Here is a 142,440-nt window from a genome sequence, read left to right as displayed (position 1 = left end):
CCAGGGGGTCCCATCGGGGCTGGCCCTGCGGGTCAGAGTTGTAACTGAGTCGGTTGACATGGGGCTAAATGTGCCCTTGGAGTTAACATGGCCTGGTTTTCCTCAGCTACTGAGCTGTTTCCATTTCCCCCACCCCCAGGACCACATTTCATGTCCGTTTCCCACTTACACACCCCAAAACTGAACCTCAGAAGGGGTAAGTGATGGAGCCTGGCCCAGGCCACTGACTCCAAATTCATTGCTCCTGAAGGGTTCCTACCTGTCATAACAATTCCTGCTGGATCCCCAAATCCATCTGGTGTGGGGACCAACAGGGTAAAGACTTGGTTATGTGCATTCGGAGTATGAAGTGTGCCCTAAGTCAGGGAGTCCCTCATGCTACTGTGTCATGAGAGCTGGCCTGCTGGCCTGGAGCTGAGCTTCCCACCGCCTTGCAGGAGGGGACCAACAGGCCTGGGCCTCAGACACATCCATGTTCCTGTCCACGGGCATCAAGCGGCTCTTGGACCGGGCTGCATCATCCCAGTAGGAGAATATGGTCGGGGTGGGGGGTGCAGGAGGGAGGCCCGGGCCCTGGAAGACCAGGGGGCCCTGCAGTGCTCTGCAGCTGGGCTCCCTCTGTCTTCTGAGAGCTCCAGGTCAAAGGTCTGTAGTGCTGAAATCCAGGTTTAAATGACATCAGGCAGGAAGGTTAATAAAAATTGGGCAGGGAGATTCACAGAAATAGGATCTCCTTTGACCTTCAGAGTGGGTTCCTATAGATTTGGGCTTGGGGTGAATTCCTGGGGTGTTTGCTATAGGTATTGAGTCCCTGGAGCCACGATAAAATGACACTAAGGGATGGGAAGTGAGGAAGCCAAGGACAAGAACGAAGTGGGGGAATCATGCCGTGAGGACTGTTATGAACCATACTCAAGATGGAATGGGCTGCTTTAAGACATAGGGTGTTCACCATTATTAGAGATGTTCAAGAACAGACTCAACAACTCTTGATCGGTTTTATAGGGGACTTAAGAATTGGATGGACAGTTTGACTAGACCAATGCTTGTCAGACTTCCTTTTGCATATCAATCTTCTGGGGATCTTGCTGAAATGCACCTTATGCTTCAGTAGGCCCAGCTGGGGCCTAAGAGTCTGCATTTCTACAGAGCTTTCAGGTGTAGCTCATGCTACTGATCCTTGGACATCTCTTCCAACCTGAGAGCTTTAAATTCCCTAATAACTGAACTGTTTCTGCCTGAATTTGGCTACTAAGTCCCAGAAGGAGATTTCATGGAGAGAGCCAAGCCCAGAGTAAAGGGATGAAGGGCATTTGTATCTAGAGTAATGTTTTCTGATTTGGGCTTTCTTTTCCTTTTGGTTTCATCATTGGAACTTTGTTAAGTTTCTGTATGGTGGGACAAGCCCATCTGGGCAGTTGGGTATTTTCCCGAGATGCTGGGACTCTTCTCAGGGAGAGGAGGGAGGGGAAGAATCAACAGGGACCACGTTGGAATCTGCCCACCATAGTGACTGTGGGTAGGGGATGGATAAGAGTCTAGGGAGACATTGAGGTTTCTAGCTTAGGTGACTGGGCAGTAACACCATTTACAGGGAAAGGGAACATAGGAAGAAGATTAGGTTCTGAAAGGAAGACGTGGAGTTCAGGCTTGGAGAAGCTGAGTTGTACCTGTAGTACAGCCAAATGGAGATGTCCAGTAAGTGACTGAATTAAAAAGGGTCAGGCCTGGGATTCAGATTTGGAAGCATCAGAATTTGGGGACAGAGAGGACACCCAGAGAGATAATTAGGGGGTCTATAACAGAGGCCTGGGGCAAAGGGGGAAGATCCAGCAAAGGAGACTGAGGAGGAGTGATTGGAGAGATAGGCGGAGAACAGCAGAAGGCATTCAGGAGTCAAGAAAGGAAAAATTCTTGAAGAAGAAAAGGATCAAGAGGGGCAAATATTGCAGAAAGGCCAGGAAAGGGAAAGAACCAAAAGACAGCTTTGGGTCTAGTGATGGGGATGGGAGGAGACCTGGCTTAAGTGGGCTCAGGCAAGAGTTGGGCAGAAGGCCTATTGAAGTGGGAGTGGGGTGGGTTGGAGTCAACTTGACCATGAAGGGAGAGAGACAGATGGGGAAGTATGAGGTACAGGGTAAGGAGCACATGGTGCGTATTTATAGTCTCTGGGAATGTGTTCAGTGGAGAGAGTGGTTCAAATTCCAGCTGATTTTGTACAGCAGAAATTAACACAACGTAGTAAATCAACAAGAAAAATAAAGTAGATTTTGAGATGTCGACAAACAAACCAACAAAACAAAAACAAATTCCAGCCAATGTAGCAAGGTCTTGGAATAAGGGAGTAGAGATGGTATCAAGGTACTAGAGATGGAAGGATGAGCTCTGAAGGGGACATGGGGTTGGGAAGCTGAAAAAGCTCATATCATACCACCCAAAAGGCTAATAGCCTAGCCTTTTGGGTCAAGTAAAAGGCATGGCCCTGTGCCGAGTGACGGTGTGTTGCAGGGTGTGGGCACAAGCAGAGGGTGAGGGGCAGGAAGGGAGCTGATCCCAGGGCTGTAAGAGCATTGTGATGGGCCTCAAGTCCTGCCCCCAGATCTGTCCCACTTTGCTGTCTTCCTCACATTGAAGGGATGCTCTGTGCAATGGATGCAGGAGAAAGAGAAAGCAAACTTATAGTCCCTGCACCAGGAAGCTTCTGGTCCTACAGGCAGGAAGAACCACTCAGGGAGAACGCAGGTGGAGGAAAAACTGGTGCAAATGACTAAAGTATGAGATGCGGTTGTAGAGACTGACTCGAGAGTGGGAGACACAGAACACTATGAGGCACAGAGCTGTGTCCCTCCCTGACTAAAGGGCCAGGTCCAGGGCCCAGGACACTTTCAGTGGGCTCCCACAGTGGGAAGGGGGTGACAGGGCCCACCTGACACCTCTCCCACAATACCTCAGCCTGCAGAGAGGAACTGGAATGTCAGAAGGTCAATCACCAAGTGTGACAGAGTTGCTAGGGCAGCTCTTAGGCTGGAGACTGGTCTAAGACAGCCCTAGAAACAGCTGGAAAGCTCCACTGGACAGGATAGTTTGTGCAAGAGGGAGCCTGGAGTGGGTCTGAGGGACAAGGGCAGGGCTAGGATGGCAGCCTAGGGGTATAGAGGTTGTGGTTGTCCGTGACTATGGGAGAAGAGGAAAGAGAGGAGTCATCATGTGTTCGTTTCCTCAAATGCTAATAGTGAAGGCCTTTGATACTTGGTGAGTGTCCCTTGCTTTCTGAAACATCGTCTCTGCTCCCCTACCCACCTTACTCATCACCTCCCCCAAAACCAGTGACAGGGACGGAATCGTACTCTTTTGAACTCCTGTGCCTGGCACACCATTTGCACTCAGCACAAGCTGGTGGACTACGTACCCCCCACCTCTCCGCAGGCCCTGACTCTGGGCTGCCATCATGGCTCCTGACAGAAGCCAGCCTTTTGGACACCCCACTGGAGGCCCCTGCAGCAGGAAGGCCAGGAATAGCAGTGGCCCAGCTGGGGGACTATCAGGGGCCGCTCGGAGTCAGGCTGTAGATGTGGATGTTGGTACCCTCTGGACAACTCTGGAAGGCAAGGAGAGGAAAAGGGGTTCCACGATGCACCCAGGGGTCCTGCCGAGGGGCTGAATCCTCCCGACACTGACCCCTGCCCAGCTTCTTTTCTCCATCTGTGAAGCCTCATCCCTTAGACCCTCTCCTATACTTTAGGCCCGGAGTACCAGGTGGGAGTCTGAGGGGAGGGATTGGAAACTAATGTTTACAGAGCCCCTACTACTGGATCAGAATCTCCTCTGGCTGGACACCTCTCTGAGGCAGGTGTTGTTCCTAAGACAGACATGCTAAATCCAGGGCCACAGAACCAGTACCTGGAGCCAGGATTCCATGAGCTCTGTCTCTCCAAAGCCCACTCTCTGCACATCGCCACCATGCCTCCTGGTGTGGAAACTGTCTGGCTCTGCCCACTCAGCTGCTGTGTGTTTGTTCCCGCCCTACACTGACATCCCACGGGCTCCCTGCCTGCTCTTTGTTGGAACTTTCATCATATTCCGTCATTCGAAGCCTGACGTCTCTGAGTCCTAGGCACTGGGCTGGGTTCCCTTTCCACCTCCTGACTGCTGTGCAAGCCATCTCAGTTTTACATACTGCAAGCTTCCTGCAGAGACTGTGGCCACACTGTCACTGGTCAGTCACAGAAGCTCATCCCCTCAATAGTGGGCATCGTCAAGGCAGCACCTTGATCAAGTTCCTCCTGAAGTCCTAATCTCCCATGCCAGAGGCGGCCAGGGCAGTGGGGTGGTGTTGCCCCTGGAGCAGGAGTGGATGAGGAGGGAGGCTGTGAGCCGGTGGTGGAGGTGGGCCCAGGAGAGGGGTGTGGAGGGAGCTTTTGGAGGGAATGGGGCTGAAGCAGATGGGGGCGGGCCGTTTATCCCGAGAGGCTGGCTGGGCTCTGGGAGCAGAAGCATCAAAGTGAAACCCTAGATCAGCAAGAAGAATCTGGAGATACATGAAGGAGACAGCCCCGGCCAAGCAAGTCAGCTCTTCAGGGCACTGTCCTTTGTCTAGGCATCAGTGTGGTAGCCAGCGCAGCCAGCTGGAGACGGCCATCACCTCTGTCACCACCCCCGACAGAGGCATCCCCATTTTTCTTGAGCGCCTTCTGAGGAGACTCTGGAGTCTTCATGTCTCAAAACCTGACCTTAGAAAAGTTCTGCTTCCTGTCTGACCGCCACCCCTCCTGCCACACAGGACCTCGTTCCCTACCCTGCGTGCATTACCTTGCCCGGCAATGAAGACTGTTTCTCGTCTGGATCACTCACCTGCTGCCTCTCAGGGCTGGAGATTCTCGGGTCCTGTACCCTAACCCCACTGGCCCAAATCTCATCAACTGTGGGCTTATCAACACCAGCTCGAGGAGACAAGATATTTTCAAGTCTAGGTGTCAACCCTTTCTCTGCCTTAGCTCTTTCTGCTCCCCCATTCTAGACTGAATACAATCACTGGCCGCTGCCAGTGCTGGTGGAAGAGGGAGGAAAAGCAATCCAAAAATGAAGACTAGGCCACAGAACAGATAATTCAGAAGCATAGATGATCCAAGGATTATTTCCATTACAAGATATAGAAAATATATTTATCCTCTAGGAACTAGCTCCCCTCACTTGGTCCTGATTTTTTTCTTTGTTTGAACAGCTCATAGATAGTCCTGGCATCCAGCCAAATCAGGAAAGAGGGACTTCTAGGTTGCCATAGAAAATCCTCGAAGCAAATAAAAGGTGGATGAATCATGGCTTTGACTGCCTGAGGGATGGATGCATGGTGAGAAGATTCCTGTTTGACTTCCCCTGCCCAACCCCCATCGCCAACCTCAAGTCAGCAAATGGAGCGTCAGGGCAAGGGGCCCCATGCAGGATGAGGCAGGTTTGAAAAGAAGGGTTGGTGGGGACACCGCACCCTCTGAAGCCAGAAAGACCGGGGTATTCCCTCTGCATGTCCTCAGCTGGCAGGGCAGCCTAGGCCCAGCGTTTCCTCTGACACCCTTTCCTCCACAGTCAGGGATGATGGAGGTCGGGGATCCTTCGTATTTTCTAAGCAGCCTAAGTGCACTGGATTAATTTCCCCTGCCCGGAAGAGGTGTGTGGTGAGAGAGCGCCATGCTCAGAGTCCACGATCCAGCTGGATTTCAAATCAGATTGTACCATCCACTGCCTTTATCCTTTCATAAAAGAAAAGGACCATTTAACAGTAGGAAGGACGTGCTCTCAGAATAAGTTCAATCCTCAAGGCTTAAATTGCTAGCCACCTGAGAAACTTACTGCCTGGCACTCCCTTAGCTCCAGACCAGTAAAAACTGCTTCAAGTGTGGGCCCTGTCTCAGCATTTATTGTGCGACCTTTTCCTATCTTAGGCCCTCATCCAAACAATGAGAATAAAAGTGCTCTGTCAACTACACGCCATTGAGAAAATCATCAAAAGGAACAATAAACGGGAAGCCTGTAGAAAAATGAGCTACGGAATGAAAGGAGTGTTAACAGTGATGATCCTGCAGAGGGATGTCTTTGGGCAGGGAGGGGCACGGGCACTGGTCCCAGACTCCACCCTGCAGGGCTGCGCCTCACAGCAAGTGCCTTATACCCTGTGTCTGCTTCTCTTCTGCAAAAATGGGAATAATAATAACCACCTCCTGGCATTGTTGTAGTTAAGACATAAAATACCAGGCCCACAATAAATGTTAGTTTTATTATTATTGTTATTATTATTATTATTAGGGATAATGATAGCTAGGAAACACAGGTAATTAGAGTTTAACTGGGACTCTGGTCCTGATTTGATTTCCCAGCAGCAAGAGTGCTTATCTCCTTCATCTTTGGCTTGTCCCCCAGACTGATGTATTTGAGCCCATGTTTCTGAAACTGCCTCTGCCAGGGAACCAGCCCGGTTCTTCAGAGCCCACGGCTTCCTTCTCAGTCTCTCCCTACCAGAATGGAGCTTTTGCCCCTGGACTTTTCCCGAAACCAAACCCCTGGAATCTCCTCCTAAAGCTCTGCCTGGCTCCTGACGCGTATATGTTGCTCAGCTTGTCGTTTACTTTGAACAGGATTGCTACTTTGCCCCCATGGACCCCCTGCCTATTTATTAGTAGTCTCGGTGGTGGAGCTGTCTTTCCTCCAGGGTCCTCGGTGGGCAGAGCCTGGGAGGTGCAATGTCTTCTTGTGTGGTGTTCAGGGCTGAACTCGCTGTTTTTGATGATGGTGGGAAGAAGACACCTGCAGAGTCGTGTCTCAAGAGCTCTGAACACCACGCCCCTGCACCATGCCACTCTCTGCCTCTCAGTCTCCCTTCTCTGCCGCTCATTCACCCCTCTGCCTCGCTGCGGACCTACCTGTCTAACGGGGCTGGGAAGGGCCGCCTTTCATCCCCGAGGGCCAGGTGTGCCAGGAGTCACTGTCAAAGCTGACTTCCAGCTGACAGAGTCTCAGGGCAAGAGTGGGCAGGCAGGGCTCGGGTTAAGCACCAAGCCTGGGAACGGAATCTCCATGGCACCGTGATTGACTATTCAGGGCTGGTGTCTGGAAACTGGGGTGTGAGCCAGGATGGGTAAGAGGAGAATAGGCTGAAAAAAAGACGTCCTGAGTGGAGCAAAGCTGGGCGGGGAAGGGGGAGGAGGGGCTGCCAGTCACATCGCTGAAGCCTGCAGATTTGGAAAGTGAAGGTTCGGGAGGGACAGTCAGTACCACAGAGAGCAGGGCCTGGGTGCAAGAGGGTCAGAGACAGTGGTGTGCTGGTTAAAGCTTAATCAGCTCTTTGAAAAATGTATGTATATGTAAATACACACACGCATATATGTACATACATAATTTTACATTTTACTGATATATAAGGTGTGTAACACAGAAGTTATAAATAATAATAAAATATTCAATACTCTTTATTATAAACTTTGTAATAGCTTACTGATTCTCACGAAATGCTTTCAATTGATTTTTGTTAAGTTCTTACATCTATCACCAGCCTGTGGTTACAACTGACAAACAAGTATAACTCTGACAGGAACGTTAGTTCATATTTTCATGCTAATGATTAAGACGAAAGTGAAACAATGAAGATGGTTGTTAGAGCTTCCCTTTTTCCTCAGTGATGTGAGTGACTTCATGGCTGAATCAGGTAACAGCTTATGAATCCTGGAAGATTATTTGGTCACTTTTTTTTTTTTTTTTGGCTGTCCACAATGTAATGGCTACAGACAGGACACACTTTTAAGTTTAATCTGCATAACATTTTCACCATCACTTCATTAAATCTAGGCCAGAGCTGTCCAACAGAAGTGTAATGTAAGCCGGACATACAATTTAAAATTTTCTAGTAGCCACACTAAAAAAAAAAAAAAACAACTGAAATTCATTCTAATAATGTACTACACTTAACCCAATATATACAAAATATTATCATTTCAACGTGTAACCAATATAAGCATGATGAATGATATATTTTACATGCTTTTTTCATACTAAGTCTTCAAATTCCAATGTGTAGTTTACATTTACAGCATGTCTAACTTTGGACCTCCCACATTTCAAGCGCTTAATAGCCACATGGGGCTAGTGGCAACCGTGATAGATAGTGTAGCTCTAGACAACCAACAAAACAGTAAAATATATACATATATACGTGTATGTGTATACACATGTATGTGCACACATGTATACACATATATGTATGTGTATATAGAATCATTTTATTGTACACCTAAAACTAATATAATGTTATATGTCACTTATATCTCAATTTAAAAAATACAAAAAGAAAAAAAAGAAAAACAGTAAATTAAGCTCTGATTTGCAGTGTTTGGTGATTCCTTTGGTATAGATGCTCCCATAGTGGTGGTTTCAAGCTACCAACACGATGTCACTGATCTCAGGGTTGCAGAAATGTGCAAGGGCCCATCATTGTGTGGTATTTCCACCCTACAGATTCCATAGATGTAAATAACCTCAAGAGCTTAGAGAACAGTAAAATAGGAAGTTATCAGTTTTAAACATTTCTTACCTTTGCATTTGATTTAATTAATTGTAAGTTGATATAATTTAATTTGAATTATGGCTATGTTTAAAAACCAGCTCACAAAATTCTTGAAAATTTATCAATTGGCTATTGTAAGCCAGCAGAACTGGGTCCAGCACTACACTAGTCAGAGATCAGAACAAAAGGAGCTTTCAAATGAGACATATGGGTTTGGGGCAGGGATCAAAATGGGACTTTTCTCTGTTAAACTAAACAGACATTTATTGGTTATTTTTATGTGTCAGTTTTTCTGGGCCATAAAGTGCCCATACATTTGGTCAAACATTATTCCAGGTGTTTCTGTGGGGATGCTTCTAGATGAGATTTACATTTGAACCTTTTTGTAGGTTGAGTGAAGCAGTTTGCTCTTCCCACTGTAGGTGGGCCTCATCCAATCAGCTGAAGACCAAAACAGAAGCAAAGTGCTGAGTAAGAAGCAAATTTGCCAACTTGAATATGTGAGCTGGGACATTGGTCTTCTCCTTAGGACTGGAATTTACATTGTTAGTTTTCCTGGTTCTTAGACCTTCAAACACAGACTGGAACTACACCACTGGCTCACCTGGGTCTCCAGCTTGGCCACTGTAGGTCTTGGGACTTCTCAGCCTCCCTATTCATGCGAGCTAATGCCATATATATATATATATATAGATATAAATATAGATATATATATTATATATATATATAGAGAGAGAGAGAGAGCGAGAGAGAGCGAGAGAGAGAGAGAGCTGGTGCAGGGCAGGAGTCGAGGTAGGGAATAGAATGAATACAATATGATTCTGGCCCTCAGAGGTCTTGTGATCTAAGGGAGGCATAGAGACCTATAGAAGCAATAATAAGTGCAAGTTATAAGGGTGGCCCTGAGGGTTGTGGACCCAGAGGCGAAGAGGTAAAAAGACATTTGACTCTGTCTCTAGGTCACTGCCTCATTTTGCTCTGTTTCCTTGTCTGTTAAATCAGAGGGTTGGGCTGAGTGAATGGCCAGGTTCCCTTCCAGCTTTCAAGGTGGGTCTTCTCGCAGGATGAGTTGGGGGCGGTGGCCCCCTGGATGAAGTGGCACTTGAGCTAGCCTTGACAAATGCTGTTCTCAATGCATAGAGATGAAGAATATGGGAATCCTAGGCGTCAGAAACAGTGAAGGCAAAAGTAGAGGGGCAGGAACAGAAATGACATTTTGGGAAGGAGATGAGTGCCCCCGTGTGAACGCAGAATAAGGATGGAAGAGCAAAGAGGGTAAGTACCAGAGTTTTAGGGGTGGAAGCGTTCTTAGAGTTTATCCAGAGAGCTACTAGATGAGGAAACCGAGGCTTAGAGAGGTTAACTAACTTGCTCAAGGTCACACAATTAGCAGGTGGGAAAATCAGATCCAAGTGACTCGATATACATAAGGATATACATAATTAACACATGCATGTCCAAACTCACATATTTATATAATTATCCTGCTTAGCTACTTATTTCCACATGTTTGAGTGTAGGATAATCATTGATGAAAACAAACCTAAATTCTTTCACTCTGTATAAAGATGCTTGGGTCCAGGATTCTCAAAAAGGCATCTTCAGAAAAGGGCATGGAAAGTGGGGAGAATACTATAAAATGCCTAAGCAAAAACAGTGAGAACATCTGATAAAATAATTAGCTTATACGAGCCTCTGAGAGACGGCCCAGGCATTTGGGCACCCCAGCTTTGCATCTGCTGTTGTTGGGGGAGACCCCAGCAGCTTCCCTCCGTGTCCCAATCCTTAGCCCAGGGACCTTGACGGATCAAGCTGAATACAGTCAGCAACATCTGCCATCTGGAGATCTCTTGAGAGCCCCAGGCACCCCCCCAGGCACCCCCCAGGCACCCCCAGGCACCCCCAGGCACCCGCAGGCACCCCCCCAGGCACCCCCCAGGCACCCCCAGGCACCCAGGTAACCCCCATCTCCTCCACACACTGAGTCAAAGACTTGATTTCCAAAATGTCTCCAGCATGGTGGCCCAGGACCTGGCAGAGATGGTCTCAACCCTACTGAGATGTCCAGGCTTTGGGTCCCCAACAGGCTAACCGACCAGCCTCAAATGGAGTATTCTTGGACTGCTCAAAGTTCCAGGTCAGAATTGTGGCAGCAGAGAGCACTCCCAGCTCCTGACTGCAGCCTACCCCTTTCCCTTCCTAGCCCTGGCTCTGCCCTCACTGCAAAGACCCCATGTAAACCCCAGGCTACATCTCCAAACTCCAGATACAACCCACAAGCAGCCTGGAGGAGTGCCCACCAGCAAGGCAGTCTGTGCACTGAGGAAGGCCCTGGGAGGAGGCCTGCACAGGCCTGGATGTGGGCTGGGGGTATGGGACAGGGAATTCTGAGGTCTTAGTTACTTAAACTGGTCTAGAAGGGGAGCGTGGCTTCAGATGAACTTGTCCCTGTGGCCCTGCACACTCCTTGCTTTGTGGGGAGAGGGTCGCTGGGAGGGGCCACAGCAGGGCCCGCTAAAGTGGGGTCCAGGGCAGGAGCCCTTTGTGCCCAAGTATAAGGTGCTCCTGGACGTAGGACTTACATTTGGGACACTGACTGGAGCAGAACTAAGCACCAAGGTCAAGCTCTGGGTGTCGAAGGCCAAGAGGATGAAGTAGGGGTGCTGAGCCCATCAAGGAGATGAGAAATAAGTACAGAGAGAACATCAGAAGGTAAGAATAATGATAATAGCTATTGTCTCTTGAGGGTTTCCCATGTGCCAGATGATGAGCTAGGTTCTTTAAGGATATTTCCTTATTCAATCTTCATCAGCAACTCCATTAGCATCCCTATTTTATATAAATAAAGAAACTTAGGACTGGAGAGACTATGAATTGTGGTTAGAAGGGTCACCAGCCAGAAGTGGCCCCTGCACTCTCTCCTACCCTGATGGGGTACAGTGTGCTGGAGAGGGGTGACAGGAAATTCACTGTCCTCATCTTGTGTCTGCTCCAGGGCCTGGTTCCATCTCCAGGACGGAGTATTGGGAGAGGTGTTCCAGAGCAGTAGGGGACTCTGTGTGGGACCAGTGATATGGGTCTGGGAGGGTAAAGGGTAAGGCTGCAGCAAACACTGTGGACTGGGCAGGACCGCCAGACATGGTCAAGTCCATGCAAGGCTCCTAATGCCCACGTGATGAGGCCACACTTAGGGGGTGGCCAGTGTGGTCATGGTCGTGAATCTAGTGCCCTGGGGAGGTGGCAGATGCCTCGAGGTGAGCAGCTTTTTAGGAATTTCTCCCTGAGGCCAGAGGGAGTGCTTCTCAGCATCTCTCTACCTGTCTCAGGTGGGGATGGACTCAGGAGCCTCCGCCACCTCCCTCTTCCCTGAAACACACCTGGGCCAAACTGCCCACAGCTCCGGTTGTTTTGACTGCCTGGTCGGAATCTGCTGCTTGCTACACTCACCCTCTTGCCCTCTAATTTGCCTTTCTAAGTGCTCATTTGTGGTTTCCAGACACTCAGTGGTATCATTACAGAAATGGACTCTCTACCTCCCTGACTCTGGGTCAGGTGTACCTGTTGGCCCAGGTTCACAGCTGGATGTTCTGAGAATATAAAGCAGCCCAGGTTATCGCCCCGGCCCCCATCTCTCCTAAGTGCCCCCGAGGGGACTCCTTGCTTGGCGAGAGTTGAGGCCCAGGAGCAGAGAGCAAGACCTGGCTATATGGCTGGAGAATGGACAAAGGTAGCCAGGAAACGGAGAGGAGGGTCTATTTCTGTTCCAAAGAAGAGACGGTTAGCAGCTAGCACTGCTGGCACACAAAATCATTTCTGGCCGTTTTGTAGTTCTGGCCTTATTTTGATGTGTATTAGAAGAGATGTCACTCAGTAGTTAACAAAGTTGCCTTATAAAATAAATATATTAGGCAATTCAGTTTAAAGAAAAAATATTAAAGAAAATAACAGTATAACCAGTATAACCAGTTTGGAGACGTGGGCAAAATCCTGACGGCGGCACTTGAATGACTATAGTTTGGGAAACACTTAAGGAGTAGTATCCATATTAGAGAGGAGCAGACAGGCACAGGCTGGAGAGGCCAGAAATCCCAGCCCGGGGCTGGGTTGGCTAAGGGGGCTGTAGCCAGATCCTGAGGCGGTAAGAAGAGCAGGGTCAGGCAGGCTGCCGCAGTGTAGACAGCTTGGGAGATAACCGGATTATTCTCCCTGGGAGTCAGTGTCCTCCAAGTCAGAGAAAGAGGGTGACTGCGAAATGTCCCCCAATACAAAAAAATTTCACCAAAGGGAAAGAGGAATTGATCTCTTGCGTAGTTCATAGTGCAGAACAGGATGCTGGAAGGAGGCTGATCTCAGCTCACAGTGAGGAAGAACTCTCTTCTAATGAGACAGGTCTGAAATGGGCTGGTGGATCGGCAGAGAAGACAGCCCTCTCACCGACCTCCAGTGCAGCTGGGAAAGGGCGCCCTCTCTGGTCCCTCCCGGCAAGTTCAGTGTGACCCTCCAACGAGGGAAGGTGGGAGGGACATAACTAAGGTTCTCAGAGGCAGGCTGAGGACAGGGTGGGCCGGGTGGCTCCTTGGCCATGTTCCCTGGTGCCTGAGGGGAGATGCTTAATAGGCCAGATAAAGGCCAGTTCTGATTGCTGGGAGCAGATGAAGGAGAACAGGGAGAGGGACACTCTGAAACCTGATAGAATGGGCTCCCTCCCTCAGCCCTCAGGAGATTTTTGGATGCAGACCCTGCATCAGACACATCAGAATTCCTATCCATGGAAAACAACCACAGCCAGGATCTGAGAGCGTCCGCTTGAAGAATGTGGCCAACATGCCACCCGGCCTGAGGCCCAGCTGGAATTGGGTACCTGAGCAAGGCAGGTAACTGATGGTGCTGGAGGCCTTTGAAGGTGCCTGCCCAGCTGACTCAGCAGATGGGGCCCAATTTGGTACCATGGACCCAACGTTTGGGTGTTGGGATATGCATGCTGCATCACTTTCTTCAGGGAGCAAACCCAAGACAACACCTACTTTCCTCCTTCCACTGCCATTGGGGCTGCCCCCAGCCATGGAGGAGCCGTAGCCCAGCTGCTCAGTTATCTGCAGGGACACGGTGGGGGACACAGGCCGTGGGTATCCTCACGAGGGTGTAGGTCAAGGGGAGGGCACAATTCCCGAGTAGCCAGAGCTACTTTAGCTTGTGTTCCCAGCTGAGGTCGTCATGAGATAGACCTATCGGGCACACCCTGGTTCTCCTCCAGGACTAGACCTCTGTCCTAATTCTATCACAAAGGTGCTCTCTGTCCTCGCCAACCAGGAGGGCTGTGAGGCTTTGGGCAGATGGGCAGAGTCCATGCCATTTGAAGAAATCCCTCTGGGGACTGTCTGGGGAAAGGGTGGGGCTAGTGTCCACAGCCTCCCACTCAAGGAGCTGGAACACTGGGAAATGTCAGCGTCTGTCCATCAGGCCAACGTCCTCAGGAAGACGGTGATCATGGTGTCACCTTCTAGGGCAGACACATTTTTTACTAGCTGGCAGAGACTCTTTCCCTACGAACTGCCGTCTTCCCTTTCTTGGCCTCACCAACATGAAGACCAGGAGCTGGCAGGTGATGGGGGGAGAACCCAAGGTGGACAAAGGCAGCAACGGGCAAAGTTAACTGGCCAGGAAGGGAGCCACTGAGCTGCTGAGAGACCAATCCTCTTAAAAAGACAGGACAGACCCTGGCAAGGTGGGGTGATCTTCACCAAGCAGCCTGTGCTCACTCCAAGGGGCCAGGTCCCAGGGTGGCTCGCTCTCATCAAATAGGAAGCAAAGACTGGGCCTGTTCCAGCCCGAGTTCTCCCTGCCCTCAGCCAGCGGGTGAGCTCCTGTGCCAGTCAGTCCTCACCGGGCACTGGCCCTGCTGAGTCCTGGGCAAGGGGATGTGGACAGGTTGGAGGGAAGGTCAGTACTGAGGAAGGTGGGCTTAGGGACCCAATCCATACTGAACTCCAAGCTGAGAGCAGTGGATGAAATGCATACAGATCCTGGGGCAGAAAAACAAACATCCAAGCAGAGGCCTCCCAGCAGACGGTGAGTGTAGCCTATTCGCTGTTGCCCCATAGACCTAGTCCAGCTCCCGGTGGTACAAGTTGTGGGATGGATGAGTAAATGAGGTGACAGGTGAGCCTGGGCAGTGGGCAGATTTTGGAGGGGAGCTGTGAGGAACAGAATTCAGGGAGAAGGAGGGGCAGGCAGGGCTGGGTGGAGAAGGCAAGGAAGACATCTTGAAGTGGGCGGAGGGTAACCTGCATGTGGAGGATGCAGGGTGGATTTCCTTGGTCAAAGCGGAATCTGGATAGCATGGTGTATTTATTTTCTGTTGCTACTGTAACAAATTACCAAAACCACAAATTTATTATCTCATAGTTCTAGAGATCAGAGTCTGAAATGAGTGTCGCTGGGCTAAAATCAGGGTGCCGGCGGGGCTACATGTCTTCTGGAGGTTCTAGAGGAGAATCTGTTTGCTTGCCTTTTCCACCTTCCAGAGGCCACCCACATTCCTTGGTTCACAGCCCCTCCCCTCCCTTCTTCAGAGTTGGCAATGGTAGTCAAGTTCTCACTTGACATCACTCTGACCTCCTCCCCCTCCTGCCTCCTTCCTCCACATTTAAGGGCCTTTGGGCTACATTGGACCCACCTAGATAATCTAGGATAGTGTCCCAAATTTTTAGGTCAGCTGACTAACAGCCTTAATCCCTTCTGCACCTTAATTTCCCTTTTCCATGTAAAATACCATACTCACAGGTTCTGGGGATTAGGGCGTGGACATCTTTGGGTGCCATGGTTCTGCCTACCATAGATGGTAGGAGGGATGGTGAGTAGGGGGACCCAGAGGAATGTGGAGGTGAGTTTAAGGCCAGTAAGAAGCTATTTTATGTTCTTGAGAAAAAGAGGACTGCGCTTCTCAGAGAGACTGGGGCTAACCTACATTCACGGGGTTATCATGAGATCATTTTCCAGTCTCAGAACAATGGAGCCACGTTCTGTCTGAGGGCTTGCAGACCATAACGTGTTACTGTTCTCTGCTGAGGGCAGTGTGCCAACCTGCAGGGGGCCTTGGCTGGCGCCAGAGTGAGGGGGCCCAGCCCTCGGGGATGCCCAGGTCAGCTGGAGGCTGTCCAAGAGGCTGGATAGGTCATGACATTCTGGCTGTGAGACATGGAGAGCTGCTGAGTGTCTCTCCAGCTCTGAATGGTGAGACTGCCCCTTCCTGGGAGGCCTGGAGGGTGAGGAGACCAATGGGTGGGACAAGTCATTCGGGTAAACTCTGGAACCGGTTGGGACTCCTGGGATGCTGAGGAGGGAAGCGGGGCATGTGGGGGCAGGGGGAGGGTCAACGTGAAAGGAGCTTTTGTTCACTCCTTGGCTCATACACTGCCTGGGAAGTGATGGATCAGTGGAGAACACTCAGGCCTGTAGATCCAGACAGTTGGGAAGTTCCATCTTGCTGGGGCATTGTGGTGTTGATGGCTCTAATGGGGTCTCCAGAATTTTCTTACGGGTCGGGCTTAGAGTTTAGGAGCTGTGATCGAGTTAGAGAGAGGCAATTGTATGGCAACCTTGGTCTCAGAGCTAGTTTGCCCGGGAGCACACTGTTTTCATTTAGGTGGTATGTTTTTTTAAAGAGGCTTTGGTGTATGGGCTGCTGATGGAGATCAGGAGTGTTCTGGGCTCCTCAAGGTCCCCTGGACACCACCACTCGTGTGCTGGTTAAGAACACGGGCTCTAGGACCAGCCAGACCTGGGCTCAACTCTCAGGTGTGACACTTATTAGCTGTGTGACCTTAGATAAGACACATTTCCTTTCTGAGGTTCAGAAAATGGGGATAATGATGCTTGATGGCCTATCGGTAACATGAGTAGCAAATATGACAATGTATGTTAAGTCTTAGCTCAATGTCAGGCACAGAGCAAGCCTCCAATGGTCATTCATTTCAAAGAGAGGCTAGAAGAAATCAGGCCTAGTGTCACCCAAAGAAATAAGGCCACCTGTCTGAATGAAATGGGGTTCATTTCTTTTCTGAGGGGGGCAGCCTCACGCAAGGAGTTGGTGTAATACCTGTGAGGCCACTGGCTAGCTCGGCCCATCCCAAAGGATTGCAAATGGCAAATGAACATCAGGCTGGGTCATCCCATTTCATCCTTTCCTGTTCATGGCCTCTGCTCATTCAGAGCAAAGTTCTGTGGGGCCCGGTCGGGGAGTCTTGGCCACAGGGACCTTGGAGGATGGGAGAGACAAGACACAGAAGAAAAACTGAAGGTTGAACTAAGGCACCAGTCCACACATGAGGTTGTTAGACACGTCTGGACCTTTGGAAGAGACTACCCCAAAGGCACCTGAACCTTTGCTTTGTGTCTGGTGCTAGGGAAGTGGGCAGAGGAACAGCAGTAGGCCAAGCTTCACTCCCAGGAACATTGTATAGAGTGACCCCAATTCACTGGAACCTTGCCCCAGGGTCCCAGCTGCTTCACCACAGGTTCTGACAGTTCAGAGAGGGGAAGGGTCTCCCCAGGGATCCATTCCCCTATCTCCACTCAAGGCTAGAGCTTCTTCTCCCTAAGGGTTGCTGGAAGATGCCGAGAACACTGACTGCCGGGTGGCATCTAAGGCCCTCTGTGTTTGCTGCCCTCACAGGTTGACTGGAGACCAGAGCTGCAGCTAAAGGCCCCCTCTTCAGGGTCAAGTCAGGGTCACGGGCCAACAACTTGAGTATCCACAATGGTGAAGACAAGCGCTCTTGGAGCCACACTTACCTGGATTCCTATCTAGGCTCTGTCACTGGCCATCTACTTAACCTCTCTGAGCCTCAGTTTTCTCATCTGTAAAATAGGGATAATGAATAATAGGCCCATCTCCTGGGGTTGTAAGGATTAAATGAATTGATACATCCAGAGCCATGCCTGGCACACAGTCAGTGCTCTATAAGTGTGGCTGTTGTTATTGCCTTTTATCAAACACAGAACACATCCTGGGCACTGACCCAACCCATATATTGAGCTGTTTGGGGATCATGGAAAGTTCAGAGTTTCAGAGAGGTACCCCATCTAGCAATCGTCAGACATGTCTCCCCCATTTGGAAGAGACTGTCTGAGAAAACATCTGGGTCTTTGCTTCATGTCTGTGGGACGTCAGGACAGAGAGAGAGATAGAGAAACACAGAGACAGAGAGACAGAGACGGAGCCAGCACTCAGCTGGCTGCTCCTCTTAGCATGAAAGCAGCGGAGCAGGTAGGTCCTGGGGTGTGGGTGTGGATGGGTCCCTCTGGCTGGGGAGCTGAACAGCCATGGGAACCCAAGGATGGGTGAGTGGAATTGGGACCCCTTGGGACTGTTTCAGAGGATAGGATTTGACTAGAGCCAGCAGAGAGCACTGCGGGGCTCTGAACCCTGGCAAACAGAGTGAGGTGTGAATTCTCACTCAGTGGGAGTAGGAGGTGGGGAGAGGGGCAGGGCAGAAAGTGGTTTCCATCAACAACTCCTCTTCCCATCTTTGGTCAGCGTCACAGCCTCTGGGACCTAGAGGCCTGGCACAGGCGAGGGCCCTGGGGAAGGGCCCTGGTGCTGACTTTGGCTGAGGCTGGTCTCGCCCTGAGTCTGGTCTTGCCCGGGAAAGACCGGCTCAGCGTCAGAAGCTGTCAGGGCTCTGGATGGAGGTGAGGTGGGAAGCAGTAAATTTGCATCACCCATAAGTGGCCTCATACACACAGGGCTCCTTCCACACTGGCCTGGGGAAGTGGTTCTCTGAAGGGGGCCGAGACACGCATCCTCAAGTGAGACACGTGTGGGCTCTTGCTAGGGTGCAGGCGAGGCAGCGCAGGGCAATGGCAGCACGTGGGACGGGCCCTGGCTTTGTCCTGGCTCTGACAGCAGCTTGCTGGGGGATTTGGGGTAAGGTCTTCCCTCTCTGAACTCAGCTTCCTCCTCTGGGAATGGGTTCCTGGTGGACACCTGGGCATGGATGGGCAGGGGGAGAGTGAAGGTAGGAATCAGAGTCAGAAGATTCACATAAGCAAGTATGGCCAAGGCTTGCCTGGAATGGCTTGTGGGAGCTGAGTTTTCCTGAAACCAAGTCAGGCAGGATTCCCTAAGCCCGCCTTGGCATGACAACCCCCTGTCACCAGGAGAGTGGTGTGGGTAAATCATCCTACTCCTGGCAGGACCCAGGCCTGTCCTCAGACCCTGCATCTCCCCCCGGGCCTGTCTTGTTCATGGCTGTACCCCGACTGTGGCTCAGTGCGTGGCACCCCACAACTGCTCAAAACACACGTGCTGGAAGAAGAAGTGATCAGATGATTGGTACATGTGTTCCCGTGCTCTTTCTTTTCTCAGGTGCCTTTGATGCTGTGTCTCTCTTGGAAAAACTAACCTGGTTCCATGAGCCCTGGACAGTGCCCGGTGGTCCCCAGTGGATGAGGGATGAGGCCAGCGGTCTGTGTACCTGGGGGACGTGCAGGAGCTGAGAGCACGTGCAGAGGGTGCAGCTAGGCTGGGAAGGCGACCATTTGCCTCTGGGACTGTCCAAACTCCAGGTGTGTTTCAGAAACCAGCCCTGGGAGGGATAACATCTCCAGCCTCTGCACTGTCGCCTCTTTCTTTTCTTCCCTATCGTATCATCATTGTCTACACTGAATCATGTCCCAGTGATTGGACCTCACCACCTGGGAGATGGAAACAAGCCTCGGTCCCCGCACCTTGCCCTACCTCGTCAGGATGAGGAAGTGGTACACCAGACACATACTCCAGGAGGGCAGCTCCCGTCTCTACCTTCATCTCCTCATCCCTGGATGAGAAGTCACTAGTATGCTGGGGGTAGAGAAAGTACAGGAAGGAAAGAAAAAAAAAAAAACATGGGGGAGGTTAGGGATGTAAAAAAGTTTCCCGGCATGCCTCTGACCCTATAAGGATAGAAGCCTGGTATAAATGAATCATGTCCCTGCCTCTTCATTGTAGAGAAAGTCTGCGAATTCCTGGAGTACCAGCCATGCCCACACCCACGTGTAAGGAAAAAAGAAAAGGCCAAGAAAATGGTAAAAGCCCTTCTTTGCAATTTTAGATTCACAGATGTGGAGTTTGTAGGACAGGGCCTGGTATATGGTAAGTCCTGTATGAGTGTTTATTAAAAGAAAAATAAAACCACCCTCCATGAGAAAGCAAAGCACAGAGGTTTTTGCTGTATGTCCCTTATTTTAGTCCCTCTGACTAATTAAAGTGTTTGTTGATATCCAGTCCACAGTTTCAATCAACTGAGGGAGACTTTCAAAGACTTTGCTATGCCTTTGGCAAAATACCCTTCCGCTGAGGAAAGAACATTCCCCAGACTTGCAGGGACCTGTTGGAGGGAGGCTGAGAGCTCTGCTCTGTGGTTCTCGCACCACCAGTGCCAATCTCCAGCTCAGTCTGAGGGGTGGGGGCCAAGGCTGCTCCCCACAGCCCCCTACATGTTGGCCTCACCCTTCCAGTAAACCCCAGCCAGCTTGAAATTACCATTCCAGCCCCCACGGCCTCCTCCAATGAGCCCAGACCCCTTTCCTGCTGCGTCTCCCAGCCCCAGTGGGGGAAGCTGTGTTGAAAGCTGGGCTTTGTGTCTGGGATCCCAGTAATTCAAGGGCTAGATTAGGACCAAGACATGGCCTGGGGTGGGGGGTGGGCACGGGCTTTTGTACCTCTGCTGGGACCCACGATTTGTGTGAAGCCCTTGCACAAGAGAAGTCAACTCCAAAGGCCCCCTTGTCACCATGACCCAGATAATGGCAGCAGGGGACCCCTCCAAAGCCACTCCAAAGCCAAGACATAGTGGTTCCTTTACTTGTGGACATGTGCATTTCTACCCAGGTCTCTTCTCAGATGTGAGAGTCCTAGAGAGGCAGGTGGTACTTGCATCGACAAGGCAGCCTCTGCCAGATGTGGCTACATGAAGGAAGGGTGGTGGATCCTGCTCTCCCATCCGCAAAGGGGCCCGACTCCTCTCTGCCCCTGCAGTTCTGAGAATCCAGCATCTGAGATAAAAGCTGGGACACAGAGTTCCCTCTGGCTTTGGGTGGAGGTAGGAGAATTCTTCCCTCGATTCCTCCTGAGGCTAGGGCTTTGTGAGGAGCTGCGAGGGCCGGCTCTGGGCTCCGTCCCCCATTCTGCTGGATCTGGCTCCGTAGCTAGCCATCATCCAATGAATAGGTGACTCATGCCCCAACTATTGCTCCCCACTCTCTGTGCTGAACAAGCATGGGGTAGAAGGTCCGCAAAGACAGGGACAGTGCAGCTTTCTTTCTCTCCTGGAGGGGGACGTAGCTGCTGGGGCTGAGGGCTGGGGGAGAGGAATGAAGGGAAGTCCAAGGGATGAAGAGTCATGAACTCTGTCCTCAGAGGGTGCCCAGGCTAAAGGGGACAAGAGATCTGCTCTCTGGACTGGAAGCCAGGGACAGCAGCAGGTGGACAGGACCCTGGGACTTGGCATGGGGCTGGGGAGGGCCTCCCACAAAGACCTAGGGAAGGGAGATGACCTTATTCTGTCAGTTCAAGTCGAAACTGTTTGCTGAGCCCCATCAGTGTGTGCGGCTGGGCTGAGGGTGCGGCAAGGCGAGCCAGGTGTACTCCCTAACCTGGGGGAGTCTACTGTCTGGGGAAACCTAGAGGGCATGTGCCAAACCATCTCCCGTTAAATATGTCCATTCCATCGTCTTCTATGAAAGGCACACATAGAGCGCTGGGGGATCCGTGGAGGGAGCTCTAGGCTGGGATCACAGGATTTGCCTAATCCTTGTCCCACGGTCACCTGGACCAATCCTACTCCCTGCCTGGTCTGTGAGGTGCGTCCCTGTGAACAAATGCTGCCCGTGTTCTACGTTCGCACACCTTATGAGGGAGGACAAGGCAGTTGCCCCTGTCCCCCTCTGACACGAAGACCAGCAGGGACAGCTGCTGCAGCTCCTTCAGTCCTGCACTTGCCTCTTGCTGATGAGGAAAATGATGCCTGGAGAAGCTAATTAACGTGTCCTGCCAAGCCTTGGTAACTCTCTCTGTGAGAATGCCTGGCAGAAAAGCTCGGCAAGCTCTGTGTAATCTCTCTTTTCCTGCCACGGTGAAATTCCAGGCTGGGGTGGGACTCTCCCACACCGTAGTGGTGCTGGGGCCTGGTTCCCCAGGGGAGCATCGCCACTATTTGTAGCCATCCGGGTCTGGCATTGTGGGAGGGGCTGCCCTGCCTGCTTGGGGGAGAGTTCCCACAGAGAGAGATGCTTTTCCCCGAGTGAGGAATCCAAATACCCCCAGCCACAGTGACTTGTCCCTGGCATCTGATCTGAGCTTGGCACACTCCAGCCACCCTCAGGCTGGCCAGAACGCATTCCTGTTCCACCGAGTCCTGCTCCTTCCTGAGAGGAGGAGGAATGGGGAGAAGCAAATGTTCTGGTGTCTTAGGAGGGTGGGGCTTCCCAAGGGCAGTGGAGACTAGACCCAGGATGTGTGTGTGTTGGTGTGGGTGGGCAGCGGGGGGACATACCCTGACAGTGACCTTCCATTGGAGAAAGAGGACTCGTGCTAGGAGTCCCCAGATCTGTTCTGTCAGGGGCTGAGAGTCTACCCATACGTCTCAGGGCCCCCAAGACACTCACGTCTGTTCTCTGAGAGGCAAGAAAGTGTTAAATTGACAAGCTCAGTAAAATGCATCTTTGAGTATCTCAGGAATCCTTCAGGGAGGGAGGCAACCAAACCTCACTGCCCAAGACCTGTAAGGCCAGCTCTGGCCATTGACCTGTCTGCCTGGATTTGCTCGTCCACTGCTTTCTCACCACAGCCTCTGATGAGCAATCACCTCTCGGCTGGTCTCCAGCGGCTCCGAGTCATTTTTCCACAGCCAGGGCTGCCTTGTGGCAAGCTGCAGGCCCCGACTAGGGATTCCTAAGCCACGGCTGGGTCCTCACTCCTTTACCCTTGAGGACGTACCTCCTTAGCCTCAAGGTTTCAAACCCACACTCACCCTACCCCTTCCTCCAGCCCCAGCCCTGGGGTGCCCCCCGGCCCTGCCCACAGCTCTTAATGCCCGAGGCACTGCCTGAGAGTCCTGCTTCTGTTCTGGGGATGAAGAGATGTGAGCCCGCTCAGGTCTGCAGCCAAAAAGACGGGGTGTGATCTAAGACAGACACTTATAGAACCCAACCAGACCACTTGTCCTCCGTCTGGTACCATATAGCCGATCCGGACGAGCTTTGAAGAGGGGTCTTCCTGGGAGGTGGGACATGGGGGCTTTCTAAGACAACTTTAGCAGACTGTTAGGCCAGCTCTCTGGTCGCCCAAACCTGCCCCTTCTAGTCTCTCTGGCAGGACGATCCATAGATTTAGAATTCCTTTTCCATTCTCCAGCCCCTGAAGGAGGGTTCGGGCTGAAGCTCAAGAAAGCCCAGCAATTCCCGTTGCTTGGAACAGGGTGGTTCACTGGTTTAACAGAGCAGCCAACTCTCAACATGTTCCTAATGAGAATAGAAGCTCCTGTAGGTATGTGTTTGTGGTGGCCTTCAGCCTGTACCAACAGGTACGATGACTCATTTCTTCCCTAGTGGAATCACTGAGGGCTTGCTGGGACACACCTGGGGTTCTGGGGAGCCGGCAGAGGAACTCCCCATGAAGAGAGACGTGACTGCCAGGCAGAGTCTCAGGACTTCGCAGGGAGGGCTATTGATTGCATGGGACACCTGGGTTTACTTAAACCCACAGGGTCCTGGCCAGGACAAAGAGCAAGGGAAAAGTTCAATGCCACAGAAAAGGCTGAATTAGGAGGCGTTGTGGAGGGATGGGTCTGCCCGTGCAGAGAACAAAGTGGGACAGACCTGGGGCTGGGGGTCTCCCACATACTCTGTTTCTGGAGCTTGGGGCTTGGGGAGTCTTTCTGGCCCGAACCTTGCAGGAGAGTCTGCCCAGTGGGCTCTGGGATAACTGCCTCCTCAAGGAAAGGAAATTTTGCAGTAGAAGACCGAAGTCAATTTTCCCCTCTGGCACAGAGCTGAGATATCAGGCCACACTTGGCTTTCCAAGGGCTGAAATCCCTGAAACAACCTCTCATTGGGGGAGTAAGCAAAGCAGACCACTGCCAGTGGGGGACTCGCTCTGTACCCCTAGCCTCCTGTTCATGGACAGTGTACACCATGCTGGGATGCTTGACATCCCTGGTCCTGGAAGGATCCTTCAGGACATTGGCCAAATGCCCCGTTGCTTCTTTGGGCTACTCACAGCCCTGGGCTCCCACAGTGAAGAGAGGTTTGCTGCCAAGACATCTGGGCTGCAAGGCAAGTTTATCCCTACCTGAGCAGAGCCTGCCAGGAAGAAAGTGTTTGCACCCCACACCGCTGTGCAGGTGTGCCGGTGAGCTCACAGCTGCCCTTCAGGCATGCCCAGCCCACTTAATCATTCACAGCTCAACAACTCTTTCGCCCAGCCCAGGTCTAGAGGATAAAAGGGTGGCTTGCCGCTCCTGGCTAACAGAGCCACCTTCTGCGTGCTCTCCTGCTCTGTTCTTTCTCTGCAGCACCTCCAGACCGCTAGTGCCCACTACTCTTGCTCCACTAGGAATAAGCCATCATGTCTCGCCAGTCGAGTGTGTCCTTCCGGAGCGGGGGCAACCGTAGCTTCAGCACCGCCTCTGCCATCACCCCGTCTGTCTCCCGCACCAGTTTCACCTCCGTGTCCCGGTCCGGGGGTGGGGGTGGAGGTGGCGGCTTTGGCAGGGTCAGCCTTGGGGGTGCTTACGGCACGGGCGGCTATGGCAGCCGGAGCCTCTACAACCTGGGGGGCTCCAAGAGGATCTCCATCAGCAGTAGCGGTGGTGGCTTCAGGAACCGAGGTTGTGCCACCGGTGCCGGAGGCGGCTATGGCTTTGGAGGTGGAGCTGGGGGTGGATTTGGTTTTGGCGGTGGAGCTGGTGGTGGCTTTGGGCTCAGTGGTGGAGCTGGCTTTGGTGGGGGATATGGGGGCTCTGGCTTCTCCGTCTGCCCCCCTGGAGGCATCCAAGAGGTCACCATCAACCAGAGTCTCCTGACTCCCCTCAACCTGCAAATCGACCCCAACATCCAGCGGGTCAGGACCGAGGAGCGGGAGCAGATCAAGACCCTCAACAACAGGTTCGCCTCCTTCATCGACAAGGTGAGCCATGATTTTTTGTGAAAAACCGCTATGAGTGTGGAATAAGTGCCAAAGAAAGTGGAAAGAGGGGCAATTTCCTGACTTTGTGCAAATATCTTCATAGTTTGCAGTTATGTTTTTCTCTTTGTTTCTGTGTCCTGGATTTGTGGCCTGCTTTCTTAATTAGACTGGCAGCTTGGAAGAGAAGGTCTTAATTCTTCCCCTTCAGAGATAAACACACAAGGGATCCTTGCTTACTGTTGGGCAGAGATATAGTCTGTGCTCCAGGTAACAGGGCTGATTGCACAGAAAGGTGGATGAATTCATTGGGCAGCAGCCCGAGTGCTTTTGCAGTCACCCCTACACCAGGCCACTCTCTGCCCAGCCGTGCCCAGTGCTATCTGTGCCCTGGAGAAGTGTCCTGTCTCCCCTAGAAGAGTGAGTTTAGATGCTTCACTCTGGACCTGCCCTCTGGGGCCCAGGTACAAGCACTGCCCATCATGGGAAGGTTTAGGGGGACAGAATGAGATGGGAGGAAAACTGGGAAATTGATCACTGAAACATGAAATCCAAGTTTGTCCATCTTCGAAATCCGTCCCCTCCAGGTGCGGTTCCTGGAGCAGCAGAACAAGGTCCTGGAAACCAAGTGGGCTCTGCTGCAGGAGCAGAGCACCAAGACCGTGAGGCAGAACCTGGAGCCTTTGTTTGAGCAGTACACCAACAATCTCAGGAGACAGCTGGATGGTATCCTGGGGGAGAGAGGCCGCCTGGACTCAGAGCTGAGAAACATGCAGGACTTGGTGGAAGACTTCAAGAACAAGTGAGTTGGGGTGGAGTGGAGACAAGGGCGGGTCTTGGCACCAGATGTACTTTATAACCAGACTACTGCTTATGCCTTTCCCAAGGGGTGAAAACATATACCTTCCATGGACACCTAAAGTACTGGAAAAAATCCAGGTCGGTGTTTAGAAAGTTCTAGCTGCAAGCTCAGTCTCTCTGCAAGGCACTTAGCCTCCAGCCAGAGTAACAAACTCAGCACCCTTGGTACCACCTAGTGGAAAAAGCAGTCATGTAATCCTTACTTTATGGGGCTTTTCTCCCCAATACACTCCAAGTACACAGCATTGGCTTTTTGATGGATTCCCCCCAAAGCAGGAACTGATGACGTAACCTAGTTTGGTGGCTCAAAGTATTTCTTTAGTCCTTATGAACCAGCAGCTGGGTTGCTAATATTTTGGTTTTTTTCAAAGGCTATGAAAGCTGAAAAAAAAAAGCATTAGAGAAATTGACTAGATGTGGAGTTGTAGAGAAACAGCATAGCTTTTCTACAGGAATGTTCTTGAAGCAACTGAATTATAGCAATAAAAGAATAGTTATCTGCTAGGCAATTATAGAGAAAACAGTACCCTAATGGGTAAGGACCTTGCCCAAAGACTCATGCTCCCACTGTCCCTCTCTCTCTGCCTATATGATGTGAGAAGCCCCTTTTGGCGGGAAAGCAGGCTCACAGTTGACTTTATGCAGTACAGACCCCAGCCCTCATCCTCTGATAAGCACTTCTCATCCTTTTTATCACCAGGTATGAAGATGAAATCAACAAGCGTACCACCGCTGAGAATGAGTTTGTGATGCTGAAGAAGGTATGTGGGTAGCAGAGAAACTGTTGCCTGTGGTTATGCTCACTTAAGGTATTGTTCATTTAAGTCAGGGCGGAAATGGGGTGCAGTGCCAACTATCCCTGTTTCTCTAGGATGTGGATGCCGCCTACATGAACAAGGTGGAACTAGAGGCCAAGGTCGAGGCACTGATGGACGAGATCAACTTCTTGAAGATGTTCTTTGAGGCAGTAAGAAATGCCCCCTATTTGGGACCCAGAGAGATGGTCACAGGGATTAGGGTCTCCAGGGTTAAGTGACTTTCAGTGGTTTGTAAGCTATGGGCACATTTTTGTCTTTCCTACTCCTTTAGTACTATTCACATTACTTAGTAAAGCCAATTCTTTTTTTTTAAGTCAAATTTAAAGCAAAAGAACTCTTCAGTAATCATTTTGCAGAGTGAGATTTAGAATGAGTTATTAGAGCCCCAGGTATACCTTTCCCAGCCACCTGCCCTTTCTGGAGTATCATTCCGTCTTTGTTTACTCCCAGCATGACAGACCACACAACTAGATTCTTTTTTTTTCTTTCTTTCTTTTTTAACATCTTTATTGGAGTATAATTGCTTTACATTGTTGAGTTAGTTGCTGCTGTATAACAAAGTAAATCAGCTATACGTATACATATATCCCCATATCCCATCCCTCTTGTGGTCTCCCTCCCACCCTCCCTATCCCTCCCCTCTAGGTGGACACAAAGCACCGAGCTGATCTCCCTGTGCTATGCGGCTGCTTCCCACTAGCTATCTGTTTTACATTTGGTAGTGTATATATGTCCATGCCACTCTCTCACTTCGTCCCAGCTTCCCCTTCCCCCTCCCCGTGTCCTCAAGTCCATTCTCTACGTCTGCGTCTTTATTCCTGTCCTGCCCCTATGTTCTTCAGAACCATTTTTTTTAGATTCCGTACATATGTGTTAGCATACCATATTTGTTTTTCTCTTTCTGACTTACTCCACTCTGTATGACAGTCTCTAAGTCCATCCACCTCACTACAAGTAACTCAATTTTGTTTAAAATAAGTTATGACCTAAGAAGATTCAAGTCTGAGAGGTTACACGGTAGGGGTTTCTTGATGTCCAGAGTTGTTAAATTAAACAAAAATAGATTTAGTAGTGATTTGGATTATTTCTTAACTGACCTAAGTTTTTTACGTAGGTGGTTATTCTTATTTTTCTCAAGTCGACATAGTACAATGAGTAGAAGATTAGAATGGACCTGTTATTAAATAACATGGACTCACATGACTAACTTGAAATCTCCCTGCAGGAGCTGTCCCAGATACAGACGCACATCTCAGACACGTCTGTGGTCCTGTCCATGGACAACAACCGCTGCCTGGACCTGGACAGCATCATCGCCGAGGTCAAGGCCCAGTACGAGGAGATCGCCAACCGCAGCCGCACAGAAGCCGAGTCCTGGTACCAGACCAAGGTGGGTGCTGTGGCGAATGTGCAAGTGTGTCCTAAGCGAGGGACGGACACGTGTCTAGGATTCCAGGCCATGACCAAATGCTAAGGATGTGGCTCCTGAGATTGGCTGAGGCCTACTGGGAGGAGTTATGGGAACAGTCATGCATGCATTTGCCACAAAAATTCAAGAACATTAAAGAGAATCTCACTGAGTTTCACACCAGTGTCTCTAGAAAAGCAAAGGCAAAAGCAAGTTATTGAAGACCAGCCCCGGGCACCCAGTAACTACACCACTTGCCACCTCTTGGTAGCTCCCACCTGTGAACCTGGGAAAGTGTTTCCATCCTCATATAAATGGACTCTTTCCTCTTTTCTGGTGGCATCAGTACGAGGAGCTGCAGCTGACTGCGGGCCGGCATGGCGACGATCTCCGCAACACCAAGCAAGAGATCTCCGAGATGAACAGGATGATCCAGAGGATGAGATCCGATATTGACAACGTCAAGAAGCAGGTAGGGAAAGAAGGCAGAGAAGGAGCCTGAGCTTTGAAAGGGAGACCTATTTTGTCTTAGTTTATGTTTTCTAAGTATACACACACATACACACACAGAACTGGAGCAAGGACCAGCATTTCAATATTCCACCATCCACCATGAGACCGGGACAAATGTGCTGGTTTCTCTCTGGTCTCTCAGAAAGAGACACTTGAGGCCCAGCTCAAACTCTAAAGTGTCCCTACTCTTCCTTCCTTCCTCTCTAGTGTTCCAACCTGCAGAACGCCGTCGCCGATGCAGAGCAGCGTGGGGAGCTGGCCCTCAAGGACGCCAGGAACAAGCTGTCCGGGCTGGAGGACGCCCTGCAGAAGGCCAAGCAGGACATGGCACGGCTACTGAAGGACTACCAGGAGCTCATGAACACCAAGCTGGCCCTGGACGTGGAGATCGCCACCTACAGGAAGCTGCTGGAGGGCGAGGAGTGCAGGTGCGTGACACGGCTGACATCACGAGCACACGATGGCCTCACATTTGATAAAATGGAGCTGCTTCTTCACTGCAGGGTGTCAAACACACACACAGGTGGCCACTCTCTTGTGCATGATGCTTATCCATCATTAATCAATGATCCAATCCAATCCAATCTGACACCTGGGCATACAGCTGACCTACACAATGTGACCTCAACTCACTTTCTGACTCTATTCCCACCACCAGTATTCTTGAATGCTGCCTCTCCTTCAAACAACCAAGCAACCCAGCAAATGTCTTCCCCATTCTTCAAGTGCTTCTTCCTTCAGGAAGCCTTTCATGATTACTCCATCTGAGTTAAATTCACCTGCCTTTGGATTCTCAAACTACTTGGGTTTTCTTCAATCTTCTGACACTGCCCACCACCTACGTCCTGTCTGAAGTATTTCTGTCCGGGCCAAGTCTTCTCACAGAATGTAAGCTCCTACAAGGCAAAAACTGCTTCCTACATATTCACAGTTCCCACAGCCTCTTCCTCACGTTTTCCATATAATGGGTAGAGGACAGTGTGAATTATAAGCTTCCTTTGATAACCTGTTTCTAGATCAAGACCTCTTCCTTGGGAAGTCCCTCCAGAGAACTGTCTCTTTCTCTAATTTAAGCAGTTTTTCTGGCATGCGGTCTCCTTGCTCAGAAAACAAGTTCTAAACATGACTATGGGAGTTATCCATGCAGACTAATGCTGTCTTTGGGGGGAGTTTTTAACTCTTATTTCAATTTTTCCCCTTTTAGACTGAGTGAAGGAATTGGACCAGTCAACATCTGTAAGTAACTTTGAACAGTCATTAACAATGATGACAATATGGGGTACTTGACGCCAACTCAGAATCCTGCTATTTCTAGATGCCAGACACTCCCATCCCCAAAATGGTTATTTAATACACTTAGTGAGAAGCAGGTGGTGGAGGAGAAAGAACACAGTTTGAGACAGGAAGCAACGGGGCTCATTTCTTATCTCCTAAAGAGCAGGCCCTGTATCTCACCTGTCTTGGACCCTGTTCCCCTGCCTTGCCCTGACCCCCATCCCCTGATGACTTAGCACTGTCCCTTGCCTACTGTGTTCACCAGCTTTCTGTTAGGGATCTTCACTAAATGACTTAGCTCATCTGCTACTCTGTAAAAGGGGCCAAGTACAGTGCCGACACCAGCAGGATCAAATAAGTTAGATGCCTAGGCTCTAATCCGGCCGACTGGTCTCACCAGGTTCTCCCTCCTTTCTCCACAGCTTTTGTCACGAACACCGTCTCCTCTGCCTACGGCGGTGGCGGCAGCTTTGGCAGCGGCCTTGGCGGTGGTCTTGGCGGCGGCCTTGGCGGAGGCAGCAGCGGCTTCTACTCCAGCAGCAGCGGGGGCGCCGGCCTAGGCAGTGGGCTCGGTGTGGGGGGCTCCAGCTTCAGTGCGGGCAGTGGCCGAAGCCTGGGCTTTGGCAGTGGCGGGGGCAGCAGCTCCAATGTCAAGTTTGTCTCCACCACCTCCTCCTCCCGGAAGAGCTTCAAGAGCTAAGAGCCTGCAGCAGGTCACTATCTCCCAAGTGCAGAAGCCAGCCATGGCAACAGCCTCTTCTAGGTGGTGGTCCCAGCCAAGTTTTCTCTTTTTCTGGAGTCTAGTCGACCAAGTCTATCGCAGACCCACATTCTTTGGTTCATGAAAAGCCCAACCTCCAGTCTCTAGCCTTCTGTGTCCTGATTCTATGCTCTGCTTGCAGTTAGCCTTTGGATCTCTACAGCCTGGTCCTGGGTGACAGAAGAATCCAATGTTTTCCAGTATCAAAACCATCAAAACAGAGTCCCTACCCCAATTCCATCTGGCCTATCTCCAGAGTGTGTTCAATAAAATGCTTTTATAATATAAGCTGTTGGGAAGAATTGTTTTTTCAAGATCTACAGCCAACCTAGAGAACCCCTGCGGGTCCATCTGTCCAGGTGTGATTTGTTCCTTTGATGATTCACAGGGAGACAGAATGGCCTTGGAGGGAAAGTAGTCCTCGTGGGTGGTCTAGAGACTCCAGGAGGCATGAGAGGTGGATGCTAAATCCTCTAGAATGAAGGAGTCTCTAGAGGGCGTGAAGGGTAGGGTTCTTTGTTTCCCAGTTTGGACAGATTATAGAGCTGTTTGTTGGAGGGGGGCCCCAGTGAAGGGGGGCCAACTTGCAAGTAACGACATAATGTGCTTAAGTCAAATTTGTAAATAGGAATATGTTGCCTCAAAACCCCACAAAGGCCTAAAAGATATTGGGCCTGTTCTAATAATGTGGGTGCTGAGAGTGTCAATAGCTTATAGTTTCTTAACAGAGTCAGGGATGAAGTAGCCCTCGGATTAGCAAATAATTTCAAGAATTTAATGGAGGTGACCGGAACTTGCACTATGTGTTGGACAATGGCCCATCCTCTTTTTCTGAACTTCTTTGTGAGTCTTTGTTGGTCCTGAATGGGTATGTTTAATGAATCTTTTTGAAGAGGGACTTATCAATGCAATGTCATACCTATGCTCCTGGGGAAAGTCAGATGCATTTAAGATCTTTCCTGCAAAGACTGTGTGTGATGGCAGGGCTGTTGAGGTACCTCACCAGCGTCTGGGTAGAGGTGGATTGTGCCCCTTCCGAGGTGAAAGCAAACTGTGATGGAGAGGCTGTTGCAATGGCTACTGAATAGAACATTATTAGCCAAATCCACAAGAGCAAAATATTTACCAGTTGCTGATTGAACAGAGTCAGCGATTTCAATCATATTGGATAGTGAGCCTTAATGGGAGTGACCATGGCATTAGGGTTGTGGTAATCCACTGCCAGGCACCTTTATTCTTTCCAAGTTTAAAAGTAGGCCAAATTGAGTTGTTGAATGGAGAAACAGTGGGCATAATCACCCCTTCTCTAAATATATTCCCTTTAATGGGTTTGACCTTTGAAGGCCCTGTTTTCATTTACATTGGGACATATTAACAATTTTAACTGGAGGAAGGTCCATGGAGTCCCATTGTGACAAGCCAATTTGTTAGTGTCAAGGATTTAATTTAATTTTAGTTTTGTTACTCACTGGATCAGTGTCCATGACCACTGTGAGATATACTGGCGGGGGGGGGGGCAATGAATAGTATGCTCATGTGAAATTTAGGCAAGTCAGTAGTTCTGCTAATTAAGGTAAGGCATACTTGTTTGTTTTCTCTTTTGTGTTCAGTAACTCCCTCAAGATTACAGGGGGTACCTTGTTTAAATTTAGTGAGATCCCCAGTATAATATGAGCTCCAGTATGGATTAAGGCCATGAAGATTTGCCAATTGGTGTATTTCAGCAGACATTAAAGTTAATTCAGAACCTATGCAGTAGAGGTGCAAAGCCAATCCACACCCCTTTATATTTTTTTTATGTATAAATTCTTTCCGTAAATTTTGGATTTTCAATTGCATCGAATTTTGTTTAAGTTTCTTTTGTTTCCTCCCCCTGTTTCCAGGTTTCTTTCTTTTCTTGCTGCCTCACTCTGGTTCTCTCTCTATTTCTTCTTCCTTCCTCCCTTCTTTCCTTCCTTCCTTCCTTCCTTCCTTCCTCCCTCCCTCCCTCCCTTCTTTCCTCCCTTCCTCCCTCCCTCCTTTCCTTCCTTCCTCCCTCCCTCCCTCCCTTCTTTCCTCCCTTCCTCCCTCCCTCCTTTCCTTCCTTCCTCCCTCCCTCCCTCTCCCATGCCCCCTCTCTTTTCTAGGATTACTAGAATTACTTATGAGAGAGGAATTCTTGCTACTCTGCTCATATGTATAAATTTCTTCCTCCAGAAGGCCTCAAATCAGTATCATCAGGGTTTAAGGCCTCCCCCACAGAAATAGTTGAATTAACTCCTTAGTTGTGCCACAAGGGTGCCCTATGTGTCTTCCCCTATAACACTGAAGAAGAGGATCTCTTTTTGGCAACAGAGGCATAGGCAGCAGCAGCAGAAAAGCATTTTGTAGGGTTCTCATACACTATCTGCCCCCAGTATGCTACAGAATGACTGCTTTTCCTCTCAATGAGTGATCACCCGATAGGACCATATATTGCACAGGTTGTAGTCTTTCCCCTGAGAACTTCATAGAATGGGAGCCAACACCTGCTTAAGACACACACCAATCTTCACAGGGTAACAGTCATTCCCTTGATCTTGGCGTTGGTCATTATTTATGGAGGAATCAAGAAACACAATTCAATACGAGACACACAGATAAGTCTGCGCCAAAACACATGACACTTTAAGGAGGGCTCCAATCCCATAACTGTCTCCAAATGACAAGGATTGAAACTTCTGACATAGATCAGTTAAGTCTATAACAGAGGCCTTGGTAGAACTCAATAAATGTGGCACAAAGCAGCACAGCTCAAGTGCAGGCTTGACAGCAGGCAGCAACACAACTCAAAGAGCTCACTAGCCAGAAAGCAGTGGCTCAAAGTGCATATTGCCATGCTGAAAGCTAAAACAAGAAAAGAAAGATCCCTGTGGTAGCAGTCATCATCCAGACATCCTGCTCACAAAACCAATTATTGTGAACACCCTCACTCAAAATGTGGTTCCACTATTGAGACTGATGACTCCACACACACACACCAAGATGGTATGAAAATGATATTATTCACATAACAGAGCTCTCTGGAAAGAGTAGGGGAGGCCTCCCACGCTGGTCCACATATGGCTTGAAAGAGACTGGAGTGGGTTTATTACGGTGGTTAGGGGTTGGGCCAGGCCGAGGATTCCCGCACATGGTCTGAAGTTCCCACTAGTCATGAATGGGGCGGGGATCACCCAGGCTTTCTAATCAGATGGGGAAGGAAGAGGGGTGGGGATTAGAAGCTGTCAACTGTCAAGCATCATTACAGTAAGAGTGCTTTAATTTCCAAAAATTTCAATCACATAATATGCAAATTTACAGAATAAAAAGAGAGGAGTCAAATGGTCACCTCTCCCTCCAAATAGACAGGAAATATTATACTTAATAGTGAATGATAAAAACTTTCCATTGAGATCAGAAAGAAAAGAAAAACCATATCACCACAATTATTCAACATTATACTGGAGCTTTAGCCAGTGCAAGTCAAGACAAAAAAATAAATATCTTTTTTTTTTCACACACACACACTGTATTTTATTTTTACAAGAGATAAACTGACACCAAGCATTGTAAATGGATGACCACAACAAAAGCAACAATGATTGCAATTACCAAACACAAAGCACACTCATACTATGTCATAATATTGACATTCAGTCCAGTAATCCTCCACTGTAACAGCTCCTTTACTTTGCAGTGAAAATTGATTTGTATATTTTTTGCCTCTGAGTCCTTGTGGGATTTTTTTTTTATTCAAACAGGAAGTCACAAAAACTATAATCATCCTCATCAGTTCACTCAGTCCCATGTAATTAATTTTTTTATCTTGATTTTTGTTAGCACTTTTATGAATTCATCAGTTTTCCATTAGAGTTCTGAAAATGCTTATTCATTCAGTTCAAGCAGTATAGTCAGTTACCAGAAACCTGTACTCATCAGAGTCTTTTCCATAAATTCCTTGAAGATGAAACCCTTTTATAGAAACATTTTTGCAAAAGCATCAGAGTACACCCAGAACTGTCTGTAAATGACAAAAGACTTAAAAATGACCATGGTTAAATATTTGATGAAAGTTCATAATAATGCAATTGACAAGGAAATTTAGTTATTTCTGAGATATACATTTTAAAGTAATAACTAGAATTATGACATAACATTACACCAGAACATATAAGATTTTTAGAAATTTCATGTAATGTCTGAAACATTTATATTAACATATTTCCATACAAATAACCCAAAGAAAGATTAGTATTAGTTGGGTTTTTTTGTTTGTTTGTTGTTTATACTGCAGGTTCTTATTAGTCATCAATTTTATACACATCAGTGTATACATGTCAATCTCAATCGCCCAATTCAGCACACCGCCATCCCCACCCCACTGAGGTTTTCCCCCCTTGGTGTCCATACGTTTGTTCTCTATATCTGTGTCTCAACTTCTGCCCTGCAAACTGGCTCATCTGTACCATTTTTCTAGGTTCCACATACATGCGTTAATATACGATATTTGTTTTTTCTCTTTCTGACTTACTTCACTCTGTATGACAGTCTCTAGATCCATCCACATCTCAACAATGACTCAATTTCGTTCCTTTTTATGGCTGAGTAATATTCCATTGTATATATGTACCACATCTTCTTTATCCATTCGTCTGTCAATGGGCATTTAGGTTGCTTCCATGACCTGGCTATTGTAAATAGTGCTGCAATGAACATTTGGGTGCATGTGTCTTTTTGAATTACGGTTTTCTCTGGGTATATGCCCAGTAGTGGGATTGCTGGATCATATGGTAATTCTATTTTTAGTTTTTTAAGGAACCTCCATACTGTTCTCCATAGTGGCTGTATCAATTTACATTCCCACCAAGAGTGCAAGAGGGTTCCCTTTTCTCCACACCCTCTCCAGCATTTGTTGTTTGTAGATTTTCTGAAGGAAATAAATATCTTAAGGATTAGAAAGAAAGAAAACCACAATTACTCATGTATGACATAATTCTGTATGTAGAAAATCAAAAGAGTCTCCTAACTATTAGAACTAATAAGTGAATTTATTAAGGTCACTAGAAAATAAATATAAAAATTAATTGTATTTCTATATACCTGCAAGAAACAATTAGAAAATGAAATTTTAAAGATACCATTTTCAGTAGCATCAAAAATATCTGATATCTAGGAATAAACGTAGTCAAAGATATGCAATACTTATACACAGAAAACTACAAAAGTTTATTGAAAATGTAAAGAAACTTAATAAACAGGTATGTATATACTATCTTCATGGATTGGAAAACAATAATGTAAATATGTCAATTTCCTCCAATTGAACTATGGATTCAAAGCAATTTCAATCAAATTTCATTTGGTATTTTATGAAAATTTATAAACCTATTCTAAAATTTGTATGGAAATGAAAAAGATCTAAAATAATCAAAACAATCCTGAAAAAGAAGAATAAAATTCTTATAGTTCCAGATACTGAGAATTATTAGAAAGATATAGTAATTAAGAGATTGCAATATTGAGGAAATGACTGAAAAATGGACCAATGGAACTACATACAGAAACTGGAAACAAACCACACGTAGACTCACTAGATTTACAACAGTGGGGTCCTTGAAGTGCAATAGGGAAAGGATGGCTTTGCACAATAAATGATGCAAGATCAGTTAACTCTCCATATGGGAAAAAATGTATCGAGTCCTATTTCAAAACATTCACAAATATCAGTTTCAGCTGTATGATAGTTCTATATGTGAAAGGTAAAATAATGTATTTAGAAGAAAATAGAATATATCATTATGACCTGAGGATAGGCAAAATATCTTAAACATCATAAAAAAACTGCTTCCCTTAAAAAACAATAAACTTCTTTCCATAAGACACAAAGAGAACAAAACAGCAAGCCACAACCCAGGAAAATACATACTACAATGCTACATGATCCATCGATGGTTGAATCCATGGATGCAGAACTGCAAATACAGAGGGCCAACTGTAAAGTTACACACAAATTTTCAACTGCATGGGGGTTTGATACCCCTAACCCCTGCATCGTTCAAGGATCAACTGTATTGTAAGATTCTAAACTGCTGCGGTTTTGTCAGAACCTAATCAACCTGGGGGAAGAGAATGCCTGACTCCAGCTTCCTCTAGCCAGCCTGTCCCACCTAAGGGGTGAAAAAAAAACCCTGAGAAGCACATGTGGAGTTCACAGCCCCGGGGCACAAGTTCAAAAAAAAACCAGGACCTAATCATGGGACTACAGAATGCTTTCTTTCCCCCACACCTTACCACCACATCACCAAAGGCCTATTTAAATAGCACAGTTTCTTTCATCCAGTACATCATGGTTGACTTTCAACAAAAATTTACAAGGCATACTAAAAGGCAAAAAAAAAAAAGAAAAGAAGTTTGAAGAGACACAACAAGCAAGCACAAGAACCAGACTCAGATATGGCAGGAACATTGGAATTATCAGACCAGGAATTTAAAATAACTATGACTAATATGCTAAAGGCACCAGTGGGAAAAAAGACAGTATGCAAGAACAGATGGATAATGTTAGCAGAGAGATAGAAATTCTAAGAAAGAATAAAAATAAACACTAGAGATCAAAAACCTTACAACAGAAGTGATGAATGCCTTTGATAGTTTCATTAGTAGATGGGGCATGGCTGAGGAAAGATTATCTGAACTTGAGGATATGTCAATAGAAACTTCCAAAATTGAAAAGCAAAGAGAAAAAAAAAAAAACAGAACAGAATATCCAAGAACTCTGGAATAACTATAAAAGGTATAACCCATGTGCTGTGCAGTGGGAATACCAGAAGAAGGAGAAAAAAAGACAGAAACAGAAATAATATTGGAGGCATTAATGACTGAAAATTTCTCCAAATTATTGTCAGACACCAAACTACAGATCCAAGTTCAGATAACACCAAGCAGGATAAGTGACAAAACAGAACCACAAAAAACAAGCAAACAAAAAGACACCTAGGCATATTCAAACTGCAAAAAAATCAAAGATAAAGAAAAAAATCTTGAAAAAATATTTGAGGAAAAAACAGCTTACCTACAAAGGATACCTTTGATTTCTTCTCAGAAACAATGCAAGCAGGATGAGAGTGGAATGACATATTTAAAACATTGAAAGGAAATCAAAACACCAACCCAGAATTCTGTACTCTGCAAAACTATCATTCAAAAGTGAAAGAGAGGGCTTCCCTGGTGGCGCAGTGGTTGAGAGTCTGCTTGCCGATGCAGGGGACATGGGTTCGTGCCCCGGTCCGGGAAGATCCCACATGCTGTGGAGCAGCTAGGCCTGTGAGCCATGGCCGCTGAGCCTGCGCATCCAGAACCTGTGCTCTGCAACGGGAGAGGCCACAACAGTGAGAGGCCCGCATACCAAAAACAAAAAACAAAACTACCAAAGGTAGAAAAAAAGTGGAAAACAAAAATAAGAACAAGGGCAATGACTAGAAAACTGTAATAAAAATGGTATTGATTGAACTATATTGATGATCACTTTACACAACAATGATCTAAGTATATCAATTAAAAGACAGATTAACAGAATGGATCAAAACAAAAGACCCAGCTATAGGTTGTCTACAATAAACCCACTTATATAAAGACATATATAGGTTAAAAGAAAAGTGATGGAGAAAGATATACCATGTTAACACTAACTGAAATAAAGTTGGAGTAGTTGTATTAATTTCAGAAAGAGTAGACTTCAGAGCAAGGAAAATTATCAGGGATAAAGAGGGGCATTACCTAATGATAAAGGGATCAATACTCCAAGAAGATATAACAATCTTTAACATGTACATACCTATAACAGAGTACCAAAATACATCACACAAAAAGTGATAGAATGGTACAGAGAAATAGATGGTTACTATTATAATTGGAAACTTCAACCCTTCTCTATTAGTGATGGGCAAATCTAGCAGACAGAAACTCAATAAGGACATAGTTGAACTCAACAGCATCATGAATTACATGGATATAATTGACATCTATAGAATACTTCATCCAACAATAGCAGAATACACATTCTTCTAAAGCTTACATGGAACACTCATCAGGGTAGAAAGAATGAAATTGTACAATCCATGTTCCCAGACCAAAAACAGAAATAAATCAGAAATGAATAACAGAAAGATAGCCAAAAAATCTTTTTAAAATGAGGAGACTAAACAACAAACTTCTAAATAACACATGAGTCAAAGAAGAAATCTCAGGAGAAATTTTAAACTATTTTGAACTAAATGAAAATTAAAGTATAACAACTTAATTTTGTGGGATGCAGCAAAAGCAGTGCTTAGAAAGAAATTTATAGCACTGAACACATATATTAAAAAGAAGAAAAGTCTAAAATCAATAATCCAAGTGTTCATCTTTGGAAACTAGAAAAAGAGGAACAAAATACATCCAAAATAAGTAGAAGAAAAGAAATAATAAACAGAATTCAATGAAGTTAAAATAAGAAATTAATAGAAAAAAATTAATGAAACCCAAAACTGGTTCTTTGAAATGATCAATAAGATCAATAAGCCTCTAGCCTAGTTAACTAAGAAAAAAAAGAGAAAAAACACAAATTACTAATATCAAAACCAAGGAGTGGACATCACTATAGATCCCATGGACATTAAAGAAATAACAAAGGAATACTCTGAACAACTCTGTGTCCACCAAGTTGATAACCTGAACGAAATGGACCAATTTCTTGAGAGACGCAATCTGCCAAAATTCACACAAGAAGAAACAGACCATCTCAATAAGCCTATATCTATCTAAAAATTGAATCAAGAATTAATAACCTTCCAAAACAAATAGCATCAGACTCAGATGGTTTCTGAGCCTGATGAAACTCAGAAAGTTTTTCACTGGTGAAAAACTTAAGGAAGAAATTGTACCAATTCTATACAATTTCTTCTGGAAGACAGAATCAGAGAAAATATTTTCTCATTCTACAAGGCCAGCATTGCCTTAATACCAAAATCAAAGACATTATAAGAAAAGAAAACTATAGTCCAATATCTTTCATGAACTTAGATGCAAAAATTCTCAATAAAATATCAGCAAATCAAATCTGACAATGTATAAAAAGATCAAGTAGGATTTATTCCAGGTATATGAAGCTGGTTCAGCATCCAGAAATCAATTAATATAATCCATCACATCAACAGACTATAGAAGAAAAATCACAAGATTATATCAATAGATGCAGAAAATGTATTTGACAGAATCCAACACCATTCATGATAAAAACTCTCAGCAAGCTAGGAATAGAGGGGAACTTCCTCAACCTGACAAAAAAATCTACAAACAACCTACAGCTAACATCATATTCAGTGGTGAGAAAATAGAAGCTTTCCCACTAAGATCAGGAACAGGGCAAAGATGTTCCCTCTCACCACTCCATTTCAGCATTGTACTGGAATTCCCAGTTAATGCATTAAGACAGGAAAAGGAAATAAAGGTGTACAGATTGGGAAGAAAGAATTAGACTATCTTTGTTCACAGATGACTTGATTGTTTATGTAGAAAATCCAAAAGAATTGATAAAAAATACTCCTAGAACTAATAAGCAATTACAGCAAGGTTTTAGGATACAAAGTTAATATATAAAATTTGATTGCTTTGCTTATACCAGCAATGAACAAGTGGAATTTGAAATTAAAAACCCAACACTATTTACATTATTATTCTCCAAAATGAAATATAATACTTAGATATAAATCTAACTAAATATGTAGAAGATCTATATGAGGAAAACACTAAAACTCTCATGAACAAAATCAAAGAACTAAATAAATAAAGGGCTATTACATGTTCATGGACAGAAGGACTCAATATTGTCAAGATGTCAGTTCTTCCCAACTTAATCTTTAGATTCAATGCAATCCCAATCAAAATTATAGCAAGTTATTTGGTGGATATCAAAAAACTGTTTCTAAAGTTTATATGAAGGCAAAAGAACCAGAATAACCAACACATTATTGAAGGACAACAAAGTTGGAGGATTGACACTACACAGTCTCAAGACTTACTATGTTATGGTAATCAAGACAGTATGGTATTGTTGAAAGAATAGACAAATAGGTCAATGGAACAGAATAGAGAGCCTAGAAGTAGACCCACACAAAAATAGCCAACTGGTCTTTGACAAAGGAACAAAGGCAATACAATGGAGAAAAGATAATCTTTTTAAATAAATGGTGCTAGCACAACAGGACATCCACATAAAATAAATTAATATAAACGCAGACATTACACCCTTCCCAAAAATTAACTCAAAATGCATCCTAGACCTACATGTAAAATGCAAAACCGTAAAACTCCTAGAAGATAATATAGGAGAAAATCTAGATGACCTTAAGTCTGATAATGACTTGGATACAACACCAAGAGCATGAGTCATGAAAGACATAATTAATAACTCGGACTTCATTAAAATTAAAAACTTCTGCTTTGCAAAAGACACTGTCAAAAAATGGTAAGTCAAGCCACAAACTGGGAGAAAATATTGGGAAAAGACATATCCAATAAAAAGACTGTTATCTGAAATAAAAAGAGCTCTTAAAACTCAACAATAAGAAAACTAACAACCTAATTAGAAAATAGGCTAAAGATCTTAACAGATACTTCACCAAATAAGATATACAGATGGTAAATAAGTGTATGAAAAAAATGCCTACATCATATTTTATTAGGGAAATGTAAGTTAAAACAATGAGACACCACTACACACCTACCAGAATGGTGAAAATCCAAAACTCTGAGAACACCAAATCCTGACAAGGATGTAGAACAACAATAACTCTCATTCATTGCTGGTGGAGTGCAAAATGATACAGCAACGTAGGAGACAGTTTGGGCGTTTCTTATAAAACTAAGCATACTCTTACCATACACTCCAGCAATTGCACTCATTAGTATTTGTTCAAATGAGCTGAAATTTATGTCCACACAAAAACCTGTACACGAGTTTCACTAGGTCCCATTTGTTTATTTTTGTTTTTATTTCCATTACTCTAGGAGGTGGATCAAAAAAGATCTTGCTGTGATTTATGTCAAAGAGTGTTCTTCCTATGTTTTCCTCTAAGAGTTTTATAGTGTCCAGTCTTACATTTAGGTCTCTAATCCACTTTGAGTTTATTTTTGTGTATGGTGTTAGGGAGTGTTCTAATCATTCTTTTACATGTAGCGGTCCAGTTTTCCCAGCACCACTAATTGAAGAGACTCTCTTTTCTCCATTGTATATCCTTGCCTCCTTTGTCATAGGCTAGTTGATCATAGGTGCGTGGGTCTATCTCTGGGCTTTCTATCCTGTTCCATTGATCTATATTTCTGTTTTTGTGCCAGTACCATGTTGTCTTGATTACTGTAGCTTTATAGTATAGTCTGAAGTCAGGGAGCCTGATTCCTCCAGCTCCATTTTTTCCCTCAAGACTGCTTTGGCTATCCGGGGTCTTTTGTGTCTCCATACAAATTTTAAGATTTTTTTGTTCTAGTTCTGTAAAAAATGCCACTGGTAATTTGATAGGGATTGCATTGAATCTGTAGATTGCTTTGGGTAGTAGAGTCATTTTCACAATATTGATTCTTCCAATCCAAGAACATGGTATATCTCTCCATCTATTTGTGTCATCTTTAATTTCTTTCATCAGTGTCTTATAGTTTTCTGCATACAGGTCTTTTGTTTCCCTAGGTAGGTTTATTCCTAGGTATTTTATTCTTTCTGTTGCAATGGTAATGGGAGTGTTTCCTTAATTTCTCTTTCAGATTTTTCATCATTAGTGTATAGGAACGCAAGAGATTTCTGTGCATTAATTTTGTATCCTGCAACTTTACCAAATTCATTGATCAGCTCTAGTAGTTTTCTGGTGGCATCTTTAGGATTCTCTATATATAGTATCATGTAATCTGCAAACGGTGACAGTTTTACTTCTTCTTTTCCAATTTGTATTCCGTATATTTCTTTTTCTTCTCTGATTGCCGTGGCTAGGACTTCCAAAACTATGTTGAATAATAGTGGCGAGAGTGGACATCCTTGTCTTGTTCCTGATCTTAGAGGAAATGCTTTCAGTTTTTCACCACTGAGAATGATGTTTGCTGTGGGTTTGTCATATATGGCCTTTATTATGTTGAGGTAGGTTCCCTCTATGCCCACTTTCTGGAGAGTTTTTTTTTATCATAAATGGTGCTGAATTTTGTCAAAAGCTTTTTCTGCATCTATTGAGATGATCATATGGTTTTTATTCTTCGATTTGTTAATATGGTGTATCACATTGATTGCTTTGTGTATAATGAAGAATCCTTGCATCCCTAAGATAAACCCCACTTGATCATGGTGTACGATCCTTTTAATGTGTTGTTGGATTCTGTTTGCTAGTATTTTGTTGAGGATTTTTGCATATATATTCATCAGTGATATTGGTCTGTAATTTTCTTTTTTTGTAGTATCTTTGTCTGGTTTTGGTATTAGGGTGAAGGTGGCCTCATAGAATGAGTTTGGGAGTGTTCCTTCCTCTGCAATTTTTTGGAAGAGTTTGAGAAGGATGGGTGTTAGCTCTTCTCTAAATGTTTGATAGAATTCACCTGTGAAGTCGTCTGATCCTGGACTTCTGTTTGTTGGAAGATTTTTAATCACAGTTTCAATTTAATTACTTGTGATTGGTCTGTTCATATTTTCTATTTCTTCCTGGTTCAGTCTTAGAAGGCTATACCTTTCTAAGAATTTGTCCATTTCTTCCAGGTTGTCCATTTTATTGGCATAGAGTTGTTTGTAGTAGTCTCTTAGGATGCTTTGTATTTCTGCAGTGTCAGTTGTAATCTCTCCTTTTCATTTCTAACTTTATTGATTTGAGTCCTCTCCCTCTTTTTCTTGATGAGTTTGGCTAATGGTTTATCAATTTAGTTTATCTTCTTAAAGAACCAGCTTTCAGTTTTATTCATCTTTGTTATTGTTTTCTTTGTTTCTATTTCTTTTATTTCTGCTCTTATCTTTATGATTTCTTTCCTTCTGGTAACTTTGGGTTTTGTTTTTTCTTCTTTCTCTAGTTCCTTTAAGTGTAAGATTAGATTGTTTATTTGAGATTTTTCTTGTTTTTTGAGGTAGGCTTATTTTGCTATAAAATTCCCTCTTAGAATGGCTTTTGCTGCATCCCATAGGTTTTGGATCGTCGTGTTTTCATTTTCATTTGTCTCTAGGTATTTTTTGATTTCCTCTTTGATTTCTTCAGTGATCTCTTGGTTATTTAGTAACATATTGTTTAGCCTCCATGTGTTTGTGCTTTTTCATGTTTTTTTCCCTGTAATTGATTTATAATCTCATAGCATTGAGACAAAAATAAACAAATGGGACCTAATGAAACTTAAAAGCTTTTGCAAAGCAAAGGAAACTACAAACAAGATGAAAAGACAACCCTCAGAATGGGAGAAAATATTTGCAAATGAATCAATGGATGAAGGATTAATCTCCCAAATATATAAATGGTTCATGCAGCTGAATATTAAAAAAACAAACAACCCAATCCAAAAATGAGCAGAAGACCTAAATAGACATTTCTCCAAAGAAGACATACAGATGGCCAAGAAACACATGAAAAGCTGCTCAATATCACTAATTATTAGAGAAATGCAAATCAAAACTACAATGAGGTATCACCTCACACCAGTTAGAATGGGCATCATCAGAAAATCTACAAACAACAAATGCTGGAGAGGGTGTGGAGAAAAGGGAACCTTCTTGCACTGTTGGTGGGAATGTAAATTGATACAGCCACTATGGAGAACAGTATGGAAGTTCCTTAGAAAACTAAAAATAGAATTACCATATGACCCAGCAATCCCACTACTGGGCATACACCCAGAGAAAACCATAATTCAAAAAGACACATGCACCCCAATATTCATTGCAGCACTATTAGGTCATGGAAGCAACCTAAATGCCCATCAACAGACAAATGGATAAAGGAGATGTGGTACATATATACAATGGAATATTACTCAGCCATAGAAAGAAACAAAATTGGGTCATTTGTAGAGATGTGGATGAATCTAGAGACTGTCATACAGAGTGAAGTAAGTCAGAAAGAAGAACAAGTATCGTATATTAACGCATATATGTGGAACCTAGAAAAATGGTACAGATGTACCGGTTTGCAGGGCAGAAATTAAGACACAGATGTAGAGAACAAACGTATGGACACCAAGCGGGGAAAATGGCGGGGGGGGGAGATGGCAGTGTGATGAATTGGAAGATTGGGATTGACATATATACACTGATGTGTATAAAATTGATAATGAATAAGAACCTGCTGTATAAAAAAATAAATAAAAAAACAAACAAAAAACCCCAAAAACCTGTACATGATGTTTATAGCAGTATAGATTGATCGACCGTAGAAACTGTACCACTCTGATGTGGGATGTTGATAGTGGGGAAGGGTATGTGTGTGAGGGGGCAGGGAGTATATGGGAACTCTTTACATCATGCTCAATTTTGTTGTGAACCTAAAACTGCTCTAAAAATTAAAGTCTAATGTTAAAAAATGATTCAACCATTTTAGAAAACTGATGTACATTTACTCATCTGTGTGTGTATGTGTGTGTGAGAGAGAGAGAGAGAAGAATGGAATTTTCTATGGCTCTGGTTATATACACATAAGATGTGCCTGGCTGGGCTGGCTGTACATTTACTCTTGATGCAGCAGTTACATTCCTAGGTACTTATTTAAGGAAAATGAAGCATATGTCAACACAAGGACTCACAAGTATGCTCATAACTGTTTAATGGAAGGTAACCCCAAACTGGAAATATTTTAGGAACCCACGAGTCAGAATGGGTAAAGAAACTGTGGTTTATTCATACAATGGTACAGTACTCAGCCATAAAAAAGAATGAACTATCAATATTCACAACCAACTGGATGAATCTCAAAAACATTTTGCTGACTGAAAAAACCACACACACACAAATATATACATATATATTTATAAATATGTAAGTAAATGCTGTGTGATTCCAGTTATATAAAATTCTAAAATAAATTAATTCAAGGTGGAAAAATCAAAACAGTGATTGCTTTAGCCAGTGGGATTAAAGGGAAAGGGCACAGAGGAATTTTCTGGAGGAATGGAAGTGCTCTATGTCTTGATATTGTGTGGATACAGAAGTGAGCAAATTTGTCAAAATTAATTGAACACCACGCTTAAGATCTGTGCATTTCACTGTATATAAACTATACCTCAATAAACACAAAAATTTTTAAGAGAAAGAATATTTCATGTTTCAAGTTTCTAAAGTGGAAACGGGAAAGAAAAAAGTAACTCAGGAATGGAATCTAGATTAGCCAAATAAACTGTTTCTGCCACAGGGTCCAAACTTTTCTAGCCATCTTGAATGTTCTTCTGGGCCTATCGGAAAAATTCAAGCTATTTTCTGGAAGTGGCTGAGGGAAGGGCAGAGGAAAATCGGAAAGAAGCTAAATGTAGCAGATCCAACCTGAGGTCTCCTTTGCAATGTTAGTTCCACAGACTTGTGCCAGAGTATCAATGATCTGTTACTAATTCCAACCCTAGGTTTAAAGTAAGATTATAAAGGATTAACAAATGGAAGTAGCCATTGAATGCCAAGAAATCTCAGAGGAGACAGTTGGAGGCATGTTTGCTCTCTAGGACATTCAGATGGTTTTGAGATGAATTTTTTTGGGGGTAGGAATTACTCCAAATCATCCTGAATTGGTGGGGAGAATTACCCAGTACATTCATAATTAACCAATATTTCCCCTTTACTGAAATAAAGGGAGTTTAACCAGAAGGCAGATGTAGGAAGACATCATCCCATAAGGTGCATCTTTTCTAATCACTCATGTTATTTAAGTCAGATACTTCGTGTATCTTATTAAAATGTTGGAGAATTTTCACCCAACTATACTTTTTTTTAATGACACACTATAGAGAGGTGGACCCTGCAGAGGTGAGGAGGTGAAAACCAGAAGCTCAAAGAGGAGGCAGACATAAGAAGGGAGGCAAGGATGTGAGGGAGGCAGTGGAGAGAGAAAGAAACCAGTCCACTGGTAACTCTTCTTGGGCACTTCCTTGGTCTCCCCTGGAGCCCTGGCTTGGCTCTCTTCAACCTCTGTTCCTACCGAGAACTGAGGACATATGACGAAGGAGGCTCTGGCCCCTTGTCCTCTTCCCCATGCTCTTTTTTGCTGCTCATCCCAGGCATGCTCCACACTAGCCCTGGGGTTCAACTTGTTTTTCCCCATCCTCACATCTTCTCTAAAACACTTCTCACCTCCTGCATCACTCTTGCTTCAGAGCATTAAAATGCCTCACTCACGAGATACCAGTTGCTCCTCCTCCTCCAACTAGTTTCCCCACATCAATTAGGAAAGCCAAAGGTTGTCCCCTTCATCCAAATATGCCTTCAGTCCCAGCCCAATGATGCACTTATCAGCGACTTATACTTTCAAGTGCACCTACCTACCCAATACCAGTATGTACAGGGCGAGTCAGAAAGAAATGAACATTTCCAAACATGTATTACTCAGTAACTAGTTTTTATAAGAAGAGGTACCAAAATCAGTTGAAGGGAAAAATCAGAGATTTTTTTCTATAACTGTACAAACACTCAATTTTTGTCCCTCAAGGTACATGACATGCTTCAATTCTGTAGGCTAATAATTGCACCAATTCATCCCAGACCCTTTGTTGAATATTACTTTTGATAGTTGAAATGGCAGCCACAATGTTTCCCTTCATCTCCTCCAGACTATGAGGAAGACGTGGGACAAACACAAGGTTCTTGACTTATATCCCCTAGAAGTCACATGGAGTGACATCTGGGGACTTCGGACTGTAGTTCCAGAGGTCAATACTTTGAACCGAGCATCTCACTGAGCCCCGTGGAAGGTGTTCTTTCCATGACCTCTGGACCCTACGATCGACTTAAGGTAGAGCCCCATCCTGCTGGAAGACAGAATTGTCAGAAACTACCTGCAGCTGTGAATAAATCCACGCAGGTATCATATCCAGATATGCGACCCCATCACTGTGCTCTCTGCCAAAAATGGGTAGACTCTGTGTGTGAAAATTGAGAAATACAAGGGAAGCTCTACTGTTTAGTGCATACTACATGTTTATATACAGCATGGTTACTAAGTAATACAATTTTGAAAGTTTCAATACTTTCTGAACCACTCTGTATATCATAGAAGGCTGCACTTTCCACTCCAACTTTTGGTGCTGAGACAGGCTGGGACCTGGGTCCTGGGACCCTTTGCTGCAGTGCTTGCACCTGGGCAAGCATCTCCTTGAACAACAAAATACAAAGAAACTTATAAGGGACTAAAAATAACTGTATATGTGCAGTTGGGGCAAATTATGGACAACAAGATACAAAAAGACCGAACAAACCCAACTGCCACTTCTGAAGAGCTGGGAGCAAAAGCAGGGTACTGCGCATGCCCCCTGCACACAACACCACCAAAAGGGTGGCCAAATCACCTAAGCCACCCCTCCAGCCCGACCCCTGGGCACACCCCTACCCTCACCCTATATAAGGAACAAGCTCGCTCCTGAGCTAGCAAGGAAATACGTTACTTGTTCTCACTCCCCGCTGCTGCAGTAAGGGTCCCAATAAAGCCTTGCCTGAATTTCTTGTCTGACCTCTGATCAATTTCTATTGATTAAGGAGGCTAAGAACCCTGGTCGGTGACAGTGCTACTGTCTCCATCCTTTACATGTGTGGTTGCAGGTGTTTCTCTTTCAATGGGTGCTCCCCAGGGACAAGACTGGGTCTGTGGGATTCCCTCTGAACAGCATCATCCTGCTCTGGGGCTTGCAGGGTTAGGCACTTAGTCTTAAGCTTTTGACGGAATGTGACAATGGCCTATTCCTCATTCTCATCTGCCAGCTCCACCCAGGGAGACAGAAAGACAAGGCAAATCCTCCTGAGGCAGACTTTCCATGGGCTCAGCCTTCAGGGGATCCCTCCTGCCTTCCTCCATGCTGGGAAAAATGCAAGGAGTATGGTTTAATCCTTGGGCCCTAGAACAAAGGCCTTCCTCATTCCATGGCCATGAGAGACAACACCAGCCTGGATGGAGCCTCTCCCAGCAGAGAGTAGAGGCTGGGTTCAGCAGCCTGCTGAGGAGGAGGCTGGCTGTTGCTGGAGTTACTCACGCAGCTTTGCTTCAGTTTCTCTCACATAGTTGCTTGGCTTATCATTCTTTGTTTTAATCTTATTATGAAGGTCCGGCTTCCCCACCTTTCTCCTCTGGGAAAATATAACTCCCCTGTGCTCCACCATAGGACATGATTCAGGATCACTGGGAAGATTTCACGTGAGAAGTCAATTCTCTAACCATCCAGTGGGTCCCCACTGCCTATGAACATAACCCTCTCCTGGGCGCTAAAACAGGGGAAGAGGGCAGAGTACTGCATTCCAGAGGAGGGTAGAAGTACAGCTTAGTCCAGGGAGGCAGTCTAAAAATGGGTTAGGGAACACGGCACACTTCCCACACCCAGACAAAGAAAGATAGAGAAAATCAAGGGCAAATGAACCACTTGCCCTTGACCTTTTAAGGGTAGTGGGACTTGAAAAGAGTGGACAGAAATGGATCAGCCGCAGGGTCCCTCCCCCCTGACTCCCCCTCCACTCTCTCAGGAGCCCTCATCATCTCTCATGAGCCCTCTCAGTGGACATGACTCAGTGTCAGGGTCCCTGGAATTGGTTCCTAGAACAGCATTCCCTGGCAGGTGGTGATATATATATGAATGACTTATAAATCTACCAATAGGAGAAATACTTGTGTCAGGAAATGAAACAAACATGATACTTTACATTGCTGATGCTATCTGGTGCACATGCCAAATTTCACATTGGATCATATGTTGAAGTGAAATCATCCTCTGATAGGCTAAATGGTTGAATGTGAGGTTCCTGCTGCAATTGAATTATATACATCATTGGAGGACGAGTCTGCTCCCACCCTGGAAAAGATATACAATTAGTACTAAAAGAGGAAGTGATCTGATCACCTGTGCTGTTTGACAGAAGCCTGTCCCCGTGTGCACAGCCCAGAGGACAGATAAGGACCCGGAAGAGGGTTACAGCAGAGAACCTGACTCCGCAAGAGGGAGAGGGCAGCCTGCCAGGCTCTCTCCTAGGACTTGGATGCTGCCTTCCTCTGACCACCGCTTTCTTCCAGCCCCTTGAGCAAGGAGCTGCTGCTGGAGAAAAGCTCTTCCCTGCCTGCTGCTCTGAGTGCCAGCAAGCTTTCAAATCACCCTTCTGATCTCGTGCCTCTGCATGGCCTCCAGGAGCAAGGACAAACTTCTACCTGTGGCTTCTGGTCTCACTAATGTGGCACAAACCTGCAACACTGGTCGCATTTTCTCCCCACCCCTCCCAGACACATACAGTTTGTCCCTGTGTTCTGTTCTTGAAGCTTCTTGTGGGTCCCTGAACACACCAAGCTTCTTCATACTTCCATTATAATGATGATATTAGCTCATCTTCATTGAGAACTTATGCGCAGACACAGTGCTAAGACCTTTTACGTGAATTATTTCACGTAATCCTCACATCACTGTGAGATAGGTACTATTTTCATCCCCCAGTTTACAGCTCTAAAAATGAGTAATTTGCATAAAGACCACGGGAGCCTGTGAGCCTGAGCACTCTGTCTCCAGAGCCCTTGCTCTTAACCAGGGGTTGGCACATTTTTCTTTAAAGCGCCATCTAATAAATTTTTTAAGCTTTGCCAGTCATACACACTTCTGTTGCAACCATTACTCAACTTTGCCATTGCAATGTGAAAGCAGACACAGACATGGGACATTGACATAGACACAGGACATTGGACAAATGCATGTTGCTCCAACTTGACTTGCTAACCCTCCCTCCCCTCCTGGCCTCATCCATGCCAAGTCTAAAGAATCTATCCCAAGAGAGTAGCTCAGAACACCATGCCATGGAAAGGAAAGCTTCTTTCTCAGAATTGGGTGGAATCACATTTCTTAGTAAAGCATTGTGCAACCAGGGTGGAGGAAGGGGAGCTGCTTCCATTGCCTTGAGAAGGTACCTCTTTCCTGCCAGATGCTGAGTTAGCACTCCTTTGGGTAGGGAATGCCCTGCTCTCCTGGATGCTGTGCCTCCGTAACACTGGAGAGATTGAATTGCTTATAAAATAGTAACAAGAGCTTTTCTCAGGCTCATCTCAATAGGGGAGTTTGTCTTTCCTCCCTTGGTTGTCAATTAACCAGATATTCTCATAAATCACCATGCCTACAATTGCTCTCAATATTCCTCTTACTACTTAATGTATGGACTAAGAAATGAATCTCTTTCCCCATAAACCAAACACCATGCTCACTTGACAGCCTTCCCACCCTCTAAGAATGTGTCTGGGGATTTGAGATTTCAAGCACTGAGATTAGAAATATAAATTTGGAATTTACTTGTGACATCATCACACTTATAAAGGCACATTTTTATGATTCACTGCTTCTATATGCCCCTCAACTTTCTGTGCACACCACATTAAGATATATAATTCTTGATTCATAAGAAAGGTCAGAATCTATGGGCACCAAAATGCAGTGAATTCCCTTAATGATTTTTGTCCTACTCATTTTAGCTTCTTTAAATTAAACTCTAAGTTAACATTCCAAAAAACCAGAGAAAAAGGTGTCTATGAATTTCATTTTGTTAAAAAAAATGTACAGGGTCATCAGCTCAATGGGAAAACAAACACTAGGGAGGGAGGTGCAGGCATGGGTAGAAATCACAAGAAGTCAGATCTCTGGGCAGGGTGGGCTTGGGAGATCTCTTATCCTATTATGAAACTGCCAATTCCACACAGGATAGAGATGCTCTTATGCTGTAAAAACTCAGCTCCTTTGTCCCTCTTGCCCTTCAAAGGAGGGTCATGTCCCCAAAGTAGCCCCCATTCCCAGGCCAGGCCACCAGAAAAGCATCCAGGAGCTCCAGAAGGACAGGTGCAAACATGGCGGAAAAACACCACAAGCCACTTCTTGCTCAGGCCACAGGGCAAATGCCTATTAGCTCTCAGAGGCAGTCCAACTTGATGGGAAGGGTGGTGCTGGTGGAAGAGAAAAACTGTGTGGGAAAGGGGCAAACAGAACAGTGTCTGAGTAAGCAGAAGGAGGGGACAATTATCACAGATCAACTCCTTGTCTCCTTTGTTTGAGAACATGACTAACTCATGACTTCAGTGAATTTACATCCAGACTTATTGTGTTGTGATCAAGTCAAGGCTAGAAGCCAGGAGAATTTCTCCACGAGTAAAGGATGCAAAAGAAGCAACATTCATACTTCATACCTTCATAGTGCCTCGGGGTGATCTCACTCTTTGTAAAGCCCAGCCTCCCCAACCTGCAGGCTCACCTTCCAGCACTGAGCCCAGCCCATATTCCCCATATATAAGCCACTGCTGGGAACCTCGTCTCACCGATCTGCTCCTCTCAGCTCTACCCTCCACCTCTCACGCCCTCCTCAGCCTCTTCGACTTCAGGAATCATGACTTCTAGATCCACCGTGAGAAGCCAAAGTGGCAGCCGCCGTGTCTTCAGTGCCGGCTCAGCCAGAGTCCCTGGGGTCAACCGCTCTGGCTTCAGCAGCATGTCCGTGTGCCGCTCCAGGGGCAGTGGAGGCTTCACTGGAGTGGGTGCAGGAGCTAGCTTTGGCAGCCGCAGCCTCTATGGCATAGGGGGCTCCAAGAGGATCTCCCTCGGAGGGGGCAGCTGTGCCTTCGGTGGCGGATATGGCGGCAGAGCTGGAGGCGGTCTTGGTTTTGGATGTGGAGACGGGAGTGGATTTGGTTTCGGCAGTGGAGCTGGTGGTGGCATTGGGCTCGGTGGTGGAGCTGGCTTTAGTGGTGGCTATGGGGGCTCTGGCTTCTCCATCTGCCCCCCTGGAGGCATCCAAGAGGTCACCATCAACCAGAGTCTCCTGACTCCCCTCAACCTGCAAATCGACCCCACCATCCAGCGAATCAAGACTGAGGAGCGGGAGCAGATCAAGACCCTCAACAACAGGTTCGCCTCCTTCATCGACAAGGTGAGCCGGGAGCACCTGCCCTCCACTGGGATTTCAGAGTCCCCAGTCGAGAGACGCAACCAATGTCCTACCAGGGGGAGTCTCGGGAGAGAGGGAGGAGGGGACTCGGGCTAGCTCTCCACTGGGATGCAGGACAGGCTCCATGTGGGCCACAGGTAGAAGGTGATAAAAATCACTTACAGCTACTGATCCCTTAAATGTCTTTATTCCTGCCTGGGAAGCATTCTCCACTCTTGATAACCCTCAAGCAAAGGAAAGGAACTGAGAGAATGGAACGAGTTAGCTTGATCTTCTGAAGGGTCTAAGAAATTAAAAAGGGAATTACAGTGGAAACAGCACTTGAGCCTTAGCTGGGGTGGCGGCGGGGAAGGAAAGAAGATAAAAAACCAAAGGAAATTACAGGGAAAAAAGACTCAGAAACATGTATATGTGCATAGAAATACTTAACTTGTAGAACCAGATCATGAGCATTAAGGGAGCTTGTTTTAGAGGGACTCATACACTAGATGGGAAAGAAGATTAAATCCAATCATCAATAGGGTTGGAATTTAACCATTAGATTCTAAACATTTGACATCCCTTTAACTGAGATACACTCTATAAAATAACTCTGCGCAATATACGAGAGAAATACTATTTTAAAGTGCATTTGTGATTGTGCTTATCAAGAGGAAGAAAAGAAATGTTGAAAGTCACTGACTGACAGGCTCCGTAATTGAGAAGAGGGACTATCTGATAGCTCCCTGGGGAAACTTGGCCAGTGAGATCTGTGTGGTGTGAAGGAAAACAGTCAGGGGAGCAGAGCTGTCAGCCTGAGCCTCTGTACATGCTCTGGAGTAGCCCAGCACCATGGGGACCATCAGATCTGCTTGGGGACAGTCAACTCACCTCTCTTCCTTCCTTCCTTCCTTCCTTCCTTCCTTCCTTCCTTCCTTCCTTCTTTCCTTTGTTGGACAAATAACCATCTTGTCTTTCTCCAGGTCCGATTCCTGGAGCAGCAGAACAAGGTCCTGGAAACCAAGTGGGCCCTGCTGCAGGAGCAGGGCACCAAGACCGTGAGGCAGAGCCTGGAGCCTTATTTCGAGCAGTACATCAACAATCTCAGGAGACAGCTGGACTGCCTTGTCTCAGAGAGAAGCCGTCTGGACTCAGAGCTCAGGGGGATGCAGGACACGGTAGAGGACTTCAAGAAGAAGTGAGTTACAGGAGAGAAAAGGGCTCAGTTACCTGAAGCCCGTGCTTCAAGTCTATTAGATGACCAGGTCCAAATGAGGGCATGATTCTTAGTAAAACGTGTCCATGGAAATGAAACCACAATTCTTGCCTAAACACAAACCCCGAAGAACAAAATGGCCATACAGGTGGATGGGGAGAGTAAAGATGTAAACAATTTAGGGACCACAGAATTCATCTTTTAGGCTTACTGGCAGGAAAGTTCCATTTGGATATATCCATTGTGGGAAGTTGGGATCCCAGGCTGCCTTTTCTGTATCATCTTCACCACTGACTCAATTAGGTTTTACCCTTTCTAATTCCAGATATGAAGATGAAATCAACAAGCGCACGTCAGCAGAGAATGAATTTGTGAATCTAAAGAAGGTGAGATGAGTAAGATCAGGGGTTCATGTTTCTTTGCCGAAGGAGAGGACTCTGAGAAAAGAATAATCAGCGAGACTAAAGGAGGAGCAGACTGGGAAGGAGGGCTCGGCTCATCTGATCCCAAGTTTTTGGCTTCTTCCCTAGGATGTGGATGTTGCTTACATGAGTAAGGTTGATCTACAAGCCAAGGCAGACGCTCTCATAGATGAGATCAACTTCCTCAGAGCCCTCTATGAAGCAGTAAGCATCTTTCCACACTGTTTTATTGACTCTAAAGAGATTTGCAAAGGATGGAAAATCTTAGGCTTGGGTACCTCTGTAAATGTCATGGGAAAAGAGGATCTGACGATCTCATGTTCTGCAGGAACTGGCTCAGATGCAAACCCACGTGTCAGATACTTCTGTCGTCCTCTCCATGGACAACAACCGCACCCTGGACCTGGACAGCATCATCGCTGAAGTCAAAGCCCAATATGAGGAGATCGCTCGCAGGAGCCGGGAGGAGGCTGAGTCCTGGTACAAGTGCAAGGTGAGCAGTGAGGGGGAAGCTGTTGAAGAATCCCTGTACCTCCCCCCGGAAGACCAGCAAGGCTTCCCGAGACTTCACTCGGGAAATCTACATCTAGGAAGCAGGGGTCCACTCAAAGAACGTGTACCCTGAACCAACAGAGTAGATCTTTACAGTATTTATGTCCAAGTCTAGTAAGTCAAGGAACCTAAATGTAGGACAAAAGCTACCATAGATAAAGGCCAAGGGATCTTTGCTTTAGCTTCACCCTGATGCTGGTTCTCAGAAACAGTACAGAGGATGTTCTGGTCCTGAAGAGAACCAGGCAGTCAGTGGTCCTACCAAGGGTGGTGTGTGATGGGTGTACAGTGTCCATGACCTTGTAACACCAATTTTCTTAAAACGCCTTGTGGAGAAACCATTAGTTTCGATTTGTGAAAACCTTGATTAGTGTCCTGTGAAGCCCATGAACACCATCCTCTCTCCCTCTGGTTTACAGTACGAGGAGCTGCAGAGTTCAGCGTGCAGATATGGGGACGACCTGCGCACCACCAAACAGGAGATCGCTGAGATCAACCGCATGATCCAGAGGCTGAGATCTGAGATCGACCACGTCAAGAAGCAGGTATGGTGGGGACCATGGAGGAGAAAAGCATCCTTTCCTTCCTAGACCACCAGGGATCATCAACCACCATGTAGGGAATTCCTGGGCACTGAGGGAACAGCAGGGAGGGGAGGCCATGTACTTCCTCCCTTAGTGAGTTCCCACAGTTTAGAGAGATGGATCCCAACCCAAGAGCAGGAGATAAACGCATGACAGGGCCAATCTCAACTGGTCAGCAGTACAAAGATAAGGTCTTGAGGCACTGAAATGAGATTCAATAAGATGAATGATTGATTAGGGAATGCAAGACACAAGTTGGCAAAGAAAAGGTCAGGCCAGAAAGTGTGAGGAAGAGTGCTGCAAATATGCTCAGATTTGATGTAAAAAGAAGCTGAGTAAAGACACAGGACAAATGAGGGTTTTCCAAAAATGTGAAGTGGAAGGAAGGCAAGGTCACAACAGTTTAAAGTGAAATCATCTCCTCACTGTGGGTGTCTGTGGTTTTGTGTGAGTTAGCGTGCACGCATATGAACTTACCCAAACTGTCAACATTCAGAAGAAGCCAGTGGGTCCATTTCTTCCAATGTCCCCTGGTCTTGGGTCTGCTGTAGTATCTTCCAGCACTCACCACCTCCATCTTCATTAGGATGGTTAACACAGAGACGCATAGGGAGCTCCTAGCCTAGTTCAGGTTTGCAGAATGGAAAAAGACTGGACAAAAAGAATCAAACCTCCTTTTCCATGGAATCTGGGCTCTAGAGCTCTTCCTCACTGGGAAAGAAGAACCATGGTTCATCTCCTCAGGAGTCCACATTGCAGGTTCATCTGCCCATCTTCCCCTCTAGTGCACCAGCCTGCAATCCGCCATCGCCGATGCAGAGCAGCGTGGGGAGCTGGCCCTCAGGGATGCCAAGAACAAGCTGGCCGAGCTGGAGAACGCCCTGCAGAAGGCCAAGCAGGACATGGCGCAGCTACTGAAGGACTACCAGGAGCTCATGAATGTCAAGCTGGCCCTGGACGTGGAGATCGCCACCTACAGGAAGCTGCTGGAGGGCGAGGAGTGCAGGTGAGTAACTCACACAACCTCCTCAAACATCTGGGTCCATCTCCAAGGTGTCCAGCCAGTGAGCACCACTGGAAGGCACTCTAGTCGTGGCCATAATGCCACTCCCAGAAAACCACGTAGAAGGCACGTTCCCCATGGGCTCTCCTCACGCCAAAGCTTCCCACGCTGGTCCAGCTCTGGCTCTGAGGTCTCATAATGGCTGTGTCTCCTCTCTCCTAGGCTGTATGGGGAAGGCGCTGGACAAGTCAACATCTGTAAGTACCTTCACTTGCCTCCCTCCCTTGCCCTTGTGCTCTTCTGACTGGACTCTGTGTGGCAGAGTGAGCTCACCATGTCTTGTCATGGCCTTGTCCCCTTGCCTCTCCAGCCGTGGTACAGTCCACCACTTCCAGTGGCTATGGCAGTGCTGGCGGTGTCAGCAGCGGCTACGGCATGGGCGGAGGCGGTGTCAGCAGCGGCTACGGCATGGGCGGAGGCAGTGGCTACTCCTACGGCAGTGGTCTCAGCGTTGGAGGTGGCTTCAGTTCCAACAGTGGCAGAGCAATAGGTGGTGGCCTCAGCTCCTCCGGGGGCAGCAGTTCCACCGTCAAATTCAGCACCACCACCTCCTCCTCCGGCAGGAAGGGCTACAGGCCTTGAACACCTGCCACGGGCTCGTGGTCCCACAGCGTCTCAGGCTCCCTCTCCGGCTTCACTGCCCTTTCCTCCAGTTGCTTCCTCTCTCCTGCTTCTTTCTTCTCTTACTCCTTGAGTTAGAACTGAAGTTGCTGAGTGCCCTCATGTCCTCTCTGCCACACCTGCTGCATCTGAGCTTCCATTGCTCACCATCGGAAGGTCCCTGTCTGGGTCCTACTCCAGAACAGGACAATCCCCCTAGCTTTCCACTGGCCCAGTATGTCCCATCTCACAGGTGTTGTGTTCCTCCCTTGCAGTGATCATGAAAGCACAAGTGACTAGTTCTATGATGTACGGGGGTCTGTATCCCTGTGATGCTTCCTCTGCTCTTTGCTCACTTGTATTGCTAAATAAAGCAGATTTGTACTATAATGCATGGTTTCATATTGCCTTGCTTTGTTACCAATGGTTCTTGCGGTTTTCATCGGGCAAATGCCTTTTCAGGAATGAAGCATACTCCCAATTGCCATGTGCGTTGCCCCCCTCCTGTAGAGAACTTCAACAAACAGCAACTTAGCATCTGGTTGCTCAGGAGTCCTCCAAGAAGAGTTTGGCAATTGAAGCGGGAGGGATCAGGTCCATCATCATAGTAAAGTCTGTTTTCACTGCCCTTACCAGGTGCCAGCAGATTAGTTTCTCTGACTTGGTCTCTAACTGTCTACCTCCTCCTGCCCCAGTGGAGACCCATACTCCCCAGAGAATCATATTACAGTCCAAGTAGATCAGGACATTGACTAGAGAGTAAGATATTTGATTTATACTTAGAAATGCCTCATTACCAAGAGACTTGCCTGACAACATGTATCAGGAATAATCTAAATGTACATACTTCTGAAATGAAATTATGCTTCTAGCAATGTGTCCTGAGGAAATAGTACAAATGCAGAAAGCTGTACTTCATGGTTGTCAATCCCAATAATCCTTTTGACAGGGAAAAATTGGAAACACTGGGCAAATTCAGGATCCAAAGACTCAGACACAAAGCACAGGTGTTGATTTTTTGAAGTGTGGAGTCAAAATAAGAATGGAAATGCCTTCTTCCTTACCACATAATCCTCTCACAGAGACTCAAAGAAGTAGGGTCCTTGCAGCTCCAAAGAGATAGCCCTGCATCCTCTCTCAGCTGTGCCCTGGCTTCCTTTGACTTTTACAAATGGGTAATGGAAAACTCAGGATACAGTGCAAGGTTGGTCTGTCAACATTTTTCTGAGGGCCAGTCACTTTTTCCAGTCTCTGTTCTGTCCGTGTCCCTAATCCCAGGCTTTTTCTCTGGAGAATTCTGCCTTATACCATTAGGAATGAAAGTTCCCTTGTTAGGAGTCAAGGAGAAATGACTGATTCTACGAATGGGGTGGAATATATACATAAGATGATCCTGCAGCATCTTTCAGTGCCAAGAAGTAAAGAAATAATCAAAAAGACTCTGTAAGAGCTCCTAATAGACAAATTGGAACAACTTGAGCCATAAATAAATAGATAAATAAATAATGTACTGGATTATAACCCAAATTATGAAATAATTATTCATGGTCCCCACTGAGGTGAATAAGTGATTGACTAAATTGATTAATAAGGGATGATTGACAGCTCTTAGGCAGAAGAATTTCATTTAGTTACATAGGTGCTCCCCAATCAAGGAAGGAGTGAAGAACTGCTCCCCCCTAAGTGTGGGCTGTGCACAATGATTTCCTTGCAAAGAGCACAGTCTAAAAATGGGGGAAAAGAGTAACTTTACTGTCAAGAAATTAATCAAACACTTCCTCAGCCAGGTGATTAAGGGTAACACCGACAGTAGTAAGTCTGTCATAGCAAGTACCCTGGATATGATGTAATGAGAAGGGCACACGTCATCTCTGTGGTCTTCCTCCCAAACACCATAACTCCAGTTTATTCATGAGACAACATCAGACAAAGCCCAGTTGTGGACATCTGCAAAACACCTGGGCAGAGTTCCCCAAAACTTTCAAGGTCATTAAGACAAGGAAAACCTGACAAACCGTGTTAGCCAAGAAGGAGACACAATGACTAAATGGAAAGTGGATGATACCCTAGAAGAGAAAAAAGAATATTGGGCAAAAGGTAAGGAAATCCAAATGAAGTATAGATTAGTTAATAATAATATATTTATATTGTTTCCTTAATTGTGATAAATATAACTAAAGTGAGGTATTAATAATAGGGGGAATGAATGTGTATTGTATACAGACCTCTTTGTACTATCTTCACATTTTTTTGTAAATCTGAAACTATTCTGAAATTAAAAGTTTATTATGAAAAACGCTTAAAGTGTGGGTCTCAAAGTAACATCTGTATTTTTCACTAAACTAATTTTGTACACAAAATTATGAAACAAGTAAGGGAGAGAAAGAGACAGAATCACAAAGGAACACAAAGACGGTTGCAGGGCCACAGATACAGAGAAATCATTGAAGAACTAATGCTAAAACAATAATGTTCATCATCTCAAGCTAGCGTTAACTCTAGTAAACTGTCTTTCTTTTACATTGTGTACTTTCTAAATTTTTTGATGTTGAACATGTGTCATTTCAAAAGAGAAAGTGTGTTCCCCACAATGTCATTGTATGACATCTGAGATTAAACGTGGTTACACTTTTTGGTACTAAGGAAGGAAAGATTCAGTCTCTAGATTAAGGTCCCTGAGATTAAAACATTCAGATTGATTTCCTTTGCTCACTGAGGACTGAATAAGAGGAAACGTATTTCTTTTGCAACAGCAAAGATGTGTTTTTGAGTCAAGGAAGGACTCGGCAGTTCTGACAGTCCTTAGATACTGGATTTGACTCCTAAGGAGGCTAGCCAATTGCCTCCTCCTGTATGGAGCCCATGTACCTGGAAAATATAGGAAATACATTTTTAAAATAACAACCTCCAATAGAAAAACATTTTCCAGTTAGAGGCTGTATCCAAAGTTCACCTTACCTGAATCTTCTGTGATTCAGAATGATCACTTGTGAGCCATACCACGTGGATTCTAGCTGCATTGGCTAGAATCGCCAGTACAGCCCAGTGCATGGAATCCCAGCTCACGGTGGGGGCATGAGGTGCAGAACAGCCAGAGGAGGGAATGTTTCTACAGGTGCTGAGAGAAGGCTGCTCTTCTCTGCCCTGCTCCATGCTCCCAGAGTCATCCCTACAGAATCTCTTGCTAGCTAACTCTTCATTGTACTTGGCCTTGAGAAAAGCTGACAGTAGATCCCAGGATGGGAGGAGAAAAGGGTTGAGGAGTTCTTCTCTAACAGCAGCTGGATTCCTTTAACCATGAGTTTTGCTGGGCAGTGCCTTCTCCTCAATGCTCTTACTTCCTGGGCTCCAGGGGTGTCCCTTTAGCACTAGAAAGTGAGTGACAGAGGAAAACCATACTCTTGAGGTCTGGGAGGCCGATCCCCTCAGATGTGCCATTTTCCCTAACATTCTTACTGTCCCCAACCTCCTCATGCACCTATAGAATCCCCTTCTTTAACCCCACTGCCATCTGTATCTGTACTCCCTCCCTTAAGAAATTCCTCTCCATCAAATGCAATAATGGAAGACCTTTCCTTCCTGCTTCTGTTTGAAACTGCAAGCCTAGAATTTATCTGGATTCTTATGAAGGTTTTCCTTCATCCCGCCTTTCTATCTCTCCATTCCTCTTGCCTAAACTGATTTTCTTCATAGCACTTTCAGGGTGTAGCCACAAAGAAATCAGAAACTGCATTTAATAGACCTCTTTTTGGTAATAGTATTTGTACTGTTATTTTGACATTATCATAGGTTTGTTGTAGGATAAAGCAAATAAGTAATATGTCATTCAGAGCTCAGCTTTTCAGAGTGAGTAAAATAAATACAGGTATAAAATCATCCTGTATTCTATTTAAATGGAAATATCAGTATAAACTTCTGATGTGAGTACTTTTTAATTATATTTTTACATTTTTCTTAGCTCTATCCATTGAAAAGTCTTCAAAGCAAGAATAACCCAGTAACAATGAACACCCATAGCATGCAAGTTTTAGCTTGTGAATATCATTTCTCAATAAAAGGTACCAGAGCTACTCACAAAAATGGCTGATTCCATGTCTGTTGCAAGATAAGTACAAGGTAGCCTTGAGACATCTCGTCCCTGTCAACAAGGGAGCTTTCAAAGTCCAATGCGTTTCTGTCAAAAGGACACAGAAGCCAATCTGAGGAGCCCATTGGCCTAAAATGGACAGTTTAAGCACCAGAAGGATTAATGCCTGCAATGGACTCAAACATATCAAATATATTTTTTGAACTGTAAATTTATAATTATACAAACCCCAAAAAACAAACAAACAAAAAATAACTTTCTTTATTACATTTGGAAATTGCTGGGGTCCCAACCCACTATTCTAAAATTGCAAAATAAAGAAAAAAAAGCACTTATTCTGCCTTTCCTGTATCAATTAACTACATATTAGGTTACCTAAAAAGGAAACAATGACAATTCCTTCCTTATAGATGACTCCCAGGTGATAAATGCAGAGGCAGGATGTTAAATTAACAAGTTACCAGTTTGCAACTCCTCATGAAATGTCAATCTGGGAATTGATCAATGAATATTAAAATATTACATGACAAATTTATTGGACACTTTTTCAGGGAGGGTTAAGACTGGAACTATAGATATACCTGGATCAGTCTTCACATCACTAAATTGAACAACTTGTGTTATATGCCTCATGATCTGATGCAACATGGGGCATACAGCACCAGCTGGGACATAATCTTGCCTGAAACAATGGAACTAAATCTAATCAACTCTAATATAACTAGTACCTAGGAAAAACCGGCGTTACAAGTTACGTGGCACCAACAGAAACAACGAGCCAAATCCAGAACGCAGACGTTCTAGAGAAAAAAAAACAATTTCTCCACAAATCAGTGGTATATAAAAGAAAACAATGGAATCTATTACAGAATGAAAGAAGCTTAAGAGAACCAACAGTCCAATGCAATATGTGAATCTAGTTAGGCTGTTGCTTCAAGCAAACCAGCATAAAAAGACATCTTTGAGATTATCAGAGAAGTATGAACATAAAAGAGTATTAGGTTTCATTAAGAAGTGACTGTTGCTCATGATTGATATAAAACTGTTGTACAGTTAGATTTAAAAGTCCTTAAGAACTTAGACATGCGTGCAAATATTGACAAGTGAAATGACTTAATGTCTTAATTTCCTTGAAGATACATCAACAGAAGTAGAAGATTTCAATATAAGAAGTAATGGAATTAGATGAGACATGCTGAGAAATATGGACAAGTGTTTAATCTGGGGGATTGGTACATGGTGGTTTACATACTATTCTCTTTCATTGTATCTGTTGGGCTTTCAATGATGCAAACTGTGATTAAGCAATAAAGGAGGTTCTTCCACTGAGGAGAACACAAATATATTTTGGGATTAAATTTCTGATTATGGTAAATATGATGGCTTGTAGAAAACTTTCAGGTGACTCTTATCATGGCTCAGGGAAGGGAGAGGCCCTGAGCACAATGATGTCTTCATTGAATCCAATAGTTTCCATGCAGCATGAGAAAGGAAAATTAATATGTTGAATTTCAATTATTGCTTAATATTTTAAATGCTATATGTATTTTAAATATAAATATATGAATGGGAGACTTCTGAATGTAGCCTAATGGAGGAAAGGGAGGCATTTCCCCTTCTCAGATATTATCTTAAAACAAACAAGGAGAACAAGAAATGTAAAAGTAATCTCCACACTCAATCCCCAAAAGGAAAACATCTTAAAGTCCTTCAATCAAAAAAAAATAAAAATAGAAAACTCTTCTCACAGAAAGAAAGAAATCAAACACAGTTATTGGGAAACTGAGAGAGAAGATGCCCTCAGTGCAGATCTCAGAAAATCCAGTGAAGAACACTCTTGAGAGCAAACAAATCAAAACTAAACAATGTGGTAACCACAGAGGGACAGCACACAAAGTTAACCCTGAGGTTTTCCTACTGCCAGGCACTGCTGACTCATGTAACTCCTACTGTATGAATGTGAAGAACATGTCCTCGGGTGCAAATCCAAGAATCGCTGGTTTGCAACAGTCAGAAGTGGGTGTGTGTGTTCCAGGGAGGACCCATTTGCCATGAAGTTTCAAGACCCAGTGAAGGCAGGGTTGAGTAAGTGATCAGAGGCAAGGCCTATTGGCAACAGGTTGTCGGGGAAGCAAAGAAGACTGAGACTGAACTGCGAGCCATGCTGCAGCCATCTTCCTTGGCTTTGTCTAATTAAAATTAAAAGAATTATTCACACAGCCTGTGCCGTAATGAGAATTCCTGTTAGCCTGGTTGCAGCCTGGCCCCTCCTCCCAGAATGCTGTCTGCAAAAGACAGGTCCAGAAGGAGCTCGCCTCTTTCAAAGATGAGCCCTTGTTAGAAAGGAACAATTCCAGGCCCCACGAAGGATACTTTACATTGAAACAGAAAAACAAAAGTCACTTAGAAAACACTCCACAGAAAAAAGTGACAAAAATTATTACCGAAAAGGCAATGAAATAAACACCACGGTGAAATAAGAGAACAAAGGGGCAGTAGAATGAGAAATAAAAGATTAAAATATGAGTTGATAGAGCTCAGAAAAGGAGCAGAGAAGAAAGATAAAGCCACAATAGAAACGAAGGCCAAGCTGAAAGCAGCATAAGACGTTGCTGATGCACAGCAATGGACCACAGGTAAAGGTGGAGAAAACAGCCTGTAGAAAATAGCATGAGAACCGAGTGAAAACATAGATATGGGAGACAAAGTACATATACCATGAGTGCAACTTCAAAAGAAAATATATATGCGTGTTTCATATATATGTATGTATATATTCAATATATATACTCGCATGCATCACACATACCCAAGGAAAAACACAGAAACATATCTAAGTGACGTGACTACAAGGGTACACAGGGAAGTGGCAACACTGCTTTGTCTTCCTAGACAGGAGTGGGGAATGATCTTGAGCATGTAATTTTTTCCTTAACCATGTATTACTTGTTTAATTTTTCAGTTAATAGGTAGGTGTGTAAATATCAATATTCAGTATATTAATAGGCATTCTATGACATCTGTATCTGTAATGTTTAAATAGATAGCTTATTAAGCTTCTAGTTTGAACTGTCAGTTTACAGGATACACAAAGGACACGAGATCATGGTAAATAAGACAACATGACTATGCACATGCACAGGACAAATAACCTGTTTTTTCTTTTTTTCACAAATAAACTGCAAGTGGAAAAGCGGAGGAGGATTTAAGGACTTAAATGATTTTACAGATGTATTACTTTAAAGACATATCACCGAAATACAAAATGTATGGAACTTATTAGAATCCTGATTTGGACAACCAAAACATAAAATATAAATAACACAAACAGATTTAGTTCAAGATTGAATAGATACTCCTTAATGTTAATGAATACATACATATTAAGGATATATAAATGGTATTTGGTTATGTATTTAAAAAGCACCTCATTTACAAAATAAATGTTGAATTCTATACTAAAGAAATGATATGACCTCTGGGATTTGCTTTTGAATATTTTAAGATTGATAGGGAATTGGGTGGGAGTATAGAAAAAATAAGGCTGACCATGAGTTAATACTTTGTATAAAATCCAGTGATAGATATACAGAGGCCCATTATATTGTAAATCTACGTATCTACCTGTGGGAAATTTTTAATGAAAGCAACAAAAAGTCATGTTTAACTTCGGTAATCAGTGAAAACACTAATAATTATAGGTAAGGGATAAGCAATAGGTTATCTTGATCTCCAGTATTTCTGCCTTGTGGGTGAAACACCAAGGCAGAGGAGCCTCAGTACATTTCACACACGAGCATAACATGGAGAACCTCTGTGTGAGTCAGTGACTAACTCCCAGCTAAGTGAATTCAGACTAGTCTTATTGTACTGAGAGCAGTCAAAGCTGGAAGGCAGGAGAAATTTTCCCTGACTAAAGGAAATCTAAAATGCGATCTTCAGATTTCATAACTTTTCTAATAAACCACATGTGATCTCACTCTTTGTAAAGCCCAGCCTTCCCAACCTGCAGGCTCACCTTCCAGCACTGAGCCCAGCCCATTTTCCCCATATATAAGCCACTGCTGGGAACCTCGTCTCACCGATCTGCTCCTCTCAGCTCTACCCTCCACCTCTCACGCCCTCCTCAGCCTCTTCGACTTCAGGAACCATGACTTCCAACTCCACCGTGAGAAGCCAAAGCGGCAGCCGCCGTGTCTTCAGTGCCGGCTCAGCCAGAGTCCCTGGGGTCAACCGCTCTGGCTTCAGCAGCATGTCCGTGTGCCGCTCCAGGGGCAGTGGAGGCTTCACTGGAGTGGGTGCAGGAGCTAGCTTTGGCAGCCGCAGCCTCTATGGCATAGGGGGCTCCAAGAGGATCTCCCTCGGAGGGGGCAGCTGTGCCTTCGGTGGCGGATATGGCGGCAGAGCTGGAGGCGGCCTTGGCTTTGGATGTGGAGCCGGGAGTGGATTTGGTTTCGGCAGTGGAGCTGGTGGTGGCATTGGGCTCGGTGGTGGAGCTGGCTTTAGTGGTGGCTATGGGGGCTCTGGCTTCTCCATCTGCCCCCCTGGAGGCATCCAAGAGGTCACCATCAACCAGAGTCTCCTGACTCCCCTCAACCTGCAAATCGACCCCACCATCCAGCGAATCAAGACTGAGGAGCGGGAGCAGATCAAGACCCTCAACAACAGGTTCGCCTCCTTCATCGACAAGGTGAGCCGGGAGCACCTGCCCTCCACTGGGATTTCAGAGTCCCCAGTCGAGAGACGCAACCAATGTCCTACCAGGGGGAGTCTCGGGAGAGAGGGAGGAGGGGACTCGGGCTAGCTCTACACTGGGATGCAGGACAGGCTCCATGTGGGCCACAGGTAGAAGGTGATAAAAATCATTTACAGCTACTGATCCCTTAAATGTCTTCATTCCTGCCTGGGAAGCATTCTCCACTCTTGATAACCCTCAAGCAAAGGAAAGGAACTGAGAGAATGGAACGAGTTAGCTTGATCTTCTGAAGGGTCTAAGAAATTAAAAGGGAATTACAGTGGAAACAGCACTTGAGCCTTAGCTGGGGTGGCGGCGGGGAAGGAAAGAAGATAAAAAACCAAAGGAAATTACAGGGAAAAAAGACTCAGAAACATGTATATGTGCATAGAAATACTTAACTTGTAGAACCAGATCATGAGCATTAAGGGAGCTTGTTTTAGAGGGACTCATACACTAGATGGGAAAGAAGATTAAATCCAATCATCAATAGGGTTGGAATTTAACCATTAGATTCTAAACATTTGACATCCCTTTAACTGAGATACACTCTATAAAATAACTCTGCGCAATATACGAGAGAAATACTATTTTAAAGTGCATTTGTGATTGTGCTTATCAAGAGGAAGAAAAGAAATGTTGAAAGTCACTGACTGACAGGCTCCGTAATTGAGAAGAGGGACTATCTGATAGCTCCCTGGGGAAACTTGGCCAGTGAGATCTGTGTGGTGTGAAGGAAAACAGTCAGGGGAGCAGAGCTGTCAGCCTGAGCCTCTGTACATGCTCTGGAGTAGCCCAGCACCATGGGGACCATCAGATCTGCTTGGGGACAGTCAACTCACCTCTCTTCCTTCCTTCCTTCCTTCCTTCCTTCCTTCCTTCTTTCCTTTGTTGGACAAATAACCATCTTGTCTTTCTCCAGGTCCGATTCCTGGAGCAGCAGAACAAGGTCCTGGAAACCAAGTGGGCCCTGCTGCAGGAGCAGGGCACCAAGACCGTGAGGCAGAGCCTGGAGCCTTATTTCGAGCAGTACATCAACAATCTCAGGGGACAGCTGGACTACCTTGTCTCAGAGAGAAGCCGCCTGGACTCAGAGCTCAGGGGGATGCAGGACACGGTAGAGGACTTCAAGAAGAAGTGAGTTACAGGAGAGAAAAGGGCTCAGTTTCCTGAAGCCCACGCTTCAAGTCTATTAGATGACCAGGTCCAAATGATGGCATGATTCTTAGTAAAACGTGTCCATGGAAATGAAACCACAATTCTTGCCTAAACACAAACCCCGAAGAACAAAATGGCCATACAGGTGGATGGGGAGAGTAAAGATGTAAACAATTTAGGGACCACAGAATTCATCTTTTAGGCTTACTGGCAGGAAAGTTCCATTTGGATATATCCATTGTGGGAAGTTGGGATCCCAGGCTGCCTTTTCTGTATCATCTTCACCACTGACTCAATTAGGTTTTACCCTTTCTAATTCCAGATATGAAGATGAAATCAACAAGCGCACATCAGCAGAGAATGAATTTGTGAATCTAAAGAAGGTGAGATGAGTAAGATCAGGGGTTCATGTTTCTTTGCCGAAGGAGAGGACTCTGAGAAAAGAATAATCAGCGAGACTAAAGGAGGAGCAGACTGGGAAGGAGGGCTTGGCTCATCTGATCCCAAGTTTTTGGCTTCTTCCCTAGGATGTGGATGTTGCTTACATGACTAAGGTTGATCTACAAGCCAAGGCAGACGCTCTCATAGATGAGATCAACTTCCTCAGAGCCCTCTATGAAGCAGTAAGCATCTTTCCACACTGTTTTATTGACTCTAAAGAGATTTGCAAAGGATGGAAAATCTTAGGCTTGGGTACCTCTGTAAATGTCATGGGAAAAGAGGATCTGACGATCTCATGTTCTGCAGGAACTGGCTCAGATGCAAACCCACGTGTCAGATACTTCTGTCGTCCTCTCCATGGACAACAACCGCACCCTGGACCTGGACAGCATCATCGCTGAAGTCAAAGCCCAATATGAGGAGATCGCTCGCAGGAGCCGGGAGGAGGCTGAGTCCTGGTACAAGTGCAAGGTGAGCAGTGAGGGGGAAGCTGTTGAAGAATCCCTGTACCTCCCCCCGGAAGACCAGCAAGGCTTCCCGAGACTTCACTCGGGAAATCTACATCTAGGAAGCAGGGGTCCACTCAAAGAACGTGTACCCTGAACCAACAGAGTAGATCTTTACAGTATTTATGTCCAAGTCTAGTAAGTCAAGGAACCTAAATGTAGGACAAAAGCTACCATAGATAAAGGCCAAGGGATCTTTGCTTTAGCTTCACCCTGATGCTGGTTCTCAGAAACAGTACAGAGGATGTTCTGGTCCTGAAGAGAACCAGGCAGTCAGTGGTCCTACCAAGGGTGGTGTGTGATGGGTGTACAGTGTCCATGACCTTGTAACACCAATTTTCTTAAAACGCCTTGTGGAGAAACCATTAGTTTCGATTTGTGAAAACCTTGATTAGTGTCCTGTGAAGCCCATGAACACCATCCTCTCTCCCTCTGGTTTACAGTACGAGGAGCTGCAGAGTTCAGCGTGCAGATATGGGGACGACCTGTGCAACACCAAACAGGAGATCGCTGAGATCAACCGCCTGATCCAGAGGCTGAGATCTGAGATTGAACACGTCAAGAAGCAGGTATGGTGGGGACCATGGAGGAGAAAAGCATCCTTTCCTTCCTAGACCACCAGGGATCATCAACCACCATGTAGGGAACTCCTGGGCACTGAGGGAACAGCAGGGAGGGGAGGCCATGTACTTCCTCCCTTAGTGAGTTCCCACAGTTTAGAGAGATGGATCCCAACCCAAGAGCAGGAAACAAATGCATGACAGGACCAATCCCGACTGGTCGACAGTACAAAGGTACAGTCTTGAGGCACTGAAGTGAGATTCAATAAGAGGAATGATTGATTTAGGAACTCAAGACAGTAGTTGGCAAAGAAAAGTTCAGGCCAGAAAGTGTGAGGAAGAGTGCTGCAAATATGCTCAGATTCGATGTGAAAAAGAAGCTGAGTAAAGACACAGGACAAATGAGGGTTTTCCAAAAATGTGAAGTGGAAGGAAGGCAAGGTCGCAGCTGTTTAAAGTGAAATCATCTCCTCACTGTGGGTGTCTGTGGTTTTGTGTGAGTTAGTGTGCACCCACATGCACTTACCCAAACTGTCAACATTCAGAAGAAGCCAGTGGGTCCATTTCTTCCAATGTCCCCTGGTCTTGGGTCTGCTGTAGTATCTTCCAGCACTCACCACCTCCATCTTCATTAGGGTGGTTAACACAGAGGCGTATAGGGAGCTCCTAGCCTAGTTCAGGTTTGCAGAATGGAAAAAGACTGGACAAAAAGAATCAAACCTCCTTTTCCATGGAATCTGGGCTCTAGAGCTCTTCCTCACTGGGAAAGAAGAACCATGGTTCATCTCCTCAGGAGTCCACATTGCAGGTTCATCTGCCCATCTTCCCCTCTAGTGCACCAGCCTGCAATCCGCCATCGCCGATGCAGAGCAGCGTGGGGAGCTGGCCCTCAGGGATGCCAAGAACAAGCTGGCCGAGCTGGAGAACGCCCTGCAGAAGGCCAAGCAGGACATGGCGCAGCTACTGAAGGACTACCAGGAGCTCATGAATGTCAAGCTGGCCCTGGACGTGGAGATCGCCACCTACAGGAAGCTGCTGGAGGGCGAGGAGTGCAGGTGAGTAACTCACACAACCTCCTCAAACATCTGGGTCCATCTCCAAGGTGTCCAGCCAGTGAGCACCACTGGAAGGCACTCTAGTCGTGGCCATAATGCCACTCCCAGAAAACCACGTAGAAGGCACGTTCCCCATGGGCTCTCCTCACGCCAAAGCTTCCCACGCTGGTCCAGCTCTGGCTCTGAGGTCTCATAATGGCTGTGTCTCCTCTCTCCTAGGCTGTATGGGGAAGGCGCTGGACAAGTCAACATCTGTAAGTACCTTCACTTGCCTCCCTCCCTTGCCCTTGTGCTCTTCTGACTGGACTCTGTGTGGCAGAGTGAGCTCACCATGTCTTGTCATGGCCTTGTCCCCTTGCCTCTCCAGCCGTGGTACAGTCCACCACTTCCAGTGGCTATGGCAGTGCTGGCGGTGTCAGCAGCGGCTACGGCATGGGCGGAGGCGGTGTCAGCAGCGGCTACGGCATGGGCGGAGGCAGTGGCTACTCCTACGGCAGTGGTCTCAGCGTTGGAGGTGGCTTCAGTTCCAGCAGTGGCAGAGCAATAGGTGGTGGCCTCAGCTCCTCCGGGGGCAGCAGTTCCACCGTCAAATTCAGCACCACCACCTCCTCCTCCGGCAGGAAGGGCTACAGGCCTTGAACACCTGCCACGGGCTCGTGGTCCCACAGCGTCTCAGGCTCCCTCTCCGGCTTCACTGCCCTTTCCTCCAGTTGCTTCCTCTCTCCTGCTTCTTTCTTCTCTTACTCCTTGAGTTAGAACTGAAGTTGCTGAGTGCCCTCATGTCCTCTCTGCCACACCTGCTGCATCTGAGCTTCCATTGCTCACCATCGGAAGGTCCCTGTCTGGGTCCTACTCCAGAACAGGGCAATCCCCCTAGCTTTCCACTGGCCCAGTATGTCCCATCTCACAGGTGTTGTGTTCCTCCCTTGCAGTGATCATGAAAGCACAAGTGACTAGTTCTATGATGTACGGGGGTCTGTATCCCTGTGATGCTTCCTCTGCTCTTTGCTCACTTGTATTGCTAAATAAAGCAGATTTGTACTATAATGCATGGTTTCATATTGCCTTGCTTTGTTACCAATGGTTCTTGCGGTTTTCATCGGGCAAATGTCTTTTCAGGAATGAAGCATACTCCCAATTGCCATGTGCGTCGCCCCCCTCGTTTAGAGAACTTCAACAAACAGCAGGTTGGCATCCTTATGCTCAGATGTCCTTCACAGATAAGATTTCATCTGAATGTTTGGCAAGTGTGATGGGAAGAATGTGGTTCACCATGTTGTATACTCTCCTTTTAATCGCCCATACCAAGGAGTAATGGTTGAGTTTCTCTTCCTTCTTCTCTAATATCACTCCAGCCATGCCCAAGGGATCAACTCTCAATGTCCAGTAGGGGAAAGATATTTCTGGTCTAACATAGCAAAATGACATTTAACAAGAGAGTAAGATGTTTGATTTTTATTTAGACTTAACTTCATGACCAACATACTTGCCTGACAAGGTGTATCAAGGGTAGTTAAAGTGGATATACTGCTGAGCTGAAATTCTATTTCTAGAAATGTATTCTGAAGAAATACTACAAATGCAGGAAGGAGTATGTACATGGATGTGAATCCCATCTTCCCAGCAGGGAAAATTAAAAGCAGGAGAGCTGGTCAAATCACCACCAAACTCAGATTCTGGTTTTTAAAGTGTGAAGGCAAAACGAGAATGGGAATATCTACCTTCTCACACCTTAAGACTCTTGCAGAGATGGATGAAGCTGAATCCTTCATCTCTCTGGTGTGCTCTGGCTACTGTGACTTCTCTGAATGGGTAATGAAAACTCAGGATATGGTGCAAGGCTCATCATTCACTAGTGCTGCCTTTTGTCCACACCATTCCCTATTTCCTCATGAGTGACCAGTATCTCCCTTGCCCCCAGGCTCTTACAACACAAGCGAAAGTTTCTTGTATTCCATAATATAAAGAGGGTGAATCTGGATCCTTTTGTATCAGTATTCTGCTGTATTCACCTATAACCATTCCCCCAGCAAAGTGGGCAGCCTCTCACATTGGTACCTCCTCACTTTGCCCAGAACTTCCCCAACAGCTGGTATGTGATGATTTGGTTCCAAAATCTAAGCCCACTTAGTATTTATATTATTATGTACCCGTGAGGAATAATGGAAAGAAAATACTGACCAGGAAATATATATAGAATATATCAATGAATAATAAACAGGTTGCAAAATAATATGTACACATGGATTTATCTTATTAAAATCTTATGGTACATGTGCTGATAGCGAAACGGCAGACTGTAAACCATCAAGCTCTCCTTTTGCCAAAGAAACATCGAAAAAACAACCAGAAGCTGTCTGAACAAACTTTGCAGGAGCTCTGGAAAACACTCAAGAGTTTACAGCAAACAAGCAAATGCCCAATCAAGAAAATCCACCTTCAAAACGATAGCAAAGCTTTGTGACAATTTTCCTAGCACTTGCCCTGCCCTATACCTGGTGTAGTTGTAGTCTTGAGAAAGCAGCAGCCTTATTCTAGAACTTTCCCCCACCCCTCTCCCACCCTCCAGTCCCCTCTCAAACCCATTTGCTCCTCTTGGTCACCCTCCACCACCCAGCACATGCATCTTGAACCAGAGAGCAGATGCAGATTATTTGCAAATTACTGTGCAAGTCTCTTCAAACACATCTGGGGCATTCCTGAAGAAATAATACAGGATTCTCACCTTTGTTCCACATAAATCCAAATGCAGGCAAGAGAAGCAGCAGGTACAGTTAGTAAAAACTGTAGGGCAGACTACAAACCCACAGAGGCCTGGGGCAAAAGACTACGGGAGAAGATATACAATAGACCCTCTGACCATCTAAGGTCTAGAGGCTAAGCTGGAGTGAGAGTCTGGGAAATGAGGACATTCAGGAGCAGCTGTGTATATGAGAGAATTTAGAAAACTGTGCCTAGGTCCAGACAAGACACCTGCTCAGAAAATTCTTGAGAAGGTCTTAAGCATTAACCTTGGGCTGATCTCTAGGTTCAGAGCAAGCCCCACTAAGTGGTGAAGGAGTATCCAGTCACAGGGAGAGTTGGTTGTTCTCAGTTTGTTATTTTGGCTTTTGGTTGTTGTTGTTTTTTTAGCTCCTGGTATACAAGAAAATCTTCATCAAGACAGTAGCTGAACACAAGCTATAGGAGCAGCCTGAAGTTGAGGTTTTACTGCATGCCAGGCACTGCTGACCCATTTAACACAACTAGGTCAATGTGAAGGACAGGTCCTCAGGTGCAAATCCAAGAATCCCTTGTTTGCAACAGTCAGAACTGGGAGTAGGACCTGAGGCAGGACCACATTAGTCATGATCTTTCTAGAAACTGGGAAGTAGAATTGAATAACAAATCAGAAACAAGGCCTATTGGCAACATTTTGTTAAAAAGAGGGACAAAAAGCAGAGAGAATGTGAATTTGTCACTCTGCAGTGATTTGTTGGGCAAGGTTTTTAAGGAATAAGAGAATTATTCGCACAGCCTGTTAACCTGAATATGGCCCCAGCTCACTCCCCAGAATACTTTCTGCAAATGACTGGTCTAGAAGGAGTTCACGTCATTCAAAGATGAGCACTAGTCAGAAAGTAACTGGTCCAGGACTCACTAAAGAGAATACACATTCAAAAATGAAATGAACAGGAAAAACAAAAGGCAGATAATGATCACTCATCAGAACAAAGTCACTATAAAATATTGCCAAAATAAAACAAACCCTCTACAAAATTAGAGAAGAAAAAGTATATAATGAGACAATAACAGATAAGCCATTACTAACAGAAGTCAGATATGAGGCAGAGAGAAAAACAAAGCCAGCAGGGAAATGAAGGCCAAGTTGATGTCAGTACAAAGGACAATAGACGTGCTGAATGCACAACAAAGGGCGTATGGGAGAATATGGAGAAAAGAGAATCGGGGGTCATAGAGGGAGTTAACGAGGGGGTAAAGGAGGGTCAAGAGGATATATAGATAAAGAAGACAAAGTAGATTCAACACAAGAATAATTGAAACACCTAAAGGAGGAGTATACACACTCATACGCAAACTCATACACACAAATTGTCCCCCCCAAAGCACAGAAACATCTTCAATTAGGTGGCTGGGGATTTGCCCTGAAATTTATTTTGATAGACAAATGTGCACAATTTAGGCATTTTTTAAATGTGTAAATATTGTATATGGGTATAAAGAATGAAATCTTGCCACTTGTGACAACATGGATGGATCTCTAGGGCATTATGTTAAGTGACATAAGTCAGACAGAGAAAGACAAGTACTGCAAAGTCTCTTATATGTGGAATCTACAAAAGAAATTTTCAAAAATTTAAAAACTAAGTTCATAGACACAGAGATCAGATTGATGGTTGCCAGAGGCGGGGGAAGGGATGGGAGTGGGAGAAATGGGTGAACTGTTTTCGTGAGGTTTTTTTTTAAGTTTAAATAAATTAAATTTTAAAAGCCCACAGAGATAAAACCACATACTATTAGAATGGCTAACAAAGTAATTGAGGATACCAAGGCAACAATATGGAGCAAACAGAACACTCACACACTGCTGTTGGAAACTCAAAATGTTGCAACCAGGGCTTCCCTGGTGGCGCAGTGGTTGAGAGTCCGCCTGCCGATGAAGGGGACATGAGTTCGTGCCCTGGTACGGGAAGATCCTACATGCCGCGGAGCAGCTGGGCCCGTGAGCCATGGCCACTGGGCCTGCGAGTCCGGAGACTGTGCTCTGCAACGGGAGAGGCCACAGCAGTGAGAGGCCCACGTACTGCAAAAAAAAAAAAAACCAAAAAAAAAACAGAAAAGAAAATGATGCAACCACTCTGCAAATATATATATTTATGGATGTATATAATGTAATACTCAATCTTATACACTTTCAACTACATCTACTTCTGGAAAATAAACTTATTATTCTTCCAGATTTAAGATTCCAGATTACAGGAATATAGAGGAGAGAGTAACATATGGAATGACATCAGAGGATGCAATCACAAAAGCCAAAGAATGGAAAACTCTACAGGACAGTTAACCTAGTTTATTTAACAAATAAATGGCCAAAAAGATGAACAGCTAAATGATGTAAAGGATGTATTATTTAAAGGATGTATCATCCAAATAAACATGTATGGACCTTATTTGGACCCTGAATTAAATTATAAAAATAAGTAAGAATAAAGGGAAATTTGAATGTTCACTAAACTTAGTGATGTTAAAGAATTACTGTTAAATTTTTAAGATATAAAAATAGCATTTTGGGGACTTCCCTGGCAGTCTGGTGGTTGAGACTCTGCACTTCCAATGCAGGGGACTAGGGCTCCATCCTTTGTCGGGGAGAACTAGGATCCCACATGCCGTGCATTGTGGCCAAAAATAATAATAATAAAAATAAATGTTTAAAAAAATAAAATAAAGTAAAAAAAGCATTTTGGTCATTTTCTAAAGAGTCTGTTATTTAGACATAAATACTGAATTGAATATGAAATCATATGACCTTTCTTCTGGAATTTCCTTTCAAATAACTTAAGGTGGATGAAGAAAGTAGGTGGAGCTATGGATAAAATAAAGTCGGCCTTAAGATAATAATTGCAAAATCTGGGTGATGTGTATCCATCCTTAATAGACAAATAGGGGTCTATTATGTTGTTCTACTTTTCTATCTGTTCAGATTTTTATATACAGAAAAAACAAGTCAATTTTAACATATTTGTAATCATTAGGGAAATGGTAATCTTTCTATTAGGGCATAAGCAATAGATTGCTGGTAGATTTCTAAGTTCTCAGCTGTTACAAAAGATCAGATTGGAATTATGGATGAAATAAATCTGGCCTTGACATAATAATTGCAAAATTGGGATGATGGGCACGTTCATTCTGATACACAAGCAACCCATATTGAACCTTTGTTTGAGACAGTCTAACTCCCAGCCTCAGTGAATTGAGAATAGTCTTGTTGTATTGATATAAATCAAAGATCAAAGGCAGGAGAATTTTTCCCTGGCTAAAGGAAGCCAAAAAGTATTCTTCATATTTTATATCTTTTCTAATAACCCAGGTATGATCTCACTGTTTGTAAAGCCCAGTCCTTCCCAACCTGCAGGCTTACTTTCCAGCACTGAGCCAAGCGCATTCCTCCCTGTACACTGGCTGCTGGAAACCTATCTTACACTTTTCATCTCAGCTCTACCCTCCCCCTCTCACGCCCTCCCCTCTTCGACTTCAGGAACCCTGACTTCCAACTCCACCGTGAGAAGCCAAAGCGGCAGCCGCCGTGTCTTCAGTGCCGGCTCAGCCAGAGTCCCTGGGGTCAACCGCTCTGGCTTCAGCAGCATGTCCGTGTCCCGCTCCAGGGGCAGTGGAGGCTTCACTGGAGTGGGTGCAGGAGCTAGCTTTGGCAGCCGCAGCCTCTATGGCATAGGGGGCTCCAAGAGGATCTCCCTTGGAGGGGGCAGCTGTGCCCTCGGTGGCGGATATGGCGGCAGAGCTGGAGGCGGCCTTGGCTTTGGAGGTGGAGCCGGGAGTGGATTTGGTTTCGGCAGTGGAGCTGGTGGTGGCTTTGGGCTCGGTGGTGGAGCTGGCTTTGGTGGTGGCTATGGCTCCCTCACCTGCCCCCCTGGAGGCATCCAAGAGGTCACCATCAACCAGCGTCTCCTGACTCCCCTCAACCTGCAAATCGACCCCACCATCCAGCGAATCAAGACTGAGGAGCGGGAGCAGATCAAGACCCTCAACAACAGGTTCGCCTCCTTCATCGACAAGGTGAGCCGGGAGCACCTGCCCTCCACTGGGATTTCAGAGTCCCCAGTCGAGAGACGCAACCAATGTCCTACCAGGGGGAGTCTCGGGAGAGAGGGAGGAGGGGACTCGGGCTAGCTCTCCACTGGGATGCAGGACAGGCTCCATATGGACCACAGGCAAAAGGTGATGGAAATCATTTACAGCTACTGATCCCTTAAATGTCTTCATTCCTGCCTGGGAAGAATTCTCAACTCTTGATAACCCTGAAGCAAAGAAAAGGAAAAGAGAGAATGAAGTGGATTAACACTTACCACTAATGGGTCTACAATGGGATACAAAGAAAAGACCAGTCACTACCTTCTCTGAGGTTCTGGCCTACCTTTCCAGCAGGAAGAAAAAAAATGAAAAACAAAGAGAAGAAAATAAAAGTGGAATTATTTTCCATCCAGGTGAGAAAAAGAAACATTTGAGATGTGCAAATATTTATAATTTGTTGGTTTTGTGTGTGTGTGTGTGTGTGGTACGCGGGCCTCTCACTGCTGTGGCTTCTCCCGTTGCAGAGCACAGGCTCCGGACGCGCAGGTTCAGCGGCCATGGCTCACGTGCCTAGCCACTCCGCGGCATATGGGATCTTCCCGGACCAGGGCACGAACCCGTGTCCCCTGCATCAGCAGGCGGACTCTCAACCACTGCGCCACCAGGGAAGCCCCTATAATTTGTTTTTTTAAAAAAAAGTTATTCTAGAAACAGAGTACGACCATCTATCAAGAGTGTTTTAGAAGAGATATATGCACTAAATGGGAGTTTAGATTAGAATCTAATCATTAGATAACATTTAACATCCCTTTTATTTTAGAAAATAAAAGCTTTGTATAATACATCAGGTAAAAACTATTTTAAATTACATTTTTGATTCTGCTTCTCAAGAGAAAGAGAGGAAGTGATGAAAAAATCACTGATAGGCACAATAACTTATAGGGCAGGAACAGCTCAAAAGTCTATGGGGACATTTCATCAATGAGATCTGCCGGTTGAGAAGGAAGAATATCAGGGGAGCATACCGCCCAATCTGAGCCTCTGTATATTCCCTTAGTAGCCCAGCACCATGGACACCACCCCAGCCTACTTGGAAACCTGGTAATACAGACACTTGTTCCTTTCTTTCTATGTCTAGCAAACGACTCTCTTGCCTTCCTGCAGATGTGGTTCCTGGAGCAGCAGAACAAGGGCCTGGATACCAAGTGGACCCTCCTTCAGCAGCAGGGATCCAAGCCCATGAGGCTGACCCTGATGCCTACGTTTGAGCAGTACATCAACAACCTCAGGGGGTGGAAGGAATCTCTCCTCTTCTTTAGTGGCTTCCCGGATTCATAACTCAGACACATGCAGGATCTCGTGGAGGACTTCAAGAACAAGTGAGTTACAGGAGAGAAGTGAGCTCAGTTTTCTGAAAACCACACTTCAAGTCTACCGAGTGACTAGGTCCATTTGAGGGCATCATTGCTTAGGAAAAATATCCAATGGAAATGAAAATTTCCATTGGCTTTCAAAATCCTTTGCTCACTGGCTCAAGCGTCTTTCAGCACCCTCTCTGGAAATGAAGAAGAAATCAATAGGCCTGCAACCGCACCGAATGAACCTGTAACACTGAAGGTGAGCTTAGCAATATTAGGTGTCCCCATTCCTTTGTCGAAGGCTGGAAGAGCCCACACATGGGAGGAGAAGATATTGGGTGGGCTGGGAGTAGGGGTCGGCTGACTCTGAGTTGTTCCTCCTTTCCCAGGACGAGGATGCTGCATGAATGAGGTTGAACTGCACACCAAGATAAATACCCTTAACGATCAAATTGATCACTTATAGTCTTACTTTGAGATGGAGAGAACCTTACCCTGTTTGTTCATTGGTTTGTTCATTTTTCTACTGAAGAGTCTGAGTGGATGGAATGTTTGGGAGTTGGATCTCATAGATGTATCACTGGAAGCAGAGGTACTAACAATCCATATCTGGTAGGAGTGCTCTCAGATGCAATCCTACAGCTCAGACATTTCTGCGGTCCTCTCCGTGGACAACAACCATAATCTGGACCTGGACAGCACCATTTCTGAGGTCAAAGGCCTATATGGGGAGATTGCTCAAATGAGGCAGGCTGAGGCCAAGTCCTTACACCAGACCAAGGTGAGCAGTTGCCAGCAGCGGGAGAGAAATCCTGTGCCCGCGCCCCAGGTGGTTACACTCAGCTGCACCAGCCTACCGCAGTTTTTTGAGTGGAGTTTGAAATACAAAGACCCTGGATGATTTCATAGGAGGTCTGTCATTGCTCAGTTCATGTAGACAATTAAACAATTTACAATTGGGTCTATTGAATAAAAAGAAAAAAGAGTTTAATGACATTGCCCTACTGAGTTTTGCCTTCAACCTCTTCCTGATTGTGAAATCCCATAGATATCACTAAGAACATCACTAGTTTATTGAAAAACTAGGTGCTCAATGATCATACAGAACTATTCAGTTGTGCAGCAGCAAATAATCTTGTGCCATCTACTATTTCTAGAGATGTCGCATCGTTTGGTGTGAGTTTATTAGATGGCTGGGAATTGAAAGCCATTTTTGGCATGTGAAAGCCCATAAACACTGTATCTACCCCAATGCACACTGCTTCTCTATTCTTCTGGACTACAGTGTAAGGAGCTGCAGGTCAAGGTACATAGACAAAGGGATGACATGTATAACACCAAGCAGGAGACTGCTGAGCTCAACCACATGATCCAGAGACTGATCTGAGACAGACCATGGCCACATGCAGTCTACCATCTCTAGTGGCTATGGCAGTGTCAGTGGTATCAGCAGTAGCTTAGGCCTGGGCAGAGGCAATGGCTATTCCCACAGCAGTGGTCACAGCGTTGGAGGTGGCTTCAGTTCCGGCAGTGGCAGAGCCATAGTGGGTGGCCTCAGCTCCTCCAGGGACAGCAGTTCCACCGTCAAATAAACCACCACCTCCTCCTCCAGCAGGAAGAACTACAAGCACTGAAGTCCTCCTGTTGGTACTTGGTCCCACATTGTCTCAACCCCCCATCCAGCTGCATTGCCCTCTTCTTGGGTTGCTGCTTCTCTCCTGTCTCCAACTTCTCTTGGCCTACGAGTTAGAGCAGAAGTGGTAAGTCCTCATTTCCTCTGTCTATACTGGCTTCACCCAAGCCTCCATTACTCACTATCAGAAGGTCACCAATCAGTGTCATGAACATATGTAGACATCCTATTGATGTTCTCATCTTATTATCAGTGTCATCAGTCTACCATGATTCTAGGAAGAGAATGACCTATGCCCTCCTTGAAAACTGACAATCGAGATCATGAAAACAGAGCAGGGAATCTTCCCTTTAACTGTCCTGCCCATTCTAGCTAGACTCAGGAGTTCCCCACAGAACAAATAAGTTATCTTCCCATGCAGTGTCCCTAAATGGTATTGACACCACCCTCTCAGCAGCAGTTATATCCCTACAATGTTTTTCTCTGCTCTCTTTGCTTTCTTTTGTTGTGTTGAATAAAGCATATTTCTAATATAAAGATTCTGTGTTAGATTGTAGTGTTGATCATGTACTGGTTCTGAAACTTACTCATCCCATTCAGTGATCCTCATCTTTGGAGAACCACCTCTCCGCCCCACTGACAACTTACTCTGCTTCATACCCAACTCTATCAGTCAACATCATGTGATACTCAGTTATTCTGTGGGTGGATTACTACCAACTACTATTCAGCCCTCTTCCACTCAGGGTTTTTTCTCAAAATGGAGTCTTTGAGAGAGTCTCTTCAACAAGTAGTGTTGGGAAAGCCGGACAGCTGCATGTAAATCAATGAGGTTAGAACACGCCCTCTCACCATACACAAAAACAAACTAAAAATGGCTTAAAGACTTAAACATAAGACATGACACCATAAAACTCCTATAGGAGAACATAGGCAAAACATTCTCTGACATAAATCATACCAATGTTTTCTTAGGTCAGTCTCCCAAGGCAATAGGAATAAAAACAAAAATAAACAAATGGGACCAAATCAAACTTACAAGCTTCTGCACAGCAAAGGAAAACATAAACAAAATGCAAATACAACCTACAGAATGGGAGAAAACACTTGCAAACGATGCGACCGACAAGGGCTTAATTTCCAAAATATGCAAACAACTCAACAACAAAGAAGCACACAACCCAATCAAAAAATGGACAGAAGACCTAAAGAGACATTTCTCCAAAGGAGAAATACAAATGGCCAATAGGCACATAAAAAGATGTTCAACATGGCTAATTACTAGAGAAATGCATATCAAAACTGCAGTGAGGTACCACCTCACTCTGGTCAGAAGGGCCATCATTAAAAAGTCTACAAATAACAAATGCTGGAGAGGGTGTGGAGAAAAGGGAACTCTCCTACATTGTTGGTTAGAATGTGAGTTGGTGCAGCCACTGTGGAAAACAGTATGTACACTCCTCAGAAAACTAAAAATAGAATTATCATATGATCCAGCAATCCCACTCTTGGGAATATAGCCAAACAAAACTATAATTCAAAAAGATATAGGGTGACAGTGGCCTCATAGAATGAGTTTGGGAGTGTTCCTCCCTCTGAAATTTTTTGGAAGAGTTTGAGAAGGATAGTTGTTAACTCTTCTCTAAATGTTTGATAGAATTTGCCTATAAAGCCATCTGGTCCTGGACTTTTGTTTGTTGGAAGATTTTTAATTACAGTTTCAATTTCATTACTTGTGATTGGTCTGTTTATATTTTCTAATTCTTCTTGGTTCAGTATTGGAAAGTTGTACCTTTCCAAGAATTTGTCCGTTTCTTCCAGGTTGTCCGCTTTATTGGCATATAGTTGCTTGTAGTAGTCTCTTATGATCCTTTGTATTTCTGTGGTGTCAGTTGTAATTTCTCCTTCCAGGATACAAAATTAATGCACAGAAATGTCTTGCATTCCTATACACTAACAATGAAAGGTCAGAAAGAGAAATTAAGGAAACAGTCCCACTTACTATTGCAACAAAAAGAATAAAATACCTAGGAATAAACCTACCTAAGGAGGCAAAAGTCCTGTATGCAGAAAACTATAAAACACTGGTGAAAGAAATCTAAGATGACACAACAGATGGAGAGATATACCGTGCTCCTGGAGTGGAAGAATCAATATTGTGAAAATGACTATGCTACCCAAAGCAATCTACAGTTTCATGAAATCCCTATCAAATTACCAATGGCATTTTTCACAGAATTAGAACAAAAAATTTTACAATTTGTATGGAAACACAAAAGACCCCAAATAGCCAAAGCAATCTTGATAAAGAAAAATGGAACTGGAGGAATCAGGCTCCCCAGCTTCAAACTATACTACAAAGCTACAGTAATCAAGACAGTACTGGCACAAAAACAGAAGTATAGATCAATGGTACAGGATAGAAAACCCAGAGATAAATCTATGCACCTATGGTCACCTAATCTATGATAAAGGAGGCAAGAATATGCAATGGAGAAAAGACAGCCTCTTCAATAAATGGTGCTGGGAAAACTGGACAACTACATGTAAAAGAATGAAATTAGAACAATTCCTAACACCATACACAAAAATGAACTCAAAATGGATTAAAGATCTAAATGTAAGACTGGACACTATAAGACTCTTAGAGGAAAATATAGGAAAAACACTCTTTGACATAAATCACAGCAAGATCTTTTATGACTCACCTCCTAGTGTAATGGAAATAAAAACAAAAATAAACAAATGGGACCTAATGAAACTTAAAAGCTTTTGCACAGCAAAGGAAACCATAAACAAGACGAAAAGACAACACTTAAACGGGGAGAAAATGTTTACAAATGAAGAAACTGACAAAGGATTAATCTCCAAAATATACAAACAGTTCATGCAACTCAATACCAAAAAAACAAACAACCCAATCAAAACATGGGTGGAAGACCTAAATAGACATTTCTCCAAAGAAGACATACAGATGGCCAACAAACACATGAAAAGATGCTCAAGATCACTAATTATTAGAAAAGTGCAAATCAAAACTACAATGAGGTGTCACCTCACACCAGTCAGAATGGCCATCAACAAATAATCTACAAACAATAAATGCTGGAGAGGGTGTGGAGAAAAGGGAACCCTCCTGCACTGTTGGTGGGAATGTAAATTGATACAACCACCATGGAGAACAGTATGCAGGTTCCTTAAAAAACTAAAATAGAACTACCATATGACCCAGCAATCCCACTACTGAGCATATACCCAGAGAAAACCGTAATTCAAAAAGACACATGCACCCCAGTGTTCACTGCAGCACTATTTACAATAGCCAGGTCACGGAAGCAACCTAAATGTCCATCAACAGAGGAATGGATAAAGAAGCTGTGGTACATATATATAATGGAATATTACTCAGCCATAGAAAGAAACGATGTTAGGTCATTTGTAGAGATGTGGATGGACCTAGAGCCTGTCATACAGAGTGAGATAAGTCAGAAATAGAAAAACAAATATTGTATATTAATGCATATACGTAGAATCTAGAAAAATTGTATAGATGATCTTATTTGCAAAGCAGAAATAGAGACACAAATATAGAACAAGCATATGGATACCAAGGGGAAAAGGGGGGAGTGGGATGAATTGGGAGATTCGGATTGACATATATACACTATTGATACTATGTATAAAATAGATAACTAATGAGAACCTACTATATAGCACAGACAACTCTACTCAATGCTCTATAGTGACCTATATGGGAAGGAAATCAAAAAAAGAGGGGACATATGTATGAGTATAGCTGATTCACTTTGCTGTACAGTAGACAGTAACACAACAGTGTAAAACAACTATACTCCAATAAAAATTAATTTAAAAAAAAAAGAAAGATGGTCCCGGTTAACAGATGACACTCAGATTAGCATGGAGGCGGTTATGGCTGGGAACATTCTCCTTTTGTGATAGGATATCCAAAAACCATTTTCAGTGTAAAATTCTATACAAGTTTTGACAAGCAAAACAGACATTAGAGGTTTATTCACATCTTCCCAGATATCAGTGTCAGGGTTATGATTTTGACTTTTAGACAGAAACAGATTTTTAGGCCAAGTTTACACAAGCTTTTTGTAGAATTTGGCTCATCAGGCTTTCCAACCAGATCCTACCTGTATGCAGAAGAATAAAAAGCAAGGAAAAATTCCATAAGAACAACAATTACCAATTCAATTATAATAATTGTTGCTTATTTGGAGCCACAGCAGAGACCCTCTGCCCTGGATCATAGATCAAGTTGCAATCTAGCCTTATGCCATGGTGGTCTACAGGTGTGCAAGGGTCTTGCAGCTGAGCAGGTCACTAGGCAGAAGTTTTGGATCTGGGGAAGACTTCTGAGAATTAGTGACCTCCCTACCCTACTATTACGCAGCTGTAGGGTTTGAGTCAAGGGAATGATGGAAGCAGAGGTTAACAACTACCAAGCTGTACAAAATCCCAAAAGCTGGTGGGGAAACATCCCAATGAGCCGGGCACAGACTCTGGTTCCCCCTCCCCATGTGAAAAGCTCCATGACAGCAGGTTACTTACAGGCTTCTCTCATCACCCTGGGATGAAGGCCAGATATGTCCCCAGTCCTGTGGAGGCCAGCTACATGCCAGCAGCTTGACCTTCAGGGCAGGCATTACTATCCCAGTCAGCTATGAATAGGGCCAGCAGAAAAAATAGAGGCTGCCTAGTGGAACTTGAATTTCACATAAACAACAAAAACATTTTAACATAAGCATGCCCCAAATATTGTATGGAACCCAACTATATTAAAAAATTATTTGTTGTTATATCTGAATTTAAAATTGAACTGCACATCTTATATTTTTATTTGCTGAATATGACAACCCTACCTATGAACTACAGATACACTGAATGACAGACGTTGAACTACAGACAAGGGCACTGGTGGTTGGGCTGCTGCTCCGTATTTCTATTGTAAAGCGGCAGACAATGGGCAAGGACCAAACCCCCGCATAAGTCAGCTCAAACAGCCTTGAGATCCCCTGGAGTTTCTCAGAGCTGTGTCATGGCTGGTGATTCCTAGTATCCCTGACTTCCATGTTTCTATAATTTCTCAGGCTTGATCCTGGGAGAAGGAGACAGCAGTACACCTGGCTGGCCATTTTAGACAGAACTTAAGCCATGGATTCTAAAGGACATTGTGCTTATTTATTACGTATGTGATTTATTAAACGATGTTAACACGGAGAAAAGGGTGAAAGCAAATACATGCGTCAAAATATTAATAGTGATTGCTTCTGAAGAGTGGGAATTTGGGTCAATGTTCTTTTCCCTTTTGTACTTTTTTGCTGCATAAAAATATATCCTCCTTTTCCCCCATTGAAATACTACTTTTATTACATTGAATTCATACATTCTCTGTCCTGATCCAGTCATCTCTTTGTGCGATCACACCATTGTCATTACTAAAGCTTTCTATTCCATGATGTTTCTGATACAGTGATTTCCACTCATTGCTTGTTTGTTTTCAATGTTTTCTTCTTATTCTTGTGCATTTTGTTTTGTGGTTGCTGTTGCTATTAGGTTCCCCTAGGGATCTTACAGTTTTTTGTTGTGAATTAGAACCTCTTCTGTCATATTTTCTAATCACTGGAAGGTAGTGCATGAGAGTTACTGATTCCTGTACCAACCACCTTGCTAAACTTTATCCCAGTTCTAGTGATGAAGTGACAAGAAAGAGGCAGAGCCAGGATGCAAGGACCGACCTGCCTCCTTTCGTAATCTTCGCTCTTCCCCAGTGCTAGGGCGGTGCGATCTCACCCTTGGACTCTGGCTCCATCAGTTCCCCCTCTGGCCATGGGGAGAGGTGCAGGTGTGGACCAGGAGGGGCCGACCTGGTCTCCTCCATCACTCCAGCCCTTCCTGGCTGTGCTTGCCCTCCGGTGGAGATGCCATTGTGCTAGGGTGCTAAGAGTAAACACAGGAGTGGGCTCCTCTCCTCAGTGGGACATCTGCTGGCTCATGACATCAGTTGGTGTCACATACCCCACACCGAGGGCAAACACCAAGGAGTGTTGCCCTTGAGCCTGAGAATGCCAGCCCACACTGGGAGGATGAGGAATGACTGCTTTTGCCCAAGCTGGTACAGCATCCCCCTCTCTCCTCCCCCAGCGCTGGACTCCATCCAAGCTTTATTTTGTCTTTCCTCCTCCTGAGAACCTTACCAGTCTCTGCAGGCTTATTTTCCCCACTCTGACCTCTCGTCTATTCCTTGTTGATGTAGGAGTGATGAGTGGAGTATGACTGTCTTTAGCCTGTATTACCCTCATCTAAAAACATGTTTTCCAAACCTCATTATTTGCTCATATATGCTCTATGTCACTCAGCCACCCAGCAAAGTCACTCAGCAATACAGTGTCAGGTTACCTGTGGCAGAGCCAGCGTCTAGACACTGCAGATAATTGAAAGGCAGGTAGGTGCATTATTAAGCTCATGTTGGATTCAACTGAATGATGTGCCTACCCTTGAAGAAAAATCCCTCTCACTTGACAGAGCCAGAACTACACCCATAATCACACACACACACACACACACACACACACACACACACACACACACACACACACACACACACACACACACACACACACACACACCATGTAAATTAAGAGGCAAGAGTGGTGCATGCATGCAAAGCATAAAGGTACGTGAACAGTGGCGGGTCCAACATCAGAGAGGCTGAGTGACTGTCAATTCCTGCAAGTGAAGGGCAGCTTTTTAAATGTAGGGAAACCACATTTTAGAACTAAATCCATAAAATACCATGATACCTAAACAACCTTATCAGGGTACAGCGTATAGGTACTAATCTCACAGAGACATTAAATGCTCCAGAAAAACAAAACAAAACAAGCAAACAAAAAGAACTCCATTTATTGCAGAATCACACCCTCTCAATCATTCCAGAAAGAATCAGAAATCTCATGACTTCCTGGAGAGAGGATTTCCTTGTTTACCATTGGACAGTAGAAGCGCTTTGTTACTGAGTTGAACTCCTCTTGCTGAGTTTAAGTGTATTCTATTCCCTGGTGGCTACAACAAAGCCAAAGAAACAGATTGGCCTCCTTGCATCATGCCTTTCCCCTCCCCTCACACCTCCTATTTCCCAATACCTTCATCATTTTCACCTCTGGGCTCACTCCAGGCTGGCCAGCTCTTGCTTAATAAACCAGCGCTCGGGGCAAGTGGAAAGCACATTGAAGCATTCCTTTAAAAGGAATTAGTGTCTCTCATTGGCCTGATGGGAGCATATCCAGAATGTCCACCGGAGGAGAATCATCAGAGGGCACTGAGGCGTCTGGCTGTGGGATCATACACCATTTTAGCCCTTATCCCGGAAGTAAGGTGAGAGCAGTGCCCTGGCCGCTCAGTGTAACCTGCAGCACAGACATGGCGCTGGTCGTTTCGTGAAAACGATTTCATCCCATCAGATCCCAGAAATACACGTGGTTTTGCAGAGGGCTTTTCCTAGAAGCCCTCCAGGGAAGCTGCGTATCAGTCAATCACACTTTGAGTGCACGCAAGAAGAGCTGACCAGTGGGAAGGGTCCTCTGCTGAGTCCTTCTTCAAAGAGAAAAATTCTTTTGCGGTAACAACTCACAGATCTTAATTTTTCATCCCTCTGTCTCTAGGCGTTTGAATATTTACCCTCTTAAAGCAGAGCATGGAGAGCTACCTGCTCTCCAGTTACCTGGGGCCAATCGCTCCCAGCTTAATGGCTCTTGGTTTCCCAACACCATCATCGTTGTCACCATCCTCATCAACAGCGTATGCTCACAGGGTGCCCGCAGGTCAGCTGGGTGTCAGGCAGTCCAGAATGAGACAGGGACTCCGAGGCCAAGGCGGAATGCTCCGCAGGCCCGGCCCTCCAGGGGATGGTGGAGAACACAGCTCCCCATCCATAAACTCCTGTCCGTAGAAATACCCAGGTAAATAATGTGTCACCAAAAGGTTTTAGACAGTAATGCAACGTTACAGACAAGGTACGTGTGCATTCAGCAGATCAGTGCAATCCCATCTCAAGGATCTGTGAATGGAATCACTCTGATTTATCAGTGAGAAATGTTAAACCAACCCAGCTCCCCCAGACTCTCCTGCCACGCTCAGGAGGTTGCGTCCTCTTGTGTGCACCCAAAATGTGGTCCTCGGAGCCAGCAGGGAGAGCAAGGCTCATCTGCAGCCTTCAACGTCTATCCTGCATTCAGTCATGCCACTCACTGTCTGAATTTCACCTTTTTAAATTCTGTTGTATGCCACTTTATATGACTTTTATTGTTTCATATAAGTACGTCAATTTTATCTTCCTCACAGCCCAGCAAGCCCCTTGGGGTGGGAATCGTGCAGAACCTTTTATCCAGCAGGGATCAGGGTGACATGGGCACAAGTCCTGTGCTAGGGGACAGGGGAAAAGAGTCCTAACTCCAGATTTACCCTCAACTTCCTGTGGGACTCTAGGCCTCACTCTCCTCATCCATAAAATAGGGACCTCTGTAGCATGGACTTCATGAACTTTTCTGGAGCTGAGGTGAAAGCAAGGGCCTGGGGTCTACACCCCAGTGTCATGGCCTGACTTCCTAGACACGTGGCAGCTATGTCAGAGCTCCCCGTGCACACCCTATGCCTACTCCTATCCATACGGTGGCACTATCCTCATGGTCTGTTCCCTGGATGGGTTGGTAATGGGACCCCCTTCACTCTGGTATCCCAGTGCTGAGTACAATGTAAGTTCCACAGATATTTGTTGAACGAAAACATGAACAACTGCATCTTGTCTGAAGGCTCAGGTCAAAATAACTGGGGCTGAGAGGATGAGACTAGAAAGCAGGAAGGAAGAAAGCGTTTCCATGACATCCAAGCCCACGAGACACTGGGCAGTGCCCAGCCCAGCACAGGCGTGAGGCTGACACATCCGGCTGTTTCTTCCCAGCTGGTGACACACACACCCACCCTCAACTGCTACCCCCAAGCCCAGTAACGAGCCAATGGGATGGTGTAAAGAGCCTCCCTGGGTGCTCGGGTATCGTCCAGCCCACCCAGCCTGTGCCCACAGACCATGACGACGTTGCACGTTTACCTCTCCGGGATTCCTAGGTAGTGTGTTCCTCTGTTCACAGATGGCCCAGGAAGAGCCCAGGGGCATCCCATTGCTCCCCCACTTTCCTCTCCCAGCAGCATCCCCGTTTGGCAGCTCCTCCTCAGCACCAACCAGAGAGACTTGGTGAAGCGCCCCCTCCTGGGGACATGGGAGGACATTAAGATGGTCAGAGGCAGATGGCCAAGACACATCTGAATACTTCCAGATGCTTTCTGGGGGGGGGACACTGTGACAGCCCTTGAGACGCTGGCATCATACCACCCCTCCCTCCAGGAAGAGCCCCAGCTGTGCTTCCCAGGCAAAGGCGGCTTTTCTCACTGGCTCTATGACCTGAGGGACGTCCGGGGCAAAAGGCATCAGAAGGGATCGGGAGCTCTGGCTTGTCTACCAGATGATTGTGTGGACTTCAGTGGTTCCTATCCTTGGTTTCGTCCTCTCTGAGCCTCCCTCAGCTCTAAAGATTGACTCTGCTCCTTTGCTTCACCTCTCTATCCTGACGCACCCAGTCAACACTACACTCATGTGTAGATTATCGTCTCGTGAATGTCCTTAGGACGTGGGTGTCCATGTGTCCATCCACGCTTTGTACATGCACGTCGGCTGGGTGTGTCTGAAGCTCTTGATCACGGAGGGAAGGGGCTGCTCCATCTCGCTTCTCTTAAGCACAAGCTTGAATGGAAAGAGCACCCCAATTTGCTGCTAAAATTGAGGAAAGGGCCTTGAGGGCCACCTGCCCACCTGCACCAGGCTCTGTACCTGCCCATTGAATCTGGACCTGAGTGAAAGCCCTGGTTATGTGGGCAATGGAGTGAAGCAGATCAGGTAAGTTCTGGCCGTGTGCAAGTACACATCCCAAGTCCTGAATCTCAGTGGTTTCTTGTGGTCAATTGGCACGTTTAGTCCCTTTGGAGAGGAATTGTTGCCACTGAATGCAGGAGCAAAGGGGCCACGTGGTGGAAGGTCTGACCCCTGTACAGGCAGGCTGGGTGGTACCTGTTAGAGATGCCAAGTGTTGAGGAAGTCGGCTGCCCCGGCAGGAACAGTCAAGGTTGAAAAGTGTTTCTGGTGGGATGTCTCAGGTACCACTGCAACAGAATTATCATCACTGTGCTCAGTCCCCAGAAGCTGTGAGACTCAGGCTGTGACTGAACCTCCAGATGGCCCCACCCCCCTTTCTCTTTCAATGTGAGCTCCGGGAGGGAAGGAGTTGTCTGCCTTGTTCACTGCTATATCTCCTGTGCCTCCATCAGTGAACACCTGGCATATAGCAAGTGCTAATAAATAGTTTTAACTACAAGCAGAACTCCTTGAGACAGTAGGAGAGGGCTGTCTGGGATGCATCTAGCATATTGAGGGATTGGGGGTGGGTGGCTGAGGCCTGGGGACTCGGACACTGTACCCAGGGACCCTGGTTCTGAGCATCAGCCAGCATGCTCTAGAGAATGACCCAATCCCCTCTGCCCCCTCCAGCCTGCCCTACTCTGGCCCTGGCCTGGTTGGAAGCCAAAGCTCCTTGGTGTGCCCCCAACCCCCATGGCCTTGGGAGGTGTGCCTCCATGTTTTCCTCCCCTCTTCCCTGACTTCAAGCCCTGGTTGCCACCTCGGGTCAGTCTCCTTGAAGTCCACCACAACCAAAAGCCTCAGTATCCCTCTAAGGATGGGAGATACCAACCCGAGCAGAAGGTGCAGGAATGGGGAAGTGGAGGAGTTTGAAACTTCCAGCCTTGGGCACCAGAGCCCATACTATAGCTTTTGCATCCACGACTCCTCAAACCTCAAGAAAACTCCTCCCAGACAGACCCAACAGTACAGTGTTGGAGAAACTCAGGAGATCTGGAGAACAGAAAGGAATATGTTCCTAAAGCTCTTCTTTAAATTAGACAACCTATGTCCAGTAAGCTGCAGTCACAATTCTCTGTAGGGTGCTACGAGGCAGGGCAGGGGAAAGGGGACACACCCCAACCCTCCAGACCACCAGGAAACCAAGGCAGGAGGAACAATACGCCGATGTGCAAGCCACACACAGGCCTGCTCAGGGAACAGGTGTGAAGGGGCTGGTCTTGGGCACAGTTTATCTGAGAAGGCTTCTTGCAGGGAGAGTTCAAAGCAGAATTATAAAGGAGGTTAAAAATCGAAAAAGAAACCTCGTTGGCAGGAAGGAAAGCAGAGATGTCATAGTCTCTAAGTTCTGAGGTTTTAAAGTGGGACGCCAGGGTGTCCTAGGCATTCAGGTAGACATTGTCCACCAGGGTAAAGGTCACAGTGAAGGTCAAAGGTCACAGGAGGGGGGAGTGAAGGAGAAAGAGAGGTAAGACATATCTGTTTCCATCTACTTCACCAAAGTCAACGAGTAAGACAATCTAGCTTTGGAAACAACGGTCCAGGTGGGAAAATTAGAGAGAGGAGGGAGGGAAGGAAGGAAGTGGGAAACCCCAGACAAGAGGTGATGGCCAAGGGAAACAAGATTGGAAACAAGATGATATGGCAATGCCTGGAATAGGCTCCCAGGAGAGGGTTTGGGAAAGAAAGGCATGACCCAGGAGGGAAAGCAGCCTGGAGCATCCTCCACACAGGAAGCTTAATGGGCAAGAGCTGCGGTGACCCCCATTCCCGTGGACGGGCCAACAAAGGCCCTCCCAGCCTTGACCCTTCACAAGGTTTTGTTCCCTGGAAAGCTCTGAAGAGTTTCCTCAGCATGGCTCAGGAAACAAGTGTCCCTTCTGGGAGAAAGATCATCATGCCATGATTACAGAGAGCAAAGACGATTATTCTTTCCACTGCAGACGCATTCACCACGCCAGCTGGGATCTGGACGCGTTGGCAACCAGGCAAGAGAACTCCTGTGCTCCTCCTGGTCTGTATCAACAAAAGCTATGATTCACGGGTTCCCTGTGGAAAATGAGACTCTCAAGCAATTTCTCGATGGAGGAGAGGCCCGTTCCCTGGCCTCAGCCCCAGGGAGGAAATAGCCCAGAAAACAGAGAACTGCCGCTCCAGGGGCCAAGCTGCTGCTTGAGGCTGGCGAGCGTCTGCCAACCCATCACGTGCACCTCTGAAAGGACCCCTATGTGGAGAGACCACGGAATGGGGCTCTGCTTCTCTCTAGCTCGGCAATGTTGGTCTCCTTCATTTACCAAGTGGGGACTCAGTTTCCTCATCAACAAAACAGAGACGGAATACATTTCAGCTTCTCCCATCCTCCAAAACCACTGCAAGAAGCAAGAAGTCAGCAAGACAAAAGAAGATCTAAGGATTTCTCTGTCTGACTCCGCCCCCACCCCCGCCCCCGGGATGCGAGATGAAGACAAAAGGGAATGAGAAGCCTTGGAGACTCCTTATCAATTTAGATGGATAGGGGCTGGAGGACACAGTCAACAAGACCTACAGGGATCACTATAAACTTCCCTCTTAGAACGGCTTTTGCTTAAAACTGAATCATTTCGCTCTATATCTGAAATATTGTAAATCAACTATACTTTGATTTTTAAAGAATAAAAAAAAAAAGAAAAGAGAACTGCTTTTACTGCATCTCACAGGTTTTGGATCATCATGTTTTCATTTTCATTTGTCTTTAGGTATATTTTAAATATAAATTTATTTTTAATTTTTGGCTGCATTGGGTCTTCGGTGCTGCATGTGAGCTTTCCCTAGTTGCAGCGAGCGGGAGCTACTCTTCCTTGCGGTGTGCAGGCTTCTCATTGCAGTGGCTTCTGTTGGTGTGGAGCATGGGCTCTAGGTGTGCCAGCTTCAGTAGTTGTGGCACACAGGCTCAGGAGTTGTGGATCCTGGGCTCTAGAGCTCAGGCTCAGTAGTTGTGGTGCACGGGCTTAGTTGCTCCGTGGCATGTGGGATCTTCCTGGACCAGGGCTCAAACCCATGTCCCCTGCATTGGCAGGCAGATTCTTAACCACTGCGCCACCAGGGAAGTCCCATGTCTCTAAGGAATTTTTGATTTCCTCTTTAATTTTTTCCATGATCCATTGATTGCTTAGTAGCATATTGTTTAACCTCCACGTGTTTATGTTCATTGCAGCATTATTTACAATTGCCAAAATATGGAAGCAACCTGAGTGTCCATCAACAGATGAATGGATAAAGAAGATATGGTACATATATGCACTGGAATACTACTCAGCCATAAAAAAGACTGAAATTTTGCCATTTGCAGCAACACGGATAGACTTGGAGGGCATTATGCTAAGTGAAATAAGTCAGAGAGAGAAAGACAAATACTGTATGATATCACTTATACATGGAATCTAAAAAATACAACGAACTAGTGACTATAACAAAAGAAGAAGCAGACTCACAGTTATAGAGAACAAAAACTGGTTACCAGTGAGGAGGGTCAATATAGGGGTAGGGGAGTGGGAGGTCCAAACTATTATTGAGTGTAAGATAGGCCACAAGGATGTGTTTTACAGCATGAAGAATATAGCCAATATTTTGTAATAACTGTAAATGGAAGGTAACCTTTTAAAATTGTATAAAATATTTTTAAAAATTTTTTTAAGACTAACAGGGAAAAAACCAAAAAGCAAGTCCTCTACTCAGTGTAGCCACTGGGGCTTTTTGATGAAGGATTAAAGGGTCAGGATCCTTGGCCATCTATAGGAAAAGCGGCCAGTCAGGGAGACTTCTGGAATAAGGCAACCTGAAACAGAGCCAAGAGGTGGTGTTTTACTGCGTACCACCTTTTCATAAGTTACTCAGTGTGTTTTCATTTTGTCTTCCCAACAGGACCACAAGCCTGTTATTAAGGAAAAAGAACGTGCATTGTGCTTCTCTCGAATCCCCACAGGACTTGCTCAGGACAGACGCCTTGATAGCACTTCCTTCACACATGCGTGATTATATCAGGAAAGAAGACACAACAAACATTGGCTCAGCATTTACATGTCCTCAGTGTTGCAGAAGCTGTTTTGCCGTGAATAATCATCACAAACCCCACTTTACAGACACCCACACCGAGGCCCAGAGAAGTTTCATGACTGGTCCCATGTCTCACCACTAGGAAGCGGCAGGGCCGGGATTCAAACCCATCTTCCCACTCTCTCAACTGCTCTCCACGCAGGCAGAAGACCTGGCCTTGAGGGTCACGTTATACAGGAATGGACAGGACATACATGCGTGCACGGACGCACACACTGACGCCCCAGAATGTCGTGTGCGACCCATGCAATAGAGTTGGCAGCTTCGGAGTAAAATAAAGAGGCAATCAAAATGGCTGGATTCCTGATAAAGGTGAGTGTAGAGCAGGATTTTCAAGATCTGCAGGGACTGCTTGAGCTGGGGACGGGGTCGGGAGGGGGGATAATTGCCCAGAAAGTGCTCAGGAATAAGATGCACACCTAAGGGATAGGAAGGAACGGGAAACAGTGAACCGCAGTCACTGGGGTTGACACAAGATGTTTGGACAAGAGGGAGTTGGTCCCAGGCCTAAGAGAGCGGTTTAGAAATGAGGCAGTGTTTTCTGAGTCCATTATAAGATCATGATTAGGACGTGACTGAAAGCTATTTACGTGCTTCTCATTCATCTGCTGATCAAGTTGCGACTAGAAAGGAGTTTCCACATGTGGGAGGGATGTCAGGGAACCAACCAGTGGCTTTTACACTATTTCCAGAGGGGAGCTGAGTGTGGGCTCAAGGTTGGTGGATGCCAAGGAGATGCCATCAGAGGCCTGCCTGAGCACACCCCGCCCCTCCCAGAGGCCCATAAAAGCCCAGGGGGCAGGGCGCCCCAGCTGCCCTGTCTCCTCCATCCCCCTCCACACGTACCCACATCAGGAGCTCTCCTCGCCAGCCTCTCCCAGCCACCATGTCCAGGCAGTCCACTCTCACCTTCCAGACAGGCAGCCGCAGGGGCTTCAGCATGGCCTCAGCCACCACCCTAGCCACCAGCCGCTCTCGCTTCAGCTCCGTCTCTGTGGCCCACTCCCCGGGGTGGGCAGGGGAGGGATGGGAAGGATCAGCGGTGCTGGGACCAGCTGTGGAAGCCTCAGCCTCTACAACCTGGGGGGGACCAAGCGGGTCTCCATCAGTGGGTGCAGCAGCTTCCGAAGTGGCTTTGATGGCAGGGCGAGCAGAGAGATTGAGGTCAGTGGTGGGTTCGGCTATGGGGGCAGAACTGGAGGGGGCTATGGGGGCCCCGGCTTCTCCGTCTGTCCCCCTGGAGGCATCCAAGAGGTCACCATCAACCAGTCTCCTGACTCCCCTCAACCTGCAAATTGACCCCACCATCCAGCGGGTACGGAAAGAAGAGCGGGAGCAGATCCAGACCCTCAATGACAAGTTTGCCTCTTTCATTGACAAGGTGAGCCGGGGGCTGCATCTCGTCCATGCGGTTGGGTTGGCAGGAAGTTTTGGAGAGGCCCCAGCAGTCACCCAACGACCTCCCTGTGGGAAAGCGCATCCGCTCGGCAATCCCGGGGGCAGAGGTATTTGCAGGTGGGGCCCCGCAGGACCTGTGGGAATTCCCCCTCATCCTCCTTGGGAGCCATGCCAGCTGGTTCAGTCAACACAGAGGGAAGGGTGAAGCTGTTAAATTCCCTGGGCAAACTATCTTAACCCAGAGCAGGTGTTGTAGAGACACTTACCCCAGGAATGGAGGCCTCCAAGGCCCACTTCACTAGTTCTGTGGAGCCCCAGAGAACATCGGGGTGGCATGATGGGCTTTTCCATTTTGACGTGGAGTTGTCAGTTATATCACTGGCAGATGGGCATACTTTTCCTCTCTCCCGTATTAATTGAGGTGTCTGGCTCTGTCTCCCCAGTTTCTCCAGACTTCACTCTCTTCTTCCCCCATCCAGATGCCGTTCCTGGAGCAGCAGAACGAGGTCCTGGAGACCAAATGGAGCCTGCTGCAGGAGCAGGGCACCAAGACCGTGAGGCAGAGCCTGGAGCCCATCTTCAACACCTACATCAACCTCCAGTGGCAGTTGGACAGCGTCACCACCAAGAGGGGCAGGCTGGGTGCTGAGCTGAGAACCATGCAGGATGTCGTGGAAGATCTCAAAGTCAGGTGAGAGTGGGAGACCCTTAGATCACATGCAGTCATCCCAGAACTCCGCTTTATGAGGACCAGAGGGGTGCGAAGGAGCAGATGCCCGTGTCAGGGAGGTTTGGACTTGCAGTCATTATCTCATGAGAAGAAGACAGCAAAGTATGGGGTAACCAAGGGACCCTCATCTCATGCATCACTATTAACAAGAAGCCTACTCTGTCTGTCTCTGTGACTGCCAAGGGACATCTGCGTCATCTCACAAAAGATTCCGACTCTGGAAAGCAATATATTATTTTATAATCGGCTTATTATTTAACTCTGCTGGACATGGGCTCTGTTATTGAGACACCTGCATTTCCCAGATGCACACTAGAGTATAAGCCAGTCCATCTGATCCTCCTCAGGGGAGGCAATTTTGACTTGCCATCACCCAGGCTACAGTAGGTGAGGTATCTAACAGAAAGGATGGTCCTCGCCAATCCCTTAGCTGGCTCACCCTTGGTTTCTGAGTTAGAGCAACACCTACTCACTAAAAGCACACTACTTAAATGACTGCCCTGAGGTTCAGTGAAAATATATCAAAATCGACCGGAACAGTGTCCTGAACAAAGTTTACCCCACAGTTCCAGCAGGCACTTGAGGCAGCAAAAATTTTTTTTCTTTTTTGTAAAGCAAGCATCTGCCTTTTTTTTTATTATTTTATTTTTATTTTTGGCTGTGTTGGGTCTTCGTTTCTGTGTGAGGGCTTTCTCTAGTTGTGGCGAGCGGGGGCCACTCTTCATCGCGGTGCACGGGCCTCTCACTGTCGCAGCCTTTCTTGTTGCAGAGCACAGGCTCCAGACACGCAGGCTCAGTAGTTGTGGCTCACGGGCCTAGTTGCTCCGCGGCATGTGGGATCTTCCCAGATCAGGGCTCGAACCCGTATCCCCTGCATTGGCAGGCAGATTCTCAACCACTGTGCCACCAGGGAAGCCCAGCAAAATTTTTTAAAGATTGGAATTGTGCATCTCTAAGAGGATGGAGTTGCATAAATATGTATTTCTATTCCTATCAGTTGCACGCTCACCTTCTAGTCTTACAAAAGAAAAAAGGGAAAAAGAAACTCTGGCAGAAGAAATTATTCCCCTTTTACAGGGGGAGAAATAGAGGTTAAGTGAATTACCCAAAGTCACACACAGGTCAGCGGAAGAGCTGGGAAGAACTTAAGGTTTCTTAGCTCCTGTTGCACCAGTACAGTCCTCCTCGGTCTGGGAAGAGTTCAATCAAACACTCACTCATAAATGCTGGAGAGGCTGTGGAGAAAAGGGAACACCCTTGCACTGTTGGTGGGAATGTAAATTGATACAGCCACTATGGAGAACAGTATGGAGGGTCCTTAAAAAACTAAAAATAGAATTACCATATGACCCAGCAACCCCACTACTGGGCATAAAACCTGAGAAAACCATAATTCAAAAGGAGTCATGTACCAAAATGTTCATTGCAGCTCTATTTACAATAGCCAGGACACGGAAGCAACCTAAGTGTCCATCAACAGATGAATGGATAAAGAAGATGTGGCACATATATATAATGGAATATTACTCAGTCATAAGAAGAAATGAAATTGAGTTATTTGTAGTGAGGTGGGTAGAACTAGAGTCTGTCATACAGAGGGAAGTAAGTCAGAAAGAGGGAAAAAATACCGTATGCTAACACAGGTATATGGAATCTAAGAAAAAAAAAGGTTATGAAGAACCTAGGGGTAACACGGGAATAAAGACACAGACCTACTAGAGAATGGACTTGAGGATATGGGGAGGGGGAAGGGTAAGCTGTGACAAAGTGAGAGAGTGGCATGGACATATATACACTACCAAACGTAAAATAGATAGCTAGTGGGAAGCAGCCACATAGAACAGGGAGATCAACTCGGTGCTTTGTGACCACCTAGAGGGGTGGGATAGGGAGGGTGGGAGGGAGGGAGATGCAAGGGGGAAGAGATATGGGAACATATGTGTATGTATAACTGATTCACTTTGTTATAAAGCAGAAACTAACACACCATTGTAAAGCAATTATACTCCAATAAAGATGTTAAAAAATAAAACAAAAAATAACCCTTACTCACAAGCACGCCCTCTCTCCTCTGTGCTTACGGGGACGAGGATGAAGTTAACAAGCACACGGCTGCTGAGAATGAGTTTGCGGCTCTGAAGAAAGTGGTTGGGAATGTCTCTCAAAGGAGAAAATTCAAAACCGAATCCTGGAGTGTGGGGTGATGGACCCTTAGGCCGCCCAAGAAAAGTGACTTCAACCTTGAGAATATCTGGATAGCTCAAACCTGCCAAAATCCTCCCTCTGTATTTATGGCCCCAATGACCCTGCTTGGGTTTCGGTTAGCCCAGGAGATTCGAGCCTGCAGTTCCCAGCAATCACCCACCCCCAACCCCAAACTCCAGATACAGAGTTTGCTAAAATCCAAACTGTAAGGGCCATGGAGGAAGAGTCTGCCCAGCTTCTTTTGGACTTGCTGCCTGGTGCCAGGGTTTCAGAGGAGCATTCTGTGCTGTCTTTCCAGGACTTGGATGCCCCCTACATGGACAAGGTGGACCTGGAGGCCAAGGTCAACTCTCTGACCAAAGGGACCAATTTCCTCCGGGTGCTCTTTGAGGCAGTAAGAGCCTGCAAGTGTGTTTGTCCCTCCTATGTCTGGACCCTGAAAAGAAAAGGATGTGGCAGGGTGTTATCCATATAGTGCCTCTACCCGGGATGGAGGGCTTAGGAGGTCATGGGTATTGGGAAGAACTGCTTGAAATCCTGCCACGTTCAACCCCACCCCACCTCTGAGGCTTCTGCCCCCAACCCCATGGCCTAGCAAGGAGGGAGTGCTGATTCCTAAAATCCCATGTCGTTGGGTAACATTTCCAAGGAATTAAGACCCACCTCTCCCTTCCCCATCCCAGAAAGTTCATAAGGCAAGCTGCCCCTCAGCCCTTCGGTCAGGGTGTTTCTTGGCCCCTGAAGATGCCTCTTTCTGGGCACTGCCACTCTGATGGCAGAGACCTGGGTCTGTGGAAGGGGAGAGAGGGGTAGAGAGTGATGAATTCACACTGTGCAGGGGGAGGAGAGCAGGGTCCGAAAAATCACCCAATCCCGAAGAAACCTTTAATGTTGGCATATGAATCACATAAGTCGTATTCAACCTGATATAATTTGGATTCAGAGAACACTTACTCATCCTTCATACTCAGGGAAAATACACAGAAGGAAGCCCTGAGAAGAGATGCTGAGGACACACTCCCATCACACTGATCTATGACCCAGAAACTCCTCAGAGGTTGACATGGGACCTCCCCCTCCATCAAATGACTGGCATAAGAAGAGCTGGGAAATCCCTGCCGGGGTTGCCAAAGGATTCCTGACTTAGATGGGAGGTCAACTGCATGATTTCGAGACCCCTTCTTTTTTTGCTGTAGTGATGCTGAGTTAACTGGCTCTGCAGGAGCTGTCCCAGATGCAGACCCGGGTCAGCGACACATCGGTGGTCCTGTCCATGGACCACAACTGCAGCCTGGACCTGGATGGCATCATCGCCGAGGTCAAAGCCCAGTATGAGGACATCGCCAACCGCAGCCGGGCTGATGCTGTGTCCTGGTACCAGACCAAGGTGAGCGTGGGCACCTCCGTGATAGGCTCCAGGGCTAGTGTTCTCTGAAGCCCCAAATCATTGTTTAACTGCTAGCCACAAGCCTCAGGAATCATGTGAGCATTCCTGTTTCTTTCAACTTGGCAGGAGCCAAGTTGAAAACTATGAAAACTAAGCCTGAAACGCATGCGGAAACCCTAATACACACACACTGATATGTGGTCAAGAAATGCTGGGTGCTCAAAAGGACAGTCACAGTCCCCACACCACTTACAACTGGTTGGGGGTTGGATGAGACTCAACCAACCAAGAAACGGTCATAAAACTATTTCTAAAGGGCTTGTTTATTTACGGAGCTCCTACTATATGACAAGCAGGGTTACAAAGCTGTAAATGAATGAGCTACAAAAGGAATCCAAGGTCTGGGAGGCCATGAAGTGAATGAACAGTCACAGAAAGGAAAAAGCACTAATAAAACACTTCCAAGAAGGGTGGGTTTTCAGTCTGTGTTGGAAGCAATGAGAGGAAAAGATTGCCAAGGAGCAGGGAGGGGTTCAAGGCTGAGCAAGCGGTCCCGTGGGGCTGCAAGGCAGAAATGAACACTGCTGAACAAAAGAGTTTGTACTGGGAAGAGGGAGGTTGGAATAACCACGGAGAGCTACTATCCAAAGACGCAGATGGCCAGAAGGTTTGGCTTTGGAGGGGTGTAGTAGCGTGGATGGTCCAACCCATGAGATCAGTTCTCTGCCAAATGCAGGTGCTTTTCTGGGGCAGCTGCTCACCTACAAACTGGCTCCCATCCCTTGCCCTGATCTGGGCATGGACTTAGTCCGTACCACTGCAACGTGGTAGAAAGGAAGCAGGGTGTCAGGTGCCAGGGGTGCAAGGGCGAGGCAGCCCCTTGGTGGTAAGTGGAGGTGGGATGCACTTAACTCCAGGTGGGATGGTTGAAATGTATAGTGAACGATTCCCTTTGCTGGCAAGACTGCTGTTCCCTTTAACTGTGTGTGTCGAGAAACGAAGAAGGTGAACTATTCAGCACTTTCAAACCTGGACAGATCTTCACTCAGGCAGAGGCTCTTCTGTTGGGCAAGGGCGTGGGTTTTCTTCAGGCTGCTGGAGGACATAGGGTGCATTTATTTCTCCTAAATGAGTGTGTCCTGGATACGCACTATTAGACAGAGAGCCACCTGAGATGGAGGATTCTGTTACAAAGTCTTCAGAACGGGGTACACTACAGTCTGGACACCGTCCAACACCGTTCCCCTGCATCTCCTCCCTGTTTCCCCAACACCTGTGTCAGGAGGGCCACCAAAATTCATGGTCACAGTTGGTCTGGACGTATGCCCCGTGACCAAGAACCACCCCCCCAAGGACAATGCCAAGTCACCTGTTACTCCTAGAGCTCTGCGTGCGCTTTCCTATCCCAGGGTGTTCGCACACAGGCTGTTTCCCGGTCTGGAATATTCTCCCGCAAGCCGGTCACTTAAGTCAATCCTTCCCAGCCTTCAGCGCCCGGCTCAAATATCTCCATCTCTTGAAGGACTTCCCTGCCCATCCCCCCAGCCACTCCCATACCTAGGTCAGATTCCTTTATCACACCCCCATAAGCCACTGTTCAATTCCTAAGGGACTCATCTCAGTTTGGAACCATAAACTCGATAATATGCTGGTTTGATTGTTGCCAGAAAACTGTAGGCAGGGCTCTGATTATGCTCTTCATGATATTCCCAGAGCCCAGGACACACCTGGCGAGTAGATGTGCTCAAGAAACAAGCGAGGGAATGTGCGAACGATCAGTGAATGGATGGGCCCGCTCATGGCACCGAGGGCCAGGCTGGGTGCACAGGTAGTGCCCTTGCCAGTGTTTGATGGAGTGACTGACTCTACTCTGGTGGCATCAGTACGAGGAGCTGCAGGTCACGGCAGGCCGGCCCGGCGATGATCTCCGCAACACCAAACGAGAGATCTCTGAGACGGACCGGATGATCCAGAGGCTGAGAGCCGGGATCGACAACGTCAAGATGCAGGTACATTCTGGCAGGGCCCAGAGCTCCCCACACACTCATTTCTTCCGGGTCATTCTGCCACTCTTACAGGACTCCTACCCAAGAAGCACCAGATCTCCAGAGATTAGCAGTAAGGCTCACGGCTTCCTCCTTTCCTTACAGTGTGCCAGCCTGCACACAGCCATCGCCGACGCGGAATAGCACGGAGAACTGGCCCTCAAGGATGCACGGGCCAAGCTGGTGGACCTGGAGGAGGCCCTGCAGAAGGCCAAGCGGGACATGGCACAGCTGCTGCGTGAGTACAGGAGCTCATGAACATCAAGCTGGCCTTGGACATGGAGGTCGCCACTTACAGGAAGCTGCTGGAGGGCGAGGAGTGCAAGTGAGGGCAGATGCACCAACTCCATCCCAGCTGCCTGGGCATTCCTAGGGGCTCAGGTGCTGCAGGCCCCTCCTTGCCTGGAAAAGGGAGCAAAACGCACGTGGAATTGGACTATGACAAAGAATACAGGTGCAATTTCTTTCCAGGGAAATCATGAGCAGATTCCCACATTTGAGGTGTAACTACTTTTAGCACCCCATAGAAATTTAGGAGCTGATTGGATCTCCGTAATCAACTTCTATCAAAGGAGAAAGTTGGTTACACGGTGGGTCTGGATATGTGGTATGAACTGAGAATAAATTGTCCTAGGATTTGGGCTGACAGGTCTACCACTAACTAGCTATGTAAGCTTAGGAAACTCAGTATCCCCTCCCCTGCCCAACCCCAGCCTTCAATTTCATTAGTGATGGAATAAAGAGGCCAGGTCACATGATCCCCAAAGCCCCATGGGAGCTTTGTGCTCGCCAGTTACCAGCTGTGTGACCAAGGGCCAATTACTTCATCTCTCCAGTCCTCACCTGTAAAATGGGGATAACCACAGTTTCTATCTTATATGTTATTAAGGGGGCCAAAGTGAGGGACTATATATGAAGCTCTTAGAACAATGCATGGGACACAGCAAATGGTCAATAAATGTTAGCTATCTTTCAGTTTAATGGCCAAAGATATGCGCTCTGGAGTCAAATGAATCTGACCTCAAATCCAGCTTTGTGATCATGGGCAAGTTAATTAACCTCTCTGATCTTCAATTTCGCCATCTGTAAAACTGAGATAATAAAACCTACTTAATGGGGTGTTGAGAGAATTAAGTGGCATAATGTAGGTAGTAGGTAGGTAGCCCTTTTTAGTGTTCTGTCTGTGTTTATAATGAATGCCACTTCTGTCCTCAAGATGCTAAAGCGAAACTACTCTACTTGCTACAATGATAGACTTACTATTGTTATCGTTACACTTATGACTCAGACTCCTCTCCACACCTGTAATAGCCTCAGTGCCTGACAAGAGTCCATTATTGAAAGAGAGCTCTTCTTGTTCTATGATACCCCTACCTTTCCAGCTGACAGTAGCATATGATTAGCTTTAATTTTCTTAAGGTGTCTACCTCATTTACACCAAAAAATGTGTTTCTGAGATTACAGGTTTGACTCCTATGAACCCCAAACTCTGCATTATTTCATTCATTAGATTATTATTTTTAATACTACTAGTATTTAAATAATTTCAACCTCCATTACTTCTGCAATAAAAAATAATTCAGGTTTTTCTAAATACATTTAAAACAATTGCAAAAACGTCGCTTCCAATGGCTGTAAGCTGCTGGACACCACAGTAACCTTCCTTCTCCCCCCTCCCCCCCAATCAGGCCGAGTGGAGAGGGTGTTTCTCCAGTTAACATCTGTGAGTATGACATCCTCTTGTATCGTTTGGAGTGTATGTGGCTGGGGTCTGGGGAGCTGGTGGGCATGCTGGAGGGTGGCAGGGATACAGGGGGCATTGGAGGGGATCCCATCTATAGGGGGTTCATTTTGAGAAGGTTTGAGGTTCTGAGTTCGTTAAAAAGAGCTGTATTAGGAGGGTCTTTAAAGTCACCATTCTTACCTCTTTGCAAGTGAGAGAGGGGCCACAGAGGGGGCAATGGGAGGTTTGATGTAATCCTTCTGCATGGGTTTGGAAGAGCCATCGGCTGCACCTCCCACCTCCCCGAATTCCACACCTTTCTTTTTTTTTAACATCTTTATTAGAGTATAAATGCTTTACAATGTTGTGTTAGTTTCTGCTGTACAAAAAAGTGAATCAGCTACATGTACACATATATCCCCATATCCCATCCCTCTTGCGTTTCCCTCCCAGCCTCCCTATCCCACCCTTCTAAGTGGTCACAAAGCACTGAGCTGATCTCCCTGTGAGATGCAGCTGCTTCCCACTAGCTATCTGTTTTACATTTGGTAGCGTATATATGTCATTGCTACTCTCTCATTTCGTTCCAGCTTACCCTTCCCCCTCCCCTTGTCCTCAAGTCCATTCTCTACGTCTGCGTCTTTATTCCTGTCCTGCCCCTAGGTTTGTCAGAAACTTTTTTTTTTTAGATTCCATATATATGTGTTAGCATATGGTATTTGTTTTCTCTTTCTGACTTACTTCACTCTGTATGACAGACTCTAAGTCTATCCACCTCACTATAAATAACTCAGTTTCATTTCTTTTTATGGCTGAGTAATGTTCCATTACATATATGTGCCACATCTTCTTTATCCATTCATCTGTCGATGGACACTTAGTTTCCTTCCATGTTCTGGCCATTGTAAATAGAGCTGCAGTGAACATTGGGGTACATGACTCTTTTTTTTTTTTTTTTTTTGCGGTACACGGGCCTCTCACTGTTGTGGCCTCTCCCGTTGCGGAGCACAGGCTCCGGACGCGCAGGCTCAGTGGCCATGGCTCACGGGTCCAGCCGCTCCGCAGCATGTGGGATCTTCCCAGACCGGGGCGTGAACCCGTGTCCCCTGCATCGGCAGGCGGACTCTCAACCACTGCGCCACCAGGGAAGCCCAGGACTTTTGATTTTAAAAGTGGGGCAATGGGAGAAGGATGAGACCAGATGGTATTTTAACAATAATAGCAAATACACAGTACCCTGTGCCAGGCATAGGCGTGGTGCTTTGCAGACGTTAACTAGTGTGATATTTGTAACACAGCAGCTCTGTGAGGCAGGACCAGTGTTATCCTCATTCTACAGATGATGAAACTGAGGCCCAGAGAGGCCCAGTCACTTACCCAAAGTCACATGACTAGCACAGGACAGAGCTGGGGTTGAAACCCAGGTGGCAGGCTCAGTGTCCTGAGCCTGCGCAGCGCCAGAGTTATGCTGGAAAACGGAAGAACAGGCATTAGGAAGCATGGGGAAGCTTTAAATGCATCGATGTCACTCATCAAAGTGAGTCATTCGGCCAGACTAAATCCCTGACCCTGATTCCGTTGCCTTCGGGGGCAGTGAGTGGGTGAGGAGCTCCTTGGGGGCCTAGAGGAAATAGGCGGGCTGTCTCTGAGGATCTGGTAGAGTGAGTAATTGCTGTCTCTGCAAGTGAGCTGCAGGCAGAGGCCAGGCTCAGAACTCTCTTGGTGAGGAGGGGCTCGGGGTCAGCTGGGATTTCAGTGACTACAGTCAACTCTCAGAACAACTCAGAAAAGACAGCTGCGCCAGCAGCAGGCAGCCAACTCTTCACTGCCCTCCAAGAGGGAACGCCTAGATGACGTAAGCTTCCTCAGCAGCAAGATAGAATAAAGGTAGCTTTAAGAAGGACTTCCCAGAGAATGATTCGACACAGGAACAGGCTACTGGGCAGTGGCATGGAAGGTAAACTTGCTAATGAGAAGCAATGATAAAAGTCATCTGTGTTGAGTGGATGGAGGAGCCAGACGTGTCCAGAGATGGGGCTGGACCTGGTGCCTCCCTAGGGCATTCAGTCGGTGAGACACGGATTTGCCCCCAGAGGTTCCTACCCTCAGGCCTGATACCAACTCCCTTTCAAACCCCACAAGCCCAACTAAAACATTTTCCCCTGCCCATTCCGCCAGATATGAAGAGGAGCTCTCCCTGCAGCCCTCTGCTGAGAATGAGTTTGTTGCCTTGAAGAAGGTGAGGGAGGATGGCCCAGGGAAGGAGAAGGCCCCCTGAGCTGGCCCACTGGGCCTGGGGACACTCAGCCCCTGGACCGTGTCCGAATGTGCCTGCAGCCCGCCCACCCCGCAGACCCTGGGAGAGAGGAAGGCCAGCCTCCCCCGCCCCTTGCAGAAGGACAGGGACTGACCTGGCCTCCACCTCCCAACTCATGTTAAGGGTTGTATTTACACCTGCCCAAGAAGCTGGAGATGTTGCAAATGCCAAATCAAAGCCAAAACAAAGACTCTGACTCAAACTCCCAGAGATGAAAATCATCTTGTTGATCCCTCACATAGATAGCGATGTATTTTCTGGCCTGAGGTCCATAGGGAGCTCTGAGGAATGCATTCAAGGCTCCTTTAACCCCATTGTCTTCAGATGCTTCCCCATCAGAATGCCAGGCCCAGGCATGGGGTCCTGGGGCTGGGGACCCCTCACTCCATCCTTGGCTTTGTCACCCCTTCCCTTCCACATAGGCCTAAGTGAGGAAAGGTGGGTCCCACACCCGCCACCTGCTACCACCTTGCCTCGTGGCCCAGCTGGCAGAGGGGTGGCCCCAGGTTACGACTGTCATTTCTCTGGCTGCAGGATATGGACACAGCCTTCCTGATAAAGGCTGACCTGGAGACCAATGTGGAGGTCTGGTCCAGGAGATCGACTTCCTGAAAAGCTTATATGAGGAGATACCTGCAGCCATGCTGCCCACAGGTGGTCAGCCAGGGGCCAATCTCCCAGGGTCCCCACACCCAGGAGATCAGCCTGCTGCAGTCTCAGATCTCAGAGACCTCCATCATTGTGAAGGTGGACAAAAGCCAGGAGCTGCAGGCGGGCGGCATCGTTTCCCAGATCGAAGCCCAGTACGACAAAATCTCCAGCCGCAGCAAAGCACAAGCAGAGGCCTGGTACCAGAGCCGGGGGAGGCCCAGGCGGGGCCCGGGGGACCCCAGGCCCACTATCCCCCAGGAAGCGGGTGAGGAGAGACTGAGGGCCATGCCACACCCAGGCCCTGGTGTGGCAAGGAATGCTAACTGGCAAGGAATGCTAATTGGCAATGATGACAAAGAGGACTCTGGGCTTCCGGGCATGGGAAGAGGCTAATGGCATGGGGTGGTTACTAATAGTGGAGCAGAAACCGTGATTCAGGTGGCCCCAGACTTAGGTAATTAGGGCCTTGCTGGGAGGGCAGTTGGTGTCCCTGAGGGCAATTTGATTTAACAAATATTATCATCTCAGTCTTGCCCACCCTATCTGTGAAAGGCACCATTATTATTCACTCATTCATTCATTCATTTATTGAGCATCCGTCGTTTGCCAAGCACCGTTCTAGGTGCTGGAGGTCCAGCAGGGAACAGCACAAACAATCCCTGCCTTCGTGTCACTTTCATTCCGGAGGCAGGGGCAGGGGCGGGACAGGCAAGACGAATAAGTACAGTGGATGTATGTTAGATGGACACGTGTTATGGAGAAAATAAATCAGGGTGAAGCGTAGGGAGTGTGGTGTGAATACGGTTTGCAACAGGGTGGCCAGGGAAGGAGGGCCTTACTGGGGTGTGTGGAACCATGAGGATACTAAGAGTCACAGCATCCCCATCCTCAAGGAAATTACAGTCCACGGGAGAGAAACGTGTAACCAGCCAAACTGAGATACGAGGTAGCATGAAGTGACCGCTAAGGTCAAGCTGCAGGCCAAGGGAATAGGATGATGATGCAAGTAACAAATTGTGTCTGGAAAGGCGGAGGCGCTGGGGTGTGGTCTGGATCTCGAAGGCCAAGTATGATTTCCATAAGCATGGGGGAAAGGACGTCTGGCTGAGGTGAGGCATGAAAGGAAGCACCATGAAAGAAATGCAGCTGGAGACACAGGGCCAGATCACAGCAGATCTGCAGAGCTGCACTGAGGCCTTTGGACTTTTTTCTGAAGGCAATGGGCACCAATCTCCAGGGACTGTCCCAAGCAATGCTCTACCCTTTTTCTGGAGATCATGGTGATCAAGGTATCAAACCCCGGCCTGGCGTCAGCTCCCTGTGACTCAGTCTGTGGCTCACCCACGGCCAGGTTTTGCTCTGGCCGGCCCCTCCTCCAGTTGCTCTCCCGGGCCATTCATCAGTCAGGTGGGCTCAGGAAAGATAACCACAGTTTCCCATCCTCCTAAGTTAGAACCAGAAAGATAACTCTATTATTTAAAAATTGTATTTAGCCGTGAGGATCAGAAATCAATAATAATAATGACAGTTGAAACAAATTTGATTTTTACTTTTTTCTCAAATAATTTGAAAGTAAAGAAGTAGACTGCCCACAGATGACTCTGGGGTTCTGTGTCACCATCAGGAACACAGGCTCCTTCTAGCTTTCTTTTCTGTCATTCTTAGCATAGTGCTTTAATCCTCATGGTTGCCCCATGTCCCAAGATGGCTGCGATACCACCAATCTCACATGTTCATTCCAAGCAGGCAGAAGAAGAGAGGGCAAAAGGAACATGACAACTGAATCATCTCTGACTTTAAACAGCTTTCCTAGAAGCCCTACCCAGCAATGGCCGTGCACCTCGTTGATGAGAAAGCTGAGAAATATTCTCTTATCTGGGCTTCTGTTTGAAGAAGAGGAGAATGGGTATTGATTGGGCAACTACAAGCTTTTTCACAATAACCAAAGAGACTGACTTGTGCTTATCTTGTTTTGCATTTTCTATGCAAAACGCTCCCATCCATTATATGCAGAAAATACAAAGTTGGCTAAATGTTTAATCTATTAATGTAATCTATAACACACTATTCAGAAATCAGATTCAATGTACAAAAGTTTAATAAAAAAGTGTTAAACCAAGATAGGAAATAATATTGCATTTTGTTTTCAATTGTTTTGAAGGAGAATATACAAACATATTCACCCTGGCGGGGGCAGATGTGCTGTGTCCTCAGGCCTTGGTCGGTTAGGTACCCCAGGCTGAGCACAGAATCTCTTTCCAAGGTCCAGAGCAGGGATGGAGAAAAAAGGAGGGAAATCCCAGGGCAGAGAGAAAAGGACAAGACACAGAATCACTAAACAGAGAGGAGGCGAGTTTGGAGCTTAGAGGAGAATTTAATAAGCCTAAAGATTCAGGGCTGGAATATGAGAAAGGAATAAGGAATAGCCCAGAAAAGGACCAGAAATGGATAGGGGATGGGGAACAGAACAAGTATAAGAATCCAAAAGCACCTGACCCAGGAAGTTAGGAGAGGAGACACGGGGGACAGTGGGGAAGGGGGCTGGGAGGGACAACAGTGTGGGTGCCCAGGTTCTGACCTCCCTGTGTGGTAGTATGAGGAGCTGCGGCTGACAGCCGGGACCCGCTGTGACAACCTCCACAACGGCAAGAACGAGATTCTGGAAATAAACAAGCTGATTCAGTGGTTGCAGCAAGACATTGAGAATGTCAAAGCCCAGATGAGGCCATCACAGGGTAACCCGCCATCTGGTCTTGGTCGTGATGGGGGAGTCCATCCTCCCTGGGGGCCCAGTCGAGGAGGGAATAAACTTGCGCTGTTTCCCACGAGAGGGAGCGAGCCCTTTCTACAGAAGAGCTGACCCACAGCAGGATGAGCAGGCTCAGGAAACAGTGAGGCCCCCAACAGAAGCTAGGCAACCTACTGCATCAAGATGGAATAGCAAGGATTCTTCACTAGATGGGAGTATAGAAAAGATGTTCTCCAAGTCCCCTTCCAACCACAGACTCTAATTCTATGATCCTGAAATTCAAGGTGACCCCGCAGAGTTCATAAACTCAGACTCACTCTCTTCTCCTAGGCTAGTGAAGACCAGGCAGACACTTAAAATCTATTAGTCACAAAGAAATTGTTTGGCTTATCTAGAGGAAACTCACAGATCTCCTTGAGGTGTTATAGACAAGAGAACTGGTCCCCATCCCCCAGAGGAACCAGATGTCGCAATCCTAGGATGAAACCCACAGCAGATTTGAATCTGACACATAACCATGACTGTAGGAAAAACTCACTCTTCCTCCTGTGTCCCTCCTTTACCCTCCCACTATCACATTCACAGCACTTTCTGATACCAGATATGGGGGAAGGGTGTTTCCATACTAACCAGTTCTGCAACACCAGCTGGGTGTTCTACAACTTAACGCACTTCTGACACTACCTACCTGGAGATAGCATCAGATCCCACAGGTTAGGGACTGCCCCCCAAGTCCCACAAGGCTGCCCCCAGTTCAGATGCTAATCACAAGTCCAGGTTGTGTTTCTGAGCAATCGGCTATATATTGGAGGTCTCCATGACCCCCCTCCTCAGGTTCGATTAATTTGCTGGAGTTGCTCACAGAACTCAGGAAAATAGATTCCTTTATATCTACTGCTTTATTATAAAAGCATATGATAAGGGATACGGATGAACACCCAGGTGGAAGAGATGGATAAGGCAAGGTATGTGGGAGGGGCGTGGAGCTTCCATGCCCTCTCCAGGCGTGCCATTCTCTCCACACCTCCGCCTGGTCACCAGCCTGGAGGCTCTCTGAATCCTCTACTGTTGGGATTTTATGGAGGCTTCCTCTCCTAGGCACGATCAATTATTACCTCCGTTCCCAGCCTCTCTCCCCTCTCGGGAGATTTGCAGGGTGGGCTGAAAATTCCCAGCTTCTAATCATGGCTTGGTCTTTCTGGTGACCAGCCCCCATCCAGGAGCCTACCTAGAGTCACCTTAATTAAACAAAAGACATTGCCAATACCCAGGAAATTCTAAGGGGTTTAGGGACTCTGTGTCAGAAACCAGGGTCAAAGACCAAACGTTAGAACAAAGGATGATCTTAGTGTGCTTATCATTTAGGAAATTGCAAGGTTTGGGGGCGTTCTGTCCAGAAACTGGGGGAAGAGACCAATATATATTGTTTCTAATTGCCTCACAACGACCGTGTTCTCTGTTCTCCAGGGCGCCCCGTAATGCCTTTCTGTGCCCTCTCCTCCCAGCGCTGCAAACTGGAGGGTGCGCCATGCCCGAGGCGGAGCAGCAGGGGGAGGCGGCCCTCAACGACGCCAAGTGCAAGCTGGCTGGGCTGGAGGAGGCCCTGCAGAAGACCAGGCAGGATATGGCCTGCCTGCTCAAGGAGTTCCAGCAGGTGATGAACTCCAAGCTGGGCCTGGACATCGAGATCGCCACCTACAGGCGCCTGCTGGAGGGCGAGGAGCACGGGTCAGTCAAGGATGGGCACCAGGTATGTCTGTTCTCCTGCCCTCTGCTTGCTGTTGCTGCCATTGCCCATCCCACAGTCGTGGAAAATCTAAAACAGCACGCAGACCACAGGCCCTCCTCGCTGACAGGGTCCATGGAGCAGGCAGAAGTGGTGGGGTGCCACGTGCTTCTTGGCCTCATTCTCTGATGCAGTTCCCTTGTGTCTCCTTGGCCTCCCACCCCCAGGCTGCATGAAGGCGTTGGGCCCGTGAATATCTGTGAGTAGAAGAGCCCTCCCCAGCGGTTCTGGGATCTTGGGAGCTGATCAACCCATAATAGACCACGCTGGCCCCTGCCCAAACCTCCGCGTGCTTCCCCCACCCCAAAGGAAGAGTTCTGTTTGTCTGGAGCTCCTGGAAGATGGAAAGGCTCTCCCTCAGAGCTACCCAAGTCTATGGGAGTGAGAATCAGGGGCAGACATGCAGCGTGGTCCCAGTGCTTCAGGGCCCAGAAGCTGCAAGGAACCATATAGACAAGGGGATGTTTTTCTGGAGAAAGACGATTTGAAGCAGGCTCAGACAAATAGAAACAGAGAGGGTGAAGCAGAAGATAGGGCTCTGGGGCAAGAGGAGAGACACGTGGGGAACTGCTAAGCACTTTATGTGGCCAGAGTGAGAGACATGGAAGTTGGTAGCTGGGATGGGAATGTCCTTAGAAGGGAGCTGCAGCAGGTGGGGGCCTGGCCTGGCCGAGACGTTTCAGGGCAGGGCCCTGAGTATCCTTTCCTGTTCCCGCAGCTGTGAACAGCTCCAAAGGCACATCCTCTACGAGCCAAGTGTGGTCAGCACACCCGTGTAGTGTCCAGGGGACACCAGCGTCCTCAAGAGCAGCGGGGGCTGCAGCATCATGGGTACGGTGAAATCTACATCCCCTGTGAGCCCCGGGGGCTACTGGGCTGTGGAAGCAGGTGGAGCTTCGGCACGAAGCTAGGGGCTGGGGGTGGCTCCTCCTGCCACAAGTGTTAGTACAGCCCCAGAGGCTAGAAGCCCAGGGGACGGGGCACCAGCCCCCAGCCTGGATGTTGTCCCCCAGGGTTGAAGACAAGGCTGTTCCAAAATCCCGCCTTCCTATACTGATCGAAGCTTTCCCTTGGGTTTTCTCCGTGAGCCGCCCGTCAGGCATCTTCAAGAGTCACCTTTCACTTAGCTGCGTGCAGACCCTGCGCTAGGTCCTGGGGTGGGGGTGGGGTGCAAAGAACGAAAATGCATCCGCCGCGTATCTGGACCACTGACAGTCAGGCTCTAGTGCGGCCAAGAGAATGGCAATGGCCCCCAAACACTTCTCTTCCCCATGAGAAGGCCAAATGGGCACATCACAGCTCTGCTCTGTGGATCGCCCCATGGAACTTCCCCCGCAAAGCCAGCCTCCCCCGACCCCGGGACATTCCCCTCCTCTCTTACCTCGGTCTGTCATGCGCCTAAAAAGTGAACTTTTAACACCCACCTAATCCACGCACTATTACAAATATCAAAATACCCCCAAATCCCATTCCAAATTCCCAAGCCAAGTGCCAGGATTTCAGCTTCGCTCGGGACCTGTCCATGCTCCTCTCAGTTAGCACACAGAATCAAGAGGTGGTCTTTGGGCAGTAAAGTTACCTGCTCAGGTGTGTTGAACTGGCGCTATAAAAATACATTTTTTCCTGAGCTCACAGTGGCAGCTGACGGCTAAGAAATGCCTGGCACAAAGGCAAGGGGACATGAAGTGTTTACTGAACAAAGGGACAATGGAATCAGCCCCACCCCTACCCTCTGCACGTAGCCAGCCCTGCCCTGCTCCCTCTCCTTTGAGTTCCTCTTGCTTTGGGTCAGATATGAATGTGCTCTCCTGGCTGCAGCGATACGGGGCTGCCTCAGCACACTTGGAGGCCCTGACTCAGGGGCTGCGAGGGGAGGGGAGGTGCTGAGCTGACCCCACCTCCCCAGAGCACAGCCCCTCCTCCCGAATTGTGCTGCATCTGCAGAAGCCCTGCCCACCCAGGGATCCACGTCTCTGCCATGAGCCTCTGGGCTTGTCTATTGCCAATCAACTGACTGTTCCCAGGCTATGGGAATCAGGAGTATTGGCCCTGCTCTGTGGAGGGCAATGAGGCTGAAGGGGAACTGATGGGCAGCTTTGGGGAACTGGGGGCTGGTGCGGAGTGCAGGGTTGGGAGTGGAAAGAGAGGTTATTATACAAAAGGGAAAACTACATATGAATGATTGGCAAGTGGCCTGTGGAGTGAGTGGGGAGCCATACAAATTCCCCTTAAAACCTGCACATCACACCCCAATAGTTTGCAAGTCACCTGCCACGTTAAAAACCACAGCCCTATTCCCCACAGACCTCCTCACCACATGGTCCCCTGCATATGTCCTAGAGAAAGTCTGTCATGTCTGTACTCGGCAGCCTCAAAGCCTGGGCTCTGCCTCCCCAGCCAGGTCCCCAGGCAGGGCAGGTGCAGACCTGGGGAAAGCAGGGAAGATAGGCAGCAGACTGGCTAGGGCGGGGCACCCCCTAGCCTCCTCTCCCTCTCGGGAGCCCCAAGACCTGGAAATGAGACTTGGTGGCAGCGGTTCCACCCTCTGCCTGACCCTGATACCCTCCCCGTTGCCTCACTGATCCCCTGTAACAATCCCCCCACTACAGATGCCCCCATGTGGCTCCCCTCTCCTGAGCGCTGGGGTGCATCTCCTCTTCCCCCACAGCCCCGCATAGGGCATCTCTTCTGTGCCAAGCCCCGCATTAGAAGCTGGGGATACAGAGGTGACTACAACATGCTCGGAACCCTAGAGTGACTCAGCCTCACAGAGGAGTCATAAGCAGTGACAGCCAGAGAGAATGGAAACGACAAGGAGAAGCAACTTGTGATCATGCCAGGCAAGGAGATCAGAGAGAAGCTCACAGAGAAGATTCCAAGGACAGGGTCTGAACGGACAAGGGTTACTGACGTATGGGCAGCATATTAAAAAGAACCCACCCACTTGCTTTTTCATTCACTCAATATAATATTTATCAAGCACCTGTCATGGGTCAGACCACCCAGGGGCTGGTGTCTCTGTGGTGAACAAGGCAGCCCCAGTCAGGGCTGACCTACCAGTAGGGACAGTAGACACAGTTCCTAGAGCCCATGGTAGGGACCATAAACTGGTGCAGCCACTTTGGAAAACAGTCCAGCAGTTCTTCAAAATGTTAAACACAGAGTTACCATGTGACCCAGCAATTCCACTCCTAGGTAGATACCCAAGAGAAATGAAAACATGTCCACACAAAAACTCGTACGTGAATGTTCATAGCATCACTATGCACAAGAGCCAAGACGTGGAAACAACCAAAATGTCCATCAGTGGATGAATGGATAATCAAAATTTGGTCTCTCCATACAATGAAATGTTATTTGGCCATAAAAAGGAGTGAAGTACTAATACGTGCTCCAACATGGATGAACCTTGAAAACATGAGGGAGATAAAAGAAGCCAGACACAGAGACCACACATTCTATGATTCCATTCATATGAAATTCCAGATTAGGGCAATCTACAGAGACAGAAAGCAGATCTGTGGCTGCCTGGTGGGCTGGAGGGAAGAGGAGATGGGGTGGCGGGGACAGCCAAAGGTTTCTTTTGAGGCGATGAGAACATTCTAAAAGGGACTGGGGTGACGGGTGCACTTATCTGGGAATATACTAAAACCACTGAATTGTAATTTTCAATGAGCGAATTATATGATATGTGAATTATATCTTAATAAAGCTGTTTTTAAAAAATGGGGCCCTGGCCCCAATCCATGCCCCTGGGGCTTACAGCCTCCCTGAGGGTACAGACCTGGAACAGGAAATTACAGATGTCAGGCTTGTTGTGAAGGAGGACGTAACTGAGGGTCCTACCCTGGTCACGGGCCTCGGAAAGATCCCCAGAGGAGGGGGCAGGCAAGCTGGATCCCAAAGGCCAGCAGGACTGAGGGGAAGCAAGGAAGCCCAGCAGGGGCTCCACGCTGAGGGATCAGCAGCTGTGAACCAGAGTGTGCAGCGTCAGACGGGTGAGGGCCGGTGGCTTTAGGGATGCACATCCACACCCGGGAAGGAGGGGATGGGACAACGGGGGCCTCATGGCCTCCATTCCCACTTGAAGCCCTGTCACTCTGGATCTGGCCCTAGAGCCAGCTGAGCTCCTTGCTGATTAAGCACTCAAAGCTCTGAAAACTACAGGAATGCTCGGCCTGCAGTCAGCAGAAACAGAGATGACAACAGGCCACCCACCTCTGTCCCAAAGATGACTACCCAAGGCCCAGGATGCACCCCAGTGGAGTAAAGGAGGAGGAGGAGAGAAGATTCCCCCACCCTCACAATGAGGTGGGCTTGAGCCTGGCGACCATCCCTTTGGGAATTCCCATCCTAGAGTGGCCCAGGCCCCAGGGGAAGGGAGACTTGTCTGGAACCGTCCACTAGGCAGACTCATCCCAGTAGTGAGGGCACCCCAGCTCAGTCCTGGACATGAGCTACAGGCCCCGGCGCATCCCCCTCAGTGCTGTGCAGCCATGCCCCCATTCTCCCCCTCTCTCCAGGGAGGAGGTGACTCTAGGCAGGCAGGACAAAAGTGCCTCCCGGTAGTTCCCTGGGCGGTTCACCTCCATTACCTGGGCAAACATCTGAGTTTCTCCCAGGACCTACCCTGCACCTATAGGGAGGATCAGGCCCCGCCCTGCCCTCGGAAGGAAGGGGGAGCTGACTGCTGGAAGCCAGAGCCTCCCTGCATTCCACTCGGCCTCGGGAATCCAAATCCCAGCCCTTCCCAGAGCGCCCCCGTGAGGACAGGTGGGGAACAGCCCAAAGAGGCCTGGGGCAGGTGGGAGGACCCTGAATGAAGCCCCTTGTTTTTGTGTCTGTCCCCCCGAATGTCTCCCATTTCTTGTCCCTCTTCTCTCTAGGAGAGCCTTCCTTGCCCCACTGTGCCCTCCCTCAGATGCCCTCTGCCCTTCCCCTGGGTCCCCCAGGATCCCTTGCTCATCCAAGTCCCATCAGCGGCCCCAGGTGGACCCACTACCGCCTCTCTCCCCTTGGGGCTCGGATTGGGGGAAATGGCTGCAGAAATGGAACTGGGGGCAGAGAAGGGGAACTTAGGATCACTGAGTCTGGTAAAAGGAAGAGGGCTGCACCCAGCAAGCATCCCAGCACCTAATCTTGATGTCGGCTTACATCACACCCAATAAAGGTTTGTTGAAGCAAACCGACCTGCACGCCTGCGAGCAGGTCACCTGTCACATTTCACCCTGACAGGTGATAACTGTGGGCAAGTGAAGAATTTGGGTTAAACCTGAAAAAAGTCATTCTGCCTGAAAGGGTGGGGACGGGCTCAAGCAAGAGGGGTGCTTTGACTCTCCTCGGAGGTGTTAGGATTCTATCCTAGCATCACTAGTCTGACAGGGCAGAGGGCTCTCTCCTCATCGCCCCCCTCCTTCTGCTGGGGGACCCCTGAGCTTCCCTTCCCACCAGGGCAGGTCTCAGCGTGAACACCTCCCGGTGAGTGCCTCTCTCCTGTGCAAACTTGTCCCTAGGCAAAACGGAAACATCTGAAGAAGGTGGCTTTAGCAAAGCCTTCTCACCATCTGGATTTCCCTGTCACCCTCCTCCCCTCCCACAGGCATGCGCGCGCACACACACACAATCACACACACACACACACACACACACACACACACACAGTGCAGTCACTGTGCACCCAGGGTTCACAGGCTCTGCTCAGCCAATCAGGATGGCCCCTTCCCCTCCCATCCCCTCCTCCCTGCCAAGCCCTCATCAGCAGTTCCCCCTCCGCCCCAGGCAGTTAGCATCGAGATGAGCCAGCAAACTGCCTACACTAGCTCAGCCAGCAGATCTCAGGATTACATCCAACCCAGCTCCCAACAGGAAGCAGAAACTGTCAGAGCAGCAAAAGCCCCAGCCCGGAGTTTCCAGGACAACTCCCCTCTCCCCACCTGCTGAGGACTGTGTTTTGCATTGTCTGATGAAATAATGCCTCAGAAGTATAAACTGCTGATGGCAACAGCCCATCTCAGAAAAGGGGTTATGCGTGACTGGTCTCAATTACCGCCACCCCGCCTGGGCTGTTAAGGTTGAAAGAAGCTGAACCACAGGACAGCCCCGGGAATGGCTGGTGGGGTAATGATGCCACAGCCACTGGAGTGGGAAGCAGGTGGGGTGCTGGACGGGAACAGAAATGACGGCTTACCAGTGAAAGGAGGATTGTGCAAAAGAGAGGGGAAGAGGGCAGAGAGAAAAAGAGGGGGATGGAGGGGGGAAAGAAATGGATGACAATAACCACACCAGGCTCCACACAGCATACACCCCAAACATTTTCACATGTAACCCGCACATACTGTGCAGTAGGTATAATTCCATTTTACAGATGAAGAACCTGAGGCTTAGAGAGGTTAAACAATTTCCCCAGCTCATTTGTATACCATGGAGGGCGAATGTTGCACAGTGATAATAAAAGGCAAGCAGACTTTTAGTTGGGTGTATTGTTGTTTTTAAGTTCTCTACAGACACGCACCCCTGACTGCCTGCATCCAGGGTGTGCCACTACCGTGCCCTTCCCATGCCACTGCCCAAGGTCACACTGCTGACTGATGGCAAAATTGGGACTGAACCCAGTTCCATTTGACTCCAAGGGCTGTGTCAAGTCTTCTGTTCCCGGCCTGGCACACTCACTGGTGTCCTCTATGCCATCCCTCCTGCTCCCCTCCCCTTTTCTCCTCCACAGGGGTCCCCCATCCCCTTCCCAGTCACCTGGATCCCCTTGCCTGGCCTCAGTGGAGGGGGATGCCCTTTCCTCCAAGCAGCCAGGCTCACACCCCAAGAGGCTGGAGCTGGAGGGCAAACTGAGCTCTTGGATTTCTGCACCATCCTCCTCAGGGTCATTCCTGTCCATTTTGGAGACTAGAGTCTCCTCTTCCTGAAATACTTACAAAGGCAAATGCCCAAATTCCTCTTCTTTCACCCCCTGTCCTTTCTCCCTTTTTCCTCCTGCTTTTAATCTTTGCGGTGTCTTCATTCATTCAACAAAACCATATAGCATGCCTCCCCCATGTCCCCGTTATCCTAAGCAGGAGACACAGAGGAGGAAAAAAACACACAACAGTGCCTGCCTCCTGGAGCTTATATTCCAGCCTGGGAAGACAGGTGATAAACAGGCAAACCCGTGCAGGAAAGGACCTCAGACTGTAAGCACTGCTAAGGAGAAGAGGAAGCGGGGAGGGGGAATAGAGAGTACACAGGGGAGGGGGCTTTAAGGAGGGGGCGACCCATGAGCAAAGAACTGGAAGAGTTGAGGGACCCGGCCATGTAGCCATTTGCAGGAAAAGAGTTCCCAGCAGAAAAACAACAACAACAACAACAGCAAATGGGAAGGCCTCTGAGTAGGAGTTTTCCTGCCTGTCTGATGGACACACAGGAGGCCAGGGTGGCTGGAGCAGGGTGAGCAGTAAGACGGATAGAGGGACGTGAGGTCAGTGAAAGAGGAGAGCAGACTAGGTAGAGTCCTGTATGGCATTTACTCTGAGTGGGATGGGAAACCACCAGAGGCATATGAGCTTAAAAATGGCATGATCTGACATGTTTTTAAAGGACCCTTCTGACTATGGTGTTAAGGAAAGTCAGATGGGCAAAGGAGGAAGCAGGGTGACTAGCTGGAAGGAGACTTCAATAGACCCTGTGAGGAGTGATGGGCTCGGACAAATATGGTAGCAGTGGGGTGATGAGAAGTAGTAGGAGTCCAGGTATATTTTGCAGGTAGGACTTGCCAATGGATTGAATGTGTGATATGGAACAAGCTGAGGAATAAAGGATGACTCCCAGATTTTTGGCCTGAGCCACTACAGGGATAGTGAGCCTGGCAAGTGGAACATATTTCATAGGAACAATCAATCGGGAGAACAGCTTTGGATAGATGAAGGCTGAGATACTAATCGATATCCAAGTAGAGATGTGGGGGCTTCCCTGGTGGCGCAGTGGTTGAGGGTCCGCCTGCCGATGCAGGGGACGTGGGTTCGTGCCCCGGTCCGGGAGGATCCCACATGCCGTGGAGCGGCTGGGCCTGTGAGCCATGGCCGCTGAGCCTGCGCATCCGGAGTCTGTGCTCCGCAAAGGTAGAGGCCACAACAGTGAGAGGCCCGCGTACCATAAATATATATATATATGTGTGTGTGTATATATATATATATATACACATATATATATATGTATATATATATATGTGTGTATATATATATATATATACATATATATATGTATATATATATATATGTGTGTATATATATATATATATATATATACATGTGGGGCACAGAAGGGATGCCCGGGATAGAGATACACCTTGGCAGTCATCAGTGCAAAGATGGTATTTAAGGCATGAGGCTGTATGCTGTCATGAAGTGAACAAGTATAGATAAAGACATGAACAGGTACAAGGGCTGAGCCCAATGATGCTGTGGTGTGTAGAGGTCGGGGATATGAGGGTAAACTGGTTGAGAAAACTGAAAAGAAGCAGTCAGTAATATGTATAGAAAATCAGGAGAATGTGGTGTCTGGAAACCAAAAGAAGAAATTGTTTTAAGGAAAAGGGAATGATCAACTATGTCAAATCCTGCTAAGTTAAATGAGAGCTGGGAATGGACCAGTGATTTTAGCAACCTGGAGGTCACTTGCAACCTTCACAAGAAGTATTGTGTTATTATTATTTTTCTGCTTCTCCCTTTAGACATACACCTGATAGCTGGGGCTGTATAAAACAGTAGTAAACTAGGAACAGAGGAAAACTTCCTCAACTTGACAAAAAATATATATAGCTACAAAAAAACTACAGCTAACATTGTACTTAATGGTAAGAAACTTGAAGATTTCCCACCAAAAATCAGGAATAAGGCAAAGATGCCCCCTCTCACCACTGCTTTTCAACATCAAACTGGAAGTCCTAGCTAATGCAGTAAGACAAGAAAAAGAAATCAAAGATATAGAGATTGGGAAGGAAGAAAATAGTGAAGACCTGAGATGGTTAGCTCCAGAGAAAAGCACATATCCCCTTCCAAGTAGAATCCCAAGTGAGCACAAGTTCCCCCAGGCACAGACGAGTAGGACAAATCATGTCACTCTCTAGAATAGAAAAGGCAAACATCTGTCTCTGGGTCCTGAAATACTTGCGATATTGATTAACAATGATAATGATAGCCAGTGACTTAGAACTTTTCATTTCCTACCCAGATGCTTATTGCTTGGTTTCTCTCCCTCCTAACCAAGGATTCATCAATAATGCAAGGAACCTGCATAGGCAGGACTATAGATCAGCCCTAATGTGTATTCTGGGGGCTCAAAATCATGTGGTTAACTTTCCACACAGATACACGGCCAAATCATACAAAATTTTGGCCTCAAACTATGCCACAAAAGTATTGGTTGGTAGAAGTCCTCAAGATTAATCTCCCCCCAACACCAGGAGGATAGAGACCATCTTTTTATCTCTGTACCCTCGGCACCAAGCACATTACCTGAGAGAGAGTAACTGGTAATTGTCAAATGAATAAATGAACGTATGAATGAATGGATCTCCTTTGAGTGTCTCAGATCAGACATGTATCTACACTACCCCAAATGAGCTTTAGTGACGATTCAATTTTTATGTAAACAGCCAAATCAGATCATAAAGGTTAGATAAAACACTGCAAAATGTTTTTGGACTGTTTAATCCATCTCCAGGAATGCAACCAACTGTATTCTCACCATATCATTTCTTACTTAGAGCTATGAAAACCCTGCCTATCTTCTGCACACCCCCATCTGTTGAGGGGGTTATCTGTATAGCTGCATCCCTTGCAGCCTCTTGCTGGAGCAGTTACCATCCTAACATTCTGGTGGCTAGCCACACTTACTGTGGAAAGTCTATTGGATTTATGACCAAAGCAAATTAAGGTCCCCATAATGGCAACAGTGGTGGACTTGTGGAAAAAGTAGGACCATAATGTTTACGTGTTTATATGTTTTTAATGTTTATAGGTTCGATGTTATGGCCCTGATTCTGAGGAAAATAGGTGTGTCTGAGATTAGCTCATTGTGAAGGAGGTTACAGGCTGGAAGATTTTCTGCTAACTACCCAAGCTCATAAATGCTTCCAAAGGGCTTTTTCCATTTTTAGGGGGCCAATCCTCAAATCCCCACACACATAAAAGTGCTTAGAGGGCTCCACCGGCCTCAGAGGGCCTCCCAGCTCCGGCTCCCCCTGCTCTGCAGTCGCTGCTAGCCTCTCACCCAGGACACCGTCACACCTTGCCGCTCCGACACAGTCAGCTCTGGTCGCCGTGTGGGCAGCTTCAGCTCTTGCTCAGCAATGCCCCCCCAGAACCTGAACCACTTCCGGGCCAGCTCTGTCTCCTGCAGGAGTGGGCCCCGCTTCCAGGGTCTTAGCAGCTTCGGCAGTGTCATCAGGTTTGGATCGTGCTCACCCCGGATAGTAGCTGTGTGCCCTCGGCCCATCCGCTACGGAGTTGGCCTTGGTTCTGGCAGTGGGATGGCCTTTGGCTTTGGTGATGGGAGTGGTGCTGGTCTGGGGTTTGGAGCTGGCAGTGGCCTCGGCCATGGCTTCGGCGGCCCTGGCTTTGGCTACCAAGTTGGAGGAGCTGGAGTGCCAGCAGCCCCGTCCATCACAGCAGTGACTGTTAACCAGTGACTGCTGACCCACCTCAGCCTGGAGATTGACCCTAATGCCCAGAGGGTGAAGAGGGATGAGAAGGAGCAAATTGAGACCCTCAACAACAAATTTGCCTCCTTCATCGACAAGGTACTTACGACAGCTCAACCTCTGGGTCTGGGATGATGCGAGCTAAATGCACTGAGATGTTCTTTCCCTTAAGAAGAACGGGTCCAGACCTAGGGCATCGACCTTGACCCCAGATCCTTCAGGCACCAGCCAAAGGCATGGCGGTATGATTTCCGGGTCACTCTGCTGCGGAGCCAGGATGAGCCCGAGGAAGCACTGCATAGAGGGATAGATTAAGACAGTGGTGGTGTCTTCTGGGGGAAGGAGGAACATCCAGCCAAATCTGAAGGCATCTGAACAAACTAAGACCTACCACCTAGTCGCTTAGAAATATCTCCCAAACAGGCTAGAAACACTAACACCTCCACCAGGTGTTGGCTGGTACAGGTTTAAGAGGTTTTATCCTTTGAGATCCTCATGCTCTCTTTGAAGTTTCCATGGTTTCTGAGGCTGAGTGGCCACACCTATTCAGGCTTAAAGAAATGGAGAATGGAGTTGAGTAATTTTTGTACAAAGCAAAGAATTCATACCCCTCCCCCTCCTGGGTTATCCAGATTCAGCTGAGTCACCTAGATTGAGGGAAACAGTAGGGAATGACCACTGGTGGTCACTGGTCTTCAGGCTGATGAGAGGAACAGAGAGGTGGAACTGACACAGCCCCAAACCCCAGACCGTGTCTCCATGAAGTGGGGATGCTCTATTGTGTCTGAGATTGGAAACTCACCTCTGTGAGCTTCATTTCACTCCGAAATGAGGGGTTGGAGCAAATGGCCTCTATGTTCCCCTCCAGCTCTATAAGTCTCAGCTGATGGAATTTCTGAGGTGATGGGTATGAATTATGACCTGAGAATTCCCACCTCCTAATACCACATCCCAGCCCAATGTACTTTACTCTGCTCCTCCTTCCCTGCTAGGGATGGCTGAAATCAGTTTTCAGATACAGGCAAACCCCAGCTCAGGTAGAATCGATCTCCAACTTCCCAGTGAAGTGATCCAGACTGGCACAGCCACTGTGTGGATAAACCAAAGAAAGTTTAAGCTTTAGCATGGTCTCGCTCCTCTCCGCCAAGTCCTTAGGCTCCCATGGTTTTAATAGTCACCTAAGAAGTTAAGATGTTAAAGGAATGTCTCCTAGAGTATAACAAGGGTTTAAAGTCAAACTGAAATGGTTCTGGGCCACCTCTTTTTCTTTGCTTTTGGTTTGGATGATCTGCCCCATTGCTGTGCTCTGAACAAACAAGCAATGCTCTCTCCCCCGACTCCGCATCCTGGGGACCCTGTGGCAGAGCCCCGGGCACTGACGGGACTCTGAACCCATCTGTCTCTCTGATCCTACAACACAGGAAATCCAGTTGCTGCAGTCACACATCTCTGAGACCTCAGTCATCGTGAAGATAGACAACAGCCGGGACCTGAACTTTGATGGGATCATCGCCGATATCAAGGCCCAGTATGAAGAGACTGCCAGGCGCAGTCGGGCTGATGCAGAGGCCTGGTACCAGACCAAGGTGGGCAGGAGGGCACTGGGGAAAGGGTGTAGGCAGCCCCGGGGTCAGACTCATGGATGACAAAGTGGGCTGTGATCTTGACCCAATCTTCAAGCCCTCGGAATACCCCTTTCTCCCCCACCCGCCAGTATGAGGAGATGCGGGTGACAGCTGGCCAACACTGTGACAACCTGCGTAACACTCGGGATGAGATCAATGAGCTGACCCACGTGATCCAGAGGCTGAAGGCAGAGATCGAGCACGCCAAGGCTCAGGTGGGCGAAAGAAAGGAGAGAAAGCCCCACAGGGAGGACAGGCAGGGCCCCAAGCTTTGGGGAGCCCAAGTCTGAAGATGTGGGGGAGGCCACCAGGACCCAGAAACAGAGGAATAAAAGAATTAGTCCAGGAAGACTTCCTGGGGGAGGAAAATGTGGAACCAGGGAAAGAGTCTCCCATGTAGAAGGAAAGACCTGGGGCTGACTTAGAGGGGCAGGTGAGGCAGAAAGAACGGCTTTACTCTCTGGACCCCATTGGTCTTAGAGCAGCAGAAATCAGTAAGTGCAAAATCAGTGAGGATAGAAATGGAAGATAAGCAATGTTCTGCTCCCTGCTGACGTCAAACTACAGGATGACAATCCCTGGGGAAGCATCCTCCACAGGCTCCACCCCTGGCTTAGCACCATGCCATGTGCCCACTCACAGGGGGCAGAGTTTCTAGTCTGACCTGAGGATCCCCTAGTCCCTGCCAAAGCCCACCTGCAAACTGCCCTCCCCCCAGCACTGCAAGCTGGAGGCCACTGTGGCCGAGGCAGAGCAGTGGGGCGAGGCAGCCCTCAGCGACGTCAAGTGCAAGCTGGCGGAGCTGGGGGCTGCCCTGCAGCAGGCCAAGCAGGACATGGCACGGCAGCTGAAGGAGTACCAGGAGGAGATGAATGTCAAGCTGGCCCTGGACATCGAGGTCGCCACCTATAAGCGCCTGCTGGAAGGCGAGGAGAGCCACTAAGTGCTCTCAGTGCAGCAGGTGGGAGTGGGTCAGGAGGAACGAAGGACTACCTTTTTTTTTTTTTTTTTTTTGCGGTAGGCGGGCCTCTCACTGTTGTGGCATCTCCCGCTGTGGAGCACAGGCTCCGGACGCGCAGGCCCAGCGGCCACGGCTCACGGGCCCAGCCGCTCCGCGGCATGCGGGATCCTCCCGGACCGGGGCACGAACCCGTGTCCCCTGCATTGGCAGGGGGACTCTCAACCACTGCGCCACCAGGGGAGCCCAGGACTACCTTTTTGATGGGCAATGTGGGGACCGCCAAGGAGCATGATATCATTGGAAGAGAGAAGCCCTGTGGCTTCATGCAAGCTACTGACGCAGCTGCTGGGTAATCCAGATCGCTACCCGCCTCACTCAACCCAACCTGACTTTGGCCGTATATAAATGGTGGTGGACTTATGGCTATAGGCCAACACCTGGGGAACTGGCTGAATTCTTCCATTTTAGTCCGAATGTTTGACTTCAGTGGGGTCACAGCCTTTGAGACACCCAGACAAGAGAAGGGAAAAGTGGGTACTGACTATGTAGACAGTAGGAACTACTCGGACCCAGGCCACTTCCCCTGATGCCACCGCCCGTCCCTCCCCCCACCCCCAGTGGGAGGGGGAGGATGAGGCAGCCTCACTGAGGGTTTCATCCTCCCACAGCGGTGAGCAGCTCCCGGGGCGGCCCGATGTGCGGGCCCGAGCCTCTGGTCACCACCTGCAGCCTCTCCGGCGGCGGGGTCACCATCTCGGGCCGCAGCAGCAACCGGTCCAGCGGCTTCTGCAGCTCGAACGTGGGCGGGGCCCAGGTCGTGGGCGGTGGGGACCCGCTGAGCGCGGGCTTCCAGGGAGGGGAGCTCCGTGCTTGTGGGCGAGACCTGCGCCCCCAGCGTCCCCTGCCCGCTGCCCACCGAGGGCGGCTTCAGCAGCCGCGGTTGCAGCGTCCGCTTCGTGTCCACCACCACCTCGAGCCGAGCGCCGACCAGCCACCAACCAGGAAGAACCATCTCCACGGCTTCTGCTTCTGTCCCCAAAGTGCCCGGACTCTGGGCCGAGGGCGCTCTAGGTACCCATCCTGCCAAGAAGCCGAGGGCTGCTCTGCCTGGCCTGTGTCCTCTGGGGGGATTTTTTTTCACCACCTAAACGCTCCATCCACAGCCCCAGCGGACTGGCCTCTCCCTGACTCCCAATTTCCTTCCTTTGGGTCACTCCTCACCACCCAGCCCAAAGACCTCAAGAAATGCAGATTCAATACAATTACAAAAATCAGCATGTTGGTCCTAGCTTTGGATTAACTTAGAGAATGGAGAGCTGGCTGTCCACACAGCAGGTGTCCTCAAGCCACCGTCCTCTGCTTCCCTCCCCTTCCTTTCCCTGGCAGGAGAAGTTCCTTTCCTTCTCTTCCTGACCCAGAAGGATCCACCGTTTTTGGTGGGCCAAGCGATCCCAGAGATGGTTCTTCTCTGAGCGGCATAGGTCCTAGCTGCTTCTCTTCCTGGGGTGTTGGTGTAACCCTGGCATGCGAGTCCACGAGGTGGGTGAGTGCTGGTAGAGAGATGGACCCTGCAACACTCCACGCCCCTACTGGTGGTGTGAGGGAGGCCCAGCTCTGTTCACTGCAGGGGGGTTTATGTCTGCGTGCTCCAGGGAGGCCTGGGCTGGGGTGGGTGCCTGTCTGTACTGCTCTTTGTGTTGCTGGGATTTCAATAAACTTGCCAAGCTAGCATCACTAGGACTCTGGCCTTTCCTTCCCAATCACACTGGGGACGGGGGAGCTTGCCTCCACAGTGATGCACAACAAACGGTTGCTACTGTTTTGATGGTGATGGTGGTGGTGGTTCTAGTTTTACTACTAATGGAGAAGAGCTGTGTTCAGCTGCTCAGCCACTCCAGGACCAAACAAGGGTGGATACCGAAGTGTCAGCGGACTGTTTCCTGCGTCTGCACTGAAGCCCCAGCTCTGATCCGCAGGCAGGCGACTCCCTAGCCTTTCCAGCTCCGGCAACCAGGACTGAGCCTCTGCGGGGCTGCCTGTGGGGCTTTGCTGCCCTCTGCTGGCCACCAACTTCCCTGGAGACACCGCACCAGGGCATTTTCAAAGCACTCCCGCAATAGGATTTTGCGGAGGGAGAGGGGAGTTTTTTGTTTCGTTTTTTTTCCTTTTTTTTTTTTTTAAATCAATTTCCCTAAGTTTTTTTTTTAATTGACGTATAGTTGATTTACAATATCGTGTTAGTTTCAGGTGTACAGCACAGAGACTCATTTCTATATACAAATATATATATAAATATTCCTTTTCAGATTATTTTCCCTTATAGTTTATTACAAAATATTGAGTACAGTTCCCTGTGCTATGAGAGGGGAGTCTTTTAAAAACAAATTGTTTTCTCCCAAACTGTGTTTAGGACACAAACATTGCAACACTGAGTAGCAACTTTAGGAAAAGAAATCCACCCCCTCACTCACCAGCCCAGCACAGCACTGTTTTCACCATCCTGTGTCTCTGTCAGCCTGGGTTCCCACAGATGCTCAGAAAACCACAGGCTTGAATCAGGAAAGAGCCATGGAGGGCTCTGAGTGCCATGGTTCTCAAACTAAGTGCGCTTCTCAGGACTCAAAGGCCAGAGTTTCCCATCAGTGGCATTTAATGCCACACATAAAACATTTAAAGTATCCAAGACATCCATTCATTTACACAGTCATTCAGTCAGCAAGTATTTACTGGGCACTTACTCTATCCCCAACACTGTTCCAAGTGCTTGGGAACCATCAATGAACAAGATGGACAAAAATCCTGCTTCCATGGAGTTTATTTTGGGGTGAGAGGAAAGACTGATAATCATCAAGAAATAGAACAGACAGGCCAATTATAGGGTGTGCTAGAAGGTGTTAAGTGTTATGGAACAAAGAAATAGATCAGAGCAGGATAAGCTGGATGGAGAACGCTCTGGGAGGGAGAAGGCAGGTTGCCATTTTTAAAAGAAATGCCAGAGAAGCCTGTTTGAGTAGTGACGTTTGGGCAAAGAGCCACAGGTGACAACGGAGCGGGCCATGTGGCGGAGGGAACAGCATTCAGGGCAGAAGGGCCAGTCAGTGCAAAGGCCCTGAGTCAGGAGTGGGCCAGGTGTGTTTGAGGAGCAGAGGGAGGCCGGTGTGGGTGACGAGAGCAAGGGGATAAGGTAAGAACTGTAACAACAGGGACAGGCGGTGCGTCATTAGGACTTTTTTTTTTCTTTCTTTTTTTACTTTGAGTGAAATGGAGAATTATCGGGGCATTTGAGCAGAGGAGTGACACAGCTCAGTGTCTTAAGGGGATCACTGGAGTGGGGGTGGGCAGGGCAAGCAGAGACCAGCATGTCCATCTTTTTTTTTAAAATAAATTTATTTATTTATTTTTGGCTGCTGTTGGGTCTTAATTGCTGTGCGCAGGCCCTCTCTAGTTGTGGCAAGCAGGGACTACTTTTCCTTGCTGCGCGCGAGCCTCTCATTGTGGGGGCCCCTCCCACCGCAGAGCACGGGCTGTAGGCACGCCGGCTCAGCAGCTGTGGCTCGTGGGCTCCAGAGCTCAGGCTCAGTAGTTGTGGCTCGCGGGTTCTAGAGCGCAGGGTCAGTAGTTGTGGCGCACGGGCCCAGCTGCTCCGCAGCACGTGGGATCCTCCCAGACCAGGGCCCGAACCCGTGTCCCCTGCACCGGCAGATGGGCTCCCAACCACTGCGCCACCAGAGAAGCCCCATCATGTCCATCTTATCTGTTTGTATAGCTGGATAGACAGACAGACAGACAGATAGACAGATAGACAGGCAGGTTTATATAGCTGTTTTCCTCCTAAGATTTAGGGAAATGGTTCTACTGCTAAAGAAGAAGAGAAGGAGATGAAGGAAGAGAAGAAGACGAGGGAGGGGAAGGGAGGAGGAGGAAGTAGAGGAGGAGGAGAGGAAGAAAATTTCAAAACCATTAGTATGGTCCAATTTTGAAATTTGAGGCTCTATATTTACTGAGCATCTGCTCTGGCCCAGAATAGCCACAGGAAACAGCAAAGCCATGAGAGAAAGCTGCCTGCAGGAAGGCATGTGGACAGGGTTCGGGAGGAGAGTCTAGAGTTCCTGGCAGGGAAGCCCATGAGAGGAAAGATGGGGTGGCCCAGGGAGCGGCTTTGCCAGCTGGATGAGGGGCGCAGCCCCAGATGCGCTTGGGAGGGTCCGGTGTTCATCCAACGCTTCTCTGTGGCTCTGACCTCACTCCTCTCACATAGGGTCTCTGAGTCACACCCAAGTCTTGCAAAAGCCAGAGGAAGTGTCACGGGGCTAAAAGACCCTTCAAGAACTGTGTCCCAGCATCAGGAGGTGGCGTAGATCTGGACGCATAATAAAATTGTGGAAAAGACCGGCAGAGATGAGGGGAGATGCCCAACTTGAATGAACTGTGTGGGCAGCTACCAAGGCCCTGATCAGGACAGGCCCATGGGAGCTCTCAGGGTCAATCCCAGAGAACTAGTCAGCCGGGTCAACAGGCAGCTCTAAGGACACGTAGGGCAAGACGAGAAGGTATCAGCGCTCTCCCATCTTTGGACAAATCCAGGAAGCCCTCCTAGGGGCAGGGGGATTTTAAGCACAGTAGAGAGAGCAGAAGTGAAGGCAGGTAGTGAGTGCCTGGTGGGTGGAAGAGCACGTGTGCCCCCAGCAGGCATCCCAGCTTAGGCAACATGCGGGAGGAGGATGGAGCATCAGCCGTGGGTGTGAGTATGAGCGGTGAGGCCTCTGGGGAGCCGCAGGAGAGGGACTCCAGGAATGGAGCAGATTCAAAGGGAGTCATGGAAGCTGCCAGGGTGGAGTAGGAAACCTCTCTCAGCCAATTAGTGCTTGAAGACTTCCTGGAAAAAGTGGCCTCTCGGGAGTATTTTAAATTATGGGAGGGCCATGGGTTTTCGAGTGGACATTCTGACACTGGGTGTGGCTTTCAAAAGGTGGGGGGAGCACAATGGGACAGGACCAAAGAGCATGATGAATGCCAGCACCCAGGACAAGCGGGTGTGGAGGAGGCTAATTGGAGTTAACCGGGCAGCCCTGGAAAGGGCATTTAGTGAGCTGCCTGCTGAGCCAGAGGAGGAGAAATCACAGCCTTCCTCTGACTAGTCCAAAAAGACTTCCTGGAAGAGGTGGCCGGCTCTTCCGGGACATTCCAGGCAAAGGTGTGACCAGGGAGAAGCCTTGGGGATAGGGAGAGGGGGCCAGAGAACCCACAGGGCACATGTGGGCAGTAAATGAGGAGAAGGCCAGTGAAGAGAGATCCAGCTCCCACCCCAGCACCCAGACAAGGATCTGGTCTCACTAAGCAGTGTGCTTGGGTGATGGGTAGAGAGGGGCATGGCTCTATGGGTTCTCTGTGCCTCCCTTGGGTAGAACCAGATGGCAAAGACCCAGGTCCCATAGGTCTACACAAACCCCCCAGGGCGTTGTGCCAGATTGGCCTGATCTGTGAGTTTCTCACTTGCCCAGGATGACTGGGAACAGCCCCACAAGGACTCAGCCTCCCGCTCCAGCCCAGCCCCTTCAATCCGAAGCACCATGTGGATGGTCTTCCTGAGCCTTCCCCACTGGCCCTGGGCTCTGCTGCCACCTGCAGTGATGCAAACTTCACCCAGCACCCACGAGCACATCCCTGTGCTGGGTGGGGCCTGCCCTCACTCCCGGCAGACCCGCCCAGGGGCTCACACCCTGGTTCTGAATAGTCCTGCTGGTCCTGGATGGGTCTTTCATTTCTGAAGGCAGTGGGGTATCTCCCGGTCTCCTGAGCCCCCTGGCTCTCCTTCCCCATCCTCAGTGCCTAGGCCCAATTTGAGGTGGAGGCTTGCGGTGTGTGTGTGTGTGTGTGTGTGTGTGTGTGTGTGTGTGTGTGTGTGCTGGGAGCCTGAGGGGACAGCTGACACAAGAACCTCCCTCTGGGGCTAAGCCTCCGCTCCCTCCTGCTACCAAGAGGCAGACATGGGTTTTCCATCCTCTTCAATCAGCTGAAGGAGAGCAGAGGCTCACAGGAGTTGAGAAGCGGATGAGGTTTTATGGGATTTCCAGGCTGGCAGAGCGGAGGGCCCGTGCCTCCTCCACCTCCCATGCTCAGGCCCCACCCTCCTCACTTTCAAAGGGTCCGAATCCCTCTTGGCCACAACACACCATCCAGGTCTACACCACCGTCAGTCAGTGAGCTCACTGTCCGAGGCTCAAGAATCCATCCCTGGATCCAGGCCCACAGGGCCCCACTGGAGGGGTGGGGGCTAGGAAACCATCCCCCGTGCTCCCCAGTATAGCCTCCTCTCTCCACCCCAGACTCCACCCCAAATTTGTACACTAGTGAGATCAGGTTAAAGAAAACATTAAAAGCAACCTTGAAAGGATAATGAAATCATAAATCTGCAGAGGAGGTGAAGCCTGTGGACGGGGCAAGGAGCAGGCCCACTCTCTGCTGGGTGGGGGGATGCAGGGGGTGGCAGGGGAGTTTCTGATAGGAAGCAAGAGTCCCTTTCCTTTATACAGACCCTTTTGGTCCCCAAAGCACATTCTTGTATATTATCCACTTAATCCCCCCAACAACCCCAGAAGATAAGAATGAATCCCACATTACGGCCAAGGAATCAGAAGCTCAGAGAGGTTAAGAGCTTCCCCAAAGCCACACAGCTAGGAAGTGTCCAAGCTGACATTTATACCAGGTCCTCCAGTTTGGATTCCATTGCCCAGATTGCTAAATGCCAGTGGCTTCACCGTAGGTGACTGTATGATCTGAAGACTATTTAGGGCCAGCTATTGGGGTCTCCTGCTCCTTGCCCACCCAAAGTCTCTGCCCTACTTGGAAGGACGGGCGTGGGATGTGGAGATAGAAACCAGTCAGCTTGGTGCTGGGCAAAGACCTGCAGTGGATCTGGCTGTGAAGACAAGGGCAGACCCAGGACAGAACGTGGGGCATCTGAGGGAGGATTCAGGGAACCGTGGCACAGGGACAGCATTCGGTTCTGGGAGGCTCCCTGGAGGGGTTGTCACCCTCAGAAGAAGTTCCTCAGCTCTTCTTCCTGAAGTTCCTGACCCCTCAGGGGCCTGGCTATCCTCCCTCAGCACAGACCACATCCCTAGGTCTGTGCTCAATGAACATTAAAGACTACCCATCATTATCCTAATAAATGGCCCCGGGACACGCAGGGATGCAGGGATGTTAGCAGGAACGACGATTTCAGATCCCCCAGGAGCCAGAAATCACAGTGTCCTTGGACAAAAAATAAGCCACCTTCCCGCCCCCGTCTCTGTGCAGAGCAGTCTCTGAATGTTCTTCTAGGGGCGACAATTCTGGGGCTGACAGGCTGAGCCCCTGCCCCTGCCCTGGCTGGTGGTCTTGGAAGGAAGTGAGACTCACAGGACCTGTTTCTTCTTAAAGAACCCAGGGACAGTGTCCAGAGCAAGTCCGTAGCAGCGAGGTTATCCCGGCTTCTGCCATCCTTTCAGCCAAGTGGGAGAAAGCGGCTAAAGGGAGGCGCCCCTTATCCACAAGGGGCCGTCACTGTGGCCACTGAGAGTTGCGATTCTGCGGGTGAGAAATGAAGGCTCTGGAACAGAAACTGCTAGGGTGGAATCCAGAAGGTTCTAAGGGACCACGTGCTCCAGCCCTCTGTCCTGCAGGGAGCATGGTCAAAATGGCCCCTCTGGACCTGAACCACCTCCAAGCAACGCTGCCTGAGTGGGTTTGACTCACCTGATCTATCAGCCCCTGAAACACATCGATTTACTTGAGAATGTGTTCAGTGTGGAGCCAAGAGGACAGAGGTGATGACCGCTGGTGGTCTCACCCAACCTGGGACCCTAGAACTTCTCCCTGGAGACAGTGGTCCCAGCCCCTACTCTATGCCCAGCCACCTCAGACTGCTGTGGAGTTCAAACCCGCCTCCAGGTGTGGGTGACAGCCATCTCACAGGGAGACTGCGAGAAAATTCATTACCTAATGTATGTAAACGAGCTTTGAAGATGAAAAGTGCAAACACACGGTATCCCTAATAACATCTTCAATACTTTTAGGGAGGCCCAGAGTCACCGCTGAGCTCACCTTTAAGATGAGTCCTTGGGGAGTTGCTGGCAAACTCCCCAAGCCAATAAACAACATAAAATGACTTTTCACTCCTTTCATGCAGCCGAGCCCAGCTCTCCCCACCAATAAAAGGACCAGGATCAGAGGAGCCAGAAGCATCCGAAGCAGTGCACCCGCCACCCCCGACACCCCAGCGCGCTCAGCCTCCATCCGCTCAGACCCACACCATGACCTGCCGCTCCTACAGGATCAGCCCAGGATGTGGGGTCACCAGGACCTTCAGCTCGTGCTCAGCTGTGGCCCCCAAAACTGGCAGCCGCTGCTGCATCAGCGCTGCCCCTTACCGAGGGGTGTCCTGCTACCGGGGGCTGACGGGCTTCGGCAGCCGCAGCGTCTCAGCCCTGGGCTCCTGTGGGCCCTGCATAGCGGGGGGCGGCTTCTGCGCTGGCTCCTGCAGCCGCAGCTTCGGGTACCGCTTCAGCGGTGTGTGCGGCCCCAGGCCACCCTGCATCACCACCGTGTCGGTCAATGAGAGCCTCCTCGCGCCCCTCAACCTGGAGATCGAGCCCAACGTGCAGTGTGTGAAGCACGAGGAGAAGGAGCAGATCAAGTGTCTCAACAGCAGGTTCGCTGCCTTCATCGACAAGGTCAGTGAGGCCTGGGATGGTCCAGAGACGGCCCCAGCCCTGCCCTCCCCTCGGGAGGATCTGTAGGGGAGCCAGCATGGCAGCCAGCAGCGGGAGAGAAATGCAGACCAAAATGCGCGGAAGGATCCGTCTTCTCGTTTAATTCCTGCAAAGTATATCGGACACCCATTGTGGTCCAGAAATTGAGCCTATAGTCTAAAGTGTGTGTGTTTCCCGAGACAAGATAGCATGGGAATATCAGAGCTGCTGCTGAAACACAGGGCGCTGGGTACCGGAAGAGCGGGAGACAGTGGGGAGAGGAGACTCCTGCGGTGGGGCCACTCCGGAAGTGGTTAGGGTGCTGCAGCTCCGGAAGTGGTTAGGGTGCTGCTCGGAGCCACGCTGCCTCCCCACCCTCGCTCTGCCCCTCCGCCGTGCGAGTCCTCATGCGGGCTGCTTGTCTGGCCTCACATGCTTGGTGTGAGGATTCACGGGGTTCATGCAGGGACAGTGCTGGCACACAATAAGTGCTTGATAAACGTTAGCTGTTAGCATTCTTTTCCAAGGACAGTAGTGGGCGAGGAGGTGTAACAGTTAACCAAGCAGGCTTGGCAGCCTCCTTCGTGGATGCAGAGCTGGGAATGGGGAAGGCAAGGCCGCCAGGATGGCGGGAGGAGGCCCACCAGTGCAGAGCGTGAGAAACCCGGAACTGCCCTGAGGCTGCCTCTCAGAAAGGCCACCTCTGCATCTCCCCTCATGTCGGCTCCTACTGTGTCGTTGAGGCCTTACTCCAGCTGAGGAAGGAGGACCAGGCTCTGGGGTCTGGGATCGGGGGCAACAGGGGTACCTTCTTATTATCCCTTTCTCTTTAGTGATCTCAGTTAATCCTCAACATGACTCAATGGAGTAGATATTATCATCTTCATTTTTTGAATAACAAATTGAAGCTGAGAGTTTAGTGAGCAGCTTAGACAGACTATGGTGACAGGCAAGTGAAGGGGACTCAAGGGACATGAGATCCTGACTCCTTACTAATTATGAGACAATCAGTTAGTCACTTCATACCTTGGGGTCTCTGTTTCCGCTTTTGTACTATAGGAGAAATAAGATCTGCCCCCAAAGCGTCGTGAGAATTGAATAAAATTGATTGATAGGTACAGACATAGACAAAGATGTGTGTGTGTGTGTGTGTGTGTGTGTGTGTGTGTGTATCTTAGCACAAGTCCTGGCACCACATAGTAAATATTCAATAAATGTTTGTTGCATAAATGAATACATGAAGAATGACTGTAATTAACAAGTCATAGTTCAACTGACTGAGCACTTACTGTGTTTCAGAAACTGTTCTAAGCACTTTACATATAGTAACTTGTTCAATTTTTACAACTTTAAGGAAGGTACTATTATCATCTCTGTTTTGGAAATGAGAAAACCAAGCATCCAGAGGTTAGACAACTTGCTGTTACAGTGGCAGACCTGGGAGCTGAATCAGACCCTTAGCCTCAAGCCGGGGGCACTCACACCCACAGTGCCTCCCTTGGGGGCTGGGAGCAAGGCCCGCTGAGTCGCAGACACTCCACGGCTCAGCCCTCGCCTGGCCCTGGCTGTTCAGAGAACATCAGAGCAGAGGGAGAGAGAGCTCTGGGGAGGCAGGCATCTCCCCAGCCTCCTCCTGAGTCTCTTTCTCCCACCCTGGGCGGCAGGTGCGCTTCCTGGAGCAGCAGAACAAGCTGCTGGAGACCAAGTGGCGGTTCCACCAGAACCTCCAGTGCTGCGAGAGCAACCTGGAGCCCCTGTTCCAGGGCTACATCGAGACGCTGAGGCGGGAGGCCGAGCGCGTGGAGGTCGAGAGCGGGAGGCTGGCCTCGGAGCTCAGCCACGTGCAGGAGGTGCTGGAAGGCTACAAGGAGAAGTGAGTGCGCCCGACCCAGAATAACAGGGGCAGTGGGAAAGCTCCACCCACAAGCCTCTTGAAGCAGCTTCATTAAGGTTCCTGCCTGTCTGTCAACAGGGGCTGCCTGGGACCCAAGGGGATGGTCAGGAGGAGCCTAGGTTTTTTCAGATTCTTTGTCTCCACCTCAACCCCGTGGAGGCCCGTGAGTCTCAGAGCCGTTTTCAGGGGAGGAAGGAAACCCACTCTGGGGTTCTACAGCTTTCTCGTTCCTCCACTCCCGCTCACCTTCATGACACGGGCTCCGTGCCCTTCCTGCCCGCGGCACCGGCTCTCTTTGGATCTAGGATGCACAGATGATTTTAGATTTGGGGGATGGAGTGTTACTCATCCAGAGGCAGCAGGAGCAGAGTGGAATAAGCCAGGCTGGGACAGGGCTAGCCCACGAACAATGCCCCAAATAGACCAAGGAGAGGACAGGATGACATTTGCAGTTCATCCCTTCTGAGCCCCGGAAGAGCTTGGCCAGGAGCTGAGATGGTTGCCAAGCCCCCACCCCTCACCTCCAGCCCCTGTCTCCCCCACCCCCAGGTATGAAGAGGAGGGGGCTCTGAGAGCCACAGCAGAGAACGAGTTCATGGTTCTAAAGAAGGTGAGGGGCTGGTCACAGGGCAGGGAGGGAGGGGCACCCTCTGTGCATCCTGCACCGTGGTGGGTCACCACACCGACCCAGAGGCACCTTCCGGGGGCCTCTTCCCACATGCACACCCCCTCCTCTTCGGCCCACTGCCAGGACGTGGACTGCGCCTACCTGCGGAAGTCAGACCTGGAGGCCAACGTGGAGGCTCTGGTGGAGGAGTCTAGCTTCCTGAAGTGCCTCTATGACGAGGTGAGGAGGCCCTTGCCAACCAGCCAGGAAGCAGGGAGGGAAGGCGTGAGGACTGGGGGGAGGTGTTGTGTGCACATTTGCCCCCTGAGTGATGGAAGCATGTAATGAACGTGCACGCACAGGCAAGAGGGGCCTGTCGTGGAGCTGTCACAGACACGAGCAGGTAAGCCCCAAGGACGGCGGCGCTCGAGTGTGCTTGGGCCTGTCTGTGCCGGTGAGCCCCTGGGTGCTGCAGCGTGTGTGCCTGTGTGCTGGCCTTTGTGCGTGTTGGTCTCTACATGGATATGAAAGAGTGTATGTGGGAGGGGGGAAGGGTGGGTTTCCAGTTAGAGAGAGAGTCTTAATTCCCGGACAGATCACTAGTCCCGGCATTCAGACCCCAGCTCTCTTGCTGAATGACTTTGAGTCAGGCCTTTTTCAAATGCTGGGCCTCAGTTTCCCCTTTGTTAAGTCGTGGGCTGCCCCCAGCTGACCCCCAAAGCCCCTCCCAGCTTTACTGTCTTATGATGTACCTGTGTGTGAATGAAAGGGAGTGGGAGTCATGTATCATACATGACCAGCGCCCACTCCAGGGAGTGGACATGGCCCCCAGGGGTGGAGCACGTGGCCCAGACAAGGCACCAGAACCAAATGCGTTGGCTCTCGGCCCCCCAGGAGCTCCAGGTCCTCCACGCCCACATCTCAGACACCTCAGTCTTCGTCAAGATGGACAACAGCCGGGACCTGAACATGGACTGTTTCGTCGCCGAGATCAAGGCTCAGTACGATGATGTTGCCAGCCGCAGCCGGGCCGAGGCTGAGTCCTGGTACCGCAGCAAGGTGAGTGGCCCAGGACACCTGCCTCCTAGACACGGCACTGGGAAGGATGCAAGGTGTATATTAGAAAAGGATTCTTTTGTCTGGGGATTTTGATCTTTAGGGATGGTAAGAAAAGGACCGACAGATCTCAATTTGGGCGTCAGGGTGGGGCTGCCATGTCTGGCTGCACAGGCTGAGCACTGTACAACCTGCACGATCATCCGTGTTGTCCTGAATGGATGGGATGTCCCATCCTGAGCCTCAGGAGCCTCTCTGCTTCCCCCAAGTGCGAGGAGATGAAGGCCACGGTGCTCCGGCACAGGGAGACCCTGCGCCGCACCAAGGAGGAGATCGGCGAGCTGAACCGCATGATCCAGAGGCTGGCGGCCGAGGTTGAAAACGCCAAGTGCCAGGTAGGGGTTCCGGGAGAGCTTGAATACCCAGCACAGGCAGACTGCAGCACCGGGCCCTTTGCCAGCAGGAGAGTGAAGGCCTGGCCCTAATCAGGCCTCAGAGTGTGCCCGTGAGGAAGCAGGGGTCCAGAGAGAGGGCAGGGCCCCTGGCACATCACGCAGCACCGGAGCTGGCATGAGCCGTATCACTGATGTTCCCCCTCCCTGGCCACCCTGCAACACCACCAAAGGAGAGGTGGTGAAAAGTGCCCATTCCTCCCTCGTGTTCATAGTCCCATTAACTACCTGTTTATAGGTAGTTAACCTACCTTTTCTCTGGGACCCTTGCCCCAGCTCCCTCCGCTCAGGGGAGCCAAGTTGCACCTTCTCTCTCTCTCCTGCTCGTCCTCACATCTCCTTCCCCACAGCGGGCCAAGCTGGAGGCTGCCGTGCCCAAGGCAGAGCAGCAGGGCGAGGCGGCCCTTAATGATGCCCGCTGCAAGCTGGCCGGGCTGGAGGAGGCCCTGCAGAAGGCCAAGCGGGACATGGCCTGCCTGCTCAAGGAGTACCAGGAGGTGATGAACTCCAAGCTGGGCCTGGGCATCGAGATCGCCACCTACAGGCGCCTGCTGGAGGGCGAGGAGCACAGGTGGGGCTAAGGGAGACCTCGGGGTCTAGAAGGGGGAGGCCCTGGTCCTCTGGCAGTGAATTCCGCTGAGCCCAAATGTGAGCTGTATCTCTGCCCACTGCTAGCACAGCTCAAGCTTCAATAATAATGATAATTTACTGAATGCTTATTAGGCCTGTGCTAGGTGCTCCTTTTAATCCTCCCAGTCCAGTGAGGTAGGTATCATTTTTCCCATCCAAAGATAAGGAAAGAAGGCCCAGCGTTCAGTGACTTTCTCGTGGCCACACGGTTAACAAGCACAAGAGCCAGGACCTGCACCCAAGACATGTGGCTCTAAAATCCATTGTCTTCCAGTAGCTTCCTAAAGGAGACTGAAGCTTGGCCTGCCCCGGAGGCGGGTGCATTATAAGGATGACGCACCCTGTGGCTGTAGCTCTTCCTTGGCATCAAGCCCTTTCACACACGCTGCTGCATTCAATTCGACTCTCCTTTCTCTGAGCCTGATCGGCACTACCCAGGGTGGGCCACGCCATTCAGACTGGAGGCCACGGGTGGAGTTCGTAAACTCACTCACCTCTGCTGAAGATCAGAAGGCCTTGTCTCTGTGGTCAGAGAATAGTTAAAGAGAGTGAGCATTTAATAGACTTTGGGGGAGCACTTCCTGCCTCTTGGGGGTTGGATCTGTACACAGGAAGGCCCTCTCTGTGGCCAAGCAACCATCTGCCTCAAGGAATCCAGCTCAGTGCCCAGAATTAACGGAGTTTTCTTTCCCCTTAGGCTGTGCGAAGGTGTGGGCTCTGTGAATATCTGTAAGTACCCGCTTGAAGCACCCCTAGAAAAATGGCTTTGTGGATGGGCAGATCTGAACCTGACAGCCTAACCCACTAAACCTGGAATGTTCCGGGCCTGGGAGGGAGGGGGACTTTCATGCCCCCCTCCCGCCCCACTCTTCCCTGGAGGCACTAAACGAAGGCATAGTTGAGCGCCATCCACTGGTGGCGATGTGAACTGCAGGCCAGGATAATAAGGGCACAGAAGCTTTGCCCCTCTGAGTGTAGGGGTCCTCGATTCCTTCTCACCCAGGTGCCCAAGAACAGCGGTCCCCAACCTTTTTGCACCAGGGACCAGTTTTGTGGAAGACAATTTTTCCATGGAGGCGGGGTGCGGGGGGATGATGGTGGAGTGATGTGGGGAGCAGCAGATGAAACATCGCTTGCTCACCCACGGCTCACCTCCTGCTGTGTGGCCCGGTTCCTAGGGGTTGGGGACCCCTGCCCTAGAAGGCTGAGATGCTGAGGAGAACAGGGTCTGAGTTATGAACCACTAAACCCCTTTGAGGAGGAGGAAGCTCCTGCGGTGCAGAAGCCTTTAGGGCCTGTCCTGGGGTTGGTGACATCACAACAGGCCACTCAGCCCTTCCTGTCCCCTCTCTTCCCACAGGCGTCAGCAGCTCCCGCGGTGGAGTCACCTGGGGGGCCTCATGTATAGCACCACCCCGGGCTGCCAGATTGCCTCTGGCCCCGTGGCCACTGGGGGCAGCATCACAGTGATGGCGCCCGAGTCCTGCGCCCCCGTCAGCCTCGCGTCTCCAGCTTCCGCTGCGGGAGCAGGTCCATCCGCTTTCCCTAGAGTCCGAGGCCCCGCCTGCGTCCCCCGGGCACGGAATGGTGTGTGAATGGAAAATGTGTGCTTGCTGCCAGAATCCTCCACGTGTTCCTCCAAGGGAAAGACCCTCCACTGCTCTCCACCACCTTCTCATTTTAGGGAGTTGTTTCCTGGTTCTCCAACAGGCTTCCGTTAGAGAGAGTCATTCCCAGCCCTTTTACTCAATTCCGATTTGACTCCTAAATACCAGTGGCCAATTTGTATTATTCACCAGGCTCTCTGGGACCCTACCCATCACCCAGGGCTGCTGGACATTGTGAAAATTTGACCTTCTCCTGGCACAAGGAATAAGCCTAACTATACAGCCTGGTCTCCCACAGCCTGAGAATCAGAGAGGAAGCAGCACCCCGCCACTTCCAGCAGCTCCCCTCTCCTGGCCGGGAAGGTCTCTGCAGGAAAGAATTGCCCCTTGGTCATTTTTGTTTGTGTTTTGCTTGTCTCTAACCAACTGCCTTCTTCTGGGTTAACCTGTTTCAGCCAAACTCCTCCTGTGACCTCCCAGTTGAGAGGCCCATTATGGGGGAAATTCTTCTGACTTCGGACAGGTCTTGCTATTCAATACACCTTTATACATTTCAAAGAAAACACCATGGTTGCTCCAAGGTCACCCCCTGCCGGTGCAGGAGGGATCTGTCCAGTGCTGAGTGGGTGGGATGGAGCAGGTGAGGCCACTACCTGGGTCTCCCTCTTGCTATGACTGTCTCTGGATGCCTCGCCTTCTGGGTTGTCTCAAGCCTTGTTTCAATAAATGCTGCTGCTATGCAAAGACATGGGATCTTGTGAACAACACTGTCTCTATACCTGCAACAAGTCCGACACTCGGAGCCCTCTGGCCCCATCTCCAGCTGGCCAGTCCTTTCCAACCCCATGCAGTGTTTCCCAGCCCTCCAGTGATTCTGCCTCTTCCTGTCCACTTCCATAGCCTGATTCCAGCTCAGACCCCTCAGGCCTGGACCACAGCTCCAGATCCCCACATGACCTCTTTCTCCCCACCCCACAAACCCCCTCCCCAGCAGCCAGAATCCCAGACTCATAGCTCTCATCCCCCACTGCCTGGTTCACACCACTTCCCAGCATATGCATGCGCTCCTTATGTCAGACACAGTCTCCTCCATCTCCTCTTTCCCCAGCTGCTTGTTAGCCCTGTGCAACCCCTCCACCCAGACGCTCACCTTCCCAGATGCAGGCTCTACCCAATGGAGACAAGTCCGCCGCCTGAGGCCTCCCAGTTCTATCCCACGTGGACACATAGGCTACCCCACACCCCTCCTCCCATTTGCCTTTGCTCAGCACTCCCTCTGCCCCCCTTCCCTCCCCTCCCTCCCCCCACACACACATCCCCCGCTTCCTGCCCCACAGTGTCTCAGACCCTGAGGATCTCTGGTTCTTTCTTTGTGGCTCGTGGCCAGGGATGTCACTGCGTATGTCTGGACACTGGATCAAGCTGGAAGTTCCTGGAGAGTAGGAAGTGTCTCCCCCTGGCTTTGACCCCCAACCAAGTCCCAGGATGGGGCTCCAGAACGTGTCAGGCCTGAGATGGTTGGATGAACTCAGGCAGCTGGTAGGGCAGGAGGTGTAGACATCAGCCTTCTTGGGCTCGCCTCCATTTCACCATTAGGAGAACAGACTGGCCATCGCTATTCCAGGCAGATGTCCCCCTGCCGGCCTCCTCTGCTGCCCCATCCCCCAGCCTGTCCCTGGGAGGCGATGTTAAGGGCCTGTGCATTCTGATGAATCCTCATCTCAGACCCAAAGAACTGTGACTCCACTGGAGGCCTCTTCCGAGTGCTCAGTCTGCTGCTGTCTGAGGTTTGCCAGCTGACGCCAGACAGGCCTCCTCCAAGTTTCTGGCCCCCTCTCCTTCTTTCTACCATCTCTCTGGGCTTCAAGGGCATGGTCACACTCACAATAGGCCAACGTTCAGTTTAAGGCACATCATTCATCCACAGGAAAGGTTAAGTCTCCAGGGCTGAAACGTCAGGAGATCAGAATTTGAGCATCAGCTCTGCCATGTCTCAGAGAGACGCTGGGCAGGAAGTGGCCTCCATGCTCTGGGCGTCAGCCTGGGGGCCTGTGCAGTGAGTCTGTGCTTGGGGAAAACACCTTGATGTTACCTTGGGTCTGGGCCAAGCATAACTAAAATGCCAAATCTGATATCCAAAAATATGACACCGTGCATGGAAAAGTCAAACAACCAGGAGCTGGGAGATATCGATAAGCTTTTTGATAAGTTTCCATGTTTTGCGTGCACGGCAGCCCAAGGTGCCATCGACTTATGAAGATGAAACCTCTCCCCACCACCCTCCTTGCAGCCAACAGCAAAAATGCAGAGCAAGCTCTTCTCTTTGCAAAGGACTCTGGGTCTCCCACAGCTCTCTCCTTAGAAAAGAGCTATTCCCTGCAGAAAGCCAAGGGCACGCTCCGAGAGTAACTGAGGATTAAAGTTTCATTCGAAAAAACAAAAATTTTAAGGAGAAGACAAGTGGTCTGAATCTCTCAGTCAAGAACAGGCCAGGAGAGCGAGGGGCCCAGACAATGAGGCCCACGTTGGTGGCTCCAGGGCTCTTTCCTGGGCTCTTTTTTTTGAAACTCCACAAACCAAGCTGAGACCCCCATCGAGAGAAAATCAGACCTTCTATCCACATTCTACTCCTATGCAAACATTCAATGCCCCTCCCCAAAATACACAGGATCTGCAAAGGATAAAGAAGTGTGGATTATAGTGCTTTCAAAAAATCGGGTAAGCTCGGGCTTTGGGGTCTTCTTTGCTCCTTTCGGAGGCCACAAGTGCTCTTCCAGCAAGTCTCAAATGTCCTCTGCTTTGGACCATCCTCACAAACACCCACACCCAGGCTTCTCCTTCTCCCGGCCCTGCTGTTGCCAACTGTTCCCTGCTTCAGTCCTCGGGATCTCGGGTAGTACAGACTGGAGCCGTTACCCACCGGAACCAAGCATGGTGAGAAATGCAGGGTAATCACGTGATCAAGGAAATCACAAAGTGTAACCCTCTTTGGAATGGACAGGGACATTGGAAATGGCCGTCTGGGAATCACCTCTTGTCTGGCTACCCCGCTCTTATACCCTTGGTGCTACTGAAGAGCGGTGGTGGCAGGCAAGTAGCCAGGGAAGGGAGCGGGTCAAGGGAGCATTCAGAAGGTGAGCTTTTGCATTAAATATGGAGGAAACACTAGCGGCACAAACATGCATATACACACCCTCCACCACCACCATCAGAAAGGAGAGGTAGACCCTCCCCCATTTCTACCCCCCCCCCTTCCCCAGCTCCATCCTGGTACAACATCTTTCCCTCCGCAGAGCAGATCTAGCGGCCTTTTGAACCTGATTTTCTCCCCAGCTCAAACTTGGTGGAATCCAGACCATGCTATGCCCAAGATGCAGCCCCTGCAGGACCCTCTAAGCCCAGGAGGCAGAGACTAGGTGGACACCACATGAAGAAAGATCTGGAGAAAGATCCCAGAGTCCCAGGGGACCAATGTGCCCCTTGGGGACACCTTCTGAAGTCAACCCTGGCATTGCCAGGGAGAACTACTCAAAGGTTTTTCTATATCTTCAGATCAAATATGTATTCTTGTGACAAAATATCTTCTACCAAATCAGGCCTTTTTTTTTTTTACATCTTTATTGGAGTATAATTGCTTTACAATGGTGTGTTAGTTTCTGCTTTATAACAAAGTGAATCAGTTATACATATACATATGTTCCCATATCTCTTCCCTCTGCGTCTCCCTCCCTCCCACCCTCCCTATACCACCCCTCCAGGCGGTCACAAAGCACCGAGCTGATCTCCCTGTGCTATCCCTTTTTATAAATCCCAAATAACATAAGGTGAGAGAAGTAAGAGTTTTTCCTATAAAACAAGTGAAAGAATGTTGTCCACCAGAAA

At 47.9% G+C, this 142,440-nt stretch overlaps 6 protein-coding genes across 7 annotated transcripts; all 6 read left to right on the top strand.

The window, feature by feature from the left end:
• The first annotated feature begins 24,034 nt into the window (after positions 1-24,034).
• LOC137201946 (keratin, type II cytoskeletal 5) lies at positions 24,035-30,636 on the top strand. Its single transcript, XM_067696652.1, has 9 exons — positions 24,035-24,716; positions 25,301-25,515; positions 26,275-26,335; positions 26,446-26,541; positions 27,618-27,782; positions 28,147-28,272; positions 28,521-28,741; positions 29,518-29,549; positions 30,011-30,636. The coding sequence occupies exons 1-9, from the start codon at positions 24,156-24,158 to the stop codon at positions 30,286-30,288; spliced, it is 1,755 nt and encodes a 584-aa protein (XP_067552753.1). The 5' UTR covers positions 24,035-24,155; the 3' UTR covers positions 30,289-30,636.
• Positions 30,637-51,854: 21,218 nt separating this feature from the next.
• Positions 51,855-70,476, top strand: LOC137201943 (keratin, type II cytoskeletal 6A-like). Of its 2 annotated transcripts, XM_067696647.1 has the most exons (10): positions 51,855-52,453; positions 53,434-53,648; positions 53,992-54,052; positions 54,197-54,292; positions 54,417-54,581; positions 55,060-55,185; positions 56,010-56,230; positions 56,450-56,484; positions 56,598-56,705; positions 69,872-70,476. In XM_067696647.1, exons 1-10 carry the CDS (start codon positions 51,914-51,916, stop codon positions 70,066-70,068), a joined length of 1,764 nt encoding a protein of 587 aa, XP_067552748.1. In that variant the 5' UTR covers positions 51,855-51,913; the 3' UTR covers positions 70,069-70,476. The 2 variants fall into 2 exon arrangements, with proteins under 2 accessions (XP_067552748.1, XP_067552749.1); XM_067696648.1 differs by lacking the exons at positions 51,855-52,453; positions 53,434-53,648; positions 53,992-54,052; ... (4 more) ...; positions 56,450-56,484; positions 56,598-56,705 and adding exons at positions 65,048-65,664; positions 66,632-66,846; positions 67,190-67,250; ... (3 more) ...; positions 69,209-69,429; positions 69,649-69,683 and having other exon boundaries at positions 69,797-70,476.
• Positions 70,477-75,659: 5,183 nt separating this feature from the next.
• LOC137201944 (keratin, type II cytoskeletal 6A-like) lies at positions 75,660-124,743 on the top strand. The gene is given in 10 exon segments (XM_067696650.1): positions 75,660-76,224; positions 95,194-95,405; positions 104,983-105,043; positions 105,656-105,704; positions 105,707-105,756; positions 122,416-122,580; positions 122,709-122,834; positions 123,338-123,590; positions 124,249-124,442; positions 124,444-124,743. Coding segments are annotated over 10 exon segments (1,824 nt in total). The 5' UTR covers positions 75,660-75,795; the 3' UTR covers positions 124,729-124,743.
• On the top strand, positions 107,050-113,910 carry LOC137202682 (keratin, type II cuticular Hb2-like). The gene is made up of 6 exons (XM_067698590.1): positions 107,050-107,061; positions 108,366-108,507; positions 110,027-110,271; positions 110,475-110,506; positions 111,026-111,138; positions 112,976-113,910. The coding sequence occupies exons 1-4, from the start codon at positions 107,050-107,052 to the stop codon at positions 110,481-110,483; spliced, it is 408 nt and encodes a 135-aa protein (XP_067554691.1). The 3' UTR covers positions 110,484-110,506; positions 111,026-111,138; positions 112,976-113,910.
• On the top strand, positions 118,776-121,129 carry LOC137202681 (keratin, type II cuticular Hb4-like). Its single transcript, XM_067698589.1, is given in 2 exon segments — positions 118,776-118,781; positions 120,569-121,129. Coding segments are annotated over 2 exon segments (567 nt in total).
• Positions 124,744-131,764: 7,021 nt separating the features above from the next.
• On the top strand, positions 131,765-139,281 carry LOC137201945 (keratin, type II cuticular Hb5-like). Its single transcript, XM_067696651.1, is given in 11 exon segments — positions 131,765-132,294; positions 133,977-134,185; positions 134,756-134,816; positions 134,958-135,053; positions 135,708-135,872; positions 136,139-136,264; positions 136,672-136,892; positions 137,649-137,680; positions 138,312-138,338; positions 138,341-138,442; positions 138,445-139,281. Coding segments are annotated over 11 exon segments (1,515 nt in total). The 5' UTR covers positions 131,765-131,874; the 3' UTR covers positions 138,501-139,281.
• Positions 139,282-142,440: the final 3,159 nt, after the last annotated feature.

The sequence above is a fragment of the Pseudorca crassidens genome, chromosome 11, assembly GCF_039906515.1.
Source record: "Pseudorca crassidens isolate mPseCra1 chromosome 11, mPseCra1.hap1, whole genome shotgun sequence".
Taxonomy (NCBI): domain Eukaryota; kingdom Metazoa; phylum Chordata; class Mammalia; order Artiodactyla; family Delphinidae; genus Pseudorca; species Pseudorca crassidens.
The sequence above is the reverse complement of the archived record's forward strand: the minus strand, read 5'-3'. Positions and strand labels throughout refer to the sequence as shown.

Coding starts and splice junctions, on each gene's coding strand:
- LOC137201946 (XM_067696652.1), top strand. CDS start 24,156: ATGTCTCGCCAGTCGAGTGTGTCCTTCCGGAGCGGGGGCAACCGTAGC. Junction 25,516..26,274: donor GTGGAAGACTTCAAGAACAA/GTGAGTTGGGGT, acceptor TTTTATCACCAG/GTATGAAGATGAAATCAACA. Junction 28,742..29,517: donor CTGGAGGGCGAGGAGTGCAG/GTGCGTGACACG, acceptor TTCCCCTTTTAG/ACTGAGTGAAGGAATTGGAC.
- LOC137201943 (XM_067696647.1), top strand. CDS start 51,914: ATGACTTCTAGATCCACCGTGAGAAGCCAAAGTGGCAGCCGCCGTGTC. Junction 54,582..55,059: donor AGTCCTGGTACAAGTGCAAG/GTGAGCAGTGAG, acceptor TCTGGTTTACAG/TACGAGGAGCTGCAGAGTTC. Junction 56,231..56,449: donor CTGGAGGGCGAGGAGTGCAG/GTGAGTAACTCA, acceptor CCTCTCTCCTAG/GCTGTATGGGGAAGGCGCTG.
- LOC137202682 (XM_067698590.1), top strand. Junction 108,508..110,026: donor CCAGATGAGGCCATCACAGG/GTAACCCGCCAT, acceptor CTCTCCTCCCAG/CGCTGCAAACTGGAGGGTGC.